At 45.0% G+C, this 144,179-nt stretch overlaps 1 protein-coding gene across 4 annotated transcripts; it reads left to right on the top strand.

Moving 5' to 3' along the window:
- Positions 1-3,845: 3,845 nt before the first annotated feature.
- Positions 3,846-92,220, top strand: MSH2 (mutS homolog 2). 4 transcript variants are annotated; one of them, XM_053243687.1, is made up of 16 exons: positions 3,846-3,862; positions 7,614-7,768; positions 13,409-13,687; positions 18,810-18,956; positions 25,191-25,340; positions 30,859-30,992; positions 51,340-51,533; positions 58,086-58,195; positions 65,874-65,997; positions 69,424-69,574; positions 69,750-69,847; positions 79,191-79,436; positions 80,551-80,755; positions 86,123-86,370; positions 88,981-89,153; positions 91,233-92,220. In XM_053243687.1, the coding sequence occupies exons 2-16, from the start codon at positions 7,649-7,651 to the stop codon at positions 91,401-91,403; spliced, it is 2,550 nt and encodes an 849-aa protein (XP_053099662.1). In that variant the 5' UTR covers positions 3,846-3,862; positions 7,614-7,648; the 3' UTR covers positions 91,404-92,220. The 4 variants fall into 4 exon arrangements, with proteins under 4 accessions (XP_053099662.1, XP_053099671.1, XP_053099652.1 ...); XM_053243696.1 differs by lacking the exon at positions 3,846-3,862 and adding an exon at positions 3,867-3,973; XM_053243677.1 differs by lacking the exon at positions 3,846-3,862 and adding an exon at positions 3,913-4,186.
- The last annotated feature ends 51,959 nt before the right edge of the window (positions 92,221-144,179 follow it).

Here is a 144,179-nt window from a genome sequence, read left to right on the forward strand (position 1 = left end):
CAGCACACACGGGGTTTGAAGGCAGTTCCCCATAGCGCTGATCAGATCTTCATCAAGGTTGCTATACCACGTGTCCTCAAACCACGACCTGGACCAGCTTTAATTTGGGTTTCGTCTGTTGCATTGTGGCTAACACTGCAGCCCACATGCCCTTGATTACTATGATTTCCTATGTACTCTCCATGGCCATATTTTCTTCTCCTTCCACCCACTAATAGTTTCCATTTTTCACTTCCAAATTACTTTCAGAGCCCCCTCTCAATTTTCTCCTGAATACTTTTAATTGCTTTCCTCCTTGCCTTCAGCCTGCAATTACTCATTACCAGGAATGTGCACCAAATTGCTTTGGTGCACATCCAAGGACGGTGAGGGGTTGCCTTAAGAAGAGGCAGGCAGGTCCTCCCTGCCCGTCCTCCAAGCCCCTGCCCCCCTGCCACGGTGCTGTTGAAACGGAAATATCTCCGTGCAAGCGGCAGCTTGTGCTGCTTGCTCCTTCAAAATGCTGTGCCACAACGATGCATTTCCCGGCACCCCTCGCGTGGTGTCGGTGCATGCATCGACGCCATTTGCGGGGCCAGCATGCGCCAATGCCATGCGAGGGATGCATCCCATCGCCACGGTGTTTTAAAGGAGCAAGCGGCACAAGCTGCTGCTTGCTTGGATGTATTTCCGTCTCAACAGCGCCGTGACAGGGTGGCGGGGGCTTTGGAGGACAGGCAGCTAGGACCTGCCCACTGCCTCTTAAGGCAACCCCTCGCCCCACGCCAAAGTGTTTTGGCGCCTCTCCAAAGAGGTGCTGAAATGCTTCCAGCTTATCTCTACTCATTATATATCTGCTCAGAAGCCACCTAAGGGTGCAGCGGGGAAGTAACTCGCCTAGGGAGCAAGAGGTTGCTGGTTTGAATCCCCACTAGTATGTTTCCCAGACTATGGGAAACACCTATATTTGGCAGCAGCAATATAGGAAGCAGTGTTCCCTCTAACAGGGATTCCCAAATGTTGTTGACTACAACTCCCAGAATACCCAGCTGCAATGGCTTTTGCTTGGGGAGTCTGGGAATTGTAGTCAACAACATCTGGGAATCCCTGTTAGAGGGAACACTGACAGGAAGATGTTGAAAGGCATCATCTCATAATGTGCAGGAGATGGCAATGGTAAACTCCTCCTGTATTCTACTAAAGACAACCACATGGATCTGTGGTCACTAAGGAGTTATTCGCACTTGGCTTCAGGCTTCAGGGTAAACGTTGAGCAAAGCTACTTTGAAGTACACTCGTGGCATTGAGGGAAGCAGCCCCTCCCCTCTGCTCTTGGTTTTCTTTTGAAACAAGTCCACATGGCATGCTCCATGTTTTCCTTCTAGCTTATGGGGAGAGCGAGAGAGAGCTCCTGCAGAGATAGATCTGCATTTCTGAAGAGAGCATGCCTCTTATCATGCTAATGACTCTACATCAGTGCCTCTGTCAGTGCCTCTCCCATTTGCTCTGGTGTTTTCAGAAAAAGTATTTTTCTGAAAAAGTATTTTAAAAACAGCATTTTAAAAACCTGGACATAAGCTAGAATTTGCATCAGAAAGCCCAGTTTGTGTGTGGAGTGGGTCCAAAAATCTCGAAGGGACTTTGGGGCAGAAGCCATGTGTGTAAAGCTTCCTGGAGTTCACACTGACAACGGCACAACTTTATATATGTTCAAACACCTAATTGTTTTGGTATTTTTTTTTAAAGTCTAGGGCACCTGTCCCCTTTGTTCTAATACTACCTTTAGCCAGAGGCTCCATTATAAAAGAACAGCTCAGCCAGCAGGAGCCAAGCCAGATTTTATGGCAGTGGCTAGAGTGCTGGACTAGGACTGGGGAGGCCTGAGTTCAAATCCCCATTCAGCCATGATACTAGCTGGGTGACTCTGGGCCAGTCACTTCTCTCTCAGCCTAACCTACTTCACAGGGTTGTTGTGAGGAGAAACCTAAGTATGTAGTACACCGCTCTGGGCTCCTTGGAGGAAGAGTGGGATATAAAAAGTTTTTTAAAAATTAAAAAATAAAGTATTCAATAGTTTTGGCTTACACACTACTGGAAACATAATGCTAAAACAACTAGTGGTGCATGCTTGCACCTAAAAGGAGAAAACCAACATCAGTGCTTGATTCCTGCTTATGACAAGTACAAGTAATACCTACAGCCTCAGCTTAGACCTTTGCAAGAAAAATGTAACCCATCTATAATCTCCTCAAATCTAAATCAGCTTCCTGTCCTCATCCAATTACCTTTGCTCAGAAAGATAACAGAAGCAACATTTGCTGCTTTTATTGAAAGGCTGTAAAACTGTCCAGCTGGTCCACACAAAGGCATCATTTTAACTGAAGTTGTTCACAAGTCTTGAAACTGAAGTCTGCCTTAGCTCACAAAGTTAACCAGACCTCTTGTTACATCAGAGACCATCTTGCCACCACGACCTACGACACTTTTGTGTGCCCTACTTGTTAAGCCCTATGGGAATCCATCCAGATAGGGGAGGGGATCATACTCGAATGTTTTTCTGGTTTCTGACCTATTACACTACTATTTCAGTAATAAAGATTTCTTCTTTAGATCTTATTGTAAAGCTAGGTTGCCTGATTTACAAGAAGTTACATGAACAGTTCTGTGCTTTGTGTAGCTAAACAGAAAGGAAAACTGAACAAAATCTAGTTCCTGCCCACAGAGTTCTCCAGGCTTTGGAGCGGCAGCATGCGCAGCATTCTCTGTTTAAAAAGCATACGAGTCCTATATTTGTTGTGGGAACCCGATCCCACATAAACTACTGGCAATGGAGCTCATAGGCTCCTGCTAGCATATGGCTCTTGCAAGCATGCTACTCTGTATTCTTGAGCCGAGATAGACTTTCCACATTTATGCTTGAGGAAGGTGATAAAGTAACATCACTTTGAGTTAAGTGCACTTCCTCCTAACCTAGATCAATGTTATAACACTCCTGGAAATAAGAGAATCTGAAGAAGGGAAAATAAGTTTGGCATCAATTCAATACAGCACATTTACAGCAAGTAGAATCCACCAAGGCTTGATTGACTTTACATAATTTTATTTTTCAAGCAGTATAATGATATTAATTTGACTTTGTTCAGTTGATGTGTATACATACATGTATGTATTATCACCTTATTATCTGCTTGTATTTCTTGCTATGAGATTACTCTGGTCAGTGACTGTAATGATGATGATAATGATAATAGCATATTCAGTCTTAAAATGATAAGGGGTCAAAAATTAAGAAGGATTTGTGCTATTAAAACCTGGCTCAGTGAGAAGTATTTTGTGACGATCAGTAATTAGCCTATACTATATAGGCTTCTTTACAGTAGGGCAATGGGCCTACGGGCTTTACAGGAAAGGTTGACCCCACCCCCCCGTGAAGCTCCTTTCCTGTCAAGTCTTCATAGGAAAGTTGAATTTTGAGCAGTCTCACGGAATTCAGCAGGAGCGATTTCCGAGTAAATCTCTATTATAAGATATTGAGGCAGCGATTCTAAACACACTCACTAGAGACTAAGCACTAACTGAACCCAATGCAGTTTCCTTCTGAGTAAAAATGGCGGGGATCACGCTGCATGCCGGGCTGATTGACGAAGGCGGCGGCAGCAGCAGCGACTTCACGGGAGAGATCCTGAAGAATTGACGCAAACACATGACGCAGCCCAGGCCAGGGGCCAGTCCCTACTCTTGAGGAGGACATTCGCAGGCAGGACCAAGACTTGCCTTAATGCCGGACGTCTACCAGTTACCATGACGCCGGACCGTGCAAGAGAGGAGGGGGGGGTCTTACGACACAGTTCGCTCAGGAAGAACGTGTCATCATACGGCGACGGTTAGTTGCAGGAGTTCTGATTGGCTGTACGAGGCGTTCCGGGGGCGTGGCTGCTGCTGGCGGCGTGGCTGTGTGTGTTGCTGGCGGGAGATCTCAGCATGGCGGCGTCCGGTGAGGGCTGCTCTCCGCGTGAGGGCTTCTGGCCCGAGGGATCGAAGGCCGAGTGCGGCTTCGTGCGCGCGGTGCAGGCGCTGCCTCCTAAGCCCAACACCACCGTGCGCTTCTTCGAGCGTGGCGATTACTACACGGTGCACGGCGTCGATGCCTTCCTGGCGGCTGAGGAGCTTTTCCGGACGCGGGGGGTGATTCGGACCCTGGGCGCAGGTGCGGGGCTCGCGGGGCGGGAGGCAGGCAGGCAGGCAGGTAGCCCGCAAGGCTTATTCTGAGTCCTGTTTCCTGTTGCACGAGCATCAGGTGCAGCCCAGCCTCCTCCACGAGCATCGCCATGCTTGCTGCAGACTTTTCATATGGAAAGGAATTTGGAAGGGAAAACAAAAGAGAATGGATAGAAGAAGAAAGAAGGGAAGGGGGGAATAAGCGGAGTTAAAAATGAGGGTGCAAGGGAAATGGAGGCGCCTTGCAGAGAATGGGAGAGTGTAATCTTTGTATAACGTTATGAAGATCGAAAAGAAACAGTCTTTATCTCTATTCTCTGTTTCTGTTACTTTTTAAGAAACAGCTGCCTGACTTATCAAACTCTAGATAGAGGCCCATCTGCACAAACACTTTGTTTCCATTGCAGGGTTAGTGTGTTGGATCTCGAGAACCTTTTTTTCCTGTTTTGTGTTGCCATCGTTGACTGAAGCCATTCATGGAAATACCCTTTCCAGGATCTTTTCACAACAGGAACCCATTAAAATCTCAGGATTGCTTTCAAAGTCGCTTGGAGATTCATGCCGATTTGGAGACTGCAGACCAATTCTGGAGCGTTCGAAACCCTGTTCCCAATTAGGTTCGGTGTTTCCCCTCAAACGTTTCCAATTAGAATTGCTAGCTTTTGAACTGGCTCCTGCAGCTTTTCCCCTAACAAGCTTAATTTGTGACAATTAGCAGCAAAAACATCAAGAGCTGTGTAGCACCTTGAAGAGTAGCAAGCATAAACTTTTGTGGGTTACAGTCCATTTTATCAAATATCTGAAGCCCACTTTTACCCACGGCTGACAAGTGTGTGCACACATTAGATATCTGAATGTAGGGTAAAGAAAGCAATGAGCAGGCTGATCATATGCCTTCTGATACTGTTAAAAGCTTTATCTGCTAATTTCTGCAAATCAAATCTCTGTTTGAAAGGCAAGGATTAAATATGGATGAAGCAGAGAAAATATAAGTATAATAGGCTTAATAAGGATTGGAGATGTTTTTGTGAATTTTGGAAGTCTAGGCATGGTGTTATTTGGGGGACTTGTTTTCCCTTGAAGTGATTTATATGGCAGTGATGGATTATTATAATTAAGGATATATTTTAATGGCTTGATACAATTAATATGGATATTTTTTATGCTAAATTACTTTCTAACAGATATGGATGATATGTGTGTTGACGTATGATGTTTGTAACTTTAAAAAATGCAGGAGCAGGCCTGACACACACACACCCGCATCTTGTTGGCAACTGGACTTCCAATTGTAAATTAGACCAAAGCAAAGCTTCTGATGCTTTATTAAGATTTTAAATGATGGCATTTCTTATATAAAAATGGAAATACAGGATGGTTTCTTACACATAGGAAAAACTAGCTGAGTTTAATCATGCAGAATTTTGACAGGAGTGATTTCAAAGAACTCTGTGAAAGAAAGTTTAAAATATGTATATGTATCTGAGTGAAATCAAGAAAGCAACATAGAAGGTTAGGTAATCAGGGTTGCAGTCCTATGCACACTTGAGAATAAACCCCACTGAATGTAATGAGGGTTTTTTTTCTGAGCAAACATGAAGAGGATCAAGCAGTGAGATTATTAATGAACCAGTATGCATAATTAATTCTGGGACTAAAATATTCCTATGAACTGTGGATAGCATCTAGTCAGCATAAATGTTGTTGTACTGATGTAAGGACATAATGTGTGGTGGTTATGCAAATCAATTAACATATGCTCCAAACTAGTTCTGGTGCTTATGGAATTGTTACACAGCTTCTTGTCTAAGACCATATATGTGCAAATAGGGAGCTCCTTGAGCAGCATGCATTTGGGCTACCTTTGCTATAGGGCAGTGTCTAGAATGGTGTTCTATGAGCTCTCACTGCAAGCGATTACTCTTCTGCAAGCTGTAGTGCAACTTTCAGGGTACTGCAACTGCAAAAAGTATTTCTGTACGTGTCACTGTGGATGGTACTCATCCAGTTAGTAATGTGGCATTTTGTGCTGTATGGCAACCATAGCATTCAAGTGAGTTAGATCTGAGGTTAGGTTTTAGCACATGTTCTCATAGAACACCTTATGTTTTATTAATAAACTAGCCAATCCCCGCACAGAGCATCTGTTCGCTCTTTGGGGCCGGCTGCCTCTCCCCAACCCCCACCTGCCCCAGTCTCCGGCCAGGCCGAGTGCCAAGCCCAGGCTGCCGGGCCGAGCCCCGGCGGCGGCCGGACCTGTCGCCGCCCCGCGGCCTGGCCGGGCCCGCCGCAACCTCTTCACCCTGTGGCCGGGCTGTGCCCGCTGCCGCCACCACCATGCTGTCCGGTCCCCGCCCCGCCACTGCCACCTCACATCTGCGGCCAGGCTGGGCCTGCCAGCCGCCTCGCATCTGCCCAGCCAGCCAATTCTCCTGGGTGTGCCAGCCAATCAGGCACCTCCGCAGCCAGCCAATCAGCTGGGCTGCCGGGATGCATTTCCCCTGGCACACCCAGGAGAAATATATATGTAGATTGCAGAGTAGATCATACTGTAATAATGAATACATTCTCAAATCATTTGCTCCACTTCTTCAAACACTAATCTTGCTGATTCTTATTCTAATCTTGATCCAGTATACAAAACCCTGATCTATACAAAACAAAGATGTATTTCATGTGAATTTATGTACATGTATTGTGCATTCTATCATGTTTATTTTCTGAAGGTAATTATCCTTTTTAAAAAATCGCTTGCCTGTTACAATAAACTAGGGAACTGCCATGGTCATGATCTAGTCCAGTCTAAGCATGTTTGATTTCAACAGGAGTGATTTAAGCACTTGCTTACCATTGAAATTGACATAAGAACTTAAGAACAGCCCTGCTGGATCAGGCCCAAGGCCCATCTAGTCCAGCATCTTGTTTCGCACAGTGGCCCACCAGATGCCGCTGGAAGCCACAGACAGGAGTTGAGGGCGTTCCCTCTTTCCTGCCATTACTCCCCAGCAACTGGTACTCAGAGGCATCCTGCCTTTGAGGCAGGAGGTGGCCCACAGCCCTCCGACTAGTAGCCATTGATAGACCTCTCCTCCATGAAGTCATCCAAACCCCTCTTAAAGCCATCCAGGTTGTTGGCTGTCACCACATCCTGTGGCAGAGAGTTCCACAAGTGGATCGCACGTTGTGTGAAAAAGTACTTCTGTTTGTTTGTCCTAGACCTCCTGGCAATCGATTTCATGGGATGACCCCTGGTTCTAGTGTTGTGTGAGAGGGAAAAGAATTTCTCTCTCTCCACTTTCTCCACACCATGCATGATTTTATCCACACCATGCATGACGGGGTGTAAACGTGCTTAACTTGGCTGGATCACGCCCTTTGTTTCATTTGTTACAACCATACTCTTTAAACCCCTTTAGGCACCCAGAAACTTGAGAGTGTTGCAATTAGCAAGATGAACTTTGAATCGTTTTTGAGGGATCTCCTTCTGGTTCGTCAGTACAGAGCTGAAGTGTATAAGAACAAAGCAGGAAGCAAATCTATCAAGGAGAATGAGTGGAAACTGGCATACAAGGTATGTCTTCATCACATATGATTGGATTAAACAGCAGTATTAGGAAGTATTTGTTACTCTAATTGCACATGTATGTGCTTTTCATCTGGCAGTTAGACTTTATAGAGTCGTGCACTGTCAGGTTTATTCTGGTGTTGCTTCAGGTTGATGGGTTCTTTTAACAAATGGAGACACCTCACAGTGCTGGAAAAATACTTAACAGTTTCATGAATCAACATCATTTTTTTTAAAAAAAGGCACTGACACCATTATGGGCTAAAGAAACATTTTAGTTTATAGGAGACCAGGGCTTACTGAAGTGGTAAACCTGTGTTTGGACTTGCAACATTTCAGAGCAGTAAGTGGGGACTCACATGATTGAATAGCCCTCTGCATAGTAACCTAGCATGCCATGGAGAAGGCCAGACTAGAATTGTTCTCCATACCTTCTGTTTTCTGTGTGGCGCTGTTAATAGATCTGCTCTAGAGTGCTTGGCTAGGATGCTCTGGCTGCATCTGGGTTATTGTGTGGAATCAGCTTGGCTGTGGCTGTCTTTCACAGTATTGATCTTGAGCAAAGCTTTGGTCTGGAAATGATGAGGAAGCGTATATGCAATGCAACATATTTATAAGGGATACAATTGGGGTACAGGAAGTGAAAAAGATTGGTTAGGCAAAGTATTGTTAACAAACAGTCTTAACAAGAATCTCACAAAGAGGAACATTAGCTCAAGGTCCAGATTGTAGCTTAGTCAGCTTAAGGCTTGCTGTAGAAAGGACTGAAAAATGGAAGAGAGAAAGGGGATGAGGAGATTCAGAGAGGCTGAAGACCACGAGCAGGTCTCCTTGCAGGGGGAAGGCAGCAGAAAAGCAGGGAGGAAAAGAAGATGTGAGTGGCGTAAAGCTACCACCCTCGAGAACCAGACTGGTGTAAGTCCAGGCAGACTTCCATACGGACCCCAGTTCTGGTTCTAGTTCTGATTCTGAGGCCATGCGGTCAGGCCAGGAGTGCTTGTACTTCAAAACATGACCGGAGGCAATGCATAAATCATGCTCCCTCCCTGGAGGGGCTGAAACTCGGTTTGGGGGAGGATTCCCTTCAGTCCTTTGTTATGGTGACTGAGGGCTGCATTGCCCCAAGCTTCGTTTGAGCTAAGCAACCGAATTGCATAGTTTGCCAAATGTGGGCATGTGCAGAGTTCGTGTTCCCATGAGCCTAGGTATCCCAAAATGGAAGCTGTGGTCCCACAGTTCCAAATTGTCAAGGTGAGACTCCTGCAAGATAAGGGGCCAAACCTACCAGCAACTTGATTTATTCTGATCAGTGCCTCTTACCTTGGAATAAACATTCTGTCAATATTATAACAGTATAGTTTAGACAGATTATAGGAGTGGGCTCTTTTCTAGATGGCTTTTATTGACTAACAAAATCCAATACAAACATTATACTACAGAGGTTTGATAAAAATAGACTTCATGGAAGAGAAAAACAAATTTATACTGAATAAGGCTTACATATAAAGAACAACTTGCCATTTCAAAAAGATTTGCATGAAAAGAAATACATAGATGAAAACAGATCTTCTTTTAAATCAGACAATCAATAATAATCAATAATCAAGGCTTGAAAAACTCTAGAGTATTCTAGTATTGCAGAAACATTTTTAGTCTTTAAGAAAGACTGACTTTATCTTCTTTCTCTAAAAGTAACTTCTGTTATCAGTAGCCTTAGTACTCAAAACAGAAAAAACTGATGCAGAGTTCACAAACTCAGAAATGACCCTTTCCAGCTTCCAAATAGAAAATGCCTCATATCAGTACAAAGGCCAGAATTGCATTTATCCATGACAAAATAATATATAGGGGTGCTGTTTGCAGCCCTAAGATAAGTTGTTTTGGCAACAGAGGGAGCTTCTTGTTTGGAGTTGTGAGAGCCCCTACTTTCATTTTGAAGTGGTACAGTCCAAACGCAGGTTTACCACCTCGGTCAGTTTGAGGTTCAGGATTTTTTTCATCCAAGGAACTACAAGCATCAAGGTTCCTTCTGGGATGCTTGCTTGTGCAATGAAGTACAAAGCTTGCAAGGAAGACTGGAGCTTGGCTTACTTTGCAAGGAATCAATTTGCCTAAAAATAATTAGTTGGGTTTTTTTTAAAGAAGAGAGAAATCTTATTTCAAGATGTTTCAGGGGATTCAGGATGTTGCAAGTCTGTAGAAACCAAGTTCAACAAGGAAATCCTGTTGAACCTGTCTGCCAGATTATGTGGAGGGTAACCCTGCTTGAGGATATGAGTCTGTTTAACTTTTAGTTCTGGCCTCTTGCTAAGTCTCTGGGCAGCTTACATAGATATTTCACCATTTAACAAGGGAGAAAAAGAGTAAAGAAATAGGAATTCCATGGTTAGGCAAGTGGACTGAGCGGGTGGTGGCATTCAGTTCCAGGTAGTTTTGGATGATGCAGATTATCTAGACCCATTTCAAACTGGCTTTTGTGTGGGCTATGGGGTTGAGACTGCCTTGGTTGGCTTGATGGATGATCTTCAATTGGCTGTTGACAGAGGGAATGTGACTCTGCTGATCCTTTTGGATCTCTCTGCAGCTTTCGATACCATTGACCAGGGTATCCTTCTGGACCACCTGAGCGAGGTGGGATTGGGTGGCACTGTTTTATAGTGGTTCTGCTGCTACCTTCTGGTGGATTCTAAATGGTGAAGCTTGGAGACTGTTCTGCAAAGCGAGAACTAAAGTGTGGAGTTCTACAAGGCTCCATACTGTCTCCAGTGCTCTTTAACATCTACATGAAATTGCTGGGAGAAATCATCAGGAGGTTTGGTGCAGGGTGTTATCAATATGCTGATTGCACCCAGATCTACTTCTCCATGTTGACCTCATTAGGAAATAGCATATCTTCTCTAAATGCCTGTCTGGAAGTGGTAATGGGCTGGATGAGGGATAACAAACTGAAGTTGAACCCAAATAAGATGGAGGAACACCTATATCGGGCTGCAGCGATATAGGAAGATACTGAAAGGCATCATCTCATACTGTGCGGGAGATGGCAATTCCTCCTGTATTTTACCAAAGACAACTACAGGCTCTGTGGTCACCAGGAGTCAACACCTACTCAACTTTACCTTTACTGACTTTGGGGTCTTGGGACCCGAGAGGTGGTTTAGATCTGCCTGTTCTGGATGGGGTTACACTCCCCCTGAAAGATCAAGTACATAACTTGGGAGTGCTCCTGGACCCAAAGCTCTCTCTGCTTTCTCAGGCTGAGGCATTGGCCGGGAGCACTTTTTATGAGATTCGGCTGATACATCCGCTATGTCCATTTCTATAGGTAAATGACTTAAAACAGTGGTACATGTGCTGGTAACCTCCAGGCATGACTACTATAATGCGCTCTATGTAGGGCTGCCTTTGTACGTAGTCCGGAAACTACAATTGGTACAGAATGCGGCAGCCAGATTGGTCACTGGGACCAACATGAAGGGACCATATAACACCGATTTTGAAAGAACTGCACTGGCCGCCGATATGTTTCCGGGTGAAATACAAAGTGCTGGTTATTACTTATAAGCCCTTAATGGCTTGGGTCCAGGCGGTTTAAGAGAGAACCTCCTTTGTCATAAACCCTGCCATCTGTTACAATCTTCTGGAGAGGTCCAGTTACAGTTGCCACCAGCTCATTTGCTGGTGACGCAGGACTGGGCTTTCTCTGTGGCTGCCCCAGGTCTTTGGAATATGCACCCTGCTGAAATAAGAGCTTCTCCTTCTCTGTTGTCAGGAAGACCCTCAAGACTCTCCAGTTCTCGCAAGCTTTTGATTAGAATTTTAATAATATGTTTTCATAACTGTTTTATACTATGGCTTTTATTGTGTCTTGTATATTTAATTTTAAATTTTGTACACCGCCTAGAGATGTACATATCAGGCAGTATAAAAATATGATAAATAAATTCCCTAAATATTCCATAAATGCCCCCCAAATAGCAATACCCTGTAGCAGTGATTCAAAAAGTAGGTAAGTCATTTTCACACACTTCCTGTTGGGAGAGAGGATGTGCAAACCAACGGGTGATTGGGGCCAGATTGCCCTCCCCACTCCTTTTCTGTAGCCAGAGGGCTAGGGTTTGGGTGCATGTAACCTTCTCCTGTTTGTACCAGAGTCCATATTTCAGACATCAATACTGGAATATTCACAGGAGAGTTAATCATTTAAAAAAATCAACAACACCCAGTTCCTCAAAAGTTCGCTATTCACGAGATTGAAGCAACAGATCCTCAAGCTTATCTTCAGTTCTTAGGTCCCAGTCTCCTGGTCCTGACTCTCGGGCTGAATGAGTGGTGCTCAAGAGCAGAGAGCTGCTTATTCTCCTTTTCAGTAGTTCCGTCTTTGCCTTTTTCTCTTCTTGTCTCAAACTCTTCTTCATAATCAAATTTTTTCTCAAGCTCTCCTTTTCCTTCACAAAGTCTCTCCTTGGAATTCTCTCACACACAGACTGACTCACACACAGACTGACTCTCTCCTTCGGCAACCTACAAGGGCCAAAAGTAATTCAGTGCACTCCCCATCCAACAGAGGTCTACACACTCAGGGTTATATGCGCAGACATGCACACGGGTAAGTGTGGACCCACAAGATATAGCAATGAGTGGGAGAGCAAAGAGGCTGTCCCTCCTCCATCTCTCCTTGTTTACCTTTACTCAGTGACAAAGGGAATTTTTCCGATGGGCTAATAGCCCAAGGAGAATTTTGTCCTGTTCTGTCCCCCACAACCATTTGGTTTGTCTAAGTCACAGGAGCTATTTGCCTTGCAGGTAAGTTGGCTGGATTGTGTGTTAAACTTTGGTGGGGGAGAGAGATCTTTCTATGCCAGTGGTTTCCAACATGGGTTAGGAACATAGGAAGCTGCCATGTACTGAGTCAGACCATTGGTCTGTCTAGCTCAGTATTGTCTACACTGACTGGCAGCGGCTTCTCCAAAGTTGCAGGCAGGAATCTCTCTCAGCCCTATCTTGGAGAAGCCAGTGAGGGAACTTGAAACCTAGATGTTCTTCCCAGAGCTCCATCCCCTAAGGGGAATATCTTACAGTGCTGCTCACATGTCTGGTCTCCCATTCATATGCAACCAGGGCAGACCCTGCTTAGCTAAGGGGACAAGTCATGCTTGCTATCACAAGACCAGCTCTCCTCTCCATGCTGCTGAACTACGACTCCCAGCATCCCCAGGTATAGTTTATTGTAGCTGGGGATGCTGGGAGTTGTAGTTCAGCAACATCTTGAGGAACCCATGTTGGGAACCACTGTTCTATGCAGTGGGGTGAAATTGGTGAGTACATGCTTTGCTCCAGCCTTGTGAATGAGAATGAAAGACACCGACTGACTACAGTTATTTCCCGTCTGGCAATTCCTATTTTCTTGATATGTTTTTATGAGCTACCATGAAGATGGTACATCTGCTTGGCAGTATATGTAACATGTTGTCGTCTGATCTTATTGAGGCAGCAATTTTAAAAGATATAATGTGGTTTTCATCTTAATAAGTTGAAGGAATTCTAGTTCGATCAGTTAGCAGATTGGTTGAAGGGATGGTGTTTAAATGCTTTATGTAATCTTTCAGACCCAGGTTCCATTCTATATTTTTCTCCCTCAAATAGGGTTCTCCAGGGAATCTTGCCCAGTTCGAGGATATTCTGTTTGGTAACCATGATATGTCATCTTCTGTTGGTGTTGTGGCCATTAAGCTGTCCTTGACTGATGGACAAAAGGTTGTTGGAGTTGGGTTTGTGGATTCCTTGGTGAGGAAACTGGAAGTGTGTGAGTTTCATGATAATGATCAGTTCTCCAACCTGGAAGCTCTTCTGGTTCAGATGGGACCCAAGGAGTGTATACTCCCTGCTGGAGAGGTTGGTGGAGATATGGGAAAACTGAGACAGGTAAGCCATGAGCACACTGTGGACCCCAAACTTTGTTTTCATAAATATAAAACTGGAGTGGAGAATTGAGCAACTCATTAATTTTGTTTAATGTGTATTTTTCATAATTTATCTGAAAGCAGTTCACAGTATATCTGTTAAAACAATAAAATCCATGCGTGTTTTAAAATTAAAATGAAATGAAATATAATTTCAATGAAATATAATCACAGGATCAACACCACAACAGAAATAAAACAGCACCCCTTAAACTTCAAAGGCCTGTGTGAATAGCCAGGTCTTTTCCTGTCTTTCAAAGGTAGTGAGGGAAGCCAAAGAATGGATGTCCATTAGGGAAACAATGCAAAGCTGGGGGCAGTTACCAAGAAGGCCCTGTCCAGCATGCACAATTATCAAGCCTTTCTCAACATTAGCACACTGAGGAGAGTATCCTCTGATCTTGTCAGGCAGGTGGAAATATTAGACAGTTGAGAAGTGCTTACAGAGAGAGAACATGAAGGTGCACACCATTGTTTCCTCTAAGCTGTGTTTGCACGCACCAAAGCCCAGCCCCATGCACAGAAGATTGGGGGGGGCACAGTCTCTGCTGCACCCGCCACCTGTCTCCCCCGTCCCCAGCCAGGAAGATTGCTGAGCTTTCCCTGGCCGGGTTGCCGCCGCCGCCTCCTCCTCTTCCTCTCCCCTCCCTTCCCACGGGCTAGGCCTCTTCGTCCTGCAGATCTCGTGAGAGCTGAGGACAGGAGGGAGGAAGCAGCGGTGCTGCCCCACCCCCACCCCTGTGGCTCCCTGTCCCAGCAGCCCAGATGGAAACCAGAGCTGGGAGGGGGGAGGAGGATGGGCAGTGGCTACCAGTGTTAGCTCCCCCCCATGGGGTGGGGAGTTTAAAAAAAAAAGAAAAAAGTTGCACAGTGCAAAACAGAAAAATCATTTAGAGTGTGGAGAGTGTAGAGGAGTGTGTGCACACACTGCCTCAGTGCTGCCGCCCAGGACAAACCTCTCCCCGCTCACTATTTTAAAAAATTAGAGGGCTCACTGGTGCACACACTGGTGGGGAAGTTAACTTTCTACAGCTTTAGTTGAGTCATTCCTGGGGGGCCACTGCTGCTCTTTTTAGCTGACGCCTTCTGTGCTGGGTCTAGTGTGTTTGCTTGCCCTAAGAGAAAAGGGGAGACTCTTGCTGTGGCTGCTGTCCGGGGCCTAGCGCATGCGTTGCGTGTTTTGGCCCTTGGACCCACGTGCGCCCTCCTCTTTCCCTTTTTGCCTTTGGGTTCCTTCCCTTGCTGCTTGGTTTGCAGCAGCTGTAGCTCATTATGTTTAACTCGGGCAAATGATGGTGACTGCTTACCATGGTTTGCCTCCAAAACCGAACGAGAATACTTATTCAGACGGTATCTTCTACTGCTGGTATAGAGGCAACAGTAGTTTGTGTTCACCGTAATTTGTGTGATTTGTGTTTAACAGCAGCTACTGGAAATCAGGAAGTGAGGCAGGGAATTGGAGCACATGAGAGGAGGGGAAAGGGAGGGAGGGAGAGTGCAGAGGCTCAAAGTGTGGCCTCAGTGATGAAACCATGGCTGGGCTGTGACATTTGAACTGGACCAGTGTGGTTATTTTTCGCTCTGTTCTTGAATGGTGTTTGAAGACTCCTGCCTGAAACCTTGGAGAGTCTCTGCCAATCTAATTTTTTTATTTTTCAGATTTGTACATCTGTCTCTTTGCAGTTTACATCAACATAAAACAGATTAAAAAAGAAAACCTTAAAACAATTTAAAACCACAGTCAAGTTGACAATTTGGATGAAAAACCAAGTCTTTAAGGACTTTTTAAAAGTTGTCAGAGCTGGGGAGGTACTTATTCCAGTTGGATGTATTGGTGGCCAGTATAGCTCTTTTAGTATAGGAGTAATAAGGTCTCTCCGAGATGACCCAGAGACCAACCTGGCCGCTGCATTTTTTTTTAACCAATTGCAGTTTCTAGACTACTTACAAAGGCAGTCCCACACAGAGTGCATTGCAGTAGTCAAGTCTGGAGGTTACCAGCATATGCACCACTGTTCTGAGGTCATTTATCTTCTATAATGTGTGCAGCTGGCATATTGACCAAAGCTGATAGAAAGCACTTCTGGCCACTGCCTCAGGCTGGGACACCAGGGAGAGGTTTGGATCCAGAAGTGCCCCCAGACTACGTACCTGTACCCTCTGGGGAAGTGTGATCCCCTCCAATTAGAGCAAACAGTACTGAGCTAGATGGACCAATGCTCTGATCTGGTATAAGGTAGCTTCCTTTATTTATTTATTTAAAAATTTCGCATAGACCGCCTCCTCCAAAGACTCTAGGCGGTAGACAACAACAATACCAATCACAATTTAAAAATAAATAAAGGGCAAACGTCTGGTGAAACAGGTAGGTTTTAAGAAGGGCCTTCAAAGTAGCTAGGGAGGGAGCTGAACGAGTTTGTGTGTCAAACTGGGGAGGAAAGCAGGCTAGGAGCAGCTCAGATACACTTGACCTGATTGTTGCCCTCCATTATGTATTTCGTCACACACACACACACACACACACACACACACACACACACACCCGCCTCCCACACCCCAACTTGTTCCCTTAGCTTCATCACCTTTGCTTACCTGGATTAGAGTGGTGTTTGGGTTTATGAAATGCTTTTCTAAAACTAAAGTAAATAAAGTCACCTGCATCCCTCCTGTCTGCTAATGTAATCCCATCTCAGAGGAAACTATGGATGATTCTTCATCAATTAAAACTGGTGAGCTTTACTGAGTGATGTACCTTAGTACATTCAGTTCCTCAGGTAGTCCTTAATTTTTTTGACACCGTCTCCTAGTTTTTTTTAGGCCAGAATTGTGGCTATTGTTACATAGGAACATAGGAAGCTGCCATATACTGAGTCAGACCATTGGTCTGTCTAGATCAGTATTGTCTACACAGACTGGCAGCAGCTCCTCCAAGGTTGCAGGCAGGAATCTCTTTCAGGCCCAGTCACCACGCACTACACCAGGGCCTGGGACACTAAGGAGGGTCAGCTGAGAAGACCTCACAGGTCAGGATACAACTGGCCGAGAGAGGCGATCCTGGAGATATACAGGTGCTAAGTCCATAAGGGCTTATGATAGGTTAGAAGAGCTAATCTTAAAAAAAGACTATAAACATATTAAAGAATTCAATAGGCATCTCACAGTTTCTGCTGAATTAGTCTGCAAATCCATTAAGATATTCCTCTCGGGGATGGAGCCGCTCTGGGAGGAGCATAAGGTTCCAAGTTCCCTCCCTGGCATCATCTCCAAGATAGGGCTGAGAGAGATTCTTGCCTGCAACCTTGGAGATGCCCCTGCCAGTCTGTGAAGATAATACTGAGCGAGATGGACCTATGGTCTGACTCAGTATATGGCAGCCTCCTATGTTCCTATGACTTCCTTTTATTTCCACGTACAAAGAAATTTTTTAAATAACCTAGCAGCAGTAGGCCTGTATGAAGAGGCATGAACCAAGGACTGTCTTGATTAAAAGCATAGAAGCCCCTTATGTGATATGATTAAAATGTGTTAAAGTGATTACATAATGAGATAACCCAATGGTACATATGAGATGTGTCTAATGCACACTCTTGGGATAGATGGACAAATGTTCTGACTCAGTGCAAGGCAGGTTCCTATGTTCCTAAAGTCGTCAGCCATTGTCGGTGATCATGGATATGCTCTATATGGCTTTACAAGATTAAAACACTAATACATTATGATTTATTTTAATTTTTGAGATAATCTGTACCTTTGTATTTTAATTATGCATTGTTTTAATTATATTGTAAACTGCTTTGAGATTATTTTAATGAAAAGCGGAATATAAATTGAATAAATCAACACAACACATGTGTTTTGATCCAGTTCTGCTCTAGCAGCATTACTAATGTAGTGTGCAACGTTGTTGTGACTCATAATATCCAAATTAGGGTATGTTTGCTGTTTCTCTGGCCTCAGTATGCACCTCTTCACCATCAGTATGCATGTTTCATGTATTCGGGTGAATAAGAGTTGTTTAGAGACGCCTCCGCTTATACTGGGAATATGGATATGTTCTTCACATCACTGGATTTTATTGCAAAGTGCTCTGAGAAAATATGCAGCTAGATGTAGAGCTACCCATTGTGTGCTAACAGTTTGTGGTTTGGGTGTGCATAAATCATAATCTGCTATTTAATTGGGGGTTGAATCGAATCACAGATTCCCCCTCTCCCCAAAAAATAAATAAATTGATTATTTGATAGCAGCTGGTTTGGCTGGCTGCCTCAATGAATCAGCCCCAAATCACTTGAATCGATTTGGGTGATTTGTGTGCCATGTTGAGGCCCATTTTGCTGGAAAACCAGCCTCAAAATGGCACTTTCCCTGGGGAGAACTGGTTTATCAAATGATAATTCTCTACTCCAGACAGCGCATCAGCCCACTTTGGAGGACAGGTCTACCCTGCTGGGCTGATGCGCTAAGTCTAGAGCAGAGGGCTGGTCTACCTGCTGATCACAATTGATAGACCAGCTTGCTCTGGGGGGAGGAAACGCCATTTTGAGGCCCATTTCCCCAGCAAAACAGGCCTCCAAATGGCATTTGAATCACCCAAATAGATCCGGGCCAAATTGGGTGAATCTCCTTGACCCTGAAATGGCTCCTCTATTTTGAGGGCAATTTGATTTGGGTTCATATCTGCATATCACCCCCAATTCGACCCGAGTTAATATGACAGTGAATCTGTTTGCACATCCCTAGTTTGTTGTTGGGCAAGAGGTGGTGGGTTACTGCACTTCTTTCTAGAATTGCCCAAAAGCTGCATCTGAGTTGTGCATGTAGTCTAGTGGCCACTAGGGGCTTATTTGAGCAATGGTTTGCCACACTATATATGGATCAGTGCAAAAAAGCATGGGTTTGTGCTAAGATACATGCAGAAACAACATTTTCTGTGTGTGTATTAGCCTTAAATATGAGTTTAATGTGTATTTAAGCCTGGAGAAAAAATATATATATTCAAAAAGCAATGTATTTTTCATACTAGAAAGAGGGAGGCAGATTGACTAATTGGAGAGAGGTTACTATGGATGATCTGATATTTACAGGTTGTTCAAAGAGGAGGAATCCTGATCACAGAGAGGAAAAAGAATGACTTTTCAGCCAAGGATGTTGTTCAAGATCTCAACCGCTTATTGAGATCAAAGAGGAAAGAGCAGATGTCGAGTGCAGCACTACCTGAAATGGACAAAGAGGTGGGTAACTGGGGCAGGGCGTGGTGGTGGGGAGGTTTAGCATGACTATGTGTTTTGGTAGCCGGACAAGTTTGTCACTCGCATTGATCGTTTTGGAGGGAAGTAGTGAGTAATAAAATACCCAGCGCTGTTTGAGGCTTGTTGTTTAATCATTGTACTTCTTTCCATTCATCTTTGTATTCTTTGGGAACACATTTTAGAATGATCGTATTTATTATTTTTCTATTTAAGCCGCTTTGGGAACTTTTGTTGAAAAGCGATATATAAGTATTAGCAGTAATAATATCTGTGGACAAGAATATATTTAGAGCTTCAGAGTGGAAATTGATGTTCCTTCTGTCATGTTATTATTCATCTCTGGAGATAGCATAACATATTTTTTATTAAAACCTAATTGTTTAATTAGATTGATTTTATTAAAAAATAAAAATGTTTGAAGTAACTATGCAATAAAGAAAAACCCGTCCTTTGGTAATATGCTCTCAGGATAACTGTCTGTAAAAGCATTTAAAACAATAAACAGCCATGTGATTGGAACCAAGTAGGAAAAGACAAACACAAAAAAACCACAAGCAAAACCGGATTCAACTACTGTTTAAAAAGGCCTTTGTCTGCTACCAAATAAGAGTGGGTTATATTTCCTCCCTTTTGGGGAGAAGTTGCATCTAAGGACAGCATTTTTGCTGGTTGCTATAAATTATAGTGGCCACTAGGGGCTAGCCTTGCCTAGGAGTGTCTGAGAGAATTGGCAGTGTTAAATTACTGAAGAAGAAAATTCTTTGGAGTGGGATGTACTGTGAAAACTGGCATAGTGAGGTCAAATAAATCCCATCCCATCTCTTGATGTCAGTCGTGCTCTAAAACGGTGCTCATCTTCTGTTTAATATTTATTTACTGGAGATCCTTCCAATACCTTGTAGTCGAGACAAAAATCACACATAGTTTTCACACAAGGTGCAACATAGATGTTTCTCTATGACTTACCATTACACATAAAGTAGCTCTCCTTGGAGAGCCTTGGGAAAACTGCTGTCTGGTTTCCCCCTCTGTCGAATGGCAGTGATCTATCTCAACAGATTGCTTGAAGAGGCAAGGTAAAGCATCTCATACCGTGTTTTCCCGAAAATAAGACAGTGTCTTATATTAATTCTAGCCCCCCCAAATGCACTAGGCAATTAGCGGTACATCAGAAATTACTGCTAAGTCTTACTTTCGGGGTAGGTCTTACTTTTGGGGAAACAGGGTAGTAAAAGGATCATGTAAATTGATAGTAGTAAAATTGGTCTGAGGTTTCTGTGTCATTATTATTATTATTATTATTTAATAATAATAATAATAATAATAATAATAATAATAATGATTCAATTTCTGTACCACCCTTCCAAAAATGGCTCAGGGTGCTTTACACAGAGAAATAACAAATAAATAAGATGGGTCCCTGTTAGGGGTGTGCATGGAACCGCGGAGCTATGGTCCGGCACTGGGGTGGGGGGTTCCAATACGGACGGACGGGGGCTTTACTTACCCCTCCCAACAAAGGCGCTGTATTTCGTTGAGCTATCGGGCGGCAGGATACCTCCCTGCCGCCAGCTTCAATCCCCGCTTGGCTCCTTAAGAATTAAGAATCGGGCGGCAGGATACCTCCCTGCCGCCCCCTTCAAAACCCCGCTTGGCTGGCGGCCGCCCCCTTCAAGCCCTCTGCTGCCCCCAAGCTTAAGCTGGCAAAGGGGTGGCAGGGAGTTATCCTGCCACCCGTTTTCAATGGAAGATCTGGCAAGAAGGGGGCGGCAGGGGGTTTGAAGGGGGCGGCCGCCAGCCAAGCGGGGTTTTGAAGGGGGCGGCAGGGAGGTATCCTGCCGCCCGATTCTTAATTCTTAAGGAGCCAAGCGGGGATTGAAGCGGGCGGCAAGGAGGTATCCTGCCGCCTGATAGCTCAACGAAATACGGCACCTTTGTTGGGAGGGGTAAGTAAAGCCCCCCCGTCCTTATTGGAACCCCCCACCTGTATCTTGCCGGACTGGACCGCCCCGTGTCCGGCCCGGCCCGGCCCGGAGACCTATAGAATGGCCTCCGAACTGGTCCGTGCACATCCCTAGTCCCTGTCCACAAAGGGCTCACAATCTAAAAAGAAACAGAAGATAGACACCAGCAACAGTCACTGGAGGTCCTGTGCTGGGGGTAGATAGGGCCAGTTATTCTCCCCCTGCTAAATAAAGAGAATCACCATGTTAAAAGGTGCCTCTTTGCCAAGTTAGCAGGGTCAGTACTGGGAAAATTCAGTATTTCAGTATTCCTGTTTTGTTGCTGTGCACCTATCCCAACTTATTCCACATTTGGAAGCAAGTTATGACCGAATGTTATAGGCAAGTGATGTGAGGTTTGGTGCAGGGCATGGGGGAGGAGGATGCCTGCAGAGTACATCAGTGTTATCTTCTATAGATGCTTGCCTCATGTTTAAGTACTGTAGTACAGGATCTGCAAGAACTAGATCTGTTTTCGTTTTCTCAAACTAAGTGACTGGAAGCCAGATATCCATGGTCATGCCTTAAGTAGCCCTCGCCCCCTGCTTGGCTGGCACTTCCCCCTCCTGCGGTGGAGCATAACCTTGCAACTTGAACATTCCCAAGCCCCATTAGATGCTTGCTTTTTTTACCAGCCTTCCCTGAATGTTTTCCTTGAAGCACTCTCATTTTTCTGCCGTGATCTTTTCTGCTCCTGTTTAGAACGAACTCCCATGGTGGAGGTGGTGAGCTGACTTAATCTAGAAGCTAACCCTCTGTACCACCATTCCATTGTCAACTGAAGACTTTTCTTTCATTGGGCTTTATCTGGCAGGTGCCTAATTTTTTTCTTAATAATTGGTTTCAGTTGCCTGTTTTATGTATCCTGTGTGTCCCTGTTTTCTTTAGATTTGTTTTTTGGTTTTTTTAGTTATATAAGCAGCCTTGAACTTTGCTTCTGGAATTGGAAGGGAGGCTTTTTCTTTTTTAATACACAAATAAGACTTTAGCACTAAATATGCTCACTGGAGAGAGTGCCTTATTGAAGGCAATGAGGCTCACTTCCAAGTCAACAATTGCACTTTGGGATTTTAGCTGGGAAGAATATGTTTTCTATGCCAAAGGTCTCGGGTTCAATCCTTTGATAGTGCCAGGTAGGGGTGAGAAAGACCCTTGTCTGAAACCTTCTGCCAGTCAGAGCAGACAGTGCCTGTTTAGATCAGGAGTAGGCAGATGTGAGGCTCCTGGAAGCTACTGGTTGTTTTGGGTTCTTTTTGCTAGAGCCTTTGGAGGTACCATCATAAGATAGCAGCTGGGGAGATAAAGTCAGGAGTTGGTTTCAAAATAGTCACTTCTACAGATATGTACATTGACAGAATAAGGGATGTTAACATCAATTCCCTAAATTCTAGGATACTTTTGCTGCAGGACAGGAGAGGAGAAAGAGAGGCTGCTTTGTGGTGGAAGAAACTGGTGGAAAATTAATGGGAGAGAAAGCAAAAACAACCTTGAGCACCCAGAGAGAGATTAAAAGTGCTGCAATCATGTTCCCATGTAGCTTGCCAATCCCCAGCTGCAATGAGTTGTGGCTACCTCTGGAAATCCAAAACGTGTACATTGAAGCCAACATATCTTTGTCTGTTTAGAGACTAGTAAAGACCCATTACTTTCCATAAGCGAGGACTGATATCTGGTTACTGGGCAGACCAGTTTAATTTAATGAGATGAAAAGGAAACTCCCATTATCCCCATCAACACTAGGTTGTGGCTTACTCTTTGTTGCCTACTCCTGAGCAAGACCAAACACTTGGAGAGCTACTTCATGTAAGCCTGGTTGCCCCTGAGCTGCCTAATGCAGACTCCTGGGATAGATTGAAGTGTTTTGAAATGCTTAATAACATTATTAAACATGCAATTCCAGGTAAGGGAAGTTTTAGTAAGATCTCTTCTCAAAGGAAAAAAGCATGGAGATTTCTGCAGATGCAAGAAGAGTCACTGAGCCCATTTTTAAACACAGGGTCTGTTCACACCTGCCTCTTTAATCAACAATCGCTTACTTCATTATCTTCAAGAGAGTTACTGATGACATTTAAAAAGGCAATACGGGTCTAGATGAGTGAATGGTTTGATGTGATATAAAACAACTTCATATTCGTTTGTTCAGGATGGTTAAAGATAGTTATGCTTTATTCCTTGGCTATTCATGTTCTCTCATTTTTTAAAATTCATAATTTTATTTTTTTCAAACTGTAAAAAGGAAATGCATATTTATTTATAAATGCATATTCGATTTCTATACCGCCCTTCCAAAAATGGCTCAGGGTGGTTTACACAGAGAAATAACAAATAAGATAAGATGGATCCCTGTCCCCAAAGGGCTCACAACCTAAAAAGAAACATAAGATAGACACCAGCAACAGTCACTGGAGGTACTGTGCTGGGGGTAGATAGGGCCAGTTACTCTCCCCCTGCTAAATAAAGAGAATCACCACATTAAAAGGTACCTCTTTGCCAAGTTAGCAGGGGTTATAAAATATAGCCGCTCTCTAAAATCTTATGAACAATATTACCTGTGACATATCAAACAAATGTAAAACATCAGAAGACAAATCTGTCCTTGGCCAATAAGCAGTCTCCAAACAAATCCATCATATTTCCATCTGTCTTCTTTTATCCTAATACAAATAAGAAGATGCATATCAGATCCTCTTCTGTGTTTATTGTCCTGAAGAACATGTTGAATGATTTCTTATATGATGGCTGGAGTCAGATTATGTTATGCTTAACAATGAAAAAGAAGAGAGGCATTTCGGAATGGGAGGCTAAGTGTTGACGTTTTGTTGTAATGGTTATGTTGACTACTCACTCTGGCTGACATCCTGACTAAATGTACTAGAGGAAGTCCTATTGTAATTCAGCAGTCCTGTAGCCCTGATTAGGGTCCCAGGTTCATTCTTCTTGAGGGGAAGAAATATTGTTCCAGCCTATTTGTACCTTTCCTGGTCACTTTATTTTAAATGTTCCTTCAAAATAAAAATGAATGCTATAGATTCCTTACGATATAACTTATTTAAGAACCGGTTAGACACAAACAATAACAAATGCATTTGCTAATTACAGGCTGACCTCATTATCCACAGGGGTTCTGTTCCTGCAGATTACTGCGGGTAATGAAACTGCGAATAGTGAATCATTACAGTCAATGGGATGGCAGGGGTTAGGTTCCCAGACTTTGAAAATATCACTTGAAAACCTCAAATAACTGTGAAAACAGGCTAGTGCCTACTGTACTCTGCAAGCCTTCTGCAGTCCTGTCATGCGCCCAAGTGCCAAAGTTGCCAAAATTGCACAAAAAATTGCAGGGTTGTTTTTTTTTTTTAAAAAGGCCACAAAATGGTGGCCAGAAATGACCTTGGAGGTCATTTCCAGCCATTCCAGACCTGCGGATGCATGAATTTAACCCTTTCCCCCGTGTACCCTCCTGCATATGCCGAGGTCAGAAGTCTATTACCCCACCGCAGATACATGAATCTGCAGATGGTGAACGGATAGTGAGGTTCTCCTGCATGATATTGAAAGGTGGAAATGTATGGTACAATAATGAAGAGAGGGCAACAGGAATACATGGGAAATATGAAATGTTTGTAATGCACACTTCTGATTTTTGTTATAGACTGCTATAAGCACTTGGATAATGACTCTTATCTCATACATGTGCACTCTAAAGATGTTGCATATGCTGTTGTGGCTGGGTTCAGATGCTGTCTGGCATAGGCAGGAACAGAGTAGCTCTCTTCCTCTCTTTCTTCTGGCTTCTCCTCTCCTTTTTTCTTCCTCCCTTTTCTCTCTTTTTCTCCCTATCTCACTGTTCTTCTCAGACTGTCTCCAAACTTCCACCAGCATCCTCTTTCTTCTCTCATTGGCTGCCACCCTCTGAAGTATTTTGCACATTTATTAGTTTGGTTGTGGTCCCTTTCTGGCTCCTCCCCCCGCTGAGAAGTACTATTGAGCAATTCAGTCAGAATGTCAGCCCTGACTCTGTCTAGCACTGTCAGAGAAACACCAGAGGACTACTGCTAGGTCTTCCTGCAGTAATTTACCTCTGAAATACTTATCTGTGCCAACCTCTATATTGGCTACGTTGAGGTACAGCCGGTCAATAGTTCCGTAGTCCCAGTGCCAAACTGCCAGTGTGAATGCATGCAGAATAACACATCTGTTGACTCTTTTTCAGGTTGCCATCTCTGCTTTGTCTGCGGTAATTAAGTACTTAGAACTTCTAAACGATGAATCTAATTTTGGGCAATTTGAAGTCAATACCTTTACCCTCAATCAGTACATGATACTGGATCATGCTGCTGTCAGAGCACTTAACCTTTTCCACGTAAGTAGTTGTAGTTTGGACTTGCCTACTTCTGTTAGTTTATTTCCTGTGTAGCATGTCATATTTAGGCAAGGAATGCATAAGGCTTAGGATGAGATAAGGATGAATAAATACAGAGTAAGATTTCCAGAAGTAGGCCTTGTGACATAAAAAGGATAGGGTAAGCAAATTTTAATACTGGTAATTCTATAAGAAAAAATAGCGCAGCTGCTGAGTCCGTGAAGAAAAAGGAAAGTAAGATGGCAAGCAAGCCCCAAAATAGTGACTGTCTAGACAAAGATGAGGTAAGTGACCAGAGGATCTGAGTAGTCAGCAAGTGACATAAGGCTGGCCATGACAAAAATATAAAAGGGAGAGATTAAGTCAATTCTGGAAAGATATAGGGGCAGAAAAAAGCCATAAATCTCCACCTTCTCCAAGTGGTACTATTTTAAATTTTAAGATAAATTAGGTACAAGAAGAGGAAGGGGGTGCAATGTTTAATCTTGAACAAGAATTGTTGGGAAGACTGAAAACAAAAAAAGGTGTGTCTCACCTTGAGTGAGGGCAGGTGAGTAGCAGGAAAGGAGACATATGAGTGATTAAGAATGGGAAATATTCCCAACACATGATAAAATCAACTATTACTGGGACTGTAATTAACATCCATTTTGCTGGAAATAATGTTTGCAAGAACCTAATTGGGGTGTGCTTGCAGTGATCAAACATCTGTTTATTATCTCAAATATACCCAAGATAAAGTTTAGTGCTGTTTGCAGACCTCTCTCTGTATGGTGTGTGTTCCTGGAAGAGGACTTGGGTTAAATAAAGGAAAGGGAACCAAATCTTCTAACTTGCTGAATCCGAATTGGGAATAAATATCTTTCCTTCATCTGAACCTTTGGGATAGTTGGAGTGTTGCCCCTGAACTTTCTGGCCCATCAGCATCAGGTTGTGTTATTATGATGCTGCTGCAATCCTCCTAAATTTGCATTATACAGTGGTCCCTCTACTTACGAAATTAATCTGTTCCGAATGCACATTTGTAAGTCGAAAAATTCGTAAGTCGAAAAGCGGTTTCCCATAGGAATGCATTGGGAACGGATTAATGCGTTCCGGAGCCTAGAAAAAAGACCCAGACCCCCAGTAAGGCTTGCAAACTGCACAGGAACATTTCTTTTCAAGAATAAACAGGCAGTAAACAGGCAGGCAAGTCAAGGAAACCGCATGTAAAATTCGTAAGTCGAGGAAACCCCATCTAAAAATTTGTAAGTCGAAAAAACCGCATCTAAAACCGGATCTAAAACTGCCGTTTGTAACTCGAAAAATACTTATGTCGAGTAGTTTGTAAGTCGAGGGACCACTGTATTAATACAGTCTGTAAAATACACTAAAATAAACTCTGCATTGCACAAATGCAATAGAACAAAAATTATAAAATTGCTGAAGCAGCAGCAGCAACAAAAAAATGCAGGTGAAAACTCACCACAGCAGTATAAAAAATAACAGCAGTATTTTAAAAAAACCACTTCATTCATTCATTCATTCATTCATTCATTCAGTTTCTATACCACCCTTCCAAAAATGGCTCAGCGCGGCCATTAAATATTCTTGCAGTATTGGGGTGAAAATGTAAATCTCCAAAGCAGAGATGTGTTTAATCTATTTAATCTATTCACTTCCGTTGGTAGTGAAAATCCACCAAAGAAGGAGCAAAGTATGCCACCTTGGGATACTTTAAAAAGTAATTATGTTATTTGGTTTGGAATCCTTGAACTAATTTACATACATCTCATGCAGACAAATATTGAACTCTTCTGTTTGTAAAGTAAATCTATAAGCTTATTTATTTATTTGATTTGTATACCGCCCTTCCAAAATGGCTCAGGGCAGTTTACAATTAAAACACACCACTAAAACAGTAAAGAGCTAAAACAAATTAAAAAACAATATAACAGTTAACAATTAAAAAACATTTTAAAACAACAATTAAACAATTACAGTGATTAAAACCCCCAAAATTGGGTTTTGAATTTTAAAATAAACCAGAAATTAAAACCCCCACAATTTAGGAAGCTGAGAAAGCTTGGGTGAAAAGAAGGGTTTTCAGGTGTTTTTTGAAAATTGCCAGAGATGGGGAGGATCGTATCTCAGCAGGGAGCGCATTCCACAATCTCAGGGCAGCAACTGAGAAGGCCCGTCTCTGTGTAGCCACCAAACGAATTGGCGGTAACTGGAGATGACCTCCTCAGATGACTTCAATGGGCGGTGGGGCTCATAATGAAGAAGACGCTCTCTTAGGTACCCAGGGCCTAAGCCATTTAGGGCTTTGTAAGTTATAACTAGCACTTTGTATTTTGTCTGGAAACCTATTGGCAGCCAGTGTAACTCCATCAGTAAAGGAGTAACATGGTCTCCGAGATGACACAGAGACCAACCTGGCTGCCACGTTTCGAACCAACTGAAGTTTCTGGACTACGTACAAAGGCAGTCCCATGTAGAGCGCATTACAAAAGTTGAATTCAGGAATTTGAGATAGAACATTTAAAACTGCTTGTGCTTGAATTTTTTAAAAAAATCACAAACTAATTTTACATACAGCAGGATAAAAATCAATCAATCTTTATTATGGTCTCAGAACAGCATAAGGTAAAAGGAGCATGTAACAGGTGATATTAAAAGCAGATAAAAGTGATATTGTCTATGCCTATTACCATAAAGGCCATAAGGTTACTATGAAATTACTACAAGATTAAAAACTATGAATGTCTGTAAAAAGCGATAAATGAGCTGTAAAATTGCCCAAAGTTACATGTGACCATGGAGTCACAGTAGGGCTAAAATCTGAGATGAGGTTGCAATTTGCATGCTATAAGCTATAAATTGCTGCAAAGCTAAAATCTGTAAAAGATAAACCGAGACTTGAAAAGCAGTAGGGCTGAATGATTGAAGAAGTTAGTTCTTGCTGGTGGTCAGAGTCTGGCGAATTCTGCACTCTGACACGCGGAACTTGGCAACATTGTGTGTTATAGATGGATTACAGTTTGAGAGTAAGAGGGAGACGTAGTATTGGCATGAGTGTCCTGGCATTCTGTCAAGCAGTGGGAGAATAAGGGTGTTTCATAAGGGTCTGTAGAACAGGCAGTGAAGGAGGACATGCTCAATAGTTTCAATTTGTCCTGAGCATCATGGGCACAGACGTACTGGGAAAGGGAACTTCCCATATCTTTCTTCAAGGACAGCCGAGGGAAGGGCGTCACAGCGAGGCAGGTTAAAGGCTCTACTGTGGTTAGGTACTTCTAGCTGTGTAAGGTATCCAGCAGGTGGATAAAAATCAGGAGAACAAAACATTAATCGTGTAGTTGAAAGCTGAGTGTCTGATTACGGAGTCATTTGTTTTCTGGGGAACAACCCACCCTGCTAAATAAAGCCCCCTATGATAAATTGCTGGAAAAAGGTGGGTAGGGGTGTTTGTAGCATCTGCTCTCCCCAATTTTGGTTCATTCAGTTTTATTTTATCAAATGATTTTTAATTCATCTAATCCATGAATTAATGTTGAAGCCTAATTTTGATAGTTTTGTGTTGGCACCCATCATGCACATGCAAATATATGCAGATTCCCTGGAGCCTAGTTTCCCTCATTCCTGCATAACATATTTGGTTGGCAAAGCTGGGATGAATAAAATGTGCCCAGAAACCTTTAAGACACTCTCTCTCTCTCTCTCTCTCTCTCTCTCTCTCTCTCTCTCTCTCTCTCATATATGTTTTATGTTATATCCATAGCCAGGAAGATTTTAAAAAGAAGAATGTGTTTAGAAAGTAAACCTTGTAGACACACAATATGTCTGTATCTACCTTAACATAAGGAAAGCCTGGTGATATAAAAGTCGCTTTGTGATACTAACAGGGATGTGTTAAACTAGTATTGATCTTGGAATTGGCACTTCCAAGCCCAACATTCTGCTAGAAAGCTCTAAGTGGTTTTATTTGTTCTTTAAAAGGCTGTTCTTGAGTCTTATTTTGCTGTTAGGCACTTCATTACTCACTTTTCATGAATATGGTACAGCATTGCAAATACGTATGGAGAAGAAAGACCCCCCCCTTGTCTCCCAACCCCCAACTTCCTGATCACTTTTGAAATATTTACTGTTTTTCCAAGGAGTAAATTCCAAAAATTTACTCTTTTTCCAAGGAGCTCAGAGCAGCCTCTCACTGGAAAGGATTTTGTCGTGGTGTCACCACTATTGACCTAATACAATTCCACTGACACCAATCTTTTATCCTAAATTTCACTCCTCCTATAGTAGGAGGTAATAAGGCATGGGCATGGTTTTAGTTACTGGGAAGATATAGGACCTATGTCCAGTGCATCCATGGTTTTCCAGTCAGGTGTTAAAGAAAAAGGGAAAGTAATATACCGAAGAGGTTGAAGGGATTGATTAAATGGCAGGTCTTAGTTCTATTCCCTGTTGAACCCACAGATTTCCTTTGTTTCCTGGAGCCACTGAAACCCAGGCCCCAAAATGTAGTGATCTTGTGTCTAACTTCTTCCAGTCAGCTGTTGGTTTTCAGTTGGTGGATAACTGCTGAGCACTGAAGATTCTGTGGCAGGTTTTCAGTTGCGGAAGACGAACTGCTTAGGCCTGGGCCTGTCACTCAGATTCCTGAAGGTGGCCTTGGATGGAATCCATACAGCCTGCGCCCTTTCAGCCTTCCCCAGAGGTCAGCTCCACTGTCCCTGCCCTTAGTGCTCCGGGCATCCTCAGACTCACCCAGAGGAACTGTTCAAAACAGCCCCCTCTCCTTGGAATATACAGCCAAAGTTAGCCAATCACAGTCCAGTCTTTAAACTGATTGGCCAGTACTCTCTCCTGTGGAGCTCTTCCATTGGCCTGTTCAGGATGCCTCCTAAACCCTTGCGTTTTTAACAGTATTTTCTGTGTATAGGCAGATCTAGCGCCAGCCAAGCCAAGTAAACAAGCTCTTCTCTAATTCGCAATGCATCTGCTCCACCCAGAGAACACAAATAAAATGTAATCATGTACCAACACTATCATATAGGAAACAAACTGAGGGGTGGTGGTGAATTCTCCTGCGATTGTTTATTTTTACAGCAGCCCCCATGGGGTAGGTCAGGGAGAGGGAGAGACACCCCCCCTCCACAACCAAGTCACCCAGTAAATTTTGTTACTGAACAGGGATTAGAACCCAGGTCTTCCCCATTTAAGTCTACTACAAAACATGTGTCCTTCCATTCTGCTTGTTTGTCTTCCCTCTGAGCTTTCTCATCTGCTGCTGGAAGGTTAGGCTAGAATTCTAGGCTGTCTACCTAAGCAGTACTTCATGCACGAAAATAAAAGAATATAGGGGGGGAAATACTAAAATACAACATGTATACATATTCTCTCACCACTGTTGGTCCCCTTTTTCTTCCTTCCCCCTATCTAAATGGGTTGGTGTGAGGGTGGTCATTACTGCATGAAGGATACCAGGGTTTTTACTGACTTTCTGCCATTCTGTGTGTACGTGTTTCCTCAGAGTTCTACAGAAAATGCCCAAAGTACACATTGTCTGACTGGACTGTTAAATAAGTGCAAAACACCTCAAGGACAGAGACTAGTGACCCAGTGGATCAAACAGCCCTTGGTGGACAAGAACAAAATAGAAGAAAGGTAAATAAAGAATAAGCATAATTAAAAAAAATAAATCCCACACAGCATTTAAGAGAAGCAGTTCTGTCCTATCTGTCAGTGTTAGTCATCTGATGTGTGGAATTGTCTAGCAGAGATGCTGTTCTGTTGCTGCCGTTTGGAAATATATCACAAATGGGAGGTTTGCAGCTGCATTGACATCTTGAGCATGCCTAGTTGCATACCATTTAACGTGCATGTTGCAATAATAAAAAAAGTGAATGCTGGACTGCAGTTGACAGGGGCATTGAGCCCACAATACTGCAGTGCTCTTCTTCTAAGACTGCAATGCTATACACACCGAACATAGGGGAGTTTACAGAGTAAACTGGTATAGGGTTGTGATGTAACCTCTTCCTGCCCTAGAGCAAGCAATTTGAGGCAGCCACAGAGTGGGGTGGGGGAGGTGGGTCTTGGGGCTGGTTCACACAATCAAAGTCCACGTCTGTTTACCAGGAGTCTGCGATTTCCCGCGGAGCATGTCGTGGGCTGCAGACAAGCTCCCTATCCTGGATGGGCAGCATGCCAACCAAACACTTAAGCAGGATTGGTAATCTGACAGTTGAACTCTTGTCTGTTGATCCTGGTTAATTGTCAGTTGTCACACTGCCAACTCGGAATCAGAAGGTTTTTTGTAACCCATAAGAGAACATGCTCGGTGGGAAAGCGCGCCCACTGGCAAATCCAGATTACTGATCAACGGACATGCAAGTTGATAATGTGAACCAGTCCTTACTATACAGCCTTCAAAATTGTTTGAATGTAGCCTTTAAAAAAAAAAATCTGTTTCTAATAGTTGAGTCCTGTCATCACAGTTTTGTCTCTCCCAGTGACCATGGGAGGAAGAGACAGTCACTATTTAATAATGAAAGTTGGCATTTCCTTTCAGAATCCCCAGGAAGTTTACACCCAGAAACTATAGCTACTGTATGTTTATATTATGAACATACTATAATATGTTCATTATATTATAATAGCTATAATTCACTATTATTCCTTGCCATTGTAAAGAAATGGCGTGTGTTGTTGCTTTGTTCTGAAATAAGACAGTTGCCAGACAGTGTTACTCTTTGTATTGGAGATACTTCAAGGCGAAGTGAGTAACTCTTCCAATAAAATGTTGGAGAAGCAGTGCTTAACTGTGTGTGTGTGTGTGTGTTAGGGATAGAAAACCTGATTTGTAGGACATTGTGAAGCTCCTAGATTTGCCGCTTTCGAAGGCTTCTGATATATATACATTTTAATGTATACGAACCCATACATGTGTGCAAAAATTGTGGCTTTTAAATGCAAAATATATGCAGGCAATGATTGGGAAAATATTGGGCCCCCCTCCCTGTGTATAGTTGGAAAGTAAAAACTGCAGGCTAATGCATGTGCCTTTCTTAACTTGATGGGACTCGTGTCTTCCCTGATTTTTTCTTTTAATTCTTCTGCTGGCTGGATTTGTGAATACAAAAAGATAGTATTGATAAAGCTTACCTGTGAATAATCCTTTAGTATTGGAACCCTTGTACAAAGTGTTGAAGTAGCAGCCTTAATAACTTAAGCAAGATCATCAGCACACCTGTTGTGTACAACTGCTTTGAATTCATTCTCAGAGAGAATGGGAAATGGCCTTTCTGTTCCTTAGCCAGCAAGTGAGGATGCTATATAGAGGAAGATGGCTTCAAACTCTCCGAGGAGTGAGATCGCAAAGGTGCTTTTCAGTAGCTTAACGGTGTACATTATGTTCTTGTATGTGGCTGCAATTCTAGATTCTTGTAATGACGGTGACCCTAACAGGAGGAGACTTAAGGCTAGGATTGGAAAACCTTTGGGGTGTAAGTAAGGCAACCCCCAATCTGCCTGGAAGGCACAGTGCTGTCCATTGAGGAGATAGTGGCAGAAGTTCCATTGTTTAGAGCAGGGGCAGGCAACTCCAATTTATTGTGGCTGGGGATGATGGGAATTGTAGTTTAGCAGCAGCTGGAGAGCCAGAGTTGCCTACCTCTGGTTTTTAGAGCCACCTTTTAGGGTTAAGAATTGTACCTTCTTCCTGGTAACATCCAGATTGGACTACTGCAATGCCCTCTACATGCGACTGCCCTTGAAGATGGTTCAGAACTTTCAGCTGGTCCAGAATACTGCCGCAAGAATGCTCATGGTGCAAGTCACTTCACAAGTATTACACCTATCCTGCGGCAGCTTCATTGGTTACAGGTCTGCTTCTGGGCTAGATTCAAGGTGCTGGTCTTGACATTTAAAGCTCTACACGGCTTGGAGCTGGGTTACCTGTCGGACCACATTCAACCATATGAACCTGCCAAGGCCCTCTGCTCATCATCTCAGGCCCTGCTCATGGCCCCACCACTAACTGAGATCTGGTTGGTGGGGACTAGAGACAGGGCCTTTTTGGTTGTGGCCCCTTGGCTCTGGAACACTCTCCCTGAAAAGCTTGGCCATGCTCCCCCTCTCACAGTTTTTAAAAAACCACTAAAAACACATTTTTTAAAGAGGCTTTTAAATGTTTCACATCTTGCTTATATCTGGTAGGTTCTTTAGTTTTTATCATTCTTAGTTTTTAGCTTTTTAAATAACTTTTAATTTGAAACTGTATTTCTGATTGTGGTTTTAGCTTGGATTTTAAACTTAACTTAATTTGGTTAATTTTATTAGTCTGATTTTACGTCATAACTATTTTATAAATGTTGTGAGCCATCCTAAGCAGTAGTGTCCTGGAGGGCCAGGATATACATATTTTAAATAAATTCCTTTCATGTTGGTCAGACTAGGTGTGTGCATGTGGCATTAGATTTCCTGCTGCTACTGTACGTTGCCAGCACTGTCCTGGGTGCTTGGTTTGTTCTTAAAAGTTGCATTTAGTGTTGCCTGCATACTTCCATCTTCATATGCCTTGAAATGTTGAAATGATGCTTTTTCTTTGTGGCACCAGATTCGGTATTGCATTTAGCATGATAACCGGAGCAGCAGAGCACAGTTCGGATGAGTCGTTGACCTTTTAGAAAGTAATGTTGCTTTACCATCCCAGTAGTTCAGATGACAAAAACTCTAGTTCACCTCAGGGCTGTCTGATTCACTTGTGGGTCAGCAAAAAAGTGGATACTTCAATGGCATTCGGTGTCCCTGCTGTGTTTGCTTGGCTAAGGCACTCAAGCTCTTGTTTTCAGTTCCAGAAATACCTCCAGCAGGGAGCTGGATTTACTGGTGATGTTTCGGAAGACTGATTTACAGTATATATTAATGGGCCAAAGGCAATCTGAATTTAACTGGTATTCATTTAATGGATTTAAATAATAAAAATGGACACAAGTTAATTGAACATGTTGAATAATTTGGCAGGGCTCTCTTCTTGACTTTGGTGCTCTGCTGGATGACTAATTTTTTAGTCGTTTACATTCTGAAACTATATAGTCTTTTTAGTGAACAGACACTAAAGAGAGCTGGTCTTGTGGTAGCAAGCATGAATTGACTCCTTTGCCAAGCAGGGTCTGTCCAGGTTTGCATCTGAATGGGAGACTACATGTGTGAGCACTGTAAGATACTCCCCTCAGCAGATGGGGCTGCTCTGAGAAGAGCATCTGCATGCTTGCATCTCCAAGATAAGGCTGAGAGAGACTCCTGCCTGCAACCTTGGAGAAGCTGCTGCCAGAATGTGTAGCCCATGCTGAGCTAGATGGACCAATGGTCTGCTTTGGTATAAGGCAGCTTCCTTTGTTCCTAGTATAGCTGGGCTACAAAGATCCTCAGCATGTGGAAGTATTCCCATATGTGTTGGGGGGAATGTATGTACATGTGCATATGCATATTTTTCACCCGACAACAGATCAGTGTTCCCTATAACAGGGATTCCCAGATGTTGTTGACTACAGCTCCCATCATCTCAAATTGCAGTTGCCTTTGGCTGGGGATGAAGGGAGTTGTAGTCAACATCTGGGAATCCCTGTTAAAGGGAATATTACTGCAGATCCTTCTGCATTGCATGTAACTCTGCAGGGTCCCCCAGTGTCAGGAGTGGGTTTTTGTCTTTTCTTCTTGGAGGGTGACAAGGATGGCAGCAGGAAGGGAGGGCCAGAAAAGCCCCCAGTGTGTCTGTAGAACACCATCCTCGGCCCTTTGGATCCCAGCCAGTGTTTGCTACTCTTTTGTACTATGGTCTGATATATTGCTGTGGGATGGTACTGTGCTGTCTGTTGAAAAGCAGCCCTTAAGGAGATTCAACAGGAAGTCCTGAGCTGGTGTTCCTGCTCAGCCATGGTGCTCATTGGGTGACCTGGGGCAAACCTAAGTTATCTCAAGTGGGGGTTGTAAGGCCCCAAATGGGATAGCCTCTGTGTTTCTCTATTTGTGACCTCCTTGTTCAAGCCGGCCTTCAGTTTGGACTGATCTTATTTCTCCGGAATGGTACTTTTATCATCCTCCTGTGGTGACCCATTGTGCCTCTTTGCTGTTATGTTAGAATGTTGTTTGGAATTTATTGGTGTTGATTATAGCAGGGGTGCACAACTTGGGCCCTCCCAGCTGTTGCTGGACTGCAACTCCTATAATCCTTATCCATTGGCGGCTGTGGATAATGGGAGTTGTAGTCCAGCCACCACTGGAGGGCCCAAGATGTTCCCCCACCCTGGATTATAGGGTGTTAACATAATTTCTGTATGCTGCTTTGAGGACTGTCTTATCAAAAAGCAGGCAACAGATATTTTTAAATAAACAAATCTCTATGCTGTGGATGCATAAAATGGCAGTGGAATGATTTTGTTAAAATGAAGAGTATTTTGGACTTCTGGCCTTAAGTTGCTAGTAAAACAAATAGTGGAGGGGAAGCTGTATTAACCTCTTTAGACCATGGATATTTTGGGAAATTTGAGGCAAGGGGGATCCTGTTGATATCTGGAAAGTGTTGTCCTTGGCAATTTTAAATTCAGCTGGATGAATCTGCTGCTGGCTTTGTTCTGCTTTCTATTGTTGTCAGGCAGTAGTGACATCCTAACTAAAAACGAACGAGTTCCTATTCAGAAGTGATCTTTCTCTAAAAGACCAAAGCCTTGAGTAGACAGCATGTGGGCTTACAAGAAGACTTTGTGTGGGAAGATCTGTGAATGTCTCTTGAAGCCTAGAGGGGGGAAAATAACTATCGACTTTGGTTAAAGAAATCTGGCTTTCACCCTGGGTTTGGGACTGAAACTACCTTGGTTGCCCTGGCGGATTACCTATGCCGGGAACTAGAGGGGTGGGGAGTTCTGCTGGTTCTCTGTTGGTTCTGCTGGACCTCTCAGTGACATTCGATACCATTGACCATTGCATCCTTTTGGACTGCCTCTCCAGTATAGGGATTGGGGGGTAGTGCCTTGGAATGGTTCCTGTCCTTTCCAGAAGGCGGTGTTGGGGGGCTTCTGCTTGACTCCTTGGCCTCTGAGGTTCCACAAGGCTCACTGTTGTCCCCCATGCTGTTTAGCATCTACATGAAACTACTGGGAGAGGTCAACAGGCGGTTTGACTGAAGTGTCATTAATATGCAGATGACACTCGACTCCACCTTTCCCTGACATCGGATCCCAGGAAGCAGTGGATGTACTGAACCCTGGGGGCTGGAGTCTGTGATGGGCTGGATGTGGACTAGGAAACTGAGGTTGAATCCAGACAAGACATAGGTGCTGCTGGTCAGTAGAAAAGCCAGTCAGGATAGGGTGATTTGATGAGAATGGCTCACGGTTCTTTACTGGAATTTTCACTAACTTTTTAAAAATGTAATTCAGCTTGTCCTTGTGTGATGACTTTGTATTTTTAGTGTATTTTGTAATCCACCTTGAAGGTCTTACGATGGTTTTAAGATATACTTTAATAAATGCAAATGAAGCATGTCTGGCTTTTACCACTGCAGCTGGGGGCTCACATGACAGGGTGCACCTCTGTACCAAAACAAAAACAAAAAAACAACCACTCTTAAAAAAACTACTAGATGTCATGGATAAGGCATCTAAACTAAACTAGCCTTCTCTTCATTTATTTTCTTTGGATAGGAATTTTCTTTTTTGGGGAGAGAATTGTATTCTATGAGCCCTCACCTGTTGTCTGAAGTGGTACAGTCCAGACGTATCTTTACTACATCAGCTGTTGTAAGAAGGAAGTCTCAGTTACTGTTGAGACAAATACAAGCTGAGTTTTTGTGTGCAATAGGACCCCCCCCCCGAAAACTAGGGTCAAGGCACCATTTTAGTTGGTGGGGGAGTGCTGTAGCGGAAGGGAGAATTGGTGGATTTCAGGTCTGGGGGGTGGCTAACGTGTGAGTGCAAAGTCTGCTCACACACGTTTTGGGTCCAGTTCTCTGTTTCATGGGACACATTCAGTCTTTTATTGTGCTAGCCTGCTTGTGGAAATGCAAAAGCAAAGCTTTGCTTGAGGCAAAAACTGTTGGCAGAAAACATACATCTTTTTAAATATTTGTATGTTAGGTTGTATGCATAAGCTGGCAGAACAGCCTTTTTGAGACAGGAGGAAAAAGGCATTCCATTGCATTTGAGCTTCATTAGAAAGCAACAGGCATATTGCATTATAACAGAACTGCCCCCGATTATTTTCATCCTGAAAACCATAGTGGGATGCTAATAATTAGGCAGCTCAACTATGTGGTACCCAATCCAAAGTTAAGGAGTGTAAACAGGCACCTGTGTATCCACTTGCCAGTACATCAGTGGTGATTATCTCCAGCCCTCTGGTGAGCAGGATGCACAACATCGCACAGATCTCCTCCCCAGAGGTCTCATTTCCACTGCTATATTTGAAAAAGTAAGAAACAGCAGGAACCCTTCCTGAGCTATAGGAGAGGGCTCCCACTGCTTCTTACCATCTGTGTATCCCAGTGCAAAGGACAGAAGTCCGGCTTCTCTCCTAAGCCCTCTGCCTCTGCGCCAGAAAATGATCTGGGGGAATTGGTGGCTATCACAAAAAATGGCTGGCTAGTAAGCTAAACCTAAATTTGTGGATATCTGAGTGTAAATCCACTGGAGTTATTTGGGGCTGCCAAGTAGTATCTTGGTGTTCCCGACAGCAGCAAGTTTCAGGATGAAAATGCAACATCTAAATGGCATTTATCCACCCACTCCCAACCACTAAGCACACTGACTTAAAATGGATCTGAGACAGAAATGATTCCACCTGATGTGTCTTGCAAGTAAATCAGTGGCAGGCCAGTTGTGTAATTTTTCCATCACCCCCTGTTTATTTTGCTAAAATTGCTGCCCAGTTGAAGCTTAGATCGAACAAAAAACGTATTATTTTCACCTGTCATAGATGCATAAAGCGCATTGCAGCAGTGCAATCTGGGTGCATTTATCTTTATGACATTATTTTCTGTGACTGTGTTTCTTCAGTGTTTTGACATTTCCTCCACCTCACAAACATTAAGCAGCAGCTCTACAGGGGAGGTTAGAGTGATATTCTACATGCTGTTAGAGGGAGATGTAGTCTACACACACCCATGCGGGTATTGTAAGAAAGCATCCATTTATTTTTATTTTAAAAAGAAAATCCCACCTCTCCTTCCCCAAAAGTCAAAGCAACTAGCAAAATGTATGATTGAAAGATATATCTTGGTTTTTGAAAAAGCTTATAAAATTATAAAATGCAAAGGATTTTAAAAACTCCAATAAAATGAACATTGGGAACAGACAGCAGCAGATTCATTACACAACATTACACAATCAATTCAGGGAAGAACTAAAAACATCTTCAATACCTGCCAGAAGGCTGACAGAGGGAACCTACCTAATTGACCCAAAGCTAGGGAGTTGTGAAGAAATTCCCTCCAAAGTTGTCCACCAGCACATGGGAGGGGAGTATTTTGAAACACCATGGTATTAACTATATCAAATGTCTTCCCCTTCAGAAACAGTACAGGGTTATCTGGCTGGTGAGGGAGCAACAGTTGCAGCATTTCCTTCTGTGAAGATTATTAGGTAGTTTTCCATCTTAGATGTCGAAGGCATTATTCAAGTTGAAAAATCTCCTGCTCTTTCCTGCTTTTTGCTGAAGCCCTCTTCCTCCCACTCTCCTGTGAGTTTCATTAGCTCCACCCACCTGCTTCTCTTAACTGTCTGAGATCACAAACATTCTGTCCCATTGACTAACATGGGGGCAGTTTTGGGGTTGGTTTTTTGCCCCCTTAGATTTCCCCCCTTAAGATTTTTGTGAAACACGAATCTGTGGGTCACCCTAAGTCTGTCCCAGTTGCCTTCAGGCACTCTGGTTCTCCATCCATAAGGATCATAACATTTCCAGCTCTTTGGGGTATAATATATAGATGTGAAATATAATTCACATTGTGGTCTGGCACTTGATGATGATTGGAATACTTGCTTTCTTGCTCCAACTTGGCATCCTTTAGAGAAGTCATTGTGTTGTTTTTCCCACCGTAAGCAGTTCTAGCCATGCTTGTCAGCCCATATTGGCTCTGATCGAATGCAGAAGCACAGCTGGGGTCTAAGCAATGTTTCGTGACAGCAAATTGACTTGGCCGATTTATAAACTGCTGCTGTGGAAGTTGCCGTTCTGGTAAAGAGTTCTTCCATGCTGCTGAACTACTTCTTCTTCTTCTTTTTTTAAATGGTGTATTTGCCTTTTTACAAGCAATTAGAACGGATTGTACGTTGTAAGCACAGATAATTGGTTTTCAATAGTTATCCCCCAAAACAAGATGTAATAGACATGTCGGTATTAGAAGTGCCAAGTCAAGGTTTCAAGTCCTTTTAGATTCCCTTCTTCCTTTAACAGGTAGATTGGAGTTGGAGTGTGCCAGCTTTTTCAGCCACAGGTCAGCTTGGGATATAATGAGCTAGGGTCAAAATAGAGCCCCTGGGATTTTTAGGGTGGAGAGTTAATGAAATTGTAGCTGAAACTATCAGCTTAACTACTTCTGCTCGTTATATGTGATGTGGTCTTTCTGCCAAAACTGGCTGGAAATACTGTAAAACATTGTGTGATATGCCCAGTTAAGGAACACACTTCATAGAGCTTTGCAGGCAAAAATGGATGACATTAGTGTGGTGAGTATAGTCCTGCCCGCTTTTGTTGTGAAACTCCACCCTGGTGTGATGCAGAAGCATCATGTTGGGATGAACCACAGCTGGGCCATTGTCTGCAGTTGAGCCTGATTTTCTAGATTTCTACTCCTCACCTCCCATAATCCTAAATGGTTTACATTGCTTTGATGGTGGGACTAAGGGACATCTTCAACTTTTGATCAAGAGCCAGCGATCTACATCTAATTCAAATATTAAATTTCCACATAATTATTTTAAATTAACACACCTTTGAACAAACTCAGTTTTTGAGTTGCTGGGTTTTGAATTCTTCTCTGCCTCCCTCCCACCAAAACGATGAGGTCTAGTAATTTGGCAATGTCCCAGGAGAATGTTAAGTTTGTAGCACAAGTCTGTGTACTGAGTGTGCGTGCATGCGTGCGCGCACACACACACGCGCGCAAAAGCATTGGAGACACATTTCCTAGAACAGAAGAAATAAACACTTTTTTCATAGCTTTGAAGTGCAAAATGCGGGGAGCCTTGATTTTTCCAAAGAGAGGATTGCACCTCTGCTCTCTTCATATCCCCATGACTCTGAAGTCTGTCAAGGGAAATGGGTGACTGTGAACTGAAGCCATGCTTTTTAGCAGAGCAGGATAGGGCTGCAGGGCAGCATTCAATCAGTTTGATTCAACTGAATTGATCAATGCACATTCTTATATTCAGTTATTTAATGTCGAACTGATTTAGATTGGAAGCAGACCTCCACTGCCCTTCCTGCTACAAAAAGGTAATACTTATGAACATTTGGGCAGTTTGGAACAGTATGGGGAAACGAGTGTGGAGCCAACTTGCTTTGCTTTAGCAGGAAAGATTTGTGGAATAATAGCAGAGAGGAATATGCCTTACCTCTTTCAGAAGCCCCTCTCCTTAGCAGACTGGAGCACTTGCAGTGTTTAAAGTTTTGGACCTAGCTCGATAAATGCAACACGATAAATTGTAGTGGAAAGAGGTTACTCTGCTGCAGATCTGTCACTATATTATGTAAGACTTCAAAAGGTGGGTCTGGTATGAAACTTCTAAGATAGTGAATCCTGTTCCATTAGATTAGTCGCCCCCCCCCCCCCCCCGCCGGCAATAGATTTGAAAGATAATGGTCTGTGGCCACTATGTGTACATTTGGCATCTGCATAGAAATGTCACAGATCTTAATTATCTTTTGGCCCATGCTTACCATGATTTTTCTGAGGTATTCTCTCCTTCCATTTCTGCATGAACATCCACTTCTTTATTGAGGTTAAAATAAGCCGAGTCTGGTCATAATGTCCAAACTGATCAATCTATTTTCTTCAAATATTCTGAGATCTCTAACTTATTTCAAACCTTGGGTACAGATCTTGGCATGTTTGAAGCAAGTAGGTTAGACTAAAGCGAGATTGATCAGTTTGGACATTATGACCAAACTCAGCCTATTTTAACTTGGATAAGAACTGGTAACGCTCTCTTGGGGATGGGAGGCATGTACATTGCATGAAGTCCAGATTTAACTGAGGTTCCACGCGATGTCCGAACTAGCCCATGGACCCTGCTAAGTTGGCAAAGAGGCACCTTTTAACGTGGTGATTCTCTTTATTTAGCAGGGGGAGAGTAATTGGCCCTATCCATCCCCAGCACAGTACCTCCAGTGACTGTTGCTGGGGTCTATCTTACATTTCTTTTTAGATTGTGAGCCCTTTGGGGACAGGGATCCATCTTATTTATTTATTATTTCTCTGTGTAAACTGCCCTGAGCAATTTTTGGAAGGGCAGTATAGAAATAGAATGAATGAATAAATAATAACATCTGTCTGACTCATTGCAACCTTCTTAGTTGATCAAAGTTAGGTTACCTGATATGTTGTGGCATTATTTATGTTAACTAATGTTGCAGCCCATATTTGTGCATCTCTCTATTTGCCAATCTGGGATAACACTTCAAGCGTCTGAAGCAAACTCTAGTCCATGGAAGTTTCTGCTACAGTACAATTTGTTAATCTTTAAGATACTGCAAGCCTTTATTGTGTTTGCTAGAGCAACCTAACATGGCAACTCTTCTGGAAGGCCTCAGAACTGCAGCAGTGGATTTTGCCAAGTAATCACAAGTGATGTGTAGGCTTTGCCTTACTTGATGCCTTAGCATCCATTTCAGAGTAGCACACACTGCAATTTTTATATTGTTGGTATTTAGTCATAAAAAGATCATGCCTACTGTGATGGTAGAAAACAGATCTGAAGCTGTGGTGAGGTGGGAGGATTTTACCAGATTGATCTACAATATTATGTGCAGAAAGAGGATTGTGTGAATTTTGCACAAATGCAGAATCTATTTATTGGCACTGAGCTGGTATTTCATTGAAAAATTGATTCTTGCTTTATAGATGTATTGAACAATGTGAAAATTTCTCCCAGCTATTTATGCTCCAGTTTTCTCTTTTAAGCCAAATCACGGAAGCAGAATAAATTACAGATGCTAAGCAGATGCACACAAACGTTGTTTGCCTCATTGTCATTGTAGAATTTGATAACATTTGTATTGGTTTTCTAATTCAGCAAATGGGAGTTCTGTATAATAAAGTAAATCAATTTCTTCTAAGCATCATGTTTAGCATTAACACACTTTAGAAAAACGTTACTGCTACTCAGACGTATAATAGCCCTTGATGCTGCAAATCTGATAGTCCTTGAAGATGGAAAGAGAGAAAGCTAATTTGACTAGTTAACTGCAGATGTTGAGATTGTGTTTGCTTTCCAAACAGTCACAGCCCTGGGCATAGTTGCACCCAGTGCAGGGAAGGCGACCCAAAGGGCTGGGTGGGGGACATGGGAGGAGACAGATTCACTCCATCTAAGGCTCAGGAAATAGCTGCTGGCAGGACCAAGGCAAACCTAGGCAGAGATGAGGGCAGTTAACAAGAGACAGAAGAGCTGATGGCCCTTGGATTTGTGGCGGAAGCAGGTGACTTCAGAAGTGAGAAGCTGGCATAGAGCGGTTGTAGAGGGAAACGTTTACAGTTTCAGAGCAGGGGGTTGATCTGATTTGGGGATGAGGCTGCAGTCAGGAAAACAGGGCACCCCTGGGAGTGAGCAGCCTCCTTGAAGGGCTTGGTTAATTCAGAGGTTCTCAAACTTGGGTCTCCAGAGTTTGGACTGCAACTCCCATAGTCCCCAGCCACAATGTGACTGGGGGTGATGGGAGTTGTAGTTGCACAACATCTGGAGACCCAAGTTTGAGAACCCCTGGGTTAATGTATTAGACTGATGTTTATATCGCATTAGCCCCCAAAAGGGTGCTCTGTAGTGGTTGTCTTTTTAAGACTTCAGTGCTAGTGGGGAACAATGGCACAGAAAGAAACTGAGCTGTGAGTCGGGAAGCCCTCCGTGGGAACCCTGCCCTGAACTGGCCTTCCGCCAGGGGCTCTTAGGCAACCTCTCTCTGCCTTAGTTCATCATTTGCAATACAGGGATAACACTGGCTGACTTTAAAGGGTGCTTGTAAAGATTACCGAGAAGGAATGAAATGTGTATGACGTGTTCTCAATGCTGTAGAGCACCATATGGCTGTGGCGTGGTCAAACCTCACATGTATGACAGTGAATTCCATAAATTAATTTTGCCTTATGTGGAGAAGCGCTTCCTTCTTCTGTCCTGAATCTCCAGCCAATCAACTTCAGTGGGTAACCGTGAGTTCTGATATGAGAGGAGAAAAAAACCTCTTTTTATCCTGCTTATGCATAATTTTATAAATGTCTACTATGGGTCTCTCCCCCTCTGCCTCTTTTTCTAAACTGAACACTCCTAGACATTTTCGGCTTTCCTTGCAGAGAAGGTACTTCCAACCCCTGATCATTTTGATTACGCCTTTTCCAGATTTACAGTGTCCTCGGTCGTCTTTTTTTTTTTTTGAGATAGAGTAACCAGAACAGTATGCAGTGGCTGACTTACTGTGAAGCATTACATGACCTTTCAGCATAACGTTTATGCAGTTGCGCAAGAGTGCTATTGTGCTGATCGCAAGAATTGTGCAAATGTGGTTGGCAACTGATTGGAATGATGGTCAACAGTTGCACAACTGTGGTTACACAATTATTGCAATTAGCATAAAAGCATGAATATTGCCTTGCAGGGTGCATGTAATGTTGTACCATGTGTTCGCCAGTATTCCAAGTATGGTCTCACCATACCTTTGTGGACAAATGCTGGCCAGTTTTCTGTTTCTGTTTGCTTCCTGGCGTGGAGTTCACCTTTTTACAGCTCCATATTTTCCTTTGTACCTTCTATGATAGTTGGAATTCTCCGTCAGAGTGTGGAACCCAAAAACACTCCTGAGAAGTTCTGACTACTGCTCAATGACTGCTGGATGCGTCTTAGATAAATTTGCTTCTGCTTTTGCATTCGAAATGTCATTTTCCTTTTTTAGCTGCAGCGTTGTCATGTTGGTGCTGTATTTAGTTGTGATTCATGATTACCTCCTAGATCTTTGTGATTTCCGCCAATGCTTCTGTCTGTCCCAGTGTCCCTCCTTTTGAGATTCTACATTCTCCCCCACCCTATTTTGTGTCTGCCCCTTCAGTAAATACAGCTTTGCAAGCGAGTATTCAAAAGATTATTGACTGCCCATAACTACTTAATAGTGATACAGGGAGCAAGAGAGAGGACTGAAAAGAGAGTAGAAGAACGTTTTAGTTTAGAAAAAAGGCGACTAAGAGGATAATGATTGAGACTTATAACATTATGCATGGTGTGGAAAAAGAGTGGGGGAGACATTTCTTCCTTTCCCACAGCACTAGAACCTAGAGTCATCCAGTGAAACTGATTGGCAGAAGACTGAGGACAGACACAAGGAAACACTTCTTCATGAAGTGCATACTTTATGGGAGCTTAAATGGCTTTCAGGAGGATTAGACGTTCATAGGGGCCAAGTCTATCAGTTCATAGACTTGGCCTCTATGAACAGAGTTGGAGGTGTTTCAACAGCTCCTAGTTTTGATGGCCATATACTACCTCTAGTTTGAGCAGCCGTGTGCCTCTTGATAACACTTGCTGGGAGGCAGCAGTGGCAGGGGGCTTATTTGCCTACATTTCCTGCTTCCAGGTTGCCCAGAGCCATGTAGATGACCATTGTGGGGAACAGAATGCTGGACCAGAAGCATCTTTGGTCTGATCCAGCATCGCACTTTGTCTCATGCCCTTTGGTTTCTTCTCCAAGCAGTTTCAGGAAGTGCAGAAGGCAAAGTGTATTAGAAATTGTGTTCATCCGTAGAGCAGGGTTGGCCAACCTGGGGCGTTCCAGCTGTTTTGCAGCTTTCATAATACCTGGCTGTTTGCTGTTATGGTTGGGGCTGATGGGAGCTGTAATCCAGTAACAGCTGGAGAGCCTCATCCCTGCTAGAGTCAGGTTGATCTTGGACTCCACTAGTTGCTGCTCTCTAACCAAGACACACCAAAACCCTCAATTCCATTTTTGTAGTAACGAGGCTAGTTCTGCCAGTAAGGTTCTTCGCAAGATCTCACTGAAAGTTGGTACTTGAGCCAAAAGAGTTCCAATCTTAAACAATGACTCCTTATATCTGAGCATGATTTAACAAAAATTGATGACAGATGAACCGATGGCTATGCCTTGGTTGCCATCAACGCTGGTATTAATTTGTTCCTTCTAGTATAAAAAGCAGTGGAGTATGTGAGGAATAGCCCCTTTATGGAGAGAGAGAGAGAGAGAGAGAGAAGCAATAAAAGGCAAGAATGCTCTGCTTTGCTGTGGAAGCAGGAAGAGATGGAATTTTAATGTTAAGCAATTATGCAACTATAGAAGAAAAATCATTGTCCTGAGGAAACTGTGGAGGCCGCACTATATTTTTGAGAAAATATAACCCACTGCTTGCAACACTCATTTTTCACTGAGTGAAATAAAGTCTCCCTGCTTTATGGCCATTTTGAGAGTGTTTTACCTAAATTGGTTTTCACTATGACAAAAATGGGCAGAAAAGAAAATTAGGCTGGTAGTATTTTTCCAGCTTCATTTTCTCAGGATCCAGCTTTCAGATTAATGGAAGGGGGTGAGGCATGTATTTTTCAGCTCCAATGGCTCCCTAATCTAAGAAGAGTAGCATGGATGGTATCTCTAATGGCAGAGAGGATGTAGTTCAAATTCAAATGATGCTTTAAAGAAGATGAGGGGAGTTGTTGCAGTGGTAAAATGGATTGCTGGCCTCATCTGATGCTAAAGCATAAAAACCGGATACATAAAAATCCTAAGATTGGTTGTGAATAAAAATCAGTGGAGCACGTGATGCACAGGGCAGGTGGTGGTGTGTGTGTGTAAGTGAGCCCTGGCAGTTTTGTGCAAGAGTGCAGCTGTGCAGCTACTTAAAACAGTGCGCCTGCACTCACCCAGTGCTACTTAATTGTTTCCAGGGTAAGTAGCATTGTGCAAGTGCAGGGCACGCTGTTTTAAATAGTTGCGCAATTGTGCTCTTGCACAAAACCACCAGGGCTGGCTTTACCATTTGCAGCAGGAACACTGGCTTGGCTTTGCACATCATGTGGTTCAGTGATGATTTTTTTTAAAAAATGAAAATAAAAGATTGAAAAAACACTTTAATTGTGTTTTTATTTAAACTGGTTTCTTTCCTTAATGTGCTTTTAAAAAAGCTGAACCCGTATAGCTTGGTTTTAAGAAGTGTTAAAGCAAAGATATAATCATAAATAGGAATTGCAATTTCTAACTCAGGCTTGCTCAGTTTCAGTCCTCCTGAAGATGTTGGCCTACAATTTCCATAATCCCTTATTGGCCACTGTGGCTGGGGATTATGGGAGTTGTAGTCCAAAAACTGCTGTGGGGCCAAAGTTGTGTGGGCCTGTTCTAACCAAATACAGCAGTTTATGGAGATGAGAGATGTGTTGATGGCTACTGATCTAGTTGAGATTACAAGGGAATTAGACAAATTCATAGAGGATAGGGCTGTCAATGGTTACTAGCCTGGATAGCTGTATATTTCCATCAGCATCAGAGGGGACATGCCCATGGACACCAGGTGTTAGGAAACGCCAGTGAAAGGAGGCATTGTCCTCTTTCCCCCAGTTACAGGCTTCCCAGATGCTGGCCACTGTGTGAAGCAGGATGCTGGACTAGATGGGCCTTTGGCCTGACCCAGCAGGGCTTTTCTGATGTTCTTATGGGATAACAGACCTGATCAAGCCCCCCCCCCCGCCCTCTCTCTCTCTCTGTGTGCAAGTTTGTGTGTACACAGAGTGAGTATATGAGTCAGGCCCAACCCTCTCTCTAAAAAGCCAAGGACAAAGAAAGTCATGAATAGAGGACTGTTTGTGGCAGAGTAGATCTGGACTCTGGTGATAAATGCAAGGAGGGAAAGACAGCAGAAAATGAAAAAGAAGCAAAACTGTTGGAGCAGAATCTTTCTGAAGTGCTTCCACGGGCAATAGAGGCAATTGCCTGCAGCTTTGAATCCAGGGGAGTGGCAGATCTTGGGGTGGGGAAAAAGTTTTTTCTTTAAAAACACCCCCCCCCCCAAACTGCTGGTGCTGGCGGTGGCCAAGGTGAGCAATTAAGCCTCTTGCTGCTCCTCCACCGCAGTGAGGAGGATAGGCGTGGCGAAAATGAAGCCCCGCCATTTTACTTCTAAATGATGCTGCAGTGGCGTGCACTCATTTGGGAGGGAGGAGGGGAGCTGGAAGGAGCTCTCCCTCGCTATTCCTCCACGCAACAGAAGCTGCTTTAAGGTAAAACGGGGGAACTTCCTCCCCCATCACAACCCTCCCAGGCCCTGCTGCAGCCACCCCATTTCTGCCACGCAGGCAGCGGCATTTTAATGTAAAACTTGCCTCTTGTTCCCCGTTCCCCACAGCAGCCGCTGTGTGACCTTCACTGGCTGCTCCCTGTATTGCTGCAGCGGCATTTAGAAGTTTAAAAAGCGGGGGGGGGGGGGGGGCGGGACACACTTCATCCTTGCCTCCCTTCCCCTCCTTGCTGGGGCGGTGGGGGTGGAAAATCCTTGGCTGCCTATGGGCAGCAAAAGGCTTAACCCGCCCCTGAGTGCTTCAGTTTCTGATTCTGAGTGTACCCTCCATTGATTTGAGATCCACTTAGGGAATTGTACAGGTGAAACTCGGAAAATTAGAATATCGTGTAAAAGTCCATTAATTTCAGTAATGCAAATTAAAAGGTGAAACTGATATATAAGACAGACGCATTACATGCAAAGCGAGATAAGTCAAGCCTTAATTTGTTATAATTGTGATGATCATGGCGTACAGCTCATGAAAACCCCAAATCCACAATCTCAGAAAATTAGAATATTACATGGAACCAAGAAGACAAGGATTGAAGAATAGTACAATATCGGACCTCTGAAAAGTATAAGCATGCATATGTATTCAGTACTTGGTTTGGGCCCCTTTTGCAGCAATTACTGCCTCAATGTGGCGTGGCATGGATGCTATCAGCCTGTGGCACTGATGAGGTATTATGGAAGACCAGGATGCTTCATTAGCGGCCTTCAGCAATTCTGCATTGTTTGGTCTCATGTCTCTCATCCTTCTCTTGGCAATGCCCCATAGATTCTCTATGGGGTCAGGTCAGGCGAGTTTGCTGGCCAATCAAGCACAGTACACTGTATACTTTTCAGAGGTCCGATATTGTTCTATTCTTCAATCCTTGTCTTCTTGGTTCCATGTAATATTCTAATTTTCTGGGATTGTGGATTTGGGGTTTTCATGAGCTGTACGCCATGATCATCACAATTATAACAAATTAAGGCTTGACTTATCTCGCTTTGCATGTAATGCGTCTGTCTCATATATCAGTTTCACCTTTTAATTTGCATTACTGAAATTAATGGACTTTTGCACAATATTCTAATTTTCCGAGTTTCACCTGTAGAAGGGAAAACCTATCATGGCAGCAGGCTATAAAAGAGATTCCATTTGGGAATGTTTTGAAGAAGCTTCTATACCTGGTGGGCAAGATGGTAATGAATGCAAAATGCAAGTGATAAAATTATTGTAAGTATTTGTTAAAAATATCCAGTATTTGTTAATAATGCAAGCTGGTTATTAATTTGTTTTAAAAGTCTGTTTGGTGACAGTGGTTGTCCTCTTTGTACAGTATGGTTAAAATATCCCCCAAATATCCTTGATTACTTGTTGAATTGGAGATACCTCAATGTCTTCACAGATATCTGCTTTAGATCACTTTGGTACTAAATCAAATGACCAAATCATCATTTGACGTGAATTTAGTTCTAAAAAGTAGCTAGAATTTAGCTATGTTGTTGTACGTTTCAGGATGTAATGTGTTTTGGTTTTGTGTTTTATATTTTAATACTGTAAAAAGTAGTAAAAAACCCAACAACCCTCTGAAGCAGAAGGCAGCAATTTGGCACCTGATCTAAAACACCTGAGACGTTTTCCACTCTTTCTCTGCCCCCCCCCCATTCCCCTGTTACAGATGCTCTCTTCTCACCCTGAATTCCTACACTTTCAGGTAACAAAAAGGCAGAGAATTTTCTGGTCTCAGTGGCATGTTAATGGTGGAGGGTAGGATGCAAGTATGGATAAGAGCCGGTCTCCCTGCCCCCACTGCAATGAACGCACTGTTCATCTTACTGAGTAATGCAGCTGGACAGGTGCAGGTCTTCACGTGCAACAACAGAACCAGTTCATGATGTGCTGGTGTATGGTGGGTTTGCAGAATACAAGAGTTTTCTTTGCTAGCTGTGGGACTCAGGTGCTCATGATCATGCATGCCACTGCCTGTGCAGTCCCAGCTCTTGTTCTGTTACTTAGCCCCCCCCCCCCTTTTTTTTGCTCCGATAGCACCTGTGAGATAGGTTGGAGGGGGCTAACAAGTTTCTGTATTGTCCTTTGGCAGAGATGCATGATGGGGCAAAAATGTCCTTATGGCAGCGCGGAAGATCTGCTTGAGCAGACTGTTGTGACTTATGTTGTTGTGACTTTTCCTAGGATGCCTCTTCATTGGACACTATCAGCATCAGTGACTTATCGTGTTGAACCATGTGTATTTATTTCTTTAAAGCAGAAAGAGGAGGCAGAGCCAAGAGAAGTTGTCAAAACACAGCAGGCTGCTTTTGATCATTATTATGGTAAATGTGGCTGTAGTGAGTGGCTTCAGCACACAGAGAGCCATTGGGATGGCTTAGGTGTGATTCAGTGGTAGAGAGCAGGCTTTGCCTACTTTGCATATTGATCTTCTTCTTTGAAGATCCCAGGTTCCGTCTCTGGCATCTCATTGGCAAAGATGTCTGGGAGCAGAGCTGGGAAAGACCTCAAAGCCACTGCCAGTCAAAGTAGGCAGTGCTGGCCTTGAAGGTCTAGTGGCTGCTTCTCGTAGAACACCTTTCCACATGTTCAGATATTCAGATTTCCTTCCCGCTTTGAGATTTCTTTCTTTTTGAATGAATTAGAACTTAATTTCAGGTAAATGTGTTCAGGATCCTCAAGCTGGTCCATTGTGGCAAATGGATAGTAGTAGCAGTGCCTACCATGATGTCAGCTTATACATGGACTCATTAGGTGGCCTGGGGCTCCTCATCCTCTTCCCCATTTGCAACATGGGTATGGCAATATGGAGGCAACAACCTCATGGAGTTATTGTAAGGATTTCTGAAATAATGTATGGAAGCACTTTGAATTCCATATAGCAGGGGTTGCTATAGGTCCCCAGATGTTGATGGACTACAACTCCCATCACCCCCGAAGGCCATTGTGGCTGAGGATGATAGAGGCTGTAATCCAACAATATCTGGGGAACCACAGTTGGGAATCCATGCCGTATAGCACTATAGAATGCTGATTATTTATTATTAATATTTGGAAAATTGAATTTAATCTTCTGATTAGATTCAGTTTCCCTGACTCATAGGTGTAGTAATGACTTCTGTGGGGTGATTGTGACTGAGTCTTTGGAAGATTCACTTTTCTCTTTGATTCCTGCTTGAAGCTTCATTACTCAACTATTTATTAGGCATTATCATTAACATTCTAAATAGTAGCAGAATAGACTGTTGAGCAGCTGGCTGCAAGCTGTAAAATCTTAAATGCTGGCTCTTCTCTCTGTGATATTTCAGCCACCAACAGGGAGTTGGCCGTTGGTGCAAGATACACCTTCTGTGCTTCCAGTAAAAAGAAATAAAAGTTTGGAAAAGTGTCACGATTTGCACCTGAGGCTACAAAAGCCCTGTGCTCTTGAGCTGATTTCCCCTCTTGCCATGTTTTTCAACTTGTTCCGCCCTCAGGCTAAATTTGGTGGAGGCCTTTGTGGAAGATGCAGAGCTATTGCAGTCCCTTCAGGAAGACCTCCGTCGCTTCCCAGACTTCAGTCGGCTTGCAAAAAAATTTCTAAAGAAAGCCACTCTGCAGGACTGCTACAAAATCTACCAGGCTGTTAAACAGATACCTACCGTGATTCAGGCACTGGACAAGAATGAAGGTAATGTGTTTTTCTTCATGCTCTAAAACTCCCTTTAGCATACCAAGTTCCTTCAGCCAGCCTCATAAGACTTGGTTTCTAGAGCCCTCACTAAATTTGTTGCCCTTCTCTGAACCCATTCCAGTTTATCATTGTCCTCTTCAAAGTGCGGTGCCCAGATCTGGACACAGGATTCAGAGGGAAGTCTGACCTGTACAGAACGATTCAGTCTCATGATCTGAACACTGTGCTTCTGTTAATAAAGCCCAGATTGCATTAGCTTTTTTTGCTGCTGCATCACACTGCTGGCTCCTGTACAATCAATCCTTCATCCTCATAGCAACTGTAGCCTTGTGTGCAATGACTGGGCAAGCCCAGACTGTTCATCGAGTAAAATGTCTGTCCTACCATTGCATTCCCATCGCTCACCATTCTACCCAGAGGAGCCTTTTATCCTCATAACAGTCTTGCAGGCTAAGTTAGGCTGAGAGAGAGTAGCTTGCCCAAGACTTCCCACTGAGACTCATTGCTGAGTACAGTTTTAAACTTGGGTTATCCATAACCAGGGCTGGCCCTTCCATGAAGCAAGGTGAAGCAGTCACCTCAGGCAGCAGATTATTGGCATGCCAGCGGGCAGCAAGATACCCTCCTGCCCCTCCTGCCACCCGCCCCCCACAAAGTAGAAGGGAAGAGAGTGTATGCAAGGGGGCAGTTGGAGATGTGGGGCTTTACAGAAAAATTCCCATGCAGCCCAGGGGGAGGGGATTTTAATAAAACTTGCATTATTTTATTTTAAACCACCCAGATTGTTCTAATGCCATAAATAGATTATGATCTGATATATGTTTTTGCATTATGTAAGTGTGTGTGTACTAGGGATGTGCACTAAACTGGCTTGGCCTGTTTGGTTCGAATTTGAACCAGCTTCGAACCAGGGTGGGTAGGTTTGGTTTTGGTTTTGCTCGAAACCCCCCCTCCCCAGTTTGGTTCAAATTCAAACTGGTTCTAAAAGTTTCTACATAGGGTATAATGGGAACTCGAACCGGCCCATTATTCCCTATGTGAAGCACCTTGGGGCACAAATAGGTGCCTACCACCCACCCCTATCAAACCCCAAAGCAATTGGACACTCCTGTGATTGATGAATTTTTGAAGATTCCCCCCCCCCCCAGTTTTTGCATTTCTCCCACAAGGAATAATGGGGATTTGAGGATGCCCCATTTCCCCCCCTTTGGGGGGTACCTGGGCACCCCAAATTTGGTCTGGGGGCACGGCAGGTTGTGTCAGAACTCCCCCCCAGGCAGCCCCAAGTTGGTGGGATTTACATGTTTTCCCCCCAGGAATTTTTTAGTTCTGGCCTCTCTTAACAGTCTATCTCAGAGTGGATTCTCTGGTTTGTTTATAATATTATGAAAAACTCTTCAGAATGGCTGCCTGGGGGGAGTTCTGGCACAACCTGCTGTGCCACCAGACCCACTCTGAAGTGCCTAGGCACCCCCCAAAGTGGGGAAATGGGCCGGATGGGCCACCTCAAACCCCCATTGTTCCCTATGGGAGAAATGGGGGAAAATGCAATTTAAAAATCACATAATATTCCCATTGCTTGGGGGTTCAGGGGATGGTGGGCACCCATGGGTGCCTACCACTCACCCCAGGTTTGTGCCCCTAGCAGGCCACACTACCAACACACAGTGACACAACTAAAAAGACACCCAGCTAAGAACCAAAAAACCACCACAGAAACTGACCTGCTGCTGTCCCCGCACAACTGCAAAGCCAAGGGAACCAAACAGCACAGACTACACAACAGCCACACAAACCAACAAGAGACCTATTACTGCAGCGCAAGGCATTAAAACCAACCCGGCATCACACAAACTGCAAAGAAAGAGGGGCAAGGCAAACACATACCATGGTGAAGGAGGAGAACTTAAAGTAACACACACCCTTTTTTCTGCTCTTCTCTTCGGGCATGTGTTTTGCAAAAATACAACCAGGTCTGCCAAGCAGACTCTCACCACCACCACCAGCAGGCCAAAAGAGAGCCAAGGAAGACTGCAACCACAGTGCTAGGCCAGAGGCTTGGCTTCAAATACAGGTGAAATTTGTTATAATTGTGATGATCATGGCGTACAGCTCATGAAAACCCCAAATCCACAATCCCAGAAAATTAGAATATTACATGGAACCAAGAAGACAAGGATTGTAGAATAGAACAATATCGGACCTCTGAAAAGTATACAGTGTACTGTGCTTGATTGGCCAGCAAACTCGCCTGACCTGACCCCATAGAGAATCTATGGGGCATTGCCAAGAGAAGGATGAGAGACATGAAACCAAACCATGCAGAATTGCTGAAGGCCGCTAATGAAGCATCCTGGTCTTCCATAATACCTCATCAGTGCCACAGGCTGATAGCATCCATGCCACGCCGCATTGAGGCAGTAATTGCTGCAAAAGGGGCCCAAACCAAGTACTGAATACATATGCATGCTTATACTTTTCAGAGGTCCGATATTGTACTATTCTTCAATCCTTGTCTTCTTGGTTCCATGTAATATTCTAATTTTCTGAGATTGTGGATTTGGGGTTTTCATGAGCTGTACGCCATGATCATCACAATTATAACAAATTAAGGCTTGACTTATCTCGCTTTGCATGTAATACGTCTGTCTCATATATCACTTTCACCTTTTAATTTGCATTACTGAAATTAATGGACTTTTGCACGATATTCTAATTTTCCGAGTTTCACCTGTAGGATTTGAAACTCCCTCCTTTGGTAGCCTCCACCTTTGCCTTCGCCCCTGGCCAATATGGTGCCATTTCTCAAGGACTGGCACCACTCCAGAGCCTACCAGAAAGCCGGACTTATCTGGCCAGTCAGTAAAGCATGAGCTCAGCAAAGGAAAATCAAGCAAAACAAGTGACATAAAATGGAGGATAGGACCTAAAATGGCCTCTAGAACCTTGAAACTGGTTCAAAGAGGTTTGAATTCGAACTGGGTCTAAAAGGTTCAAAATACTGTATAATGGGGACTCGAACCAGCCCATTATTCCCTATGTGGAGTACCTAGGGGCACGAAACTGGGGTGGGTGGTAGGCACCCAGGGGTGCCTACCACCCACCGAACGCCAAAGCAATCAGACACTCCTGTGATTACTAATGATTTTCTGAAGATCTTGTTAAATTTTTGCATTTCTCCCAGAGGGAACAATGGGGATTTGAGGATGCCCCATTCCCCACCTTTGCAGGGTGCCAGGACATCCCAAAATGGGTCTGGGGGTACGGCAGGTATGGCATCAACTCCCCCTAGGCAGCCTCAAATTTGTAGGATTGATTGTTTTTTTTTTTTTTAAAAAGAATGTTTTCCTTTCATTGCAATGCATAGGAGTATCTCCCCATTCATATGTAGAACTGTGTTTGACCTTAATTGCTGTGAACTCAGAGTTCACAGCAATTAGGGTCACTCTCACTGTTCTACTTATATGAATGGGGAGAGACTCGTGTGCATTGCAATGAAAGGAAAACATTCTTTTAAAAATAATTAAAATAATAATAATAATCACCCCTGTTCATAACCAGTTGGTATACACTTTCCACCAATATATTGACTCTTGGAATAATTTCCTTTCCTTTTTCCTGTGGAACTGTGAAGTGGAACTTGCTGCCTGTTCCATTCAGTTCTTGGGCTATCGTTAGGAATACATACAGTATGTCCTGATAGTAATGGCCCCTCATGTTCTAGATTGGGGTGCTCAACTCAAATGCCCCAGTGGGCTGAACCCCACCATGACTCAGTGTGTGGGGGCTGAGGTCAATTTTTAGGCCCTAAATTTAGGGTATTGGTTATTAAATTAATATTTAATTAATAATAAATCAAATTAAAATGCATTTAATTAAAAATAAACTGCGAAAGCTATAGCAGGGCAAGATTAATTAAATTGAATTAATCCCCCCGCAACTCTCTGTCCTCACTGGCCCTGGATCCTGAGTCCCTCTGCTTTGGTAGCCAGCTACTGAGGGCACCACATGCCATCTCCCCAGCTCCCAAGCCCTTCTTGTCTCCTTCGAAGCCGGGGGCCTTCTGCAGCGGGTGGCTTCTGGCCCTGACAGAGGGCTTGGGAGAGGGGCGGGCGGCAGGAGCTGTGGCGAGGCCGTGCCTTCCCCACCACTCACCCTGCCTCCCAAGCCCCTCCACCGCCGTTGGGACCAGGAGCATTCTGGGAATGAGGGCATACTTGTGCCCTGTGTCTTTATCAGGGCACATGTGTGCCTTTATTGCCAGAACGCTCCCGGCCCCGAAGGAGGCCGATTGATGTGGGTGTGTGTATGGAGCTGAGTGGCACCTGGCGCCTGCAGCTACCCTTGACTAGAGCAGAGAGTCTTGGTTGCCAGGGCAAGCGGCTCTGGGAGGCGAGTGGCGCCACACCCGCAGCAGCGCACCTCCTCTCCACTGCTGCTGCCCGCCTGTGGGAGGTGAGTGGTTGCAGTGGCCTGCTTCCACCATGGGCTGGTCAAAACATGCCCGTGGACCTATTTTGTGCAGCCCTGTTCCAGAACCAAGGAAAGTTTGCTTGAGTGTGTTCAGCCAGTCCAGGATGCTCATAAATCATTGCTGTAATTAGTCAATAGCTCTTACTCATGCTAATGCCATCTCTTTGCCTATCTATCTATCTATCTATCTATCTATCTATCTATCTATCTATCTATCTATCTATCTATCTATTGCATTTATAAACCGCCCCATCCAGCCTAATCCTATTGCTGTGCCCATCTAGCCTTGACCAGTGGGGAAAGGCTGCTTTATTACCCAGGGTTTAAGCTTTTTTATTATTAAATAAATAGGAATTGTTGCTTTCCCCATACTAATTTATGAAGTGTGCTGTTAAACATTCCCAATTTTTTGTAAATGATTTTAGAGTGACATTTCTCTAGCAGCATTTCTACCCAAGACAACCACAGGGCTCTGTGGTTGCCAGGAGTCGACACCAACTCGACGGCACAACTTTACTTTATGAACAAAATGTCCATCTTTTTTCTTGCAAAAATAATAAGCATGTCTTTGTAGCTTGGGCAATTTAAGATTGTCATTTTGTAGCCAAATGCAGAATGTCAAGATCTTCTTTGCTCATTAAGTTAACAAAAGAGGTGAACTTTGCTGACCTCTGCAAATGTTCTCTTCTGATTGTGCTGGAAGCTGAGAAAATTAAATAGGAACTTCTGATTTAAAAAACTCATTTTAATTTGGCAACCTGAGATATTTGTTGTTTTTGCTTCATTTATATAGTGTTTGTTATCTTTGAAGATTGGATATTATTGGTTGCTTTTGAAAGTATAGAGCAGGACACTTGAATTGTATTAAGGGCCTGTCTTTAACAAAATGGAATTCAAACATGAGAGCTGAAGATCCAGAGTGTGTTATTTTATTTATTTATTTATTATTAAAAATATTTATATCCTGCCTCTCCAGCTCACTGCTGCTCGGCGCAGCTAAGATAAAACACAATAATATATAATATAAAATAAAGCAACGAAGCAATAAAACTACAATAAACATAACAGAATGTGATAATGCACAGTAAAAGACAGTAGCAGATAACATAGCAATTAGACATGATAAAGTAAGCCAGGACTAAAAACTTAATTAAAACTGGAAACTCTTTTTCAAGAAAATACTTCTTTTTAAAAGGGAGACTTTGAGGTTCTTTTTAAAGCTAATTAAAGAGGGAAACTGATGAAGTCTGTTGGAAGGGCATTCCAAAGTTGTGCGTGGAGGGCACTCCTATTTATTTTATAGGACCAGAGGACCTCAGTGGTTTAAGCAAACAGTTGGATAATCTGATGGTAAATTATATCAAGGTTACTTTATTTTGATATACGACCCTCAGTTTGTGTCTGTTACATAGTTTTGGTTAGTTGGGAATAAGGGGGATTCCCGAATATTCCTTCCACTTCTCCTCTGGTATATGAATTCAGAAGAAGTCTTATTTGGTGTAAAGCTCTTTATTGGGTGATTTCCCCTTTTGAGGACATTAACAAAACCTAAGTTAGACGTAGTGACGTACTCCAATGGCCTAGGTAGCTTGCTGTTCTTCTCCAAGGTGGACCTTCACATTAGGAAATAATTAGAGTGAACGTAGGGAACGTCTTAATATCTTAAGTCAGACATTATTCCATCTAGCTCAGTATTACACTGACTGGCAGCAGCTCTCCAAGGTTTCAGGCAGGAGTTTCTCTCAGCTCTACCTGGAGATGCCAGGGATTGAACCTGGGACCTTCTGCCTGCAAGCAGATGCTCTACCACTGAGCGGCCGCCCCATCCCCTGAGGGGAATACCTTACAGCTGAAAGTGCTCCCATGTAGTCATCCATTCCAATGCATATCAGGGTGGACACTGAAGAGGACACTTCATTCTCAGGACCGCTGCTAGTGCAGGATGCTGGCAAGCTGGGATTTGGCCCTGTAGCACCTATGTGAGCTCCCCCACTTCCCCGAAAGATGCTTTATAACATTATATTGGTTTAATTGAGCAATGCAGTTCTTATGTGTAATGTGTTGTATTTTTGGCAGGGAAACATGATATGCTATTACAAGCCGTGTTCACAGCGCCTCTTAATGAGCTACACAGCGATTTCTCCAAGTTCCAAGAGATGATTGAAACAACTTTAGACTTGGACAAGGTAATCTCTAAAAGCAGAATAACGGGTGGATACCACCTGGTTCTATCAGTCAGATGCTGTGTAGGATATAATGCCGTATTCATAGTATGCACAACTAATTTTTATTAAAAACAACCCCTTTAAACCTCTTACTCCAGGCAATTCAGAGTCCAAAAACCTACAAGCCATACAGCACTAAATAATATAAGCGAGCAGTTACACCAAGGCTTGACAAATCTCAGGTTCCAGGGAGCCATGGCACCTAAACTAGGATATTTGGAGGTAGAGTTACTGAATAGAATCTTTATTTTTTCTAGGCAGCCCTGTGGTGTTGAAATTGGGTAACTCAGGCCTTGACACACTTTCTTTGAACCTGGGAGCCAGCCCTCAAATCTAGGGGCCAGGCAGTGGACACTTGATAAAATGACGGACAGTGACGGACATCATGATTGGGGGGGGGCACTTGGGTGTCTTTTTATCCACTTTACAAGCAACATACTTAAAATAGATAAGCTCACTCCCCCCCCCGCCCAATGGTGAATTTGTTTATGCAGCCTTCATTTTCTTCCATTTTCTTAAAATGGAGGGGAGGGGAAATTCCTTAAATGGAGAAATGATGTAAAATGTAATGTGTGATCCATATAAAGAGATGATAAATGTCTTCTGCTTGAAGTCCTTCTATGAATTCAGTTTTATGAATTATGAACAGAGGTTCTTAAACTTGGGGGGTTCTCAGAAGATGTTACAACTCCCCCCTCGTGGCTGGGGATAATGGGAGCTGTAGTATAATATCCTCTGTGGGCCCAAGTCTGAAAACCCTATTCTGGGATTTGTCCTTACTTTATTTCTCCCCCACCCTCACCCCAAAAGCTTCCAGCTGCTTTGCTACTTCATGTAAATGTGTGTTTTTTGTATTCAGTAGTTTTAAAAAGTGGATATTTTTAATGAAGCCTCATAAAACATGCTATGCCAGGTTTTCTTGGCATTTTCAAATGCATAGAAGTTAATTAAAGCTGATGGAGAGGCAGCTGTGGTTACTGGAACCGTATACTTCCCCCAGAATGAGAACCTTGCACATTGAGGTTTTACAGACTTGTGTTTTGGCTTTGAAACCTATAAGAATATCTCATTCTCCTTTTTAATAGAGTATGGTAAAGCTACATGTTGTCATAGCAACAAAATTATATTGGTAGCCTGTGCTGAGTAAACTTCCTGCTTATGGGCTGAGGTTTGTAGAGCCACAGAGATATGTTGCATTATGTAATATGTGTGTGTGTGTTTATAGAAGTGTCATTTGTGTATACTGCACTTTGTTTTGCAAATGCACACCTTGTTTTTTCATCTTTAAAAAGATGTCCGAGGCGGTTTATGCATGTGTTTAAAAACAATATAACAATTAACAAATAGTAACACAATCATTAAAAACAGTAACACAATAATTAAAAAACAGCAGCAGACTAAAATCTGTCTTCAAGTCTGAAGCGATAACTACAACATGGGCAAATCATCGGCTTGATGAAACAAGACAATGTTAACATTTTTGCTGTTGTGTCAGAAGAGAGGGAGGAAGAACACACCTTGGGAAATTCAGAGCCTGGGTGCTATCCCTGTGAAGAACCTGTGTACCTTAACCAGGAAACATAAGAAAAAATTCCTTCCCTTAAGGAGCTTGCAGTTTAAATCTTGATAGGGTGAAATAACAATTGTTGGAGACTGGGTGAATCTTCATAACTTTTTAGTTTAAAAAAGATGACGGGGGAGAGATACGATAGAGGCTTATAAAATTATGCATGATGTGGAGAGAGATAAGTCTTTCTCTCTCTTTTACAACACTAGAACCGGAGGGCATCCTGTGAAACTTCCCAGTAATCTAGGACCTACAAAAGGAAATAGGTTTTCACACCATACGTGATTAATTTATGGAATTCTCTGCCACAGATGTGATAGTGACCAGCAGCTTGAATGGCTTTAAAAGGGGTTTGGACAAGTTCATGGAGGACAGGCCCTCAATGGCTACTAGTCATGATGGCTATAGGCTATTTCCAGGTTCAGAGACAGTATGCAGAATATTCCGATGCCCTATTCCTAAGTACTAAAGCTGTCTACCATGTGCGTTTTGTTGAATGATCAAATGCCTTTTAATTAAACTTACATTAAACCGAAGTACTGTCTTCTACTGCATAAATATGCCTGAACTGTGTTGAAGGCCCTGCTCAGAGTGTCTGCCATCTGTAGTTAGTCAGGTGGAGACTGGTGAGAGAGCTGGCTTAGTTTTGGCGCCCTATAATTGGAATACCCTTCCCGTAGAAACCAACTTGGATATCTTCCTGGCATTAGGCGCAAAGACTTTTATTTGCCCAGACATTCAGCACATTAAAACCATGTGTAGCTGGTCTTGTTAAACTGTAGGAGTTGGGGCTGTAGCTCAGAGCATCTGCTTTGCATGCAGAACATCCCATCTTCAAACCCTGCCATCTACAGGTAGGGCTGGGAAAGACTCCTGCCTGAAGCCAGGGAGAGTCACTGCCAGTCAGTGTAGACAATACTGAGCTCAATGGTCAGTGCAAGGCGGCTCCCTATATTCTGCTTGAATTTACTGACTGTATGGTGTCTTCTAGGGATATGAACGAATTGACTTATTCAATTGGTTTTGTGTCCGAATCTGTCCCCCTGAATCACCCCGGATTCAATTCAATTCGGATTTGGATCAATTCAGGCCACTTGTACAGGTCCTAAGGGCACCACATTCGGGTTGTGGGTAGGTCTGCATGGGTGCCACCTACCATCCAGATTTTGAGGCGGTGGGGCACTTGGTTGATATTTAATAATTTTATTTATTTATTTTTTACGGATCATACTGTGTGGGAGGAGGCAATGGTAAACCCCTCCTGTTAATGGTAAACCAGAGAAAAACCCCTCCTGTTAATGGTAAACCAAAGAAAAACCACAGGGCTCTGTGGGCGCCGGGAGTCGAAATTGACTCGACGGCACACTTTACCTTTACCTACTGATTTTATATATTTCCACCATAGGAAATAATGGGGATTCAAAGTCGCCCTTTCCTAACCCTAATGTGGATCCCCAGTTTTAATTATTTTTTTTAAAGCTAAGCTCTAGATTTTTAAAGCCCTAGCATAGAAGTGGAGTTATGGAGCAAAATGTGCGGTCACTATTTTTCAAGTGTTTGGATTCTTTAGTGTATAATAACTTTTCCTCATAATGAATTGCTATGAGGATTCATTACACACCTTCATTTCTTCTGTTCATTTTGACCCCACTGCTTTGCAGGTGGGGTTGGGTATTAGTGGCATCCCATGTACCAACTACCCCCCATCTCGCAAGCCACTGGGTACTCAGTTTATATTTTAGGAATTTTTGAGGTGTTTAGACTCTTTTGTGTGTAATGAATCCTCATAGGGATTCATTAAGATGAAAGGTTAATAGATACCAAAGAGTCTAAACATTTGAAAAGATTCCTAGAACATAAACTGAGTAGTACCTCACTGCTTTGCGGGTGGGGGGGTGTATTTGGCACATGGCAGTTGACACTGTCCAAAGACAGTCAAAATGAATAGAAGAAATGAAGTTGTGTAATGAATCCTCATAGGGATTCATTGAGGAAAAGTTGTTATACACCACAGAATCCAGACACTTGGAAAATAGTGACCACACATTTTGCTTTATAACTCCACTTCTACAAGGGCTAGAGCTTAGCTTTTTTTTTTTTTTAAATTAAAGCTGGGAATCTGGGGAAATTAATAGGAGGAATCCGAATATCAAATTGATTCAAATCGAATCTGGCATGATTTGATTTGGACCTGAATCTAGCCAATGGACCACAGGAGTGATTTGTTCTGTCTCCAAATCACTCAAATCAGCTAGATTTGGGTACAAATAGATTTGTACCTGAATTGATTCACACATCCCTAGTGGCTTCTCTCTATTTTTATGTATACTGTCCTCAGACCTTTATATTGGATGGCAGTTTATAGTTAGATTTGCATATTAGCAAAACCTCTGTATTAGGGATGTGCAGAATGTTTTGATGACAAAACGTTTCAACTTTGAATGGGCTGTTTCAATCTGGAAGCAGAACACCCTCTTTTTAAAAGGGCCTGTTTTGAGCTCGGAGCAGAACAACCCCATTTTGAGTGCCATTTTTGAGGCCTATTTTTCCCTTGCTGATTGGTTTTCTGGCACTGGTTTCTAATTGGCTTGCAATCGGATTTTATTTATATCTATGTAAACTGCTTTAGAAATCTTGGTTGAAAAGCGGTAGATAAATATTTGTTGTCGTTGTATTTGATCTTCTTGGTTGGCTTGTTATCATAGAAATCAAGTGTTGTCATGGGCAACTGTACCCCCATTGGCAGGGAGGGGGAACACAAAAGGAGTGAATTTCAAAATGTATTTAAAGGGACTGGGAGGCAGAGAGAGCCCTTATGCATCTATTGAAGAGGGTACTTCAGGAGAGGAGGAAGGTAGGCTTGATTTTGTAAGTTTCTTTTAGCACAGCAGTATAATATGCTGTACTGTTGCTGCTTATAACTATGGTATTGCTGGATCTCAGATTGACAAAGGCAGAAATTGGATACCTACCTTCAGTTGTGGTTTTCTTTGTTTGTGAGATAGTGTTGTGGCAAGAAATGGACAGTGGCAGAGGTGTGTGTGTGTGTGTGGGGGGGGTGTATTTCTTGATGATTGCTTTGATGAGCTCCATATCTGACCCTGAGACTAACTTTTGCTTCACTCACTTCTCTGGTCTGCACTGATTGCAAGGTGTACTCAGTTAAAATGTGGCTGAAGTTGCTCTTGTTGAGCTTATGGCTATGCTTGCTATTAAGGGTGCTGCTGTGGCAGCTGTTGCAGTGCTAGCAAGTAATGTAAGGAGTCATAATTGCGTGTGAAAGAAGAACTTGTGCCAAAGATGCTCCTGCATCGCAGGCATTGTGGCTGGCAGTGGATTGATACCAAAGTGGGTTGGGTGGTACAGCATCATGGGTGCTACCTACCACACAACCCACAAAAGTAATGGGTAAGCGAGTGATTTAAAGCAAAATGTTAACCTTTCCCCCAAACCCCCATAGGATCCTATGGGGAAAGGTTAATTTATTTTCAATTGCCCGCTTGCCCATTACTTTTGTAGGTAGGGTGGGAGGTAGCACCCATGATGCTGTACCACCCAACCCATTTTGGTTTCCTTGGAAGCTACCCGTGGGGAATAACGGGGTGTTTCATGTTTTCCCATTGCTCCCTGTGACCCAAACATGTGAAATGTTTCAAGGTTTGTTCTGTCAAAACAACTGATTTGACCGCTGTGTCATCAAAATGTTTCAGCTATCTGCATTTGTTTCGAGCTCGAAACAAGATGCAGAATCTGTTTTGTGCACATCCTTACTCAATATAGTCTCCATGAGAGTCTATAATTTACTTAGTGAAAACTTTCACCCATAGTCAGAAGGAAAGACTGTCTTTAATAGTTTTCCCCCATTTCCCATTACAGAACCAAAACAGGCTCAAGACTAAACAAGTGTGTCTTTTACCTGGCTGTCGCACAGATTTTTAAAGCAGCCCTCATTGATTGGTCTATTGAAGATTTAGTTCATAGAACTGCCAATTATTTTATTGATGCAAGTTCCTCAAAAACCCACAAATGTCCTTTACAAACCAAGCAAAGACCTTTTTACTTTTCCAGGCCTTTTAAGTTAAAGTGTGCTGCTGAGTCAATTTTGACTCCTGGCGCCCACAGAGTCCTGTGGTTTTCTTTGGTAGAATACAGGAGGGGGTTACCATTGCCTCCTCCCATGCAGTATGAGATGATGCCTTCGGTATCTTCCTATATCGCTGCTGCCAGATATAGTACCAGCAGGGATTCAAACTGGCAACCTTCTGCTTGTTAGTCAAGCATTTCCCTGCTGTGCCACTTAATATTGTTAACTTGAGATATTTTGATACTGCTGCTTTTCATTGATTCTATTGATTTTGAGCCATTTTGTGGCTCCAAACAAAATGGTGGCTGGAAATGGTCTCCACGGTCATTTCTGGCTGTCTCTGACCCACGGATATGCAAGTTCGATGTGGTCCCCCCTCCCCCCCGAGTATGCAGAGGTTGGGTGTCTTTTTTTCCAACTGCAGATACGTGGATCTGTGGATAATGAAGTTCTGCTGTATAAATGTTCGTTATTGTCAACTGGATTCCTGTAGGCTGTGCAGTGGGTACTCCACGTGTGCTTGCTATTAGCCCTTCTTTTGGGATCTCAAAGGCAACTTGACTAACTCACAATAGTTCCACTAACTCACATGGGAACTTGTGGCATTAGATACGGGACATAACCCCTATTCATACATTATGTTTTACACGTGTTCTGATGTCTGGACACACATGGTGTAGCTGCTGCTGCTGTGAATTACTGTACCTGCATTTATTTTAAAAGTAAATCTGGGAACAGGCCCCTGAAATGCAGAATACAGAGCGGTGGACTGATGTCCCTGCATTCAACGTAACATGTGAACAATTGTGCCTGCAACGAGACAGATCTGTTGGTGTGAATGCTGTACGCAGACTTTTCATGCATTGGACATAATGTCCAATGAGTGCAAGTGCCATGCGTTCTACGGTGTTCTGAATCATTTGCTGTTGAGACTCATATTCACAAGTCTGAGAGGTATTTCTTAGACTGTAGAACTTCAGACTATAGGTGTGGAGGGGTGGGAGGGTAGGGATTAATGTTCCCTGATGTAAGACAGATTCCTACATATATAACAAATTTGGACAGATTAGAGAGGAGAGCTGGTCTTGTGGTAGCAAGCATGACTTGTCCCCTTAGCTAAGCAGGGTCTGCCCTGGTTACATTTGAAGGGGAGACTACATGTGAGCACTGTAAGATATTCCCCTTAGAGGATGGAACCACTCTGGGAACAGCAGAAGGTTCCAAGTTCCCTCCCTGGCATCTCCAAGATAGGGCTGAGTGGGACTCCTTCCTGCAACCTTGGAGAAGGCACTGCCAATCTGTGTAGACAATACTGAGCTCGATGGACCAATGGTCTGGAACTCAGTATATGGCAGTTTCCTATGTGTGCTTGCAGGGTCCACTTTATTTTTTACTAGATCCTTGAGTTCCACTATCCAGAGCTAGATGCATAATGGAGGCTCAAGGTGGAATCAGTTACCACTGCACCCTGTGATCCATACACTGAAATAGCTTGCACAGTTATTTAGTCCACCACAATACAAATCTCTAGGCAGTTTGTGTAAAATTAAAACAACCAACAATTTAAACATATCAATGTGGTTTGTTTTTTTAATTACATGTACACGTACTAATCTATATGTGAGCTACTACTGGATTCTAACAGCCTATTTTAGTAAAGGAGATACCTTTTGTTGCTATTGGGTTTCTAAAAAATAATAATCTGAAGCCTTTTCTCGTCTACTGCAAATCATCCAGTGATATGATATACCTGTAGATCCCAATCTTGATTCTGTCCACTGCAATGGAGAGAACATTATTGCTGAACTTAAGTGGTTGAAGAAGTTGATAACATCAAACTGAGTGGAACTTATTTTGAATGCTCTGTAGAGCTGCCCAGAGAACATTTGTTTCTGGGTGCCTATATAAGTAAAATTGATGATGATAGTTGATAAAGATGACTGCAGAATCTTAGACACTTCATGGGAATTCTCTCTCTTATATCTTAGGTGGAAATCCATGAATATCTTGTGAAACCTTCCTTTGACCCAAACCTGACTGAGCTGAGGGAGAAGATGGATAAACTAGAGGAAAAAATGCAAGCCGTGTTAAAGATTGCAGCCAAGGAGCTAAGTATGTTGGGATAAAACTCTCTCCCCCCCCCCCCCAAGTTGCTTCTAATTGATGTGTAAGAATCAGATTATTATTTCTTTAAAGAACTGATCATCAGAAGCTCGTCAGATGTTCCTCAGGAATGGTGGATGGGCTTCACTGAAAGACAACTTTGCCCTTGATGTGTAGTTGCAGGGTAGGCCTGGTTATATTCTAGGGCAGGGGTGGGCAAACTTGACCCCCCAGCTGTTGTTGAATTACAACTCCCATCATTGCCAGCCACAATCAATTGGGGGAGAGGTAATTCAGCAATGATGAGAGTGGTAGTTCAACAACAGCTGGAGGGCCAAGTTTGCCCACCCCACTCTAGAGTCTGCTCACACTTCAGATGATGCTCAGCAGACCTGGCCAGCGCCTTGCCTGTACTCGCTGTACTGCAGAACATTCTCAGAAATTCTTTGTGGTGTACAAGAGTTCCTTGGGTGATGAGGAACAGATTCCCCGAGAAACAGAAGTTTTGGAAACTGTTGTGTTACTCTAAGGCTGCCCACAACATGATATTTTAGTGCCTCTCTCCTTCTCCCATCCTTGACTAGGGATGGCCAGTGGTTGGCTCATGGGCCACATTTGGCTCTTAGCAGTTCCACCAAGCTTTAATCAAGATGTAAATATTTCCAAAAGTTATAAAAGGAGAGATGTTCCTTGTTTATATATTGTAAAAACTACCAAGAATTTTGTGACACCTTCAATTGTAGTTTACCAAGCTTACATTCTGTTCATCTTTGGCTTAAGCTAAACTAGAGACTTCTCTCTCGCTTGATATTAGATTAGTATAACAGATTTAGGAAGATGGTGTTTTAGCCAGCATCTCCCCGTAGGGCTAGGAAAGACTCCTGCCTGAAACCTTGGAGAGCTGCTGCCAGTAGACAATAGTGAGTTAGATGGACTAATGGTCTGACTCAGTATAAAGCAGCTTCCTATATTCCTGTGAATGATTGCAGTGCTTGTCTAGTATGTATTCTAGCTTTGTGCAGAACTTTCACAGATTGTTCCTTTTGAGTTTTCATGGTATTTCGATCTGCTGTGCTCAGTTTTTTTTACAATTGCGAATATAAATATAATATTTATATTCACACGTGTGCCTGCCTGCCTCCCAACTGAGAAGAATACTTTATGCATCTGACAAAGCAGGAGTCCACAAAAGTGTATGTCTCAATTATTGTTAGTCCACTGCAGCAAAGGCACCAGAGAGTCTTAAAGCATCTAAAATGCCTGGCTACCTCTCTGGAACGTGTCCCTATGTTGTAGCTCTCTTTGGGATTTGGGTAATGCTTAAACTGTGCCGGAGCGTAGAAATATTCCACAACTGTAAAGGCTTTACTGCCAGATGGATCTGTTTTTTTTATTATGGAGCCTGCAAGGGGATCAGTTCAAATGGCAAAATTCACTTCTGCTCCCAGTGGAAAATAAATAGTCCCTGGAGAACACACAAGCTGGCAGTCTCTCAAGCCCATAGAAAGCTTGTTCAATATTGAGGTGGGAAAAGGAGGGCAGGGGAAGATGCTTGAAGAGTTGCTATGCTTTCAGCTTGCCCTGAAGGGTCCATATTGCATATTGAAAGAGAGACATTTGTTTTATTTGGAAACGTTTATCCCAGGCAGAAGTTCTCAAGGAGGGTTAATTAATTAAAATGCTGTATTTGCCTGAAACTTAATGACTAGGTTGTTTGTTTGTTTTTCATTGTATATTTTATTTAGTACATTTGCACGTAATAGCACAGCAGAGCAGGAGGCTGTTGGTTTGAATCCCTGCTGGTGTGTTTCCCAGAATATGGGAAACGTCTATATCGGGTGGCAGCGATATAGGAAGGAGCTGAAAGGCATCATCATCTCGTACTACGTGGGAGATGGCAGTGGTAAACCCCTCCTGTATTCTCCCCAGAAAACCACATGGTTCTGTGGTGGCCAGGAGTCAACACCCACTCGACCGCACAACCTTTCCTTTTATATACCGCCCCATACAAAAAAGTCCCTGGGCGGCTCACACTATAAAACCATTAAAACATTTTAACATAATTAAAACAATTTAAAATACAATAAAAACTCTCTTAAACTGAAGCTTACTAAAAGCCTGACTAAACAGGTATATTCTTAGGTCCTTCAGGTTCTTTGATAGAAATCTGGGGATCATCTTAAATTCAGAGTCATTTTCTTTCCGGGTAAAAACAGCAATTCATATAAACAATCAAACAATAATGGCTTGCATGCCGTGCAGCATGCCGGTGCTCCACATGCGCTGCTTCCGAGGCACACTGCAGCCTGTCCTGCTTGTAATAGTGGGGCCTCCTAAAGAGTGCATCACTGCACAGAGCCATAAGTAGTGTGCCTGGGCTGCAGAGTGCCTTGGAAGCGGCGTGGGCGCCTCGCCCTTGGATTGGCAGCTTGTTGTGCAGTATGTAAGCCAGTATTGGGTTGCATCCTAACCTTTTGCAGAGTGCTGCTCTGTGATTCAGAAGCTGCTGCTGCACTTGTGGAAGGTGCCTTGTGCTTACACGGGCAGTCCTTTTATGAGCAGAGAGTGAGAATAAGTGAGACTCTCTTTCCGCAGGTTGAAGGAGCTTCTGGTGATGGAGCAGCACTCTGCAAAGTGTTAGGATTTAGTCCACTAAAAATTAGAGTAGAAAACGAAACAGCCAATCAGAAACAAGAGCAACCCAAAATATCGGGGGGGGGGAGGCAAACCGAATGTTTACTGGGGATAAAGGTAAAGGGTTTTATTCAGTTCAAAGCCACACTGGCCCCTGAGGTAAGAGTCTTGCATTCTCTCGTGCCACAGTTGAAAAGGGCATCTCGTACATCCTGCCAACCGTGTCTTAGGATAAGGTGGGACTCCTCACCAGAACAGCCTCACTAGATCTTAACAGCTGGGCAGATCCCTCTGGGGAGAGGTGGTCTGTTAGCTGTCATGGTCCTAAGCCATGCAGGGCTTTCAAGGTGAGAACCAGCACTTTGAACTGCACCTGGAAACAGACTAGTTACCAGTGGTGTCATCACCACAGTGGTGCAGCCTGTGTTGAGTTAAGCTCTGTAATAGCCACATTGATTCAGCCTAGGTGAATAATGTTCATATTGGAGTGTCTCTTTCCCCATTGCTGCTGGATAATGTTAAGGTTGTGTGGAATTAGCTTTTTTAGAAATATATCTCTTGTGCAAGGAAAACCACAGCTCAAAACCCCTTTCATCTAGCCAGGGAGGTATTAGGCCTTGTTCCAGGCCCTGTGACTGTGAGTTAACTTCTCAGCAGGTGGCTGCTACACTGTCAAGCAGCAGAACCCAGCCAAGAGGGAGATTTGAGTCACTGAGTGGGGATAATGAAAATGTGATTTGTGTGTTTATAACACTACAGTTGGTCGTGCATTTCATGTCCCCATTGTTTCCTGTGGTACAGGCTTGGAAGCTGGCAAGAACATCAAGCTGGAGTGCAATGCACAGTTTGGACACTTTTTCCGAATTACCTACAGGGAGGAGAGGTCCCTGCGGAACAACTTGAAATACACTATCCTGGATACCCAGAAGAATGGAGTGAAGTTCTCCAACAGGTACACAAAACAAAATGCAGCCATGGGTTTTGTTCCTGCCTTCACCTCAACTTGCCACTTGTCAGTGAAGTATTCTTCAGTGTGTGCTTCTCTCTGTGTGCTTCCTGGGAAATCAAAGGAGAGCTTAGCAAGGTTATGGCTGTTTGCAAATGTCTTTGTTGTTTCTCCTGTACAGTCAGTTAAAAGAGCTAAACGAAAAATACATCAAGTTCAAAGAAGAATACGAGGAAGGGCAGGATGCCATTGCCAAAGAAATAATCAACATTGCATCAGGTAAGGAAGACTGTGTTAAAACTTGAGCTCTCCAAATGTGTTCAGAGAACAATAAAGCAGTTTTAATTGTCTCATTGTCACACATCAATGTGTGGGGAGGGGTGCGAGCGAACAGTTGGCTCTTGTTCCCTTACCTGAATATTGAAATGCAACCCACTTCACAGGATTGCAATGTTAAGGTTTGAAAGCACTGTCCAGATTCAGGCTGTGGTCATATGCCTACTTCCTTGCAAGTAAACTCCATTACAATTGGTGGGATTTGCTTTCAAAAAAACGTAGTCTGGAACAGGCTGCAAACACACTTCACAGCAGAACACAGTGCTACAAGCAGTCCTAGTAGAAGCTTGGGGTGGGGTGGGGAAATTCATGGAAGATTTTACTCGTTAAATTCCTGCCTTCCATCAACCATGCATGCAGAAATTGTACTGTATAAGAATAAGAGGAGCCCTGTTGGATCAGGCCCAAGCCTAGGCCAGCATCCCATTTGCCACAATATCTCTCTAGATGCTTCTTGGAAACAACTAAGAGATGAAGGCATACCCTTTGTCTTGCTGTTGCAACTGGTAGTCAGAGACATCCATCAAGACTAGTATCCAATTGATAGACTTGTCCTCTATGAATTTGTCTAATTCCCACTTAAAGCCATTTAAACTGGTGACCATCCTGTGGCAGAGAATTGCACTGAATAAATATGTGCTGTATAAGAATGCTTCATAATGTTGAGATTCACTTGCAAAACCAAACTGTTTTCTCCCAAAACTTACACAGCACTTAGTCTTAGTTCTATACATAATAATTGTTTTGGCCGCAGAAGATAGTCCAAATGCCTCTGAGGAAAGAGAGGGCACACCAGAAAACTAGCCTTCTCATCCCTTTTGTGGTTCAGGAAATAACTCCTTCCGGTCTGTCCCTACGCCCTTTGTCTATGAACATTCCATAACATTACAGGGTAGCAATTCAGCCAGTGGTGGAGGGCAGGATCTCATTTTTAGAAACAGAAGCTAATTTTATTATTTATTTATTCAATTTCTATACCGCCCTTCTCAAAAATGGCTCAGGGCGGTTTAATTCTCTCTCGGCTCTGACCTTCAGGCTTTTGTGACATCACAGCAGCGCAGCCAACTGCTGAAAAGTGCTTAAGATTAACGGATTACCAGCCTGTGTTTATACCAGATTCTGTTAATTTTTTTCGTGTGCCATTTTTGTCATAAATGTTTATCAGTTTGGCCAAAATACATTCTGTGCTTTTTAATGCGACAATTCACAAATTACATCGCATCTTTACAACCATAAGTGTCCTAAAACAGAGCCCACACAGGAAGCCTGTGTCCATAAATAAAATATGGATTTAAGTACCTTTAGTCCAAAATTATCTTCTATTAGCTTGCCTTTCAGGTATAGCAGTGTGTGTTATAAGCTCTTCTCTGCATGGCAGGGAACTGATGAGTAGGCAACATAAGCATGAGTAAGACAGTGATACAAACAAATGAGAAGGGTTTCTGGCTTTCTTTTGCATATGCTCTTCCAGATTGCATAAGGGCCCAGGTCTAATGGCTGCCTAAACACTTAGGCACAGTGGAACATGGTGTTCCAAACAGTGAGCCTGTTTGAATATGTGTCAGATTGGACTTGGTGGCAAGCACAGTCCAGAGAGCAGCTGCTTTGAATGAAACAGAAGTGCTGCTTTAGTCTGCCTGCCTTCTGTGTTTCCTTAAATGCATCATGGTATTCCACATGCCTTTGAGAAAGGGCTGTTGACATGTTCTTCAGTTCTTTAAAAACCGGTTTAGGAATGCATTCACACCACCAGTGGGTCTCCTCTTCCCCTTTCGCCGGATGCTTGGATCAAGTGGAACTAGGGAGGCTCTGAAGGGAGCCAATTCATGATGGTCTCTGCAGTCATAGCTTGTTCTACAAGTGTTGGATTCCTTCAGGCAACCTACTTCCACTTGATTTCAGTCGTATGGTGAGTGCAGAAATCGACAGGTGACAGGTGGTGTGAATGATTATACTGGCTCTTGCTTTTAAATACTTATAAATTGCCACTTTCCTGGTTACGTGTGGTGAGAGAGATTATTCTCCAAGAAACCAGGCAGGGAAGCCTCCAATAGAGGATTCTCTCCCCCCCCCCCCGCCCCCCCATTATCTTTTATTAGCCACTCTTCAGCAGAAGCTGTCAGAGTAGTATGCAATAGAAAATAGAATTAAAAATATAAGCAGTGAAATACATTAAATATAAGAAGCAAAATACAGAGCAGATGAAATTCCAGCGTAAAGTCACGTGTTCTAAAGGACCTGGGCAAAGGATGTTTCCCCCTGGCACTGACAAGGATACAGGAAGGCTGTAGTGAGTCTTCTGTTGGTACAGCATTTAGGTTTAGGAGGTGTTAACCTTTTGGTCCTTTGTTTTAGATTCATGCTTCCAGAAGATTTTGAGTTGAAGGGGGAAGTGCACTAGTAAGTTAGCTAGGGTCTACGAGACCCCATAGGAATCAGCACGGGGGATCACTGTATCCCACATGATGAAACTCTTCTCATGATCCATGAGAAGAGATTCTGTCAGGTCTGCGGGGAGAGCGGGCTTAGTCACATGAGCAACAAAATGAGGTTAACAGAGCGCTCGCTCCTTTAACCTCATTTAACGGGAGGGTGTTTTAGGCGGGCTAGCCGCCTTGGGAGCACCAGGCTTACCTGCGAGCCCGATGGTTTCCACAATCAACAGAAAGTGGGCTAAGCTCCCTTAGCCTGCTTTCCGTTGATCATGGGAATAGCCTCTATCTCTGTATACTTTATCACCTGTACTGTAAACAAGTGTGCATGTACACGCACACACACACAACACATCAGAATAATCAGTACTTCTTGATTGTTGTTAAAACCAGCTTAGTTGTCATCTATTTGACCTTTACACATTTATTATAACTAGTGGGGCCAGGCGCAGAGCATCTGCGTCCCTAGTTGGGCCCAGCCGTTTTCTCCTGCTCGCGATCGGAGGCCCGGTCTACCCGGCCTTTTCCCGGCGGGTAGACCGGGCCTCCGGCGATCGGTGTCCTTTGCGGTGCGCGTGCGCAAAGCGCCTTCAGTATGCAGCAGGCCTTCCTAGCGAGAGGAGCTCTGTCCGGTAGCTCCTCTCGTTTTTTACTAAAGCATCGGGTGAGGACTCGGGCGGGCGGGCGGGCAGCTGGGAGGGAGGGCTGGCGGGCGACGGTGGCGGCAGGGGTATTGGTAGTTTTGGGGGTAAATCTGTTCGCGGCGGGGGGGGGGGGCGGCTGGTTTCCAGCGCCCCGTTAGTCTGTTAAATACGGGCGCTGGAGGTGGCAAAGAGGCGGGAGGGGTAAGCAAGCCCTCCCGCCCTTAAAGCAATGCCCTCCACCCGGACCCGAACCAGCAAGGGCCGAACCGGTCCGGCAGTTCGGCCATTCTTTAGAATGGCCGCCGGACTGGTTCGGACTCACCCTTAGCTATAGGAGGGTTTTTTTTTAGCTGTGGGGGTGAATGTTCAAGCCACACTTGTGAAAGTACCCTAAATTACGTAGCTTAATACCTAGTGTTCATGAAGTGGCTTTGATGCACCGTTTGGTGTCCTCCATTACTGTGGTTGCTGTCCTGATACAGAAAGTGTCTTGTCTGCCTTAGCGTGGAATGTGGATTGGGGACTTCATTGTTTGCAGTGGCACAGATAAAAATCCCCAATCCTGCAGGGTGTGATTGACACTGCAGGCGGACAGCTTGCAATGGGAAGGAACTTGAGTTGGTCTTTGTACAATAATCCTTTGGTGTTAAATCAAGCGTGAGAGAGATGCAGGTAGTTTAGTCAGCACTGAAACAATTTCACTGAGGACAGCTCTGATGAAAAAAACCCCCCACCGCATTTTTAATCTTTTTAGTGAATGAACAAATGGATTGTATCAATTCATCTTTTTCACTCTTCATTTGTGGTGGCTTTGATGTGCGTTTAGGCTGGAGAATTGTCTTGGTTTCTGTGACAGGATTTTTTGGGGGGTGTGGGGGGCTGTTGAGGAGTGTACTTAATGCTTTACAGCAGGACTGCTCAACTTCGGCCCTCTTGCAGATGTTGGCCTACAATTCCCATAATCCTTGGCTATTGGCCATTGTGGCTGGGGATTATGGGAGCTGTAGTCCAAAGACAGCTGGGGGGGCCTAAGTTCTTCAGGCCTGCTTTACAGATATAAAGCATAACATAAGCAAAAGGCAGATCTTTGCTATGCAAAACTTACCGTCAACATTTCAAAAGTGGGGGAGATGCCAAAGGGAGAGGAAAGAAAAAAGTTAACAAGGGATAAATGTAAGCAATGCGGTTACACATACTTCGTTTCACTAAGGGACGAAGGCTAAAGAAACCAAATCACCTGACTTCCTGTTTGCATGTTGCAATACCCAAGAGAGCTGGTCTTGTGGTAGCAAGCATGACTTGTCCCCTTAAGCTAAGCAGGGTCTGCCCTGGTTGCATACGAAAGGGAGTCTAGAAGTGTGAGCGCTGTAAAATATTCCCCTCGGGATGGAGCTGCTCTGGGAAGAGCATCTAGGCTTCAAGTTCCTTCCCTGGCATCTCCAAGATAGGGCTGAGAGAGATTCCTGCCTGCAACCTTGGAGAAGCTGCTGCCAGTCTGTATAGACAATACTGAGCGAGATGGACCAATGGTCTGACTCAGTATATGGCAGCTTCCTATGTTCCATTCAAGTAGACAACTCATGTGAGCTATTTAATCTAGTAGTTAATATGAATTGCTGCAAATATGTGCATTTTCTGCAGCAGCGATTGGCCCTTTACTTTTGTTTTCCTTTCGAATACTTGAAACTGTTGCTAGATATTTCAGCAGCACTGCTCTGTGTAAATCCTGTCACTGGGTGCCTAAATAATGCAAGATTAGTTGCGGTTTTTGTCTGCCCTTCCTTGAAGGAGCTCAGGGGCATTGTTCCCAATTCTCCAACCTCTTTCTCACAGCAACACTTTGAAGCAGGTTAGGCTGACTATGTATATGGTGCATGATCCACCTGTTAAGCCTATTGGCCGAATGGGAGCCTGTTAGCCAGACAAGACAGAGATCTGTGCTCAAATCTCCATCTCTTAAAGGCTTCGGAAGTAGGGATAAACTGGATCAGAACCGCAGTGCTTGGAGGGGGGATTAACCCTTTTCTCTTAAAACTCTGTGTGTGTGTGTGTGTGTGTGTGTGTGTGTGTGTGTGTGTGTGTGTGTACACACAACTGCCCTGGAAGTTACTGCTTGCTCTGTGAGAGATAACTTAAGTTGCTCCCCAGTGTCTACTTAAAAAAAGAAGATGATGATCTCCGTCTCATCTAGTTTGACCCAAAGCCATCCACTGCCCCACAGTCTCATGAATGAACCTGAATTTGGTTGATAGAAGAAGCAACATTGCCAAAGACAGCCATTAATGTGTTCACAGAGGGGTTGCCAAGTGCTAACACCCCAGTGAACACGCTAATGGCTGTCTTAACATTTTACTAGTTGACACCCTCCCCCCCCCGCCCCCGGCATCCTAAACATCTCCTCCCAGGGTAATATCTCAGCAATTATTTTCTCAATGGCCTTTGGCAGTGTAGAAACTGGTTTCTGAACATCTGGCGAGACTTGCTTGCAAGGTAGCTATTAGTTCTGCCTTTGTGCAATAAAATGCATGATTGGGGAGCTGTGCAAACACAAATGGGAATATTGGGAAGAAAAGATGCCACCTCTTCAAATTAAAAAAAAAAAAAAACAGTTGTAGAAGGTTTTGTGTTTTGTTTGAATAGGCCTGTCTCATCGGCTGATGGATGTATTCAGTGTTGGAAGCAGTGATGTGGAAGACAAGGTCCTTTTCCACAACTGGGATGAGATAAAAGTGGCTTAATTGGATTTTACTCTTTCCCAGTTTCTATTTAGCTGTGCAGTGAGGTGGCAATCGGATTTAGTGGGAAACCTTCCAGTGAGAATACTAAAAACTGAGAGAGTTTCCTTGCGTGTGTTTTCAGAATGAACTTTCTAACCAGTAAAATGGCATTGTACTTTCGGGCTCAGCATGTAAAGAGCAGAGTCCCAAGCACTGTAACAACATTTAAAAATGCTTAACTGGAGTCTGGTATACACTGTATTTTCCAGCGCATGGGCCCTTTTGGACAGGGAACCATCTTCTCTCTCCTTTTGCTAAGTAAACCACCTTGAGGATTTTTGAAAATATTTGAATAATAAATATTTGGCTGAGTCCAGAGTTAACTATACACAGAAGTGCTGTGTGCATCTAGGACTGTGCAATACTATTGTGAAATATTACAGTATTACTGTGAAATAATACTGTGCAATACTACTCAGTGGCTCAGTTCAGATGCAGCACCCAAGCCATGATTTGGTACAACAGGAAGCAGCCTAGAATGAGCCTCTTGCTCATGCACTCTCCTCCTCCCATGCATGCAGAGTAATTGGTTACTTCCTATATTTTGGCCCACTACTTTGCTGTTACATTGAGCCAGCTAACTTTGGTGGTTGTGCTTGTCCTGCTAAGCAGGGTTTGGTCTTGGTTTGATTGGAAAGCACAAACGCTATAGTCTGCCGGTCTGGATGGAGTTGTAAAGTATGGCTTGCTGAAAACTAGAAAGTAGCCAGTGAGTGCATGTGGGGAAGCCGCAGCATATGAGCCTGAGGTTTCGTCTCATAGCACCCAGCCACGCTTGGGCATTAACATCCTCCTGCATGTGCGGAGGCCATGTGTGTTCCGGCATCACTGTGGGGGAGCCCCATCAGTGCGTATTGAGGGTTATTATTTGGTAATTTGAGAGTAATTATTTGAGGCTATAGACACCTTACATGCAAACTGAGGCAGTTAGAATACTTTCTTTTTACTGAGATTGTAGTTATTTTTATATATATGTTTATTTTGACAAGTGGGACCTGCAACAAAATATTGCATTATATTTTTCATTCCCTAAGAAGGAGGCTCCTGTTCAGGGCTCTAGCCAGCCTGGAAGAGGAGCTTGGTTGTTCTGTTCAGGCCTTTGGCATGAAGGGAAAAGGGAAAAAGATGCCTCCATTTCCCCCCTTTTCCTTGAGGCTGTTTTCTGCTGTATTGTGTAGCCCTAGAGGGTTAGGTTTGGGGCTGGCTATCTTATTGATAGGTGGGAGGTGGTGTTCTGGAGAGCAGAGAAGGTGTCTGTCCTTTCCTACCTCCTAAAATGTCCCTGTATAGTGCAGGGAAGGGAGTTTAGCCTCATAGCATGCATCTTCCCTGCTTCCCCAGAATACATACTTTAAGTTGAGTAGGCTGCTTCCCTCTCTCTCCTCTTTCCCCTCCCATTTTCCTGTAGTCTTTTCAACTGATACTTTGACATTGTGTGTCTAACTGCTCTCAACTATAAAATTAATTGATAGATTCACGTAGTATGTCTGAATTCTGGTCCCTTTAAACCTTATCCCCACCCACTTCCTTTGGGGTGGAAATTTGTGTTGTCTATTGAGATTAATGGGGGAAACCAGAATTTTAGCAAAGCTGTGAACGGATGGCAGCAGCATGTTTCTCCCCATCCCCAACAAAAGGTAGCCGCAAAGAAGAGTTCTTCCTCTCCAGTTAAGATAAGTTACTCTAGTATCTCCATATCTCTATGTCCTCAGTGTTTCATTATGTCCTGGAAGCTTACAGGGTCACACTTTTAGCTTAAAAAAATCTTTTTATTTTTTATTTTTTGCATATCTAGATGCACACACACACCCTGTGTGTAGGGAACCACCTTTTTGTGGGGTGGTCCCATTTTCTTCATGAGTAATAGGTTGTCAATCACCTGAGCTTATTTAGTATATTGCCATGATTAAATATGCATTACATTGCCTAACAGGAAAAGTTGATCACAATTGAATTCTCAAATAAAAAGACATTTCAACTCACTATGATCTTATAGACAACTCATTGCTTTACAGAAATATATGCATTTGGTCTTGGAAGATTTAGTAAAAGAACATAATATTAGTAACCAAGATCTTTCATAATTACAGATTTTATCTTATTAGGTATTAAATATGTGTTGTGGAGTATGGCCATAGTTGCTATTCTGATAGTATATGACCCTTGACTCGGGCTTTGGCAAGCTTTCTTTGGATCTGAAAAAATGTAGGAGCCAGACAATGGAGCAAGCACAAAAGAATCCTAAGTAGATATACTAATATATTTAATCCTGAGATTGTAATAAGCATACGTATGTTTTGAATTATTATAGCAATGGTTTATATGTATAGTTATTGTGAACTAGAATTAGAGATAGGCAAGCGGGAAGTCAATATTTACTTATGTGTAGAATTAGATGAATGAATGTAATTTGAATATAAAAGCTATTGTAAAATTTAATTAAAAAAAAATAAAATGCAAAAAAAAGATTGTAATAAGCATACAATAATATATAAATTACAATGCATATAATCTTAAAGTTTAGAAACATGAAAGTGCTTAAAAAGCATGTATGGAGATGCACATAACCTCATCCGCATAACAATTCAGTAAAGTCCTTTTAAAGTAACTGACTTCAAATTTGCTAGTAATTAAGTTCTATCCCTCGAAGAAATGAAAGAGATGTTGCAATTAGTCAGAAGGGATGCTCTCAAACAATCTTGATCTGTCCACCAATCTAATGATGATGACCAAGGAAGAAAATATTGAATCACTTAGTTGTAGTCAGATGCATTTCAACCAATTCTTGGTCTTCCTCAGTGGCAATGATCCATTGGTTCCATTCTCCTTGTAAAATACCTTGCCTGATAAATGTCTGTCTCCAGATTTGTGCCAGAATGGATTTTCTGCTAGTATACTTCACAATTCTTGCAATCTACTGTTCTTTGCCAGACTATGGGCACTTGACAACATTACCGGACATTGTGGAGTGGGGGATAGATGGTCTTCTCTTTATCCTTTTAATCCTCTTTACAAGTAACATAGAACAGAAACAGGACTCCCCTAGACAAATATTTTATTGAATAACTGTATCTCTGAGCATCCCTGTCTAGGTGTCATCATTAAATTTCTAGGCCCCAGGGCTCCCTGGAGCCTAGGATTTGTCAAGCCCTGCCTTAACCAGAATTCAGGAAATGTTGCCAGTTTATGTAGTTGGGCATGTTTTAAAGGTAATAAATTACAGTCCTTCTCTCCTGCAGATGCCATTGCAAATAAGTGTGTCTGTTTCTGTCAGATATAGAAATGCAAAAATTATTCTGTTTTCTCCAATAAACAAGTATATTAACAACTGAAAATGGGGGGAGCTCATAGGAGTTGCTGGATTGATGGAGTGATGCCTTCTGGATGTCTCCAGAATGGAAAGCTGCATTGAGCCCTGTTACCTTTCCAACAGGATACAAGGAGCCTATACAGTTCCTGAACGATGTCATAGCCCAGTTAGATGCGATTGTCAGTTTTGCCCATGTGTCGAATGGGGCGCCAACGCCGTATGTTCGGCCAACGATTCTGGAAAAGGGAGAAGGGAGGATTGTGCTGAAAGGCTCAAGACACCCCTGCATTGAAGTTCAAGATGACGTTGCCTTCATCCCAAATGACGTGACCTTTGAGAAGGGCAAGCAGATGTTCCATATCATTACTGGTAAAGACTCCATTTATATGCCATGTTTATTTTGTTCCCCTTCAGTTTTTGAGTTGTGATGGTGGGGGTGGGGGGGAGGTTTGTGTCTGTGTGGGTTTTCTTTTCTTCTTTCCTTCCTTCCTTTCTTTTTTTCTTTTTGTATGAAGATGCTTTAAAAATAAATCTGTACCTAAGCCTTTAAAAAGACAGGAAAGGAGTCTAACAATGTCTTCAAATCAGTATTTGCATTTAGGTGGGTGTGGTTCGGGGTGGCAGGGAGGAGAGAAGACAAACTGTTTTCAGGCAAGCCTAATGTTTCAGTTTTCAGTTGTGAGAACTGTTTGTGGCTCACCTTGCATATCATTAAAATCACCCCCATCAGTTTGGTGAGCCAAAGGAAAGGAAGCTGTTAGCACGGAGCAGCTGTGGTTGGGTGCAAAGGCAGGTCTACCACTGAGCTACCCTTGTGCTCAAATGGGAGGGCACTGCTGAAATTGTGTGTGTTTGTGTGTGGGGTTTCACTGACACCTCTGCTGCTGTGAGTGTGAGTGAGAGAGTGGGGGGGAGAGTCCAAGGTTGATGCCCCCCCCCCAGCTCTTGTTGAACTCAACATGTGATTTGTGTTAAAAAATTTGTGTTAAAAAAAATCACTGACCAGAACCTAGAACAGAGATGGGAAAACTTGGCCCTCCAGCCCTACAACTCACATCATCCCCAGCCACAATAAATAAATAAATTGTGGCTTGCGGTCCAGGTTTGCCCAGTCCAATCCTAGAAGAAGATGGAATAGTGTTGCAGTCAAAACTGCCTGGCACCATTAGGTTTGCATTAGATGTTTGCAATCATTAGGTTTGCACTGAATGTTGGAATAATTTGTGTGTTAAAAAAAAATAAATTGGAGGCATACTCAAGTTAATCACTATTTCAAAACATTTCCCTTTAGAATAATTGCAGAAGGTTGCCAACTAACTGTTCCATGAAAGCAAAGAATTGGTTGAAATGCTTGTTCAGAGAGGAGCCGGATAGTTTTCTTCTTCTAGAATGCCAAGCAATGAGTGTATTTTTAGGTTGCTGAAAAGACCTTCAAGCTAAGAAACGTGCACTGCTTAACTCCTTGGGAATGTTTGCTCTGCAGGACCAAACATGGGAGGGAAATCGACCTACATCCGCCAGACGGGGGTGATCGTGCTTATGGCTCAGATTGGGTGCTTTGTGCCATGTGAGTCTGCAGAGGTGACTGTTGTCGATTGTATCCTGGCTCGAGTTGGAGCTGGTGACAGTCAACTGAAAGGTGTCTCTACTTTCATGGCAGAAATGTTGGAAACTTCCTCCATCCTTAGGTAAGAGCTCTGTTGGGTTTGGGGTTGTGTGTGTGTGCGCGACACCTGCGCATGTGAGGAGGTGGTGTGGAATATGTGCCATAGCTCATAGGCTTAAGCCCAGTTTACTTGCTAGCGTTGCACTCAGGTGGCTGCAAGTTCAAATCTACCCTTCTTCTTTCCTGGCAGAGGGAAGCTGGAGTTGCATTTTGGACCAGTGTGATGTAGTGGTTAGAGCAATGGATTAGAAATATGGAGACCTGGGTTCAAGGCCCTATTCAGCCATGAAGCTCTCTGGGTGACTTTGGGCCTGCCTGCCCCTCCCTCACAGTGGTTATGAGGGTATGAGGACAGATATGTGAGAACCATGTGCACTGTCCTGAGCTCCTTGAGGAATTAAAAAAATGTAATAAATATTCTTGCGGATTAATGAGTTCTGTAGTGCCCCAATCTATTGTGCATGTAGGATAGATAATCTTTAGCACTTCCCTCTGATCTGCCTTGTGCAGTGCTAGCACTACTCTGAACTGGGTGGTGGTTCTATCCAAATGAAATTCCTGCTATAGGAACTTATTTACTCTTTTCAAAATAGGCATAGGCCCCAAGTACATCTTCACGCTTCCCTGTTCTCTCGCTGGTTTTCAGAACCTGTATTTCCCACAATTCGACCTGCTGTCTGCCATGCTTTGCCCAAATAAACCAACCCATGAACGGAGACCCTGCTTTAATATTTTTCCCTTCATCCACACAACGGGCCTAAGCAGTAGGAGAAGCATGAAGATGGGAAGGAGCTATAACTTCCTGGTGGAGTACATGCTTTGCATACAGGGGGTCCCAGATTCAATCCTTGCTTTCTCCAGGAAGGACTGGTGAAACAGCCCTGTCTGGGACCCTGGTGTGTGTCTGTGTGTGGTCTCTGTAGACCAGTGATTCTCAAACTTGGGTCCTCAGGTGTTATTGGACTTCAGCTCCCATAATCCTCAAGCAAAGGCCACTGAGGCTGGGGATTATGGGAGTTGAAGTCCAATAACACCTGAGGACCCAAGTTTGAGAATCCCTGCTGTAGACCATCCAGGAACATAGGAAGCTGTAACCATTGATTACCCGCTGTGACGTGTTTAATGAATTATTTGTGGAGAAAATCTCTTATTTGGGCCGACTTAGAGTCCGTCTCCACAGTTATTTCAGTGTCTGATGTGGATGTGTCCAGCGACTCCTCTTGTGTGGTTAGGTTGGATCAGTTCCAGTTTGTGACTCATAAGGATGTGGATGAGCTGCTTTGAACGGTGCAGCCTACCACCTGTCCCCTTGACCCTTGCCCGGCATGGCTTATACTATTTGGCAGGGGGGTTGTTGTAGAAGGCCTGGTAGAGATTATAAATGCTGCTCTGAGGGAGGGCAGGATGCCTTCTTGTCTTTTAGACAAGGTAATTATTAGACCACTTCTGAAGCAGCTTGCCTTGGATCTTTCAGAGTTGAGCAACTACTGGCCTGTCTCCAACCTCCTGTGGCTTGGCAAGGTAATTGAGAAGGTGGTGGCCTCCCAGCTCCAGAGCTTTGGAGGAAACTGATGATCTAGACCAGGGCTGCACAACTCAAATGCCCTAGTGGGCCGGAATCATCCACAACTTGGTGTGTAGGGGCCGAGGTCGAATTTTTAGCACATTATTACCTTAAAATTAAAAATATTATTAGTTACTTGTGGATCTATAACCCCTGTCAATGGATCCATAGTTTTAACCAAGGATAGTGGCCAGAGAATAGGTCCTGTCCCTGCTCAATCAGTGGGGCCCCTAGAGTGCATGCCAGCCCCAAACAAATGCCTAGTCCTCCCCTCTCCCTAAATTGTTGTTGCTTTCAGGCTGCAATGCTAGGCATGCTTATATGGGAGTAAGCCTCACTGGGCACACCAATGGAGCATATTTCTGAGGAAGCATGCACAGGATGGTGCTATAGGCAGTTTTCCGCTCCTGTGTTGCTGCAGGATACCTGGGGGCATGTAAAATAGACCCTGCGGGCTGAATCTGGCCCCCAGGCCTTATGTTGTGCAGGTCTGATCTAGACCCATTTCAGACTGGCTTTCGGGTGGGCTGTGGGGTGGAGACTGCCTTGGTCGGCCTGATGGATGGATGATCTCCAATTGGGAATTGACAGAGGAAGTGTGATTCTGTTGGTCCTTTTGGACCTCTTGGTGGCTTTTGATACTATTGATCATAGTATCCTTCTGGAGCGTCTGAAGGGGTTGGGGGTGGGAGGAACTGCTTTTCAGTGGTTCCACTCTTATCTCTCGGGCAGATTCCAGATGGTGTGTCTCAGGGACTGTTGTTCTTCAAAAACTGAACTTCAGTATGGTGTCCTTTAGGGCTCCATATTGTCTCCGATGTTGTTTAACATCTACATGAAACCACTGGGAGAGATCATCAGGAGATTTGGTACAGGGTGCTATCAGTATGCTGATGACACCCAAATCTATTTTTCCATGTCAGCATCATTGGGAGAGGGCATAATCTCCCTAAATACCTGTGTGGAGGTGGTGATGGGCTGGATGAAGGATAACAAACTGAGACAGAATCCAGATAAGGAGGTATTCATTGTGCGGGGTCGAAACTCAGGAGATGAGTTTGATCTGCCTGTTCTGGATGGGGTCACATTTCCCCAGAAGGAACAGGTTTGGAGTCTGGGGGTGCTTCTGAATCCAAGCCTCTCCCTGGTGTCCCAGATTGAGGCAGTTTCCAGAAATGCCTTCTGTCACCTTTGGCTTATGTGCCAGTTGTGTCTATTTCTTGAGCTAAACAGCCTCAGTACATCTGCTGGTAACCTCTAAGATGGATTATTGCAATGCGCTCTATGTAGGGTTGCCTTTGTATGTAGTCCAGAAACTACAGTTGGTCCAGAATGTGACAGGCAGGTTGGTCTCTGGATCATATCGGAGAGACCATATTACTCCTGTATTGAAAAAACTATACTGGCTGCCAGTATGTTTCTGGGGAAAATACAAGTTGCGGGTTATAACCTATAAAGCCCTAAACAACTTGGGCACTGGGTATTTAAGAGAACATCTTCTTCGTTATGAACCCCACCGCCCATTGAAATAATCAGGAGAGGTCCATCTGCAGTTGCCACAGGTTCGTCTGGTGGCTACTCAGGGATGGGCCTTCTCTGCTGCTGCCCCAAAGCGTTAGAATCTGCTCCATGCTGAAATTAGGACCTCCCCCTTATCAAAGGGTACAATTCATGCTTGCTACCACAAGTCCAGCAGTCCTCCATAGTCCAACCCCCTATTATTACAGTTACATAATCTAGATTTGGAGCATGCCCAATGGATGGCTGTCCAGCCTCTGCCTGGAGGGAGAGCCTCGATCTAGTCCTGCCCTCTTCTGCGTGCTAATCTTTCAGGTATTTGAAGAGTGTGATCATGTCCCTCAACCTTCTCTTCTCCAGAATAAACACACCCAGTCCCTTCAACCTTTCCTCAGAGGGTTCCTTTTCCATAGTCCCCTTCACCATCTTGGTTCCCCTTCTTTTAATGCATTCCAAATTTGTGTACATCTTGCTTGAAGTGTTGTGCTCAGAACTGGAGATGGTAATCCAGAAGACGTTTGGTTAGTGCAGAACAAAGTGGAACTATTATTTCTTATGACCTGGCAGCTGCTGCTACTCAGTGTAAAGAATATTGAGTTAAAGTGTCTAACCCAGTATCTGGCAACTTCATATATGTTCATATACAAGACAGTATTTCCAGGGCTGTGTGTACTCTGTACAAGAGAGAAGTCCATACAAAGAATATCTAAGTACTGCAGTCTGATTATTTTGCATAATTTTGCTTCTGCTAGCCAGATACCCTGACAACAAGCTAATCACGGCACAGAAGCTTCCAGCTCCCCCTGGGCATTACTCCCCCACCCCAACTTCTGAGACCTCAGCAAGCTGAATGAAAGCTGAGGTTCTCAAATGCGGAACTCTCTGCCCAATATACAATGTTGTGTTTGTGTGGTGTTGCAGAATGCATGGCGCTTCAGAGACAGGAGATTGCTGCTGAGGCAGAATCTGTCCAAGGCCACACTAGGAGTATTTGGTTGCATAGATATTTGAACCCAACCTTTCTCACTCCAAATCTAACACATACATCAAACAATGCTAACTTTTGTGTTTGCATTCATTCATTCAGTTTCTATACCGCCTTTCCAAAAATGGCTCAGGGTGGTTTACACAGAGACATAATAAATAAATAAATTGGATCCCTGTCCCCAAAGGGCTCACAGTCTAAAAAGAAATACAAGATAGACCCCAGCAACAGTCACTGGAGGTACTGTGCTGGGGGTGGATAGGACCAGTTACTTTCCCCCTGCTAAATAAAGAGAACCACCACGTTATAAGGTGCTTCTTTGCCAAGTTAGCAGGGATTTCCTCTACCTGTGTGCATATATACCTGCCAACTGAGAATAACGCTTGCATTGGATGAAATTTTCTTTGGCCCATGAAAGCTTAGGCCATAGTGACTCATTTAGCCTTCAGTTTTACAGAACTTTTGGGCCTTGTTTAGATATTAATGATGCCCTAGCCGACCCGCACAGAGCATCTGTGTGCTCACTGGGGCCAGCTGTTTCCCCTCCTCCTGCCCCACTCTCTCTTGCCCCACTCTCTCTTGCCCCCTGCCCCCCTCTCTCTTGCCCTCCCTCCCCTTCCATTCCCCTCCTCCCTGCCCTGCACTCCCACCCGCACTGAGCAACTTCTGGGCCTACCTCACCGCTGCCACAACCAGGTCCTCCTTACCGGGCGGCGGAGGGCCAAAAAGGGCCCCACTGCTGCCATTCCTCCTCCCGAGCGGCGAACTGGAAAGTTCCGCTGCCCATTTCCCTCCCACTCCAGGCTGCCTCACTCGCTTCACCACCCCCTTGCCCTCTTGTTGGCGCCTCCTCTCCCCTTGCCTGGGCCTGGCCGTCCTGCCTCTGCCTCCTACTCCAGGCAGCCAGGCTGGGCCGCCGCTACTTCCTCCTCCTTACCCGAGATGGCCTGGCCCAGGCAAGGGGAGAGGAGGCGCGGCCAGGCTGTCCTGCTGCCTCCCAGCGGCCAGCCGAGGCCGCTGCCTCAGGCCGTCTTGTGGCCCACCACCGCCATTTTCTCTTGCCCACAATTCTCGCCCAAGGCTGGGAACTCTTGCAATGTGTCACGAGAGTTCCGCCGCCAAATCCAGGACACGCATGCTGGCTAAGAGAATTAAATATATAGATAGTTGCAGGCACAAGCCTCATGTTCCCGTTGTCTCTCCACTCCCCTTTGTGTGCAGTTAGATTCTTCCTTTCACAGTTTGAAGCAAACTGTAGTTTCTTGTATTTTGACAGAATGAGAAACTGCAGTTTGGTACCATATATTGTCTTTTTATTTTAGGACTGCAACAGAAAACTCGTTGATCATCATTGATGAGCTGGGGAGAGGAACATCTACCTACGATGGGTTTGGATTGGCATGGGCTATTTCAGAATATATTGCCACCAAAATCAGAGCCTTCTGTATGTTTGCCACTCATTTTCATGAACTGACGGTTCTCGCTGACCAGGTTTCCTGTGTGAATAATTTGCATGTTACAGCACTGACCACTGAGGAGACCCTGACTATGCTGTATCGTGTGAAAAAAGGTGAGATATGCCACAGAGCACAGAGGGCACCCATCTGTGTTCTAACTGTACAATGGACACACTGTTCCGCCACAAATTTGAATGGTTGGTTGCCTCAGACAGCTTCTTGTATATTGCAGGCTTGCATTTCATCCAAGAGAAGAAGAGCGCAAAGGAGTCCGTGCTGGGGGTTAGGGTTTGCAGCTGGGAGGGTGAAGAAAATGTGGAGATGCCAGCAAAGGTGCCACCTGCGCCCCCCCCTGCCCCCACACACGTTGACTGCTTTGCGCTCTGCTTTTCCCTCCTCGCCTTTGTTACAGCATCCTAAGGTTAAGTGGGATTTCTCTTCTAGTGTGTTAACAGTTAGTGGAGAGGCCATAGGAAGGCAAGTAGGTGACAGGGCCACAAAGAAGTTGCCTGGACCGAATAAGCAGCTTCACCTGTCCAGCAGAGAATCAGCTGGGGCTTTAAAGATTTAAGGCAGCATTGAAAGGCATTTAATTCCCAGGAGGGTGGGCAGAGTGAGAGTACATGTGGGGAGGGGGAGAGGAGGATTGAGCAGGTGGGAACATAAGAACAGCCCTGCTGGATCAGGCCCAAGGCCCATCTAGTCCAGCATCCTGTTTCGCACAGTGGCCCACCAGATGCCGCTGGAAGCCACAGACAGGAGTTTAGGGCATGCCCTCCCTCCTGCCATTACTCCCCTGCAACTGGTACTCAGAGGCATCCTGCCTTTGAGGCTGGAGGTGGCCCACAGCCCTCCGACTAGTAGCCATTGATAGACCTCTCCTCCATGAAGTCATCCAAACCCCTCTTAAAGCCATCCAGGTTGTTGGCTGTCACCACATCATGTGGCAGAGAGTTCCACAAGTGGATCACGCGTTGTGTGAAAAAGTACTTCCGTTTGTTGGTCCTAGACCTCCTGGCAATCAATTTCATGGAGTGACCCCTGGTTCTAGTGTTGTGTGAGAGGGAAAAGAATTTCTCTCTCTCCACTTTCTCCACACCATGCATGATTTTATAGACCTCTATCATGTCTCCCCGCAGTCGTCTTTTTTCTAAACTAAAAAGCCCCAGGTGTTGTAGTCTTGCCTCATAAGAAAGGTGCTCTAGGCCCCTGATCATCTTCGTTGCCCTCTTCTGTACCTTCTCCAGTTCAACAATGTCCTTTTTAAGATGTGGTGACCAGAATTGTACGCAGTACTCCAAGTGTGGTCGCACCATAGTTTTGTATAAGGGCATTATAATGTTAGCCATTTTATTTTCAATCCCCTTTCTAATGATCCCTAGCATGGAATTTGCCTTTTTAACAGCTGCCACACATTGAGTCGACACTTTCAATGAGCTGTCCACCATGACCCCATGATCCCTCTCCTGGTCCGTCACCGACAGCTCGGATCCCATCAGCATATACCTTGAAGTTGGGGGTTTTCGTCCCAATGTGTACACTTGCTAATATTGAACCGCATTTGCCATTTTGTCGCCCACTCCCCCAGTTTGGAGAGATCCTTTTGGAGCTGCTCACAATCCGTTTTGGATTTCACTACCCGGAAGAGTTTGGTATCATCTGCAAATTTGGCCACATCGCTGCTTACCCCTGCTTCTAGATCATTTATGAATCAATTAAAAAGCACCCGTCCCAGTACAGATCAATGGGGGACCCCATTTCTTACTACCCTCCATTGTGAAAACTCTCCATTTATACCTACCCTCTGTTTCCTGTCTTTCAACCAGTTAGCAATCCACACATGTACTTGTCCCCTTATCCCATGACCGCTAAGTTTCCTCAGGAGTCTTTGTTGAGGAACTTTGTCAAAAGCTTTTTGGAAGTCCAGGTAGACTATGTCAACTGGATCACCTTGATCCACACACTCGTTGACACTCTCAAAGAAGTCCAAAAGGTTGGTGAGGCAAGATTACCTTTGTGGAAGCTATGCTGGCTCACTCCCAGCAGGGCCTGTTCTTTGTGCTTTACAATTTTATCCTTGAGGATGCTTTCCATCAATTTGCCTGGAACGGACGTTAGGCTAACCAGCCTGTAATTTCCCAGATCGCCCCTGGATCCCTTCTTGAAAATCAGTGTTACATTTGCTACTCTCCAGTCCTCTGGTACAGAGCCCGATTTCAGGGATAAGTTAAATATTTTAGCAAGGAGGTTGGCAATTTCACATTTGAGTTCTTTGAGGACTCTTGGGTGGATGCCATCCGGCCCTGGTGATTTGTTAGCTTTCAGTTTTTCCAGACAGTTTAGAACATCATCTAAACATAATCATCTAGGGAGGCAGGCAAAGGGGGAAGAACGTAAGAAGCCAGGCTGTGCTTTAGTTTTTAAATGGCCAACCTCTTCCCAGCTGAGAAGCGGTGCATGTTGGTCATTTTCAGGGTTTTTACATTACTGTAAAAGGTACATTCCAAACCCCATGTATGAGCAGGCCTTGCTGCTTCTCAGGAACGCCTATGAAGCAAACCCCACCTTCAGGTTACGTTTTGGTTTTACATATTGCAGTTTCGTTTGGGATACTTCCATGGAATGTTACCCTTGTGATATTCAAATATTTATTGGATTGTAGCATGGGATGCACAGGTCACGTTTTCCCTGCTGAGAATTTAAACCAGCGATGCTTCTTCCAGGGGCTTGTGATCAGAGTTTCGGTATCCACATAGCAGAACTTGCTGCCTTCCCGAAACATGTAATAGAGAGTGCGAAGGCAAAGGCGCTGGAGTTAGAAGAGTTCCAGAACATCAGAAAGCCCCAAGAGGATGATGAGGAGCCAGCGGCCAAGAGATGCTACAAAGAGAAGCAGGTTTGTTAACCTCTGTTTTATTTTTAAAATGTTTCCTCCACTTCATTGCTGAAGAGGGCTCATGATGTCAGTTTTAAAACTTTCATATCGTAAAACTAAAAGCAAATATGAAAATGGTGAACATAAAACCTTATAGGAGCAGTGCCACCAAAATCGAAGCATATTCCTCCTTCCATTGAACGAAATACCCTCTAGAATGAATGGACCTTACAGAAGCATCTAAAGGTCAGGAGGGAGAGACACTGATGAATTCCTTGGAAGAAGTCATTGCCCAGAGACAGGGCAATAACTTGGAGCAGGGGCTTAATTTATTGTGGTTGGGGATGATGGGAGTTGTAGTTCAGCTACATATGGAGTACATAGGAACATAGGAAGCTGCCTTATACTGAGTCAGACCATTGGTCTATCTAGCTTAGTGTTATCTTCACAGACTGACAGCAGCTTCTCCCAAGGTTGAAGTCAGGAATCTCTCTCAGCCCTATCTTGGAGAAGCCAGGGAGGGAACTTGAAACCTTCTGCTCTTCCCAGAGCAGCTCCATCCCCTAAGAGGAATGTCTTAGAGTGCTCACACTTCCAGTCTCCCTTTCACATGCAACCAGGGTGGACTCTGCTTAGCTAAGGGGACAAGTCATGCTTGCTACCACAAGACCAGTTCTCCTCTCCAAGGAGAGTACCTTGTGTACCTCAAGTTGGAAGCCCCTCACTTAGAGAGTCCTGTTTTGGTTTCACCACCCAAAAGGAAGGTATCTGGAGAAGGGTTCTCGGTGAAGATCTTGAAAGGAAGGTGGATTCATATAGGGAGAGGTGTTCCTAAAATACATATTAATGTATTTTACATGTCAATCCCTGCTAATTGAAGGATTAATCTGTAATACGTATAGTACTGCATTTTTCTCAGTGCTGGGAGGGCTGCTTAAGAGAGACGGAGCCCTTTCTTGGGGGCTCTGTAGAGCAACCGCTGGGAAGGGCTTCACTTCTTAGCACTTTGTGTACACCATCCAAGATGGTGTAGGGGCTCAAGACGGCTCTTTTGCTTAAAGGAGGTCCCCTTGCTCTGGGCAAGGTGCAGCCCTTTATGGTGAGTGTGTCTCCACATGGTGCCGTGCTGAAGCTTTACACAAGGCCCAATAAAGGAGAGGAGAACTGGTCTTGAGGTAGCAAGCATGAATTCTCCCCCTTGCTAAGCAGGGTCTGCTCTGGTTTGCACTTGAATGGGAGACTAGATGTGTGAGCACAGTAAGATATTCCCCTGAGGGTATGGGGCCTCTCTGGGGACAGTGCCTGCTTGCATGCAGAAGGTTCCAAGTTCCCTCCCTGGCATCTCCAGGATAGGGCTGAGAGAGATCCCTGCCTGCAATCTTGGAGCTGCCAGTCTGTGCAAACAATACTGAGTGAGATGGACCAATGGTATGACTCGGTATATAGCAGCACTCTATGTCCCTGTTAATCAGGGAGTTCCATGTAGGATTGATGGGGGTTGCCACTGGCTCCTGGAGAACACTGAATGAAGAACACTGAACATAAAAAAGTCCGTCTTTAAGGTGATAGACTCAACAAGACTCTTTTCTGCTCTTTATTGCAGCAGATTGACATGGCTACCTCTCTCTGGAATTTAATTCCATTAAACATTCTTCATGATGCTTACATCTTTTAGCAAACATCATCTAGATAGTGCAGCTATTGTTGAAAGGTGTGGCATCAGCCTAGCTGCACAATTTAAAGAAGAAATTTAGAGGCCTAAAAGGATTAAACCTCAAATGCGCTCTGAGTGAGCTTTGCAAGCCAAGGCTGTTTCAGTAAGAGAAAAACCATCACCTTGGGAAACTGCTAATCTAGCAGCTTTTGTTCATTGACCAATATTTCATCATAAAGCAGGGGGCCACCGTATGAAAAGTGCTCATTGATTCAGTAAACTAAATTTCCTGTGCTTGGGAAAGTTGCCTCCGGGAGGACAAAGCGGTATCAGTCTTCTAATAAGCTGTTTCCCATGTGAATTGAAATTCAGTGGTTGATGTATCCTTCAAAGAGTCTAAGAGGGCACAAATCAGGGCTGAGTATCAATTTCTTTTTTCTTTTCAGGAAGGTGAGAACATCATCCAGGATTTCCTTTCTAAAGTGAAAGCGATGCCATTGAAAGACATGTCTGAAGAGGACATCAGAGCCAGACTGAAGCAGCTTAAGGATGAAGTGTTGGCGAAAAACAACAGCTTTGTGAATGAAATAATTTCCCAAATAAAAGTTACTTCATGATATGGGAAAGCTAGATGAGAAGACTGCTATAACATTTTTCACTTGGAAGAACACATTGGATATGTAGTCATTGTTCTTCCCTGTCATGTTTAATAAGACAAAATGCAATATAATTGCACTGCAAATTTCCCAATTCCTGTAGCTGACACCCAAGAAAATGGAAATTTGCAGCAGAATGTCAGATTTTTTTTAAAAAAGTATTATTATTTTTGCCATACTAAATCTTACAGAAATGAGCCAGCTCATTTGCTGGCTTTAGTTGTGACCTCAACAAAAATAGTGACTATTTTCTTGTTTACTGGGTGTGGGCATCTGATAATGTAGTTGTAGTAGTAGTAATAGTGGTAATAATGCTTTGTAATATTTTGCTCTAGTGCTCTACTCATTAAAAAAAAAAACCTTCTGCATCGGTATAGTCATGCAGTATAGGTATTGGTTATGCCAACTAAAAGGATTCTGCTTTATGACTTGGCTTGGAATAATTCCTTTCTTATTGTGGTATCAAGAGCATTAATCTCCCAGAAACAAAGACAGTTTATAGATAGAAATTCTTGGGCACTTCCTAACAAGGATAGGCAGTCTTTTGTTGGATGGCCCCAGCAAAAAAATGTGTAACTGGACATGCCAGCCAAACAGGTTTGTGATTTACACTTTGGGAATCTCCCCTCCGACTCTTTCTTTCAGATTCAGTAAACCTCTTTTTGAATCTCCATGGAGAACATTCCCCAGATAAATCCCCTGATTGCTGTTTTGTTTACTAAAATAAGCTAATTTCCCATGACTGTTTTCTGTACAAGTCTATTAAAAATTATTATTATATGGGTGTCACTTGACTGTATGGCCGCTTCTCCAGTCTATTGGTTCAGAGCTTTATTGCTGAGTCAAAAGGATAGTAAGTTTACCCAGAAAAGTAGCTACGCTGTGGCACAAGACGATTCCATGCTGACATTGTGGAGGTTGTGTGGATTGCAGGGCCCAAGCTGGCCCCACAACTGCCTGGTCCAAATAAGTAAATTGTGGTGCATGTGAGAGACAGTCCTGGGACTTTCCATGCAGCCTGTAATAGTTCTTTGAACATCCCCAATTGCAACTTGTCACTTCTATGGGCTCCTTCTCTGAAGTATTCACACATCATCATGACACCCCAGCATAGATTTCTTTTCCCAGAGTGGCCAACCAGATGCCTCTAGGTACAAAGAAGTAAGTGTTTACTCAGAAGTAAGTCCCCTTGAGTTCAGTGGCACTCAGTGTTCACAAGATTACAGCCTCAGATGAATTCGAAGGGTAAAATTGCTGCCTCTGCATAGGGAAGAAAAATCCTTTTAACAGAATGTAAGGGTAGGAAGTTGTACAAGCTCTATCTTGTCATGTTTTCTCCCCTGGGTAGAAAGAAGAAAGCTATTTGTTTTAATTAGACTTTAAAGTTTGAGAGGTTTTTTCCCTTTTCCTGGAGCACACTTGCAGTGACAAACGCTGCAGCAGTGATGTAAAGATGATCAAGGCATCGCAGCTTAAACTGTGCTGCTTTGGAGAGTGGCTGAGTGCCACTTCACCGGCAACCCCTGCCTACAGATGAGATTTCCTTTGTTTTCTCATTCGCACTGCTGTTCACCCTAAGGGTGCTCATAGCACATGGGATATTGGTAATATGTGCAGTGGCTTTTCACTTAGGGGGAAAAGAGCAGCTGGTAAGAATGAAGGATCATTTATAAAGCATGGCTCATATTGGTTTCTTTGCAAGATCTTTGAAAATGATGCCTTCAGCAGTGGAAATGAGATTATATGGCAGAGTGATGTGTAATATGCAAGGAATGTGTTTGCAATATTTTATTTTTAAAACATCTGCAGAAAACCCCATTTTCTTCACTTGGCTTGCATAAAGCATCCTCTTGCACACACACGGTGTTCCCTCCTCATTGATGGGACTGATCCTAAGCCTGAGATTACAATAACCAGTGAAGCAACTTTATAGAGGCAGACGGTTGGTCCACGTAACCCAGTAGTGTCTACTCTGATTGGCAACCACTCTGCATAGAAGCCTTTCCCATCTCCAGAATCCTTCTAGGAAGCTGCCTTATATCATGAGCATTGTCTCCCAGCTGCCCCACTAGTGTGTGGGCATAGCTAGGCGGAGTGTTGGGATTACAGCAATGGCGGCGATTGGAGGAGGAGCAGGTATGGAGGAGATATTGGAGCAAATATTGGAGGAGGAGCAGATACAGAGACGGAAGTCTGGGCTAATATATGTGATGTATATGTAACATAAATGTGATAAATAAATAAATATGGACCTGCACCCCTTTGTGTTAATGGGGCTGTGTAAGCCCTCATTTTAAAAGTGACGTGCCCACGATTTGGACCCCTTAATCGCACTTTGGGCACATTCCTATTTAAAACTGGTTTGATTCTGCATTAGCGAGGCTGAATGGGTTTCGTTCAGATTGACTGCTACTATTTTATATACCACTTTTCAACAACAAACAGACTTTCCAGAGCAGTTCACATAGAAAAGAATAACGAGAAGATAGTTCCCTGTCCCCAAAGGGTCTGGGGTAAAAAGAAATACAAGGTAGACACCAGCAATAGCTGCTGGAGGGATGCCGTGCTGGGGTTGAATGGGACCAGTAGCTCTCTGCTTACTTAATAGAAAGAGAATTGCCAATTTGAAAGATGCCTCTTTGCCCATTTAGCAGGAGGGCTGGCTGAATTTAGGAAGGAATTTCCCCATGGTTAAATGGGTTGCATGACTTTGGACTGGGGAATGGGTTTCTTTTTCCCTGAAGCCTGCCACTTAGTGTGTGTTTGTGTGTGCCACTATTGAGCTGCGGTGAGGCTGCCCTCTCAGGCGGATTGGCAGAGGAAGCAGGGCACTCTCTGCCCACTGCCTCACCACTCTTGCCCCATCCTAGTGCCCCTCTCTGCTCCCTTTTGAAAAGGCAGAAGGTGGAGAACAGGAGTGGAAGTGTGTGGGTGTGTGGGGGATGACTTATGTGCTGTCTAGGTGGCCACTCTCTTCCTCCACACATCCTAATCAGCTCACTGCCCTCTGTCTCCTCCAAAGCCAGGGAATGAGAGGAGGAAGGAAGGGCTGGCAGAGTGGCATTGCCAGCGTGGTGTAGTGGTTAGAGTGCTGGACTAGGAACAGGGAGACCCGAGTTCAAATCCCCATTCAGCCATGAGACTTTCTGGGTGACTCTGGGCTAGTCACTTCTCTCTCAGCCTAACCTACTTCACAGGGTTGTTGTAAAAGAGAAACTCAAGTATGTAGTACACCGCTCTGGGCTCCTTGGAGGAAGAGCGGGATATAAAATGTAAGAAATAAATAAAAATGGGAAAAAATAAAGAATTGCTGGCAGCAACAGAAAAAGGGAGTGGGGAAGTGATATATGGTTATGATGAATATATACCACTTTTCAACAGAAGTTCCCAAAGCAGTTTACACAGATATAAAGTGGCTCCTTGTCCCCCAAAGGCTCACGGTCTAAGAAGAAACATAAGATAGACACTAGCAACAGTCACTGGAGGGATGCTGTGCTGGTGATGGATAGGGCCAGTTGCTCTCCCCCTGCTCAATAAAGAGAATCCCCACTTTTGCTCCGTTAATTAACATGAAGGACGTCTTGCTGTGCACCTCTCTTCTGTGTCTGGATTGTTCAGGTTGTTGGGAGTGGAACTGAAGCAAGCCCTGGTGGATGGATCTGCCTGTGGACCCTCCAAGCCACAAGGCCTAAAGAACGACTTGAAGAGACATGCCGGTCTTACTGCTGTAAGCTGTTTCAAAATGGGGAGTACTATGCATGCTATCTGAGGCTCTTGGGAAGAAAGGGCAGGATATGATACATGCGGAATCTTGTCTCATGTGGCATGCTGTTGGCTCAGGTTAATGATAGGCAAACCGTGTCCAGCTTGGAAAGAATGAACAACAATCCCCACCACCCCAACTTGGAAAATAGCCATTTTGCCCCCAGCCCAATTCTGGTGTCACTAAGAGCAAAACAGAGCCAAATCTCAACCTTCCATGAGTGCCCAACTCCCTCTCCCACCTCTGCCTGCCTCCCCTCAACTTACCTTTTGTTACTGCTGTGGCTACCGAAAGGAACGAGGTCTTTCTCGTCTTTCCTCTGTGATGCCTGGTGCACTTCTAAAGTTGCAAGCCAGACACAAAGATAACTTGGAAATGTAATTTTCCCTGACATGGTCAGAGATCCTCTTCTGCTCCTCCATTTGCTAGAGCAGCAAAAAAGTTAGTGGCCATGGAAGGCACTTCAGGGGTGGGTGGTAGGACTGAAATTCCTCTCTGGCTTGGATTTTACTCCAAACTTGCAGACGGTCATGCTTGCCTCGTATTGTGACAAGCGTTATGAGTCTCCCTATGGGCTGGTTTTCATGATCAATGTGCCATTGAAAGTCAAGTGAAGGGAGGGTGAGCAATGCTTTCTCCCAATCACCTGGGTGGTGAGAACGTTGGGTGGAGGAGCAGGAAGTGATCATGTGCAAGGTGCAATCACAGTGGATTGATTAGGAACATAGAAAGCTTCCTCATACCAAGTCACAACATTGGTCCATCTAGCTCAGTATTGTCTACTACACAGGCTGGCAGCGGCTTCTCCAAGGTTGCAGGCAGGAGTCTCTCTCAGCCCTTTCCTGGAGATGCCAGGGAGGGAAGGTGGAAATTTATGCATGGAAGCATGCAGATGCTCTTCCCAGAGCAGCTCCATCCCGAGAGAGCAATATCTTACAGTGCTCACACATCTCCCATTCTAATGCAAACCAGGGCAGACCCTGCTTAGCAACGGGGACAAGTCATGCTTCTCACCACAAGACCAGCTCTTGTGCAGACAGCCGATCTCCTCCATCCTAAATAAAATCTAAGATCACTGATGCCAGTTGCCTGTGCGAACAAACTACAATTGGCTCCTTGTGCACAATCTCTTCCCGGTCCTCTACCTGACACTTTCACTGCCAAAAAACTGAGTACTGGGGACCATACCTGCTTCCTCCACCTGACTTTTTTTGGCACTTTGATGATGAGAACCAGCCCGACACCTGTAATCCAAGCTGTGCTTGGATAATGATTGTATCCAACACTGGCCCGGAGAGTACAACCACCACAAGTCGTTGCTGCTGAAAAGCTACACAAAATAGCTTGCACTTGGTTCTCATCCATTTTCTTTCCCCGACACACACTGTAAAAACACACACACACACCTGTATTCCTCAAAGTACAATTTCTAAATACATTCTTCCATCCGTGTGTTTCAGTTTGGCATTTATCTTCATCTTTGGGAATGGTGTGATGTGCTAGAGGTGCATTCTGACAAGTAATGGCAACTGATGAAAATAAATGACATTTAAAGCCACAAAGAAATAAATCCCCATTTTGCTCATGCTCGCTCAAAAGGAGCTGATTAAAGAGAACACAGAAAATTTGTGTTCCAGCAAACTGACACAAACATTTCTAACAGTAGGATTTAACATTTCCTTCTCAACTTCACATAATTCTTTCTCCCACGTTGTTTCCTGCTTCCTCTTCTTTCTAACAACAGGGGGGAGTTGGAATTCATTTAATGACCCACATACCTAAATTAGTGATCGAAAGGCTTAGTTTTGCTGTTTAGCAAAATTAAATGGTAAACACTTTCTTGACTGTACTACTGCAAACTGTGGGGTGGTGGGTGAGGATGGTGCTGTTTAAGAACACAAGAACAGCCCTGCTGGATCAGGCCCAAGGCCCATCTAGTCCAGCATCACATTTCGCACAGTGGCCCACCAGATCCCACTGGAAGCCTACAGGCAGGAATTGAGAGCATGCCCTCTCTCCTGCTGTTACTCCCCTGCAACTGGTACTCAGAGATATCCTGCCTTTGAGGCTGGAGGTGGTCTATAGCCCTCTGACTAGTAGCTGTTGATAGACTTCTCCTCCATGAAGTTATCCAAACCCCTCTTAAAGCCATCCAAGTAGTTGGCTGACACCACATCTTGTGGCAGAGAATTCCACAAGTGGATTATGTGTTGTGTGAAAAAGAACCTCCATTCACTGGTCCTAAATTTCCTGGCAATCAATTTCATGGGATGACCCCTGGTTCTAGTGTTATGCGTGAGGGAGAATAATTTCTCTCTATCCACTTTCTCCACACCATGCATGATTCTATAGACCACTATCATGTCTCCCTGCAGTCGTCTTTTTTTCTATTCTTTGTAAATTCTATTCCTAACAAAAAACATCACACTTTCCAGTGTACATGTGTGTGTGTCTGTTTATCTGTATAGTCAATCAACATTTATAGCAAATTTAAGAAGAATTCTGCTGTATTATGTAACCCACGGGTGGGCAGACTTAGAGCTTTTAAAGCTCAGAGCCCTGAGAGCTACTGACATAAAACAGTGGCTTGAGACAGAATCAGTCACAAAATGGTGGCTTGGGGAAGCAGAATCTTTTGCAGAATGGCAGTTTGTACAAAAAAAAAAAAAAAAATCAACAGAATTGGGCAGTGTTCTTCATTGTAAGGTCTGGGGACCATTGGCGGTGCCCATCAACTAAGGGTGGTCCCCCCGTGACTGTTTATTGAGCCTGTGTGGAGCTTTGGCTGAAGCTGAATACTCTGCACAGGCCTCTTGCTACCATGTGAAAATGCTATTCTCACCGTGCAGTGCTGCACTTTGCCCAGAACCAGTGTGGATCCTTTAAAGGGAAATGGAGCCTTCCTGAGCCCCTGCGCCATCTTGGAAGGCATGAACAGAGTGCTGGGAAATGGAGCCTTCCACACTTTCCCCCTGAAGCTCTTAAGAAAGTGCTTTGTCTCTCTTAAAGAGCCCTCTTAGCAGTGAGAAAAGCATAGTAATGTGTTGCAGTCAGCACAGTAGGAAATGCCTTTTACTTTGAGAGGTTTTTTTGTTTTGGCAAAGTGGCCCCTGCTTGGAAGGGGGGGGGGAGAAAACCAAAATAGGCACTTTTAACATCAGACTCCCAGAATTTCAGGAGAATTTAGCTGCAGGAGAGGAGCAAGTGAGGCTGCTTTCTGGGGAAAGAAACTGGAGAGAAAGTGAAAGCAACCTGCACCCATAGAAAGAGATTTTAAATGGTGTAGCCAGGCCCCTACTCAGCCGGCCAATCAGATTTGCAGAATTAGCTAGATAGGAAGGGACAGAGAAGCAAACTGAAACACCTGGAAAGCTACTTTAGATAAGACTAGGTGTTAGTGGTAGTTGGAGCAGAGGCATAGCCACTATTGGGCGACCAGGTTCAAAGAGCCCGGGGCACTGTCCCTCAGGGGCCGTGACTCATGGCCCCGAAACGCCCCCCCACCTGCATCTGACCTCAGACACGTGGGGTGCTGGTTTAGCTCCTGAGTGGGGCCACGCGGCCCTATTCAGGAGTTAAATGGCTGGTGCTGCATTTGCAGTGTGGCCAGAAGCAGCTCTTCTCTGCCTCAAAGGTAGGGAGATCTGTTCCTGGCAGTGCTGCAAATGCAGCACTGGCCAGGATCTATCTCCTGAACGGGGCCGTGCGGCCCTGTTTGGGAGCCAGACCACGCCCCCCATGCCTGACATCAGGCACGGGGGCGTGGCTAACCCCAGGTCTGATGTCAGATGTAGGGGGCGGGGCAAGCGGGGCCACGGTGGCGGCTGGACACAGGCTGCCCCTGGTCTGGCTCCGCTAGTGCTTGTGAGCTACCTGATGTAACCAAATGAGGAGATGACCTCTAATGCATGTACTGTATGTACTGAAGCACCCTCAGGTTGGGTGGTATATTGTTCCCCATTCAGTTCAATGGAGGGGACAGCTCCACATGCACATCTCTATGAATGAAAAGAGTATGCAGATGTGGGAGATTTGTGTGTGCATTGGTGTCTTCCTTTACACTATTGCCTGTGGGATCACTATATCAAGACTATAACACTAGTGTATTCTTATTGGCTTTAACAGGATGGAACTCTTTAAGAGTCTGTTTAAGAGAGCGCCTTCTTTTTCATGAACCCCACCATCTTTTAAGATAATTGGAGGAGGTTCGGCTGAAGTTACCACTGGCTTGTTTGATGGCGACCCAAAACCAGGCCGTCTCTAGGATTGGCCCGGGGCTGTAGAATATGATCCCAAAGGAAATCAGAACCTCCCCATCTACGGCTGTTTTCAAGCGACTTTTGAAAACGCACCTATTTTATCAGGCTTTTAGTTTTTCATAAGTTTTATTGATGCTTATTTTAATTTGTTTTATTTAAGGTTTTATCTGTTGTGTTTTAATTCATAAACTGCCCAGAGATTTTATGTGGGGCGGTATATAAATGCAATAGATAAATAAATAAAACTCTGAGCATTCGGGAAAAACATAACCTCAGGTTGTAGCTTTAATCTGCAGTTCGCCACAAATGGCAACCACTCTGAAGTTGATAGCATTTTTCTGACTCAAATAAGCTTTGGATCTAGCCTACAATCGGCTGTCTCTTGGGATCTAACCCAATAGGACACTTTTTCAGTGTCAGCCATTTTTAATAGCTTTCTTGGAATGTGTTTGAAGAGGCTGTTCTGTTCTTGCTGCAAAGTCCCAGCTTCTGATGTGTTTCCAAGTTCAGGTGCCAAGTTAGTTTTAATGGCAGTAAAGATAAAGAATCCTCAAGCCACCTAATGGCACAGCAGGAAATGACTTGATTAGCAAGCCAAAGGTTGCTGGTTAGAATCCAGTCCCTAATGGTCTGAAAACACATGCCCACACACTTTTTAGTCCATGAGCCAGGCCCACAAATTTTAGTGATTGGTAGCTTCTCAGCTGATGGATGCTCCTAGTGATTTTGGTAATGTCTACTCCCCTCACCCAGAGCTAAAAAATAGGTGATAGCATAGTTGCACTTACAGCTTTCTCAGTGTTATCTCCTCTTCTTTAGCCCCACCCCAAAATGATTAGGGTAAAACTGCAGTCACTTTTGCAGAAAGAAAAAGGTTGGGGCTGTGGTTCCCAACCAGGGTTCCTCCAGATGTTGCTGAACTACAACTCCTGACATCCCCAGCCATAATAAATTGTAGCTGGGAATGCTGGGATTTGTAGTTCAGCAACATCTGGAGGACTCCTGGTTGGGAACCACTGGGCCAGGATAACAATAAACAAGTTGTGGTACTCTCTCCATGGAACAATCTTTGGAGAACATTGCTGCCAATTTTCATTTTTATTCCTCTGACAGTACTGATATTTTTACAGTTGTTTTTGAGAACATAAAGCAAAGTAAAGGGTGCTGTCGAGTTGGTTTTGACTCATGGCAACCACAGAACCCTGTGGTTGTATATGGTAGAATACAAGAGAGGTTTACCATTGCCTCCTCCCACACAGTGTGAGATGATGCCTTTCAGCATCTTCCTATATCAGTGCTGCCCAATAGAGGTGTTTCCCATAATCTGGGAAACATACCAGCGGGGATTTGAAGCACCAACCTCTGGCTTGCTAGTCAAGTCATTTCCCCGCTGCGCCATTGTTGCAAACTTGGCCACTGCACATCAGGACAACAAAAGCATGATAACACCCTGGAAGCTGAAAGTATTGCAATGCTATCAGCTATTTTCCATCTTTAGGGTTATAGACCTTGCCAAAAATCACAATGAGCATTTATTCTCCAAGATGGTACCAGCCACTCCAGCTGACACATGTACTACTTCAGTATTAAGGGCAATTTCTCCTCTTCAAATATGGCCAGTGGAATCCTGTTCTGGCTATAGCAGGTGACTTTGAATTAAGATTCCTAAGTTGATGCCTCCCTGGCCGGTCCTTCTGATCGCTGTTATGCCAGGCATCCATCTCTGCCTTTTTTTCACATCAATTTTAAAAATGGCAAAGGCAGTAATTACAATAACAAATTGAGTGGGAAGGCCCGTGTGCATGAAGGCCTCTTGGCGTTCTCTACTTCTCTGTGTAGAGAAATGAAACAAAACTAATTTTGTCGCTAATAAGGCAGCGTGCCCAAATGGAGCAAATGTGTGGTCTCCCACACGCATAACATGGCCAGCCTTGGCGTAAAGCAACTAACGAGAAAGGAAAACGAATAATGTTGCCATTGGGTCTCTCTTAATGTCTCTTCAGGGGAAGAAGAATGCTCGTCAGGTAATGCCATTAAGCTAACAGGCCGCTAAGTCCTGAAGGAGAGCTTATGGTAGCAGGCACGAATTGGCTCAATAGCTATGCAGGGTCTGCTCTTATTTGCATCTGGATGGGAGACTACATGTGTGAGCACTGTAAGATATTTCCCTTAGGGGATGGGGCCACTCTGGGAAGAGCATCTGCATGTTTGCATGCAGAAGCTTCCAAGTCTCCTCCCTGGCATCTCCAAGATAGGGCTTAGTGAGATTCCTTCTTGTAACTTGGAGATGCCGCTGCCAGTCTGTGTAGACCATACTGAGCTAGATGGACCAATGGTCTGACTCAGTATATGGCAGCTTCCTATGTTCCTTTGGAAGCAAGAATATCCTTTGAAGCTTCATCTTAGATCTCCTAAACAGGGGCCGATTTCAGAACAGTAGAGCCACTTTATGCATTGAACCAATGTGATCTTTGTCCTCGGTGCTTTTCCTGAGCAACCATCTGCTGTGAATCTCTACCGGTATTCTACTTCCCAGTGCCATGTTTAGTGCTCGAGTCCCTTCTGCAGCTTCACTCTTAAGGGTGTGGTTATTCTGAGACTCTGTGTCTGTACCCTCAAACATGCAAACTGGGCACAGAAAAATCTTGATCGTTTTGAGACTTAATTCAAGAAAGAGCTAACTCAATCTAGGGGCGGCCCAAGATATTGTGGCACCTGAGGCAAGGTACCAGATGCTGCCTTGCCCATGGCTCCTGGTGTGGTTAAAGCTTTGAAAGTGTCTCAGGGGGTAAGGGAAGAGTGCCAGCAGCCGCCTCTCCTCATGCTTCTTGAAGCTTTGCAAGAAGTGAGAGGAGAGGTGCTGCTTGAAAAGTTTGCAAGGGTCAGATCGGTCCTGAAGAGCTGCTCTGAAGGCACTAGCAGGAAGCATCTTGCTATCCTCCCTGCTGCCACTCCAAAAATCTGCCACCTGAGATGATCACTTAACTTCGCCTCATAAAAGGACCGCCTCATCCATCAAATCCAGTTTTCTGCTTCCGACGGTGGAGAACTAGATGCTCCTCCCAGGAAGCCCACAAGCAGGGCATGAAGGTAAGAGGAATCCTCCATTGTTGGCCCCCAACAACAGGTATTCAGTGACACACGGCCTCTCAATCTGGGGGAGAAAAGGGTTTGGGATGAGCAAGAGCAGGATAGTTAGGATAAAACAGAACTGGCATATAGTGGAGGTGCTGGCAAAGTGAACTGTGGGTGGTACAAAACAGGCCCACAGCCAGGCTAAAAGTTGGGGTAGGGCACCAAAAAGTTCAGGCCCCTGGTTTAATTACCTTAGTAGCTCTCTCTTACATTACAATATAGCTGTTTAAAAATATTTGTTAGTAAAAATTTTAGGGGGTACAGAGAAATAATAAGGTGGGGGTGGGCCTGCCCCCAACTATGGGTCTTGTCCAAAAAAAGGATTGGCTGAAGAAATGGGGACATGTTTCCATTACAAATGTATATAAATTTTATGCCAGCTTAACCACCTGTGGCTACAGTTTAGCATAGGTAGAGCTGATGAGAGCATAAATCTGTTTCCACCAGTAATCTCTGCTTCTCAGAGTTTGAAGACTCTGGGCTAGTTCAGGAGGAACAAAAACAAGCCACTCCATCTTCCTATTTGAGGTGGGAAATTCCAAGAATATCCTGCTGGACTTCTGATTATTCTCTCAATGTTCTCTGAATAGTTCTCAATCTTTGGCTTCATTTGCAAATGAAGTTAATCTGCACCTTTTTTGCAAATCAATTACCAGGCAATTACCATTTTAGCACCAGGGATTAGTGTGACTCAGCATTAATTCTCTTTCTCAACCACTAAGCTAACCAGGTGACCTTGTGCCAATCCCATGCTCAGATTAATCAAAAATCAAATTAATAAAAATATATATTCTTACTTCCATACCTTAAAACAAACTGTCCTTTTCAGAGAAGGCATGACTCTACCTCCCCTACTGAAAGACACTAATTCCTGGTGCTAAGATGTAATTGCTGGCAGGACCATCCCTAGGGGTGTGGGGGGCTAGGGGCGGAGCAGCATGTGCAGGGCCTCCTTAACATTTGGGAGGGGGTTCATAATCAGAGAACCAGATTTCCCTCCACCTTCATTTTACTGAACTTTTATTCAATTTCTATGCCGCCCTTCCAAAAATGGCTCAGGGCAGTTTACACAGAGAAATAATAAATAAATAAGATGGATCTCTGTCCCCAAAGGGCTCACAGTCGCCAAAGCATGCTATTCTCTTCATAGGAACATAGGAAGCTGCCATATACTGAGTCCAACCATTGGTCTATTTAGCTCAGTATTATCTTCACAGACTGGCAGGAGCTTCTCCAAGGTTGCAGGCAGGAGTCTCTCTCAGCCCTATCTTGGAGAAGCCAGGGAGGGAACTTGGAACCTTCTGCTCTTCCCAGAGCGGCTCCATTCCCTGAGGGGAAGATCGTACAGTGCTCACGCTTCTAGTCTCCCTTTCATATGCAACCAGGGTAGATCCTGCTTAGCTAAGGGGACAAGTCATGCTTGCTACCACAAGACCAGCTCTCCTCTTGCCCTGTGAAAAGTATCTTTCCTCAACTCCCCCCCCCCCCAACCTGAGATGAAGGGTGGTTGGGTCCTCAAGGAGCAAGCTCTGTCTACACCCGAGTCTCCAGCAGCATTTCCAATTAGTCTTTTAGCTCACTTCCCCTCCGGAATGGAGGGTGTGCACTCACATATTGGCCAGATTTGCCCTGAAGTTCCTGCAAGTTATTGGAGAGCACTCCAGACAAGATTTGGGCCTGTGGCAGCCAGCAGTCCTGCGCCAGGGGTTCTGGCAGCCGCCAAGGAGGCACCAGGCATCCTGTCTTTGCTCGGAGGGATCCAAGTGGGAGTGGGGCTCAGGACTCTCTTCACCTGCCGTGGGACGCTGGACCTTGCAGGCTCTTTTTCGCTGGCAGTGCTTTGCCCTGGGGGGAGCGCCCCAGAGCAGGGGCATAGCTATAATTGAACAAAAGGGTTCAAAGAACACGGGCCCCCAGCTCCTGAGGGCCCTCCAGCTCTATCCCTCCCTATTTTCTTCATTGTCTCCCTCATTCTGGGGGGCCGCCCAAGAGAGGGATGAACACGGGCCCCCTCTCCCCTAGCTATGCCCCTGCCCCAGAGGAAGAGCGGGGGCTGAAGGGAGGCTTTGACTTGGCAGAGTTTAGCTTGCATTCCCTCTCAGGTGAACCCCGGAATCTGGCCCCTCTTCCCAGCCTCTGCCCTCTTCCAGGCAAGCCGCCTAATAATGGGGGTGAGAGCTGGAGGCTGGACCAATGAGCCCCGGGAGCACATCTCTCTCCTCCTGTTGGAAGCGGAGCCTCCTCCCGCTTCTGCAGAGCTTGTTGGAGTCCTTGAAAAGTGCCCATTTGAAGGGGGGGAGTTCTCGGGTGGCAGAGCAGGGAGAAGGGGGGGGGGAGTGTGAGAAAGTGAGGGCCTGGGGAAGCGCAGAGCCCAAGCTTCCCCTCTGAGCAGCCGCTGCCCGCTGGCTGGGCAGAGGCGGTGCGGGCAGAGAAAACAACAGTCGCCTGCTCTGTGTCCCACTGCTGGATGGTGTGGCCACGACAAGGTGGGAAATACCTGGAAGAGCTGCTGTTCCTGAAGTCTGCAGACCGAGAGAGCAGTGCAGTGGGCAGGGGCAGGCTGTTTGGCCAGTGTGCACCCAGCGCGGGGCCTGTCCCGGTCTGGGGCCTGGGGCGCTCACACCGGTCACCCAGCCCTAAGGATGAGCCTGATTGCTGGTAATAATCAGCATCCATTCATATGTAAAAGAAGACAGATTTAACCTTTCACAGAACCATCACTGTGCAATAGGATTTTAAGCATATTCTTTTCCGTATTTACAGTTGGAACCTTCTGCCCTTTTGCATGAAAGCCAGCAGGTGCTCTTCCCAGAGCAGCCCCATCCCCTCATGGGAATATCTTACAGAACTTATATATGTCATCTCCCATTCAAATGCAAACCAGGTCAGACCCTGCTGAGCAAAGGGGACAATTCATGTTTGCTACCACAAGACCAGCTCACATGTGGTCTCCCATTCAAATGCAAACCAGGTCAGACCCTGCTTAGCAAAGGGGACAATTCATGTTTGCTACCACAAGACCAGCTCTCCTCACCTGACAAGCAGTGAGCTGTCAAACTCAGCCCAGCACCCTCTTCAGATAGGCACCCTGGTCCACTGGAGAGGAGACCTGGTCTTGTGGTAGCAAGCATGACTTGTCCCCTTAGCTAAGCAGGGTCCACCCTGGTTGCATTTGAATGGGAGACCACATGTGAGTACTGTAAGATATTGCCTTTAGGGGATGGAGCTGCTCTGGGAAGAGCAGAAGATTTCAAATTCCCTCTCTGGCTTCTCCAAGATAGGGCTGAGAGAGATTCCTGCCTGCGACCTTGGAGAAGCCGCTGCCAGTCTGTGTAGCCCATACTCAGCTAGATGGACCAATGGTCTGACTCAGTATATGACAGCTTCCTATGTTCCTCTGCTCAATTCACCCACCCCTAAGGCCGCTCCTGCCTCCAAGCCCTCATTTGGGCAATGGTGTGTGTGTGGGGGTGTGTCGAGTAAACCCAGTAGCTTCTCCAAGGATATGGCTGGTTCCTCTGAATTTAATTAAAAGCTAAGCTACATATGTGCCATGCAGCTAAATGCCTCAATATTTCCACCTCCTGCTGGCTGAAGATGATGACGATCAATTCCAAATTACCAACCTTCATTATATCCCTTCCTCCCAAAGGAGGAAAAAGGATGGACTACTGCCAGGGACACTGAAGGATGAAAGATTTCTTTCTATTTAATAGGAAGTCCACAGTCAGCATTTTTCTTCCCGAAATTGTTTTCTTGGGCCTTTGCTGTGGCAAGTGAAAAAACAGCAACACAAATATTTATCTCATTATGGATTGAAATCAAACACAGTGAGCCTGGGGAACCCAAAATAAAGTTGTGCTTTAATATTTTAAGCAAAGAGCCTGGAGGTTTGATCTTAATTAAATTATAAATTGATCCTTCTAACCCCCGTTTTCCTTATATAATGCATCGCAATGCTGTAAAGTTGGGTACCAGACAGTACTATTTTTTTTTTAAGCATTCTGCTAGCAATAATGATGATATGCTAGTAATTCCTTCTGAGGTGATCCTGGACATGCTGGATAGGATAGATTGCTCTTTCTCACACAGGGTTGTGTTAATTATCCAGTTAGCTATGAAAAATGACACTTGCTTATGGACAGAATTGCCCTGTTGGGCCTCAATTAATTCAGAAAGTTTCACTAAGAAGTTGCACTGAGCTTCAGAGGTGGTCTGAGACATTTTTATTTACTTAATTGATTTTATTTGAAAATTTATAATCAGCTTCTCAGTTCACAGGAGCTCTCAAAGTGGAGAATATTGTGTGTGTGGTTGTGTGTGTGTTAAAAAAGGGCTATAAATGCAATTTAAATTGTCAACTACAATAAAATTGGGGCAATAACTGAAACAGCAGATTTTTCTCCACCAGCAGGGCAAATCAGTTCAGATATATATCATCACATAAAGAACAAAAGCCCTGCTCAGGCCCTATGTTGTATGAGCATACAGTTTATGTTGGTCAATGACCGAAATAACTGAACTTGGGTATAGGGCCCCTCAAATGCAGGGTTCAGATAGGAAGCATACTACTGTGCATTATTGAACATAATGTGTGAATAACCATAGATACATACAGATTGTACATGCGCTGAACATAATTCATGGAATGATGGGAGATGTCCAACAACAGCTGGGGACCCAAAGTTCAGAACCCCTGATCAATGGCCATCAGCACATCTTCTGGCAGTGAAGTCTATATGTAAGTAATTCTTATTTGGCATTGCTCTGCTGTCATCACTTCCTGCTTTTTCTGCCTGGTCTTTATCAAACTCACTTCCTTTGACTCAACAGAGTAGGGATGTGCACACACCGAGGTTGAGAACCAAGGTTCATGAACTGGTTTGGTGCTGCGGGGTGATGAAGGAAAATTCCACTATCCCCTTTCACCTAGTTGTGTTACCTGCATAAGCTCTAAAGGTTACAAATTTCTGCACCCTGCCATTACAAGGGCCCCTTTTCTTGGAAACAATACTCTGCCCTGCCTGAGTAGAGATAAACACCTGCTGACCATAGCTTGCCCTTCCTGACTAGGCATAAGCACAGCTAAAGCTGATTGGTGCATTTTTGCTGGTTTCTGCCTTTTAATTGGTTCACCTTGTCTACCAATGGCTAAGCTTTATTCTGTTTGTACTAGTATGATTGGCATATACCATGCAACTTTGGCCTCTGATAGGCTTTGTACTCAGTCCTATAGCCTGTAAACAGTATAAAAGACTCTTGCCAAAAGCCTGAGTGTGTGATCTTGGAAGAGAAACACCTGGCATGTTGTGATCAATAAAAGCTTGAAACTGATGGATGGTGAGGGTCTCTGCTCATTAAAAGAACCCAGAATTCCCAGAATTTCTCAATCAGGGGAGGGGAGCGCAATCTTTTTAAAAAGGAGAGCAGGCTCTTGCCTGCTCTCTGCCACCACATGCTGCTTCCTCCTGCGGTGATGCTTGTCCCAAGAAGCTGTGTGCGGCGCTAATATGCACATGGTGTCCGCACATGCGCAGGTGCCATTTGCATGGTCAGCAATACCTTGTTGACCAGCAGCACCATGCTGACCATGCATGGATGCCATGTTTGTGCTGGCACTGCACGTTGGTTCCTGGGACAAGCACCACTGCTGCAGGAAGCTGCATGTGGTGGTGAAGAGAGGTAATGTCCTGCTCTCCGTTAAAAATAAAATAAAATCTTGCTCTCCGCTCCCCTCCTCAGTTCATGCACATCCCTACAACAGAGTCTGTAGAATATATGAGAACACCAGCGCACTGTATTGGCAACAGTGGCCAGCCGGTGTCCAACACGTTCTGGGATTCGGAGGCAATAAGCTCAGACCAGTGTAAATGCCAAAGAGGTTTTATTAGACAGAGCTAAATAATATTTTAAAGAGGATTACAGAACAAAAGATGAAGCATATATCTCTGCTCTTGCTTGAATCTTGTTCTTCGAGGAACTTCGGTGATGAGGAAGAGGACGTGTCCCCGTAAAGCCAGCAGGAACATAGCACCTTCCCGGGTCTTGGTCTACGCTGATGTTTCAAATTACTGGGGTGCCTGTGTGCCTTTCTCATACTGTTACAACTCTCATAAGCAGCACCAGGAAAGGGCTGCTGCCCCCCGCCCCCCGTTATTGGTAGCCAGGGGCGTATCTAGGGTGGGGCAGGCAGGGCACGTGCCCCGGGCGCCACTTGAAGGGGGTGCCATCTTGTAAAATCTTTTTTTTTTAAAAAAAGGCTGCTGAAAACAAAATGGCCACCACACATGCTCAGATGGCCTCTGTGAGGCCCTAGGCCATGCCAGGCCTTTGCAGAAGTCATTTGAGGATGCACAGTGGCCATTTTGTTTTCAGTGGCCATTTTTTTTAAAAAAAGATTATTTTTTAAAATGGCCACCACACATGCTCAAATGGTCCCTGCGAGGCCCTAGAGGCCAGCAGGGGGAGGGAAGACCCCCCCCAGCCTTTAGGAAGTCCCCCAAAGGGGCTACAGGTAATTTTTTTTTAGAAAAATTAATATAATATAAGACACTGTACACATATTCAGATTGCCACTATGTACAGAGAATCAGGGCTTGTGAATAATGAGCTGAAGTTTATGAGCTAGGATTGTATTCATTTGCTCTTAGTTTGTGATTTGCTCTTCTTGTGATAAGTGAGTTAAATGTGATGTCTTAATAATATGGTTATTAATGGTGAGTTTGTCTTTGAATCAGTGTGAAATCCTTAGTATTAAGGCCCACTGGGAGTTTCTTGCTCTCTTTCTCTCATTTTAACTGTCTTTCTGAAAGACTAGAATATATTCCAAGCAGTGACACAGTTTACTCTGCAGATCCTTTAATTATTTACAGAGTATCTGGGAAAAGTCAAATTCTCCATTGATTTTTAAAACTTATGTAATGGTGATGCTACAATACATAGTAGAGAATTAGACAGGCATTTCTGTTCAGTTTTCCAAGTACACCTCTACATACCGTAGTATTTGGGTATTTCATGAGCCCCAGCATACTGAAATTTGTAGTTCACCAGCATTTTTTGGTCTGGCTACGTCCACTGCTAAATAGTTTTTGAAATCTTAAAAGATTAACAAGCTTGACTTGTATTTTTCAGCTGATATTATGGTGAAGTTATCTGAAAGATGGGTGTCAGATGTTTGGACAGGGGGCGCAATTTCATTGTTTGCCCTAGGCGCTATTTTTCCTAGATACGCCTCTGTTGGTAGCCTGTGTGAGACCAATGCACCCGACCAACTGCCAAGTACATTCCAATCCCAGGCCTTGCCTCTTCCCAGCCAACCCGCCCCAGCATTAATTAATTAATTAATTAATTAAATTTCTATACCGCCCTTCCAAAAATGGCTCAGGGCAGTTTACACAGAGAAATAATAAACAAATAAAAAAGATAAACAAAATGGATCCCTGTCACCAAAGGGCTCTCAATCTAAAAAGAAACATCAGATAGACAGCAGCAACAGTCACTGGAGGTACTGTGCTGGGGGTGGATAGGGCTAGTTACTCTCCCCCTGCTCAGTAAAGAGAATCACCACATTAAAAGGTGCCTCTTTGCCAAGTTAGCAGGGGATAATGCATATGTTTTAAGAAAACCTTATCTGCGTCTAGCTGTGCTAATTGGCATAGAAATACAAACTCAAAATATGAGTACAGGAATGCAGGTGGATATACAGTCTTCAGTGAAAAACAGGAGTACAAGGTTGCTATAGAGGCTTGGAATGAACCCTTTAAATGCATGAATATAAGTAGTGTATAGGTGTCGACATGTACAAAGCGTAAAAGTGGATCACACCACTAGGTCTCCGCGCCATAGTGTTACCTGGGAGGCCCAGTTACCACAAACCAAAACAAACAAGGATGATTGAAGGAAGCAATAATCACCGTTTATTTTAACCCAGCGCTGGTGGCTTTTCCCAGTACCTCACGGTAAACCTGAGAATCGCGCGCAGCTGCCTGGGTCACAAGTTTTTATACTTTGGCATAACTACATAGCTGGGCGTCAACATTCAGCCCTGGGGACTAGGGATGTGCATAAAACCGGTTCTCCCGGTTCGGTTCGGGTCCGGACCGGGTCCGGACCGGACCGGGGAGGTTCGGTTCTGGTTTTGCCAGACCACCCCCCGGTCCGGTTCGGATCCGAACCGGTTCGGATCCGAACCGAACCGGTTCGGATCACAAAAAGTGGCTGGTTTTGAAGGGGACATTGTGTTCTACCTGCCACCCAAATTTCAAGTCGATTGGACCTTCCTCTGATTTTTTACAATTTTTTTTAAATTAATTCTTGCCCATAACTCGCAATGTGGAGCCCTTAGGGGCAAAAAAGCTGGGGTGGGTGGTAGCCACCCATGGGTGTCCTCCACCCCAAAAATCCCAAGGCAATTGGTTGCTCCTAGTATTATTGGTGAATTTTTGAAGAAATTTTTTTCCATTGCCTAGAATGGGGGTTTGGGGCTGCCCCAGACCCGCCTCTGTGGGGTGGCAGCACCCCCAAAGTGGGTCCGGGGCCATGGCAAAAATGCCCTCAGTCCCTCCCTGCAATCCCCGTAGAGATAGGAGTGATGGTTCTGTTGTTTTTCTGAGGTGTTCTGAGTGTAGATTCTATGATAGCTAATGAGATTTCCAATGAGACACCATGAATCCACTCTCATTTGCTATCACAGAATCCACACTCACTCAGAACACCTCAGAAAAACAACAGAACCATCACTCCTATCTCTACGGGGATTGCTGGGAGGGACTGAGGGCATTTTTGCCATGGCCCCGGACCCACTTTGGCGGTGCTGCCACCCCACAGAGGCGGGTCTGGGGCAGCCCCGAACCCCCATTCTAGCCAATGGGAAAAAAAAATTTCTTCAGAAATTCACCAATAATACTAGGAGCAACCCAACAATTGCCACCCCATCTTTTTGGCCCCTCTCTCTGGGCGCCCTAACACGTAACACCTAGTCAGTCCATCTTAATGCCTACCTACTACCACCACTCCTATCCAAGCAAGTAAGAGGAGGACACTCAGAGAGACAACACCCACTCTCTGATCTAACAAAAAGGCCACTGCTGTGCTGCCTGCCAGCACAGCAGCAGCAGCGGAGCAGCACACTAAGCACAAGAGCAGCACACACAGAGAAGAAGCAGGAGGCGGAGCAGCAGAGCAGCAGACCTGCCGCTCTGCATGATGGGTGACGTGATGCCCAAAGAAACCACCGCCTCACTCAGTGCCTGCCACTGACTAGGCCCGACAGACAGAAGCCAGCCAACCTGCTCTGCTCTGCTCTGATGCTCCCCATGGATGATGCACACACACCCTACATCTGCATCCCAATGACCAGACCAGACCAGACCAAGTGCGCAGAGTCAGCACAGGCCAGCAGCCACCAGCCCAGAAACAACAACAGCTACTACTGCTACCACCACAACCAGTGTTGCCGCTACAATAACATTCCCAGTCCAGTCACGCGCGCCACAGCCTGAGCCTAGCACACAGCCAATAGCTGCTGCCAGCCAGTGCCTGGCAAGCCCAGCCAACATGAGGAGGAGAGAGCTAACAAGTAGACGGCGCACGCACATCACCAACCCATCACGACGGCGCAACTGCAAGGGGAGAGGGCACAATTACAGGCAGCAGGAGGAGGAGGAGGCAAGGCAATCCTAGCACAGATTTGAAAGTTTAAAATCCACCAGGACATCTTCTAGAATCTAGACTTCTGTTTTTTCTACCACCAGCTGTAGTGTCTAGTTAGTCAGTGTGCTGTGCAGCTGAGCTGAGCTGAGCTGAGCTGCGTGTGAGGAAGGGTGATTGTAGCTAGTTCTTCAGTTTCAGCAGACTGAGCATTGAGCATGGGCAGTGGCCTTGGGAAGCAACACAATTACACGACACTCACCTGCTGCTGCTGGTCCTAGAAGTTGCCTCTTCTCGTCTTCACCTCTTCGTGTGTGTGTGTGTGTGTGTGCAGTGAGTGCATGCCTTTTGCCTTGCTGGAAAGAAATGCTTCTCTGGTCCACCACCACATATCTGCTCAAGGACACAGAGGCCCAAGGCAGAGGTGGTGGTGGCACCAGTGTGAGTGCATGTGTGCTGGTGGTGTTTGCCACCACAGGTGTTTTGTGTGTGTATGTGTGCGCTGCTAGCTAGGAGGGGGGAGGGAGGCAGGGAGGGAGGCAGGGAGGCAGGGGGGAGGAAAGGGGAGGGGGAGAGGGATGTAGAGGGGATTGAAGGGGGGAGGGTCCGGCTCAGAGTTGGTCAGCCACATATTTGTGCACACACGTGCTCACGTGTGTGCTTCGGTGGGAGAGACCAGACTCTCATCATCTGCCAGACCGGGGTTGGGGGCAGGTGAGGCGGTGGTGGGCTGGAAGGGAGGGAGGATGGAAGGTGGTGAAGAGGAAGGGGAGAGGATGAGAGGGGAAGGATGGAGGGCGGCATGGGGGGGAGGAAAAAAAACATGTAGACAGACACACACCAGAAAGCATCCACACACAGAGACAGTGCTAGGCATCCATTCACACAGACAGACAGACAGACAGACACACAACAGGAAGAGACAGACTGAGCCTGCACCACACACACACACACAGACCCGATTCCCCCCCTGCACAGTTATCAATCAATATGTTGTGTTGGCAGCCAGTTCATTGCTATTCTGATGGTTTTGGGTTTTTTGCCATCAGCCAACATCAACAGTGACCACAATCAAGATGAACATAAGATGATAATAATTCATTCGTTTCATTTCAAAAAATCACCCAATCATTTTCTCCATGTAAACCAAGCCCCCCACACATGATTTCTGGTGACATTTTCAATAAAATCAATTCATTTGGCATTCATCATTTTGTTCTCCCTTTGTCACCTTTTTTTCTTTCTTTTGCATAATTTTGAGGCTTGATTTTGACATGGGGTTTTTAAAGAAAAAATTATTTACATGTTTATTTACTAGTATTTACATATCTACACTGCATTTTTGAACGTATACCCGCCGCTGCCGCTAAGTCTAGTACTCCGTGGGCTGTGCTACTTTGGGGGTGTGTGCCGTGCCCACGCCAGGTCCCCAAATGCTGACAGGTGGATAGATAAAGGGCCTGTGCTGGTCAGCATTGGGTTTCTTTTTAGGTGGGCGTGGGCATTGTAAACATCTGGCCAGTCGCAGCACTACAACTACTACTACAACTGCATCTCTGTGTGGGCACACTACACGCTGCGACTGGCTGGCACGGCTCAGCATCTGTCACGTCAGCTCAGCTAGAGGTGGAAGGGGGGAGGGTAGGGATAAGCAGAGGTCGAGCCAGGCAGGTGACCAACCATGGGGCAACCCACGGTAATCACTCGCCCGTCTCAAACTGCAGCTTGGGGTAGCCCAACAGGGGGAGGTTCACCTTAAGGAAGACCAGCTGCTCCACCAGACCAGGGTCCAAGCGGGAGCGAGAGGGTGTCACCACGTCCCCGGCACGTGAAAACACCCGCTCGCTCTGGACACTGGTTGGGGGGCAGGAGAGGAGGCGCACAGCCACCACCGCCAGGTCCGGCCAGACTTGGCGGCGGCTCGCCCAGAACTGTGCGCAGTCCACGCCGTCTCCCTCCACAGGCTCCTCCAAGTACTGCGCAACGCATTGCTCAGCACTGGAGGGGGGCCTGGCAGGTCGAGCTTCCCGCATACCAGGCATGGCGCCATAGCAGAACCGCTGAAACCACTGGGCGGATCTCGAGTCGGTAGCAAATGGCTGCTGCGATGGCGCCGCCTGGGATGCCGCGCTGCTGGACTGGGAAGAGGGAGGGGAAGGGGAAGCTGACGCCGGCTGGCCGCCCATGCTGCTGCTGGGTGCGGGTTGGGCCGCGAGGGCTGCCCCCGCACCACCACCAACACCCTGGTCTCTGCGGGCCCTAGCGGCCTCCTCCTCCCTAACCTTCTCGACCAGGATGCCCTTCCACCTGGGCAAGTCGTCGGCACTCACGGCATTGCCCTTGAGGGCTGGGTGACAGAGACAAGCGAGGACATACTCCTCCCTGTCTCCCAGCACATCAACGAGCCGCTTGTCAACCCCAGACCTCAGCCTCCCAGCCAGAGCACGACCCTCTGGCGTGGTCAGAGAGATATGGAGTCCACCCATCAGCTTCTCGAGACCAACAGCTGTGGGCAGCGCCTGGCTCAAGGGAGTGGTGTCGCCACACAAGCCCTTCGTGGCAAGCTGGAAGGGCTCGAGTGCCGACACCGCCTCGGACATCTGCTTCCACTCTGCGTTCGAGAAGTCGCAGACATCCAAGGACTCGTCCCTCGCCAGGGCGACAAGGGCTCTCTCCTGCTCCAACAGGCGCTGGAACAGGAGGAAGGTGGAGTTCCACCGCGTCTCCACATCCGTAGGGATGAGATGGCGAGGAAGGCCAAGGTCATCCTGCTTCTGGCGAAGCAGTCTCCTGGACTTCTCGCTGCGGTGGAAGTGGGCGGCCAGCTTGCGGGACTTATCCACAAGCGTGGCCGTGGCAGCAACAGCAGCTGCGATGGGGCGGGCCCCCTTCTCCTGGGACGCCTTCAGCTCCTTAAGGCCAAGGGCGTCCCTGACGGTCAGATGGAGCGTGTGTGCCATACACTGTATGTTCACACAGTCCATGACTGTCTCGACAGTGGCGGTAACGTTGGCTCCATTGTCGGTGACAATGAAGCCACGGGAGAGGTGTGGACACCCGCCAATCCACTCCTCTATCTGGCGGTCGAGTACGGCCGCCACCTCCTCCGCGGTGTGCCTCGTGTCCATCGTCTCCACGTGCAGGACGGCCCACCTGTGCCGTAGTGCAGCGGGAGCCGCGCCGGACCCGGAAGCATCGCCCGCGGAGGTCCCCTCACTCTCCGGTCCCCACCAGTGGGCAGTGAGGGCCAGGAAAGAAGCGTGCATCCCACTGACACTGGTCCAGAGGTCAGTCGTGAAATGCACGCTTGTCCCGGCCGGAGCTGCACGCAGCTCGGCCGACACGAGCTCCCTGCACCGGCGGTACAGGGAGGGGACCACGTTCCGGCTGAACGTCGTCCTTGAGGGGATGACGTATTCGGGAGCCAGGTATTGGAGAATACGGCGGAAGCCGTTGTTCTCGACCACCTGAAACGGCTGGTCATCGGTGGAAATCATCTCCCCTATGAGGCAGGTGAGGTGATGATGGTCCACGCGAACAATACGCTGGCTGCCCGAGGACTGCGTCCACCGCTGGACGGGCAGTGTAGCCTGCCTGCTGGCTGGCACACTGCCGCTGCCCGCCCTAGTGGCAGATGCACAAGGCGCACTAGCGCTGCCAGCCTGTCCCCTGAGACCTGGGTGGTGACGCTCTAGGTGTCTCCACATAGGCGTCGTACCCAGGTGCGCAGGGTCCTTTCCACGGCTGACAAGCATCCTGCAGTGGACACAGCGGGCGTGGAATGGGTCATCTTGAGGGACCTCAAAATGCACCCATACACCACTGCCCTTGGCCTCCTGCGCCCTGGGCGCCGTCCTAGGCCGTTTCTCGCAGGGTGGCAGCAGTCCTAGGGGGGGGCGGCCGCCGCTGCCTGCCCACTGCTGCCACCCAACCCGCCCCTTCCGCCCTCCACAGCGGAGGAAGGGCCCGGCTCAACTGGCATCGGAGAGGCAGGCCTCTCCTCCACCACCTCGCCAGACCGCTCCCCACCAGAGTGTCGGGCTTCACGAGGGGGGGCCCCACTGAGCGGCGAAAGGATAGGGGGAAGGGGCCCCAGAGGGAGGGAGAACCTGGCTGCATCACTGCCAGCCGCACGGTCCTCACCGCCCTCTACCTGCTCTTCCAACTCCACAGTCTCCTCCACCTCAACAACTGGCGGTAGCTCAGCAGCACCTGGTGCCGCCGGCGAGGAGGGACCCGCCACAGCCCTAACGGTGCCTCTGCCTCTGCCGCGATTGGCGGCAGCAGGCGTGGGGAACTGAATCCTGCGCACCAAAGATGGGGCCGGAGCAAAGAATTCTCCAATGGGGAGAACTGGGGTGTTCTCAGGCTCCCCGCGTCCTCTCCCTCCCCGTGCCGCAGGCGCACCCCGCACCTGGCCTCTCCCACCTCTGCCTGCCAGCCTTGAGCGAGCCCTGCCCGCCACACGGCGCTCAGACATGCTGCTAGGTCAGAAGGAGGGAGACTTTAGGAGGAAGGCCAGACAGGGTCAGAAAAATAATTTGGAGGGGCTTAGGGGCCAAAAAAAAGGCAGCTGATTTGGAGGCGGCGGGGGGGAAGTTTGTTTTCAAAAAAGGAAGCCAATTGGGGGGAAAGGAAGACTTTTTGATATGGGGGGGAAGCCAATCGAAGTGAGGGGGAGGGTGTCCTTTTTGAATTTGGGAGTCAACCACCAAGCCAATTGGGGAGATGGGTCTGGGAGGGGTTTTTTTTAGAAAAATAGGGGGTTAAAGGGTGGAACCCCGGTGTGGGAGGGTGGCACGGGCAGTTGGGTGGAGTAGTTGTGGTGTGGGTGGCAAGTTTTTAGCTTTTTTGGGGGGGGGAGAGTGGATGGGGGGAGGGCACAGCACCTACCGGGGGTGGGGGAGGGATGCAGTCAACGCTTGGGAACCTGCAGATCAAAGGAGGAAACCCTTATTTAGTGAACTGGAACACAAAGTGTGGGTTCTGGGGGGTGGCTCTCAAGTAATGCTCCTGTGGGGGGAGCATCAAACTCAGTGCAGCCTATTTAGTGACTCTAAATTGCACACAACCAAAACCAGAACCCAGTCACACCAACACAGAGGTTGAACCCACCCACTCTGTGACTCTGCCTGCCCAATGCCATGGCAAGCAAGCAGCAGCAAACACTTGATGGCAGCCTCATGGACTGAACATCATGATCATCATCATACGTGTGTATTGGCCCAGCATGTAGTGGCAGCATCAGAGCCCAGCCAGGACCCCACTCAGACTGCCCCAGAGGCAAGGAAGCACTCTGGCATGGCATGGGCCCAGCATGTAGTGGCAGCATCAGAGCCCAGCCAGGACCCCACTCAGACTGCCCCAGAGGCAAGGAAGCACTCTGGCATGGCATGGGCCCAGCATGTAGTGGCAGCATCGCATCAGAACCCTGGACCCCACTCAGACTGCCCCAGAGGCAAGGAAGCACTCTGGAAGGCACCTGTTCAAAAACCACCTGCAAGACGCATGCAATGCAACGCAACACACAGCAGCAATTTCTTTACTGGGCATGGGCATGAAGACACAAGTTTTACAACAGTACATCTCCTCTCCAAGGTTCCCTCCCTCCTCCCCACACCCAAATGCATTTCAGAATAGGGGTGTCCCTATTTAAAACCGCCAGCTAGGGAGAGAAAGGGGCAACAAAAGGTGCACAATCGCACACGCACTAACCCCTCTTCTTCCGGTCCTTCTCCTGCCGCTCACTGCTGGTCACGGATTCGCCGCCGCCAGCCAGCCACCCTGGGCTGAGACACAGCAGGGCGGCCGCACGAGGCACACAGGCAACCGGGGTAGTTCAACAACGATGGAGGGGCAGAAGTGAGGAGACAACACTATTTGTGTCGCTCAACTCACCCCCAAGCAGAGACAAAATCAACCAAAAACTATAAAAAGAAAAAAAAAACCGATGGCAGCCGCCAGGTGGGTAGGCTACTGTGTGCGGCTGCAGCTGTGGGAGAGGAGGTGGAAAGTGAAGGGGAGCAGAGAGAGAAAAGACTAAGAGAGAGAGAAAAGAGGGGGGGGGCAGGGACAAAGAGAAAGAGAGGAGAGAGAGAGAAAAGAAAGAGAGAGAGAGGAGAAAGAGAGATGATAGAGAGAAAGAGGAGAGAGGAGAAGCGCAGCGCAGCAGGGAGGGGGGATTCAGGTGTGGGGGGAGGACACAGCAGTAGCAGCGGTCCAAAGAGGTGGGGGGAGCAGAGAGGGTGTGTGTGGTTGGGGGCTAGTGTGTGGCAGGGGGCCTGGGGTAAGTGGAGAGAGTCGGGGGCAAGGAGGAAAAGAGGTGGGGTGGGGGGAGCAGAGAGGGTGTGTGTGGTTGGGGCTAGTGTGTGGTAGGGGGCCTGGGGTAAGTGGAGAGAGTCAGGGGCAAGGAGGAAAAGAGGTGGGGTGGGGGGAGCAGAGAGGGTGTGTGTGGTTGGGGCTAGTGTGTGGCAGGGGGCCTGGGGTAAGTGGAGAGAGTCGGGGGCAAGGAGAAAAAGAGGTGGGGTGGGGGGAGCAGAGAGGGTGTGTGTGGTTGGGGGCTAGTGTGTGGCAGAGGGGTGTTGGGGGGATGGGGAGGGGGCAACAACAAACAGCAAAGGAGAAACTGGAACAACTCGGGCAGCAGCAGCGATTAGGCTGGATGGGGTGGTTGGGGGAGGAGCTGGGCCTGGGCTAGGGTCTGGGAGGAGGGAGGGTGGGGGGGGCAGGCAGGGGGGGAGGAGGAGGAGGAGGGTAGCAAAATATATAAAGCAATATATATCAAGAGAACACAAGCCAGAAGTTTAAAAAAAAAATGAAAAGAAAGACTATAACCAGCAGAAAAAACTTGGGTGTGGGGGTGTGGGGAGGGGGAACCAAACACAGACTCTGAGGGGGGCCACTAAGTGAACAGAGACAATGAAACCACAATTGCTGCAAATTAATAATAGCAAATGAATAAGTGGAACTGCAAGCAAAGAAAACTGGACTCTGTTTGGCAGCAGCAAACTTGGGAGAAGGCTGGATGGGGTGGGGTTGGGGTGGGGTGTGGTTGGACTTGGAGGGGCAAGTTTGGAGCAGGGAACCAAAACTGATTATATGGGACAACAAGAAACAACAACAGAATCCTCTGGGGGTGGGGGGGAGGGATTCAGGGAACCAACTCGCAGGGCAGCAGCAGTCAGCAGAAACAAACAAAATGGTACAATTTAAGCAAAACCAGCAAGCAATATATAAATGAAACCAATGGAATGCAATGTGAAAATCAAAAAGTTGGACAAAAACAAGGCAGGACAAAGAGCAATAATTAATGGAAGAAGATTTAAAGCAATGAGGATGCAGTGGGTGGGAGTGGGGGAGGGGGAGGGTAGGCCCAAAGGATGAGAAGGGAAAGGGGGGGGAGGGGGGGAGAAAAGCAGACAGACAAGGAACAGGGAAAATTGGGGGAAATTAAGAAGAAAGTAAAGTGAAGTAACACACAGTATACAGACAAGAGACAGACAGAGAGAGGAGACACACAGAGAGTCACAAAGGGCAGGTGGACAAAGGATTAGACAGAGCACACACAGAGAGACACAGGACACAGTCAGGACTCACAGAGACACCAGAGCAGCCAGCAAAGGGCAAGCAGGTCTCAGAGATGATCCCACAACTGCAGCCAAGAGAAGTTTCCAGAGAAGAGGCTTGGGTTTATATAGGTTTGAAATTCCCTCCTTTGGGAGCCCCCACCTTTGCACTCCCCCCACGGCCAACAGGGTGCCAGCTCTCAACAGTGCAACAGCCAAGCAGCCTACCAGACCAAAGGACTCATTCTGGCCAATCAAGGATCAATAGCGCAGCCAATACAATGCCTGGAAATAGCATCACAAAATGGAAGCAAGGAGGAGCAAAAGTTTCGGGAAGGAGACACAAAATGGAGGACACACTTGGAACTTTAAAGAGACACTCCAGAGACTCAATTTCGTTCCCGAACCGGTTCGGGAAACCCGAGCCGGTTCGGTACCGAACCGGCTCGAATTCGGTCCGGCTCGGTCCCCGGAACGGCCCGATTCGGTCCGGGATCGAGCCGCCGGATCCGGACCGGTTCGGACGAACCGGTCCGGATCCGAACCGAACCGCACATCCCTACTGGGGACCAATCACATTACAGTGGTCCCTCTACTTACGAAATTAATCCGTTCCGAATGCACATTTGTAAGTCGAAAAATTCGTAAGTCGAAAAGTGGTTTCCCATAGGAATGCATTGGGAACGGATTAATGCGTTCCGGAGCCTAGAAAAAAGACCCAGACCCCCAGTAAGGCTTGCAAACTGCACAGGAACATTTCTTTTCAAGAATAAATAGGCAGTAAACAGGCAGGCAAGTCAAGGAAACCGCATGTAAAATTTGTAAGTTGAGGAAACCCCATCTAAAAATTTGTAAGTCGAGGAAACCCCATCTAAAAATTTGTTAAGTCGAAAAAACCGCATCTAAAACCGGATCTAAAACTGCCGTTTGTAACTCGAAAAATACTTATGTCGAGTAGTTTGTAAGTCGAGGGACCACTGTATTACACATCGTATACATTCTTGCATATGCATGCTTTGAGGCTGGGCCTCTGCCCCAAGCTACGTGCAGTTTCGATTTCACAGAAGGAAGCTAGAGATAACTAACAAAGGCACTTCCTCATACCTTAAGGTTAGCCCACTTCAACCTATCACACGACGCCATGTTAATGAGGAGCCGTGCATCATTGTCCGTCATATTACAAATATTATAATCATTGCTAATTAGACAAACATTCCCTAGTACAATGAAACCTTTCTACTGCCTATTGATAAGCGAAACTGTCTTCCTTCTTCTTCTAGCCAGATGGCCTTGAAGTGTTTTACAGGCCTTTGCTTTTTCAAGAGATACAAGGAAAGGGGGCTCTTCTCCCTCTAGCTTGTCAGCAAATTTATGGCTTTACAGCTCGCAATTTGGCAAGGCAACTTGCAGACTCTATTAACCATTTCTTGACCAGTGCAAACCTGAGTTCTCACACTTTTTGCAAAGACACTTTCCCATTCCATGAGAACAAAGTGATTACAAAGCAGCTTTCAGAAAAGGCATTTTCCCCTCATTCCACAATAGCTTCCGTAGTGCCACTACACACACAGCGGACTTGGATTGGTGAACAGTGCAGGGGCTAGCACAGCTTATCCCCTGCTAACTAGGCAAAGAGGCACCTTTTAATGTGGTGATTCTCTTTATTTAGCAGGGGGAGAGCAACTGGCCCTATCCACCCCCAGCACAGTACTTCCAGTGACTGTTGCTGGTGTCTATCTGATGTTTCTTTTTAGATTGTGAGCCCTTTGGGGACAGGGAACCATCTTATTTGTTTGTTATTTCTCTTTGTGAACTGCCCTGAGCCATTTTTGGAAGGGCGGTATAGAAATCGAATTGTTGTTGTTATCTGAAAACTGTTTCTAGTCCTGGCCTAAGATATTTCTGGTTCCTGAAGAGACCATACATGCCCGACCTCTCACACAGGCTTCCGTTGCGAAACTGAAACCATTCTCCCAGTTCTCTTCCAAGGCCTCCTCACCCTGAGGCATTCTGGGCTTGACTCTTAAAGTGACAGTAAACAACATAGCCTATGGTTGATGTATATGGAGGACTCGCACCCACAGGGGTATGTGAAATGATGCATTTTGGCTGAGCTCAGCACCCTGGTGCTTCAGTATACATGTGTTGGGTACAGTGTTTAAGCATACACACTAAGTAAAAATGCTGTTGGTGAGTTCAAAAATTTCTGCCAGCCTACTCAAATTTCTGGTTTATATGCAAAACAACAACAACAACAAAACCCTGACTATTGATTTGGAGGTAGGGGTGGGGTGGGGGCTGAAAAATTCCAGAGATTGCATTACCCTTATTTAGTTTTACTAATTTACAAGATTACAGGAGATTTATGTTGTTTTTGTAAAATTTGCTTAATTTAAAAATATACAAGGAGAGTTTCTCAGTGGAAGCAGAGGATATGCTCATCTGACTGGTGGGAACCAGTGACAGTGCCTTTTCAGTTTTAGATTGTGAGCCCTTTGGGGACAGGGATCCATCTTATTTATTTATTATTTCTCTATGTAAACTGCTTTGGGAACTTTTGTTGAAAAGCGGTTTACCTACAGAGCCTCCTCTTGCATCCAGTTACATCCCGTCCGGTCAGATCTGGTCAGATGGCCCTTTTGTCGGTCCTCGATTTCCGAGAGGTTCGGGGAGCTAGAACCCGTGAAAGGGCCTTCTTGGTTGCCGCCCTGCTTCTCTGGAATTCCCTTCCCCTGCAGATTCGTTTAGCTCCTTCTTTGTCGGTTTTTAAATCTTTATTGAAGACTTTTCTTTTTCGCCAGGCTTTTACCCTGTAGTTTCTCTATTCTCCCCTGCTCCCTGTTAGTTACTTTAGTTTTATTTAGAATGTAATTTTAATGTTGTCTTGTTTTGCATGTTTTTGTACACCACCCAGAGTCTTCGGAGTGGGCGGTATCTCAAATGTTTCAAATAAATAAATAAATAAATATTTGTCGTTTGTCGTTGTGGTCCCTCAACTTTGGAACGCTCTCCTGGAAGAGCTTCTCCATGCTCCCTCCCTCAGTGTTTTTAAGAAACAACTGAAGACACATCTTTTTCGAGCGGCTTTTAAATACCTTAGCCTCTGCTTTTATCTGGTTGGTTTCTTCGTGTTTGACTTTTCATTTTCATTTTCAATTTTAAAAATATGTTATTTCAATTGTGGTTTTAGCCTGGTCTTTTAACTTTTTAAAATTCTATATTGCATTTTATATTGCGTCTTATTCTATATTGTCTCTATTTTATTAATGTTGTAAGCTGCCCTGAGCAGTAGTGCACTGAAGGGGCAGGGCATAAATATTTTATTAATAATAATTATTTTTATTATTATTAAGGAATAGCAGAACTGCTATCCCACATCAGAGTGGCAGAGAGAAAGAGAAGGATCCTGCACCCCAAGGTGCCTTCAGCCTTCTCTCAGGTCTCTTTCAGTTCCAGCTTGCAGAAAACCATGGCTGTTTTCCCCACACTCACTTACCTTGCATTCCGCCTACCCTTAGGTGGGAGATATCACCTCTTACTACCTAGTACTCAAGACAGGGGTCTCCTAAGATGTTGTGGCACCTGAGGCAAGGCACCAGATGCTGCCTTTCCCCACAACCCTGATGGGGTCCCAGCCTCCTTTAAAATTTGGCTTTTGCAAGCAGTGTGAGGAGAGGCTCTTCTCTCTCTTCTGTCAGATAGATCCCAAAGAGCTGCTCTGATGGTCCCAGTGGTGGTGGTGGTGGTGGTGGTGATCTTGCTACCCTACTGGTGCTCCAATAATCTGCTGTCCGAGACAACCACCTCACCTTGCCTCATGAAGGGCCGCCCTGACTCAAGAGAGATCACCAGGGACCATTTCCTATCTCCCATTGAAGACATATCAACCAAGCATCTCAGGCTAGTAACAAGCCATCTACCCAACAAAAGAAGGTCAGACAGATTGAAGCCATTGGAGCTTACTTCCAAGTAAAGATGCCTTGAATGCCGCACTCTCTAACTGAGCCATAAGGAGCTTTGCTGGATATTTCTACAGACGCTCAGAGTATGATTAGCACTGATTGCTTTCTGTATGTTTATTTTTGTCCTTAATTGGACATTCATTCAAGGAGCTACGCTACTTGGAAGAGAGAGCCTCCCCTCACCCATGTATATTCTTGAATAAAACTAGTTAGCTGCCACACACATTCCCCCCCCCCCGCCCTTCTCTCTGAAAAGCGCCAGCTATTTTAATCTGTATTTTGACTAGTCTGTGTCTCTCTCTGCTTTCGGCATCCAAGTACCCATCAATAATATATTAGGATTTCAATGACTGTATTCACAGAACAGCGGGGAGAAAAAGAGCTCCTGCTGGGATCTGTCACCTGATTCTCCTGGGGGCCTTGTAAGTTGCCTTCCCACATGGTGCTGTTTAACTGCAGTGAAAAGGGGTGATTTTTTACGCTTTCAACTAAATTGAGCTCTACTTGAAAAGCCTACGCTGTGCACTGGGATTCTCTCCAGCCAGACTTCACTTTCATTTTGCTAACTTCATATTCGGTACAGTAGGAAATGTGCACCTAAAATAACGCAGCCATTGCGTGCCGCAGCCGTGATGTAAGCAGGGATAATTGCCGTGTGAAGAGAGAGTGTAATTAGGAATCAATTGGGCTGATTATCTTACAAATAAGAGGAGATATGCTAATGTAATATAATATATTCCAACTGTCTCTAGTTTATCAATGCCCTCTTAAAATGCAGTACTGTATCCAGAACTAGACACAGCATTCCCAGTGAGGTCTGACCAGCACAAAATAGAACGATTACTTCCTGTGATCTGGACATTGTGTTTCTATCAATGCAGCCCAAGTAATACATGAACTTGCTGGGGTGTGGTGGTTTGTGCCTTTTGAGGGGAGGGCGAATGTTCATTGTGATTTTTGACAAAGTCTGTGTAGAATTCAGAGGAAATAGCTGTGGTATGCAAGGACAAGACAGTAGAGTGGAATCAGAAATATTAATAGTTAAATGCAATAGATATTGTGTACAGAGAGGCAAGTGCAGACTGCTTTTTCAGTGCTCTTGCTGCTGGCTGTTTGTTAGCCCCGCCTCTACTCTAGGACTGGAATACAAGTAATGAAAGCCCCATTCAAAAGCTGGCCTGGATCAAGGAATGGATTAACCAAAAACACCACAGTCTATACCCTTAGAGATGGAAAATAGGTGACAGCATTGGAATACTTTCGGCTTTCGGTGTGTTATCTTGCTTTTATTGTCCTGACCATCAGCCTGCAGCAGCCAAATTTGCAATGGTGTTTAAAAGTGTGGAAAACACAAAAACTGCGATTAAATTTTATTGATATTGTCAGAGGAGTGGAAACAAAAATTGGCAGGAATGTTCTCCAAAGGACATTTGTTCATTCTTATGCTAACCCTGATGCAAATCCTACCCTAACCCATTCCCCTGTACAAGAATGACTGCAATTTTACTCTTATCGTTTGGGGGTAGGGATAAAGGAAGGGTGATAACACAGATAAAACTACATGTGCAACAATACTATCACCTATTTTCCATCTCTAGGGGGCTTAGACATAGCCAAAAATCACTAGGAGTGTTTATCCTCTGAGATGGTAACAATTGCCAAAATTTGTGGGCGTGACTCATGGACTAAAGACTGAATCCGCTTTTTTAGCTGCTGCATTTTTACTTGTCTTTTGTGAACAAGCATGTAAAGACTCACACATGTGCACTAAGGCACCATGGACTCCCCAGTTTGCCATTTTAAGCATTGCAGCTGCAAAGCTTTTGAGCTATAGACAACCTATACAGTTACGTTTTTCTAATATATCTTGAACAGAAAGATCAAGCACTGTTCTGGTGTTTAAATTGGTAGGAGAGTGGTGGTTACAGAACAGAGAAATACCACATACTAAAGGTAGAGTGAGGCATTTGGCAATGGATAAGGGTTGGAGGAGAGCTGGTCTTGTGGTAGCAAGCATGAATTGTCCCCTTTGTTAAGCAGGGTCTGCCCTGGTTCTATCTGAATGGGAGACTACATATGTGAGCACTGTAAGGTATTTCCTTTAGGGGAGGGGGCTGCTCTGGGAAGAGCACTTGCATGCAGAAGGCTGCAAGTCCCTCCCTCCCTGGCATCTCCAAAACAGGGCTGAGAGAGACTCCTGCCTGAACATAAGAACAGCCCTGCTGGATCAGATCCAAAGCCTATCTAGTCCAGCATCCCGTTTCACACAGCATCCTGTTTCCCCACCAGATGCCTCTGAGAAGCCCACAGGCAAGAGGTGAGGGCATGCCCTCTCTCTTGCTGTTGCTCCCTTGCAAGTGGGATTTAGAGGCATCTTGCCTCTGACTCTGGAGGTGGCCGATAGCCACCAGATGGTGGAGGCCTACAGCCACTAGCCTATAGCCTGCAACCTTGGAGGAATTGCTGCCAGTCTGTGCAAAGAATACTGAGCTAGATGAACTGATGGTCTGACTCAGTATAACGTAGCTTCCTATGTTCCTAAGCTTGCCTTCCTTCCATTCTCTCTCTGCGACTTGGTATAAGGCAACTTCTTGTGTGTTCCATGGTTGATTACCTAAGGATTCCTGACATGATGTTACAAATGTGTGCCTATTTTAGTATCTGAAATGTTGGAAGGTAAGCAGTACAAACTTGAATACAGGATCTTTTATGGGAACTGCTCAAGAACAACGGGCTGAGTAGATTGTATGCTGTATTAAGAAACAAACCAACCCCAAAACCAATCCCAAATCTAAACCCTTCCTCAACCGACCTCCATACTAAAAATAGGTTAATATAATGTGGTCACTGAGGATGGGCTGTATGCAGAAGGCCCCAGGTTCAATTTCTGACATCTCTAGGTTGGGCTGGAGAAGACCCTGCACTGAAACTCTGGAGAGCTGCTGCCAGTCAGTGTATAGGCATTACTGGGCTAGTTTGACTGGTAGTCTGACTCCGTAGAAGACAGCTTCATATATATTCCTAGCTGCAGATGTATGATATGCTGTGTAAGTTAGATATGGTGATCCCTAACTGTGTTCGTTTTGAGCCTTGTCTTCTTCTCTGAAAAAGTCCAGTGTGAAAAGTATATTCAGGAAGTGATCAGTGGTAACGATTCAAATAAAACATTGCATTAGAGTTTAAGACATACTTTAGGCAGCACAGGTTTTTCTTCTTCAGTACTTGGATTTTGGGGGACAGGTAGGGGGGCCCTTCCTAAAACCCAGAGGCCCATCCCCTGACTCCCTGCAATTCTAGCCAAATCATGGTCCCCTACAGCTATCTAAAACAACAGCTAAGGGGGCTGGGTCCCTCCTTCTCACCCCTGTAATTCAAGCTCTGCTCAGAATCCATGAAGCAAATCAGTAGCATATGTGCAAAGCTGCAGAATCTGAACATATGTTATCAGTCTGCAAGTCCATACATCTGAGACTGAAGAATCAGGTTGAAAAGTATACTAATTTTGATTCACTGAACTAAAATGCTTAATATGCTTTACTTTTTTAATTCTATACAAATCAAGAGTCCCTTCCATGAGGACAGTGTAGTGCTGGTTTTCTAAATGAAAATCTGGAATGGAAACTTGCATATTATTTGATTTCCTCCCTCCCTCCCTCCCTCCCTTTCTTCACTTTTCTTTTTCCTCTTAGCCAATTTGAATGCAAAGGACCAAACTGCTCATTATGATAAATAGGCAGTACCCTAAAGATTCTTATAAGCTGTGGACGGCAAGTTTCCATTGGCTGATAGGTCCTGGGAGGGATGTTTTTATTGGGACCACAGTGTGAATCTTGGTCCGCTCCCCTCACCACACACACACACACACACACTGGGGGCCAAACTGTGTAAACCACTGCTAATTGGGCGAAGAGGCACCTTTTAAAAGTGGTGACTTTCTTTATTTAGCAGGGGGAGAGCAACTGGCCCTATCCAACCCCCGCACAGCATCCTTCCAGTGGCTGTTTGCTGGTGTCTAGCTCATGTTTATTTTTTTGGATTGTGAGTCCTTCGGGGACAGGGAGCTATTTTATTTTATTTTATTTTATAATTTAATTTAATTTAATTATATCTATGTACACTGCTTTGGGAACTTTTGTTGAAAAGTGGTATATAAATATTTGTCGTATTCGGATTTAGCATACACCCTGCTAACTGGGCAAAGAGACGCCGTTCACAGTGGTGATTTTCTTATATTTAGCAGGGGGAGATCAACTGACCTTAGTCAAACTCATCAGAGCATCCTTGCAATGTCTGTTGCTGATGCCTGCTCTCTCTCTCTCTCTCTCTCTGTGGTGTGTGTTTAGATTTTGAGCTCTTTGGGACAGGGAACCTTCTCCTCCTCCTCCTCCTCCTCTCCTCCTCCTCCCTTTTCTATGGCTTTGAGAAACCTTTTTGTTTAAAAGTGGTATATTAACAACAACTAATAACAATAATTAATTATTATTAATAATAATAATTGATAAAATAATTAGTAATGTGCATTTTTGCCCATTATTTCAATGACAGGCATCCTGACTAAATTACTCAATAGTACTATTCAGAGAGTAGTCTAAAGGACTATGAAATTTTAATAGGATTTCCTCTAGTAAATTTAGTCAGGATGTTAGCCAGCGCCTTAATGATATTCCTTGGAACATTTTCTTCTCTCTGCTACTGTTCCTTTGTGACTCCAGCCAGACACTGGGCACAAACCAGCCAATGCTAACCACGTTAAAATCTAATGGATTTCACTGGTTGCTTGTGTTTCAGTCCCTCCCTTTGAAATCACTGAGACTTAAAAGTGCTTAACTTTGGCTAGATTGTCCCTGTTGGCTTACTACTCACTGCAAAGAAAGCCATAAAGAAGGAAGGAAAAGAGCATTTGGAACCCTAATGAAATATTACTGCTGACACCAGAATACTAAATTCCTTGGCAAAAGGATTGATTAGTAAATCAATTATCTGCTGGGTGATACCTTGAAGGTCAACCCTCTTTGGCAAAGACTGGGTTGCTTCATCACACAAGTTCAATTTCTGCAAAGACCTTTAATCAATTTTTTAAACTTTTCTCACACTTTTGGCATTAATGACAGAATGGAAGCTCCTGACCAGCCAAGGTTATTGTTTGCTTTTGGGAGGATTTGAGTCTTGTTCAGAATGGAAAATTATCACAGCGCTAGCTCTATGCATGGAGGTATTTTTTTCACACAACTGGGGTCTTGTGTGTTTGTTGTTTTTGTTACCAACATATACACCAGCAAGTGAGACACTGAACTGGTGAATTGTTTCCCTTGCTAAAGGTGTCTGGCTTTTTAAAATGTGGCACATATATACTTATATGTTCATGGATTAGATGGTGGTGGAAGACTGCTGGTGATATCATGAACACTAGCCAATAGGCATCCAACACAGTTGGTTCTATTCCAGATCTCTTTATTTAGCAGGAGAATAGCAACTGGCCCTATCCATCCCCAGCACAGTTTCATTCCAGTGGCTGTTGCTGGTGTCTAAAGGTAAAGTGTGCTGTTGAGTCAGTGTTGACTCCTGGAGACCACAGAGCCCTGTGGTTGTCTTTGGTAGAATACAGGAAGGGTTTACCATTGCCTCCTCCTGTGCAGTATGAGACGATGCCTTTCAGCATCTTCCTGTATCGCTGCCCGATATAGGTTCCAGCGGGGTTTCGAACCGTCAACCTCATGCTTGCTAGGCAAGTCATTTCCCACTGTGCCATTAGGTGGCTGGTGTCTATCTTATGAATATTTCTTTTTTAGATTGTGAGCCCTTTGGAGACAGGGAACCATTTTATTTAGTTTTATCTATGTAAACCGCTTTGGGAATTTTTTTTTGAAAAGTGGTATATAAATATTCATCATATTTGTATTCATATCAGCCTGAACCATGCAGAAAAACAGTTTTTGTAAATCTCCCCATTGACAGAAAAAATGTATAAGTTTTTTGAGGACACAGTGGTGTTTCTATCAAATTACTTTTATTGCTGTAAAATGTTGCATCACAGGTCAGCACTGAGTGAAAGTGAAATGTTCCATCTCCAGGACCCTGTTAGGCACTTTGGCATGTTCTTCTAAGAGGTAGCTCACAGCACCTTTCAACAACTTTTCATCACAAACTCATTTGCCGCAAGAATGAGAACACCAGGTCCAGTTACGGGGTGGGGTGGGGGGTGTCCCCCAAGGTAAGCTCTCCAGCCCACTTATGAAAGGATGACAACTATCATTGTGTTTGTGTGTTGCAAGGACACAAAGGAAGCCAGTTAATTGCTTGGTGCTTACTGTCCCTCTGGGATATTTCACTTGTTATATTCTTTAGGAAGAATAGAAACCGCCAAAAGATCCAGACCAGCAAATGACCTAATAATATGGTCATTACTAGACCAAATGACTATCTAATAATAAGTAGGTATGTATGATACATTTCAAAGGAATTCACAAAAAGCATATGTAATAAATGCTCAAAAATGTTTAAACTCATTTCAAAAAATGCTTAACTAGTTATAGTTCAATCTATGGGGATCAGTGCCCCAAATCACAAAAAGGAGAGGATGAAACAAGCCCCCAAAGTGCTGTGGAAGTTCTTGAAGATCCAAATCAGGCAAATGTCAGTTTCCAGAAAGGGGACGGTCAAGGAATCCAATGAAGCTAGATGCTTTTCCACTTAATTAGGGTCTTCCTTAGTGGCATCGACAGTGTTTATATCCTTTTAATCAGGTGTATAAATATTGATATCTTGGAAACCACTACAGAGAGCAGAGCTAACCTAAAGTGTATAGGTCTTACTCCTCTCCAATGGTGTACAATACACCAAGACATGGAGGGTGTCAATAAAAACATGGATAGGAACATAGGAAGCTGCCAAATACTGAGTCAGACCATTGGTCTATCTAGCTCAGTATTGTCTTCACAGACTAGCAGCGGCTTCTCCAAGGTTGCAGGCAGGAATCTCTCTCAGCCCTATCTTGGAGATGCTGCCAGGGAGGGAACTTGGAACCTTCTGCTCTTCCCAGAGTGGCTCCATCCCATAAGGGGAATATCTTACAGTGCTCACATGTGTTCTCCCATTCAGATACAACCAGGGCAGACCCTACTTAGCTAGGGGGACAAGTCATGCTTGCTACCGCTAATCTTCTCAGGGAGCTAGAAATGACTTGGCAGTATCTGTTAAGTGTAATAGTAATACCTTGTGTCCCTTCTAAGGGAGTTTTTGCCAGGGGTGCTGTTGAGGGAGGGCAATGGGGGCTTACCTTCTCAATTTTGGATCATAGGAACATAGGAGGCTGCCTCATACTGAGTCAGACCATTGGTCTTTCTGTATGGTCTACACCGGGGATGCACAATTCAAATGCCCCTGTGGGCCAGATCCAATCATGACTTGGTGTGTTGGGACTGTTGCTGGCAAAGCTTTTCTGCCAGGCTCCCAGAAGTCTCCCTGCCTATGTTCAAGTCTCCAGGCTTGGAGATCACACTCTGTATATGCTCAGGAGCTTCACAGCAATCGTGAGCCCTCCATTTGTACACATAGGGACAGGTGGTCACTTAGTGGCAATGGGCTAGTTGCACCTAGATTTGGCCGAACAGAGTGAATTGGAATGGGGAACAGATGCACACCTCCCCTATGTGGGAACCCTCCCCCCACAGTAGACCCCAGAAGTAACTCAACCGGAGTTAACTCTCTGTCAAGGCCATCTTGCACTCAGGATGAACCATCCTGGCTTTCCCTCTCCTTACACAAGAGGATAGCAGTGAGCCAATGTGCTAATTGGCTCAGCAGGAAGAGAGAGATAACCATGCGGAAGGTAAATCCCACCCCCCTTCACACAGGAGGTTGAGCAAGCAAGGAACCTATTAGAAGTACAGATTAGATTACTGGACCTTTCAGTTTATGCACATAAGAACATAAGAACAGCCCTGCTGGATCAGGCCCAAGGCCCATCTACCTATCAGCTTAAATTTGGCTTCCAGGACCTCCCAACTACATTTCCCCACATCGTTGGTGCCGACCTCAGGTCGAACAGGTAGCATTTCTGAGAATGCTACCCTGTGGGTCCTGGACTTCAATATGCTACCTATCAGCCTAAATTTGGCTTCCAGGACCTCCCGACTGCATTTCCCCACATCGTTGGTGCCGACGTGCACCACGGCAGCTGTCTCCTCCCCAGCACTGCCTAGGAGCCTGTCTAGACGCTGCGTAATGTCCGCAACCTTCGCACCAGGCAGGCAAGTCACCGTGCGGTCAACACGCAGGTCACAAACCCATCTCTCTGTTGGTGCAGATCCCCTTCTTTGCGCCTATACACTCTATTTCTCATGATACAAAGCCTCGGTGTGTCTTGGCGATCCACACATTGTTACACCCAGGAAGAACAATCAGCAACAAAGCATTCCCTACCTACAGGTCTGTCCTGGCACCTCTAACCCGAAGGAAAGGGCAAGAAGAACTTGCCCCCCAGGGCGTGTTTTGGGATATCAGTATTCCCAATTCCATGAGCTCCTGCTCCTACCCTCGCTCCTTGGATCCCATCTACACCACACACTTCGGAGTCACCAGCAGCTTGGGCGATCTGATGCGCACCTGCCATTGCAACTGGGTGCCATTTCCCAGGTAGGTTCTCTCACTGATCCATCCAACTTGCCTAGCTGCCACAGGAAGCTGGCCCCTCGGAGGTACCCTCCTCGTGGACCCCTTTCCCTCTACTAATCCCTGTGACCTTCCTGCTTCCAATCACGCTGTCTCTGAGGAACGAGATTCTGCAGCACTCCCCGGAGTCCTGAAGTCCCATCATCCAGATCAGGTGAAGGTGAAGGTCTGCCCTGCAACTGGGCCCTCTCTACCCCTTTCATCGATTTAAGCTACCCCCTGTCTCTCTCTCTCTAGCAAGCCTCTTCCTCTTGCCCGCCTAGGAACTTACACAATAAGGACTCTAAGCTAAAATGCCTCGTTGCAGTTAAATGTATTTTTGATACTAATATTGCTTTAACCATATGATCCTCTTTCCTGTACCCTCTTCTTTGTATTTTTAAAATTAAATCTTGTCTCAGTCCAGTCATTTCTTGAGCCCAACTGTTTGCACAAATTAAAACTGATGTGGAGCTGAGCTGACCCCTTTAAAGAGCTAATCCCCCCACAAAGCCCAAACATTGGGGTGCTGACCAAACACCCCAGGGCAATTCCATTAACAGGGCCGAGTTAAAATTTCCAGCACATTCATTATAACACTAAACATAATTGTTTACAGTATTAATGAAAGTGAGGGGCAGAGGTTTGGAGTCAGGGGGAGAGGCGAGGGGGGAAAGTGAGGGTGTCAGTCGGCTCTGGCCCAGGGGCGGGAGACATTTGTTCTCAAGCGGCCAACTGCATTGAGCTGCTTGCTGCCTGAGGCAGGCCAGGCCAAGAGCTCTTCACAGTTCATGCTGGTGCTGCAGGACTGTGGGCCAATAAAAAAAATTCCCCATGGGCTGGATCCGGCCTCCGGGTCTTATATTGTGCAGACCGGGTCTACACAGACTAGTAGCAGCTTAGGAACATAGGAAGCTGCCATATACTGAGTCAGACCATGGGTCTATCTAGCTCAGCATTGTTTTCACAGACTGGCAGTGGCTTCTCCAAGGCTGCAGGCAGGAATCTCTCTCAGCCCTATCTTGGAGAAGCCAGGGAGGGAACGTGGAACCTTCTGCTCTTCCCAGAGCAGCTCCATCCCCTGAGGGGAATATCTGACAGTGCTCACACTTCTAGTCTCCCATTCAGATGCAACCAGGGCAGACCCTGCTTAGTAAGGGGACAAGTCATGCTTGCTACCACAAGACCAGCTCTCCTCTCTTTTCTACAAGGTTGCAGGTAGGAGCCTCTCCCAGCCCTATCCCGGAGAGGCCAGGGAGGGAACCTGGAGCCTTCTGCTCTTCCCAGAGCAGCCTCCATCCCTTAAGGGGAATATCTTGCAGAGCTCACATGTCTGGTCTCCCATTCAAATGCAAACCAGGGCAGACCCTGCTTAGCAAAAGGAACAAGTCATGCTGTCTACCACAAGACCAGCTCTCCTCCAGGAATAGCACCTGGATAAAGGGCCAATTTAATTGTGTCATTTTTACAATCTTGTTTTTAAATTCTGTTGTAAACTGCTTTAGGATTGTTTTAATGAAAGGTGGTATATAAATTTAACAATAAAATAAATATGCTCATTCCACATGCTGGCTGGTGTCTGGACTCATGCTATGCTAGTGCAATGAGCAAGTATGCATCCATGCAAGAAGGTCATACAACTAAGCCATATAAATTTATGTGGCTGGGGATGATAGGAGTTGTAGTTCAATAACAGCTGGAGAGCCAAGGTTGCTACCCCTGCTCTAGTGCATCATGACAGCCATAAAGAATTAAATGAGCCTATGTGCTAAGTGTCACCTTAAGTAGCGCAGCAGGGAAATGCTTGACTAACAAGCAGAAGCTTGCTGGTTTAAATCCCCGCTGCTACTATATTGGGCAGCAGCAATAAAGAAAAATGCTGAAAGGCATCTGCTCATACTGTGAGGGAGGAGGCAATGGTAAACCTCTCCTGCATTCTCCCAAAGAAAACCACATGGCTCTGTGGTCGCCAGCAGTTGAAATCAATTTGACGGCACACTTTACCTTTATGTGCTAAGTATGAGTGTCAAAGGGATTATCTTCTTCCTTTTAAAAAGTGTGTGTGTGTGTGTGGGGGGGGAATAGTTTTGTCTGATCTGCACTGATAGTATTGCTAGTTTATGAGGAGAAATAAAAAATAACTACAACAGCTGAGCCAAAATAGCGGGTCGCACTTATTATGAAACCTTTTGCCAATTGAAACAAGGGCTCCCTTTTCACACCATCACAAGGATCGTGGTTAAAAAGTTAATCAGGATTAGTAAGCACAGCAGAGCTGGTTGTACAAACCTAGAATTTCAGGGCAATCCTGCTCAGACCGCTCTGACCAGGATTTAACTAGCATGGATAACCAGGATTCAACCTTAGTTATTTATCCTGGTTAAATGCTGGTTAAACAGAGTGGTCTGACCAGGATTCCTCTGAAATTCTGGGTTTTCCCAATCAGTTCCACAGGGCTCACTAGTCCGGATTAACTTTTTAACCAGGGTCTTTCTGATGGTGTGGACACAACCTCAAATGCTTGTCCTTTTAATTTCAATGGGAACACTTTGAGTATTTTTTCCCATCTTGTAGGCCAATGATACCAGAGAAGGAGCAGAAAGGGAGAATCAAGTGCACAGCCACAAAGAACACTCAAATTTTGCCCAAGAACGTCCATCTGGGTGAGCAAACAATTAGCTCTAACCCCGCAAGTTATCTGCGTCTTGTTATTGTTCCCAAATTTAGACGCACTTTGACCTTAGCATGTTCGGACGTCCTCCCCTGCAGTGTTTTGGAGGGTAGATTTAAAGGCATCCCTTTTCCCACCCGCCTATGTCCCTGCAGCACAGGCCAAGTGGAGACCAGTGCGCATTCTATTTTATATTGTGATTTTTATAGGGATGCCCGTTTAGAATTAATTTCCCCTTTGCTGACTGATTTCATAGGGCATCCCAATGATTTTTATCTGAAGTTTTTATTAGCCAATCTTGATGAGAATGTTATTAATAGAGTGGCCAGGTACTGTTATATAATTTGTAAAATCTGTTCAGGCTTTTAAATGTTTGATCTTGATATATTTGTTCTTATGTTTTTTGTTTTTCTGTGTTCTTTTTTGTGTTTTTGTACTCTGGTCTAAGCTTGGATTGGAAGCACACAAAGAAAGTGCATTGTTGTAATGTTTTAAACATTGTTTTTGTTTTAACTAATGTTTTACTTTCTGTTTTTATTTTGTTGTAAACCACCCAGAGACGTAAGTTTTGGGCGGTATAAAAATATGTTAAATAAATAAAAATAAAAATTAATAAATTTAAGGTTGTGTGTGTTTTGGTGAGATACTTTGTGCCCCCCCCCATTTTGCACCCAATTTTTAACGTAGACATCATCTCCTTGAACTACTTGAAACCTGGCTGAGAATCTCTTTAAGAAAATGTCGCCCCAGGCCCTCCTATGCTGCTGAGTTTAGCACCCCGCTCTTCCTGCTGGCTTGTAATGACTTGTAGAAAAGTGGTCATTTTGTTGAAATCACAGTGTTGACATAGTTTTCAATCAATACCTTGTAAAAATTGTATTCAGGCTGCCCACCTGCTTCTCTGACAGCACAGTGTGTGCTTATACCTGTTGGCGATACACAAGTGTCAGCACCGGCTTTCATCTTTTCCACTCCCTTGTTATCACTCCCAGTTTTCAGTGTGGTTGCCGGGAGTCCTGTTTGAGGAGCTTAACGCTCAGTCAAATAAAACAGCAGCAGCAGCTGCTTTGGGCTATTGTCCTCTGTTTATATCGCAGCACACAGGATGTATCCCAAGGAGGAAGTCAATCTAGCCTGGCCGTTTTCATAGCAGCCACACAATGCATCTCCATCTGTTCACATTGCAGTCAACAGGCAGATTCCCTACAGCAGAAGACTGGTTCCTGCTAATCTTGCAGAGAGGTGGATTTCAGTGGCACCAAGACTTTGACCCTCTTGGCTGCTGGAACTCTCACTGCCCATGAGGATGAACCCTATGGAAAGAGTTGATAAGTATGGGATGGAGCTCTAGCATCTGCTCTGCATGCAGAAGGTCTTAGGTTCAATCCTTGGCAGCATCTCCAGGTAGGGCTGGGAGAGACTCCTGCCTGAAACCTTGGAGAGCAGCTGCCGGTCAGTGTAGGCAATACTGAGCTAAATGGACTAATGGTCTGATTCGGTATAAGGTAACTTTCTACATTCCTAAGTACTTAGCAAATTTCAGCAAAAGACAGTATCGGATAAATCTCCCATTGAGATGAAGGCAGTCCATAGTCAACAACACACCATATGTTATGGTAAGCAAATGCTTGGTACTAATATATTTGCCCCCCCCTTCTATAAGCTGCAGGGGGCTTGATCCAGATTGGGATCACAGCATAGGGAGGAAAGCTTTAACCTTTTATTCTTAGTTTGGTTCTGATCTCAAGGGCAGCTGGAGAAGGGCTCTATTGTGGATCTTAATGACCAGGCAGATTTATGTGGAGGGAGGAGGTTCTTCAGGCACCTGTTTTTCATGGCATTCACCACCGTTGAATTCTGTCTGCTGATGTGAAGGGTATTAAGTATTTTGTCCTGGACCAGTTTATGTTAACCAGGTTTTTCAGACAAGAGGAAAAGGGACAATTACTGAACACATTAAGGAACTCTGCACAGCTTGATTAACTTGATCAGTAACTGAGTTTACCCCCAGATAGGAGGGAATGAGTAAAAAAGGACCTCCCATTTCTAAAGTGGTATTGATTGTTTGATTGCCTGTTGCCCTTCAAATACATTTTTCTTGTCCTGGGGCAAGCTCTGGGACAACCCGCAACTCAGAAATTCAGGTTATGAGCATGAGGAAAATAAAACAGCTTTGATGGGCACCTATTGACTAGTGCTACTGACATGGCCAACTCCAGTTGTTCCAATTGCCTTCGCATTGTGAAATGCAGAGTTGGGGGAGGGAGGATAAGATGAATGATGAATAGGTATGATAGATATATGTGTGTCCTTTTTTTTATTTAAGGGGGACTGCTCACATGTCTTTAACCTGTATTTGAAGCTATTCACACGACCAGGAGAAATCGGGCTAAGGGAGTCTAGCCCAATTTCTCCTGGTCGTCTCCTGCCACGGGTGCCGCACGCCTCCTGGCAGCAAACCATCTAAAGTACCCCTCCCCTTAAACGAGGTTAGCGGAACTAGCGCTCCGCTAACCCCGTTCGGTTGCTCATGTGCTGTCATGGTGCAGCTCCGTACAAAAACAACACATGAGGAGACCCCCGCCGAGAAGCTGCAAGCAGCCTCCTGGGCTCGGGGGTCTCTCCAGGATGCCCCGTGCGCATGTGCGGGGCATCCTGGGGTTCCCGGGGGCCACGTGACCCCCAATCCCTGCAGCCCCCACTAGCTCCATGACGGAGCTGGCAGCTGTGTGGGCGGCCAATCTGGCTGCCCAGCTACTAGTGGCTGCTCGTCTGCGGGGAGAGCGGACTAAGCCTGCTCTCCCTGCAAGCCAGACAGGAGATCTTCTCACGGATCATGAGAAGAGCTTCATTTAATTCAAGTTGCGAGACTGGAAAGAAAGTGGTGTGTCATCAAACATCCTTCCTGGTGGAACTAGAACTCCAACTATGGCGAGCATCACAAGCCCCTGAATTATTAATACAAATACTGATAATAATTTATGTTATTAGTACCTACTCAGATTTACAGATTCCAAGGATAATTGGCAAGTGAGGAATGACTATGTATTGATGCAGGCAAACTATGTAAGTAAGTAAGTGGATTGTTATAATCCCTAGTCGTAACACAACATAAAAAGAAAAAAAATTAAAACAAAACACAGCATACCATAAACACTATGAGCATGAGGTTCCTGAAACGACCAGACTGCAGTATTAGAGAAATTTCTAAAAACACACTATGGTCTTCTGTTGACAGGTCTGATATCGGAATTAATCTCCATTGTGCCATTGATGATAAAGATGTTCTCATTGTCTCTCCCTCCCTGTTCCTATGCAATCTTTAGCACAAATGTTCAGAGTGACCTTGGTTTAGCCTCTGTGTTATGGCAACGCAGAACAGAAAGACTATATGTGCTTCTGAGAAGATGTGTACTTTGTCAATGGAAGAGTCAAGAAAGAAAAGACTTTGGCATTATATCATGGGGTGTGTGTGTGTGTGTGCACAACAGTGGTCATGTTTAATCAATTTCTTCCTACCACTGTTGGAGACAATGGCGAAAAGATAACCTAAATGTCCCAGCTTGCACAAAGGCACATCAAGCTAAAAGTTTTCTCTTATTAGCACAGCTAGTTCTTTAGAATGGCCTTGCTTGGTATGTTCTTGCTGGCACGGCACTCTTCTGATGTACTCTTGAGCTGTTCAAAAGACCAGGCTGTGCTGTGCTTCATCCAAACATGTGAATAAAGCTGCAGCCCGAAATAAATTTCCCACAAAGGAAGCCTCATTAAAACCAATGAGGCTAAAACAGGTCCACCAAGGAGATACAGTGTGTGGGTCTGCCCTGCAATACAAGAGCAGGTAGCAGCAGGAGCCCACAAGAGCATACCTGGTACTACACTGATTCTACAGCCTGGTGCCGGATTTAGGCCTAAACTAAGTAAGCTGCAGCTAAGGGCAGTGTTCTTCATGGTAAGGCCTGGGGGCCAGTGGCAGCCCCCATCAGCCTTAAATGAATCTCCCTGATTGTTTATTGGGCCTGAGTGAAGCTTCGGCCAAAGCTGAATACTCTCTGCACAATCCCCCAGCACTAGGGATGTGTACGAACAGGTTCAGCACTCCCTTTCTGGAGCACCAAACCTGTTCGAACACTGGCGTTTGAGCTGGCTCAACCGGCGGTGGGGTAGTGCCTTAGAAAACAGGTAAGGTGCTCCTTACCTGTTTGCCGCTTTCCCCCTGCTGGTGCTTCATTTTGAAGGAGATGTGCAGGGCTGCAGCGTTCCTTCCTGCAACCTCGATCAGCATGTTCCCCGGCCATGTTGATGCCTATAGGGGCTGCAGGAATGAATGCTGCATTCCCACGTGTCTCTTTCAAAATGGAGTGCTGGTGGGGGGAAAGTGGTGGGGAGGGGGTGAGCAGGTAAGGAGCACCTTACATGCTTGCTTAAAGGCACCTCCCATGCCACTCCAGGGAGTGCATGAACTGTTTGTGCACATCCCTACCTGGCACAATGTGGAGGCAACCATTCCCACTGTGCGGTACTGTGTTTTGCCCTGTGCCAGGAGAGGGGGGACACCTTTACAAGCAAGGGAGCCCTCTTGAGTGCTGACCATCTTGGAAGGCATGCATAAAGTGCTGGGAAGTGTAACCCTTCCCAGTGCCTTCCTCCTAGTGCTCTTAAGAGAGGGCTCCATCTCTCTTAAAGGGCCTCCCGGCACTGAAAATAGTGCAGTACTGCACGGAGATCAACACAGCGGGAAATGCTTCTCAAATTGAAAGGTGGTGTTTTTTGTTTTTTTGTTTTTTCTGCCAAAGTGTCCCTTGCTTGAAAAACAGTGATGATCACAGGGTTAGGGCCTTAAATTATGAGAGGCTTCTGAATACTGAAATTTCAAGTTTGACATAAGATTGTCATGGGCATGCTGGAAGACTCCAAGGAGGAGTTGGAGGTAGAAACAGAGCTGACAGCAGAGGAGGGTGAGCTAAGAAGCCGCATGCGTAGAACAACAGGCAAAGCTGCTGACTCAGCAACTCTTAATTAACAGCACCAGGGGTTCAGCCTATTTAAGATGCCTGTAACATAGCTACCCTGCTGTTAGCAACAACAGTTTCCTGTGAGCTAATCGGCTGTGTTCCTGTATTGCCTTGACCGTGTTTGGACCCTGGACTGTGTTGACCTTGCCTATGGATTTTGCTTTGGACTCTGTTGGATTTATTGGATCGACTTGGACTGGACCTGGTTTGGAGAATGTATTCCTGCTGAATTTTGCTGTTCTGCTTCTACCTCTGTTGTGCTTCGTCTGGCTAGTGTGACTGATTTACGAGGAGGGTGAGCTAAGAGGAGGGTGAGCTAAGAAGCCGCATGGCTAGCGTGACAGATTTACGAGGAGGGTGAGCTAAGAGGAGGGTGAGCAGAGGAGGGTGAGCTAAGAAGCTGCATGCGTAGAACAACAGGCAAAGCTGCTGACTCAGTAACTCTTAATTAACAGCACCAGGAGCTCAGCCTATTTAAGATGCCTGTAACATAGCTACCCTGCTGATAGCAACAACAGTTTCCTGCGAGCTAATTGGCTGTGTTCCTGTATTGCCTTGACCGTGTTTGGACCCTGGACTGTGTTGACCTTGCCTATTGATTTTGCTTTGGACTCTGTTGGATTTATTGGATCGACTCGGACTGGACCTGGTTTGGAGAATGTATTCCTGTTGAATTTTGCTGTTCTGCTTCTGCCTCTGTTGTGCTTTGTCTGGCTAGCATGACAGATTTACGGCAAAGAAAAAACACCTAAAGCAGATGCTAACATTTTGATAAGACAATACTAATATGGCTACACAGTTTTTATCATTTTGAGTTTATAAATCTGTGCAGAAATACCTGTAAGTTATATTGAAATTTCAATAGACTACGGCCCAGTTTTTCTGAAAGTCTGATCTTGTATCAGAAATTTGATCTAGGATTAGTTTGATTCTGGGAGCGTGATCTTGAACATTTGAAGCCTGCTCTGAGAAGAGCAGAAACAGATTCAGGAGGAAAGCAAGCTTTTCTAAACAAAACAACAAGCCTTTTCCCTTCAAACAAACTAACAGGAGGAGGGGAGATTTAGAGGGGATGGTTTCTCTTTCAGGGAGAAGTCACAGTGTGTATGTCTGTGTTTGTTTCTTGCCAGGGCTAGCATTGGGGGTTTTGTGGCATTTAGTTGTTGGTTCTCCCTGCCTGGAGGAGGACAGAGGGAGGAGTCAGGTAAGGCTGTAGTGAGTCACATCTTGTGGGAGGGCCCACATTCTTTTGAGCCTTATTCCTGGGTCTCAGTTTGAAGCCTACTCTTTATATAAGAGGTGAATGCCTGAGAACTTAGCGAACAGGGATAGCGAACAGGGTATTGGAGTTTTGCATGGAGTTAGGCAGGGAAGTGTGTAGGGGAACCTGAAATGAGTCCCCTCGATCACAAGGAGCCCTGTAGGAAGAGAAGGTAAGTACTACTCCCTCCTTCATATTCTTGAGAAATGAAGTTTGAACACTTAAATAACTGACCAGTACAACTAAGACCTAACTTTCTAATATGCAATCTCTAAATAATGTAAACAGCCAAAAAAAAAACCCAGTTATGAAGATAGAAAGCCAGCAGGGGAGGGGGGCACTTCCCAGTGTATTGCAAAGAGTGTTGTATGTATGACTATTTGCTCCATGGGCAGAAGTCATGGGTGTGTGCTTGGTGCAAGGAGCTCCTGGCTTTCAGGGAACAAAGTTGTTCGCTCAAGACCAAGGTGGTGGATCTGGAGAAGCTCAGAGAGACAGAGAGGCATGCAGATGAGACCTTCAGGGACATTTTTGAGGCATCCCACTCCAAGGCTGATAGCTCCTCTGCTGTCAAGGAGAATGAAGATCTTGGGTAAGGAGGTCATCAGTCTGAAGAAGAGAGAAATGCTCCTTTAGAAGGGACCCCTTCCGTGGATGATAAGCCTATATCCTCTCACACAGGGGATATTCCTCCGGGTGGGGCGCTCCTAGTAGTGGGCGATTCAATCATTAGAGGTACAGGTTGAGTATCCCTTATCCGAACTGCTTGGGACCAGAAGTGTTCGGGATTTCGGATTTTTCCAGATTTTGGAATATTTGCATAATGAGATATTTTGGGCATGGGACAGAGCAGGCGCCAAACTGAGCAGGGAGTGGAGGGGGGTTACTTTTTGAGCTGCTAGCTCTCTTCAGTGATTTCTGTCTTGTGAGCCTTAGGGCTTTTACCTTTTATGTTTGTTTATCCTTCTCTGGCCATCCTTATTCTTATCCTTCCTTTCTACTGTGTGTGTGTGCGTGGGGGGGGGAAGGGAGTCTCTGTTTTCCTCTCTTTTTCCTTCCCCTTTCCACATTCATTTAGGTTTGATTTGCTTTCGGTTAGTTCTTTCAGTTTTCCTTGCCTTTTGGTGATTTGTACCTTTAAAATACATGCAGATTTCTCAACTGGGAGACACCCTGAGAGGCTCCCTGTTGGAAGGGGCTCTCTCGGAGGTCACGATGGTTCCCTCGCTCGCTGGGACCACAGCCGCGACTCTCCCTAAGGCGTCCAAAGCAGCGGTAGCTACGGCTCCTGTGGAGGCCCCCATCATGACTGCTCTGCTGCCCCAAAAAGCAGTGAAGACAACAAAGCACTTAAAGGACCAGGCGAGTCCAGAGAAAAAGAAAAAGCGTGTGCATGGGTGTGTGCAATCTTGAGGGACAATAGAGTGAAATGGTTTGAAAAACCCGTATGGGATAGAGTAAATGGGTGAGCCCAAAATGTATCTCATGGGTCAGGAAGACCTTCCCAGTGGGAAGATCAGAATGCTTTTCACACTAATGAGCCTCTTCCCTGGTCCGTGTCAGACCATTAACACTGCGATAGTGAGGTGGGAGTGATACAGCCTTATCTGAGGTCCTTTTGAGATGATTAGTAAGTCTAATCGAAAAGAGGAGTTGGACTACTCTTTTGAGAAATAGTCCTGCTCCTTAACTCACATCTTACTCAGCCAGCACCCTTCTTTGTACTGCAAAATAGAGAGGGGCAAGATACCTTTCAGTGACATGTCTTACTTGACCTGGAATAAAGTTGGCCCACACTGCTTGTGCTAAGCCACTAACTGAGAGTTTGCCAAATAAGGGCATGTGGAGGGCTTGCGGTCCCGTGAGTCCCAGTAGCCAAGATGGAGAAGGCAAGCCTGCAGTTCCAAATTGTACAGAGGGGTTGTGCTGTTAGTCCCTGAACAGGCTATTCTCATAACAGAACATTTCATCTCAGCACCATATAAAGCAAAAATGGGTTTGTAGTGTAGATATACATTTTAGGACAAATTGCTATTCAGTGCTTATTCTGCAATCTGGGCCATCGAAAGCACTGTAATACCGGCAGATTCCTGAAGAGTCTCTTGAAAAACAATATAACTCTAATCCAATAATGCTCTTCAGCAATCAAGCAAATGCTTTGAATCTTTCCAGAGGAAAGTTATCCTGCACGGTAGGAACATGAGAGTTCGGAAGAAGAGCAGAGGTCAGCAGATTTCTGAAAAAGCCTCCTCTTGAAAAAAAGCACCTCCTAAGAATGCTTTTCTTTAAAGCATTCTGCTTTTGTGTGAACCACTTTTGAAATACTGATTCCACAGTAGGGTTAAAGAGCTCTTTCCCTATTTTCTGTTGTCCAGAAACAGATTTTTGCTCTAGATTTCACATGGAGGACAAAGGACCTGCATGCTCTGAGAGTATGTGTGAAGGCAAACCTATTTGTTTGGTTGACTGTTTTGCTTTCAGAGTTTAAGGGTCACTTCGGCAACATTGTCTAATGCAGGGGTTCTCAAACTTGGGCCCCAGGGTGTTGGACTACAACTCCCAATGACCTTTGGCCATTGTGGCTGAGGATGATGGGAGTTGTAGTCCAACAACATGTGAGGAACCAAGGAGAAGTTCAAGTAACCAAACTTCTGATTGTAGAATCCAGAGGAAAGAGTAGTGGCTTGCAAGGACAAAGCAGTGGAGTAGAATCAGGAATAGTAATGGTTTATTGAAATAGATATTATTTACGGAAAGGCAAGTGCAGTCTGCCTTCAGTGCTCTGCTGGCTGCTGGCTTGCTGCTGGCT

Source organism: Hemicordylus capensis, chromosome 1 (genome assembly GCF_027244095.1).
Source record: "Hemicordylus capensis ecotype Gifberg chromosome 1, rHemCap1.1.pri, whole genome shotgun sequence".
In the NCBI taxonomy this organism is placed as follows: Eukaryota; Metazoa; Chordata; class Lepidosauria; order Squamata; family Cordylidae; genus Hemicordylus; species Hemicordylus capensis.

Bases quoted from the DNA above. Each gene is read 5' to 3' on its own strand.
- MSH2 (XM_053243677.1), top strand. From the start codon at position 3,961: ATGGCGGCGTCCGGTGAGGGCTGCTCTCCGCGTGAGGGCTTCTGGCCC. The intron at 4,187-7,613 runs GTGCGGGGCTCG...AAACCCCTTTAG, and splicing joins GATTCGGACCCTGGGCGCAG to GCACCCAGAAACTTGAGAGT. The intron at 58,196-65,873 runs GTAATCTCTAAA...CTTATATCTTAG, and splicing joins CAACTTTAGACTTGGACAAG to GTGGAAATCCATGAATATCT.